Source organism: Taudactylus pleione, unplaced genomic scaffold, assembly GCF_031769625.1.
Source record: "Taudactylus pleione unplaced genomic scaffold, aTauple2 ptg000053l, whole genome shotgun sequence".
Classification (NCBI taxonomy): Eukaryota; Metazoa; Chordata; class Amphibia; order Anura; family Myobatrachidae; genus Taudactylus; species Taudactylus pleione.
The window spans coordinates 47,283,621-47,427,799 of record NW_028284455.1 but is presented as its reverse complement, the minus strand read 5'-3'; the positions used below and the strand labels follow the sequence as shown (position 1 = coordinate 47,427,799).

At 44.0% G+C, this 144,179-nt stretch overlaps 1 protein-coding gene across 2 annotated transcripts; it reads left to right on the top strand.

Annotated features, from left to right (window-relative positions):
* The first annotated feature begins 38,222 nt into the window (after positions 1 to 38,222).
* Positions 38,223 to 135,546, top strand: CDCP1 (CUB domain containing protein 1). Of its 2 annotated transcripts, none has more exons than XM_088462992.1 (9): positions 38,223 to 38,285; positions 85,313 to 85,525; positions 85,869 to 86,222; positions 96,093 to 96,440; positions 107,142 to 107,360; positions 111,309 to 111,698; positions 130,150 to 130,518; positions 133,320 to 133,404; positions 134,827 to 135,546. In XM_088462992.1, exons 1-9 carry the CDS (start codon positions 38,240 to 38,242, stop codon positions 135,245 to 135,247), a joined length of 2,445 nt encoding a protein of 814 aa, XP_088319118.1. In that variant the 5' UTR covers positions 38,223 to 38,239; the 3' UTR covers positions 135,248 to 135,546. The 2 variants fall into 2 exon arrangements, with proteins under 2 accessions (XP_088319118.1, XP_088319111.1); XM_088462985.1 differs by lacking the exon at positions 38,223 to 38,285 and adding an exon at positions 41,237 to 41,545.
* The last annotated feature ends 8,633 nt before the right edge of the window (positions 135,547 to 144,179 follow it).

The window sequence follows — 144,179 nt, the reverse complement described above, 5'->3', positions numbered from 1 at the left end:
CACAAGTATTATTCAAGTAAAAAGTACAGTCAGTTACATGCTATTGATCCAGACACAATTCGGTGCAAAGGAATTATACAGACCCAAGTACAGTATACATATGCAGCGCTTCTGGACCAGATGTTAGGCATCAACAAGAAACCCCTCATCTATCAGCATTCAGCACAAAGACTAAAATCCCAGTGTTTGAGCACACATATTTATACCCCCCCAGAATAGACCGGACAATAGAGAAGTTTGTTGCTGATGTAATTGGTTCCCAGGGAGGAAGCATGTGTTACAGAGAGTTTAACAGGCTGGTTCAAATAGACTCACCCAGCCTCTAACAACTGGGGGTCTCTGCCCTCCCGCCCCCATGCAAAATCCTAACAGTTATACATTTTGTTGCTTGAAGTCTCTGTGGTCCATAAGTTGAGAATGCATGATGCGATCTCCACACCGATAGTACCGGAATTCTGTTGAAAGAGTACGCATCAGTACGAAACCAAACACGGCTTTCTTAGCATGTATAAAACCCTAGTTATCAAATATCTTTATTTCACAGCATTTATACTAACTGAACTAACTTAAATCTTATACTTTAAAGCTTATAAAACCTTGTATGTGAATATGTAATGTGTGAGTATGCAGGGTTTTATATAAAGACGCTAGATAACTTGGTGCGGGTGCATGCGCATTTAGCTACTAAACGGTGATTTCATATAGGAATTTATGCATTCGCTAATATGCGACTAGTTAACAGCGCAATTGTGTGTATTACTGTGTATATGAGAAATGATAAAAGATACAATCGCATGGTGCTAATAGTAATATCGCCATATGTACTTAAATGTGAGTTTATCTAAAATGGCGCTTGGGCGGCCATTCGCAAAATGGCATCTTGCGATCTCATTTCCAAGATGGCATCTTGCGGCCAGTCGCAAGATGGCGTCGCCGCGATTCAATTTTAAACTTATATTGTCTCAGCCAATTTTCCAGCTTCGACAGAATCAATATCCTCTTCCACTGATCACAGAGTTGTTCGACAGAGTTACGGGGTCCATCATATTCTCAAAATTGGATCGGAGAGGGGCTTTTAATCTCATCCGTATTTGTGCTGGTGATGAATGGAAGACCGCCTTTAATACTAGAGATGGACATTTTGAATACCTTGTGATGCCCTTTGGGTTGTGCAATGCCCCTGCCGTGTTTCAGGGCTTTGTTAATGAAATTTTCCAGGACTTGTTGTATGTCTTGTTGTAGTTTACCTGGACGATATACTGATTTTTTCATCTTCTATAGAGAAACATCATGAACATGTGAAGGAAGTATTATCCCATCTAAGAAAGAACCACCTTTACTGCAAATTGGAGAAATGTGTCTTTGGAGTACCCAGTGTGCCATTCCTTGGTTGAGTCATCTCCGGCTCCAGTTTTGAAATGGATCCCAAGAAGGTGCAGGCAATTTTGGATTGGTCCCGACCTCAAACCTTGAAAGCTATCCAGAGATTGCTTGGGTTCGCCAACTACTATAGACGTTTTATTAAAGGATTCTCCTCATTATTGGCTCCCATCACCGCTCTGACCTGTAAAGACGCTAATCCTGCCCTATGGTCACCTGAGGCAGAGACTGCCTTCCAGCTTTTAAAACAGGCTTTTATTTCTGCTCCAGTCTTACGTCAACCAGATTTGGACAGGCCTTTTCTATTGGAAGTGGATGCATCTTCAGATGCCGTGTGTGCAGTTCTTTCCCAACATTATGAGGATAATCGAGTTCATCCCTATGGGTTTTTCTCCAAGAAATTCTCGCCTGCCGAAAGAAATGATGCCATAGGTGAACAAGAACTCCTGGCAGTGAAATTGGCATGAAAAGAATGGAGATACCTGCTGGAAGTTCCCCTTCACTGTTTTCACAGATCATAGAAACCTCCTATTCCTCAAGAATCTCCAGTGCGTGGGTCCTCGTCTGGCCCGATGGGCAATATTTTTTGCTTGGTTCCTGTTCACCCTGACCTTCCGGTCTGGAGCCCTTAATCAAAAGGCAGATGCTCTGTCCAGATCTCTCCTCTGTGATGACAAAGCGGACAATCAACAAAATACCCCTGTCTTGGAGTCAAGAGTATTTGCCACCCTACAAGTACAGCGTCCCACAGGGAAGTCCTTTGTGGCCCTGGAGTTAAGGAAGCAGCTCCTCACCTGGGTTCATTCCTCTCGCTTTGCAGGTCACTCAGGTACCCAGAAGACCCTGGAATTTCTGAAGAGAGGCTATTGGTGGCCATCCATGAAAGCGGACGTGTCGGAGTTTATTTCTTCATGCTCCTTGTGTGCTCAGCATAAGTCTTCACGTCAGGCTCCGGCTGGTGAGTTGTTGCCGCTACCTATTCCATCACGTCCATGGACGCATCTCTGCATGGACTTTGTCACGGATCTGCCGAATTCTCAAGGGTTCACTACCATCTGGGTCATAGTAGACCGATTCTCAAAAATGGTCCATTGCATACCACTAAAGAAATTACCTTCTGCTCCTGACCTAGCTCATTTGTTTGTACAACATATATTCCGTCTCCATGGTCTTCCTGCCGAGATAGTCTCTGACCGTGGTGTTCAGTTTACAGCAAAATTTTGGAGAGCCTTATGTTCAGTATTGTAAGTAAAGCTATATTTTTCTATGGCTTATCACCCACAAAGCAATGGTTCCACCGAGAGGGTTAATCAAGACCTTGAGACCTTCCTGAGGATTTTCATGACATCTTCCCAAGATAATTGGTCTGTATTGCTGCCATGGTCTGAATTTGCGCATAATGCCTCCTACCACTCTTTCATGAACCAAACCCCAGTCCAAGTGGTCTACGGTCTTCATCCTCGGGTTCCTCAATTTCAAAGCCTGCCCATCTTTGATATACCAGCTGTGGAAGACACTGTAAAGAGATTTGCATCAATTTGGACTCAAGTTCGTGCTGACCTGGAGAAGGTGTCCTCCCGTTACAAATTTCAAGCTGACAAGAAGCGTAGGATAGTACCACATATGCAAGTTTGAGATCAAGTCTGGTTGTCCACCCGGAACCTACGGCTCAGAGTACCATCTATGAAATTTGCTCCACACTTCATTGGGTCCTTCTCCATTATAGAAATTATTAACCCCGTGGCTTATAGCCTTCAGTTGCCCCCTTACCTGAAAATTCCCAACTCCTTTCATGTCTCCCTGCTCAAACCCCTAGTGTTGAATAAGTTCCACAGTGTCCTGCCTGCTTCTCCCCGTGTCCAGACTGAAAGAGGCATGGAGTTTGAGGTTTCCCAAATCTTGGACTCTCGTATCGCAGAGGACATCTGCAGTACCTCTTGGATTGGAGTGGTTACGGTCCAGAGGAGTGTTGTTGGACTGATGCCCGTGATATCCATGCTCCTGCTCTCATCATAAGGTTCCACGCTGCCCATCTGGTGAAACCTGTTGAGTGTCCTGAGGCCATTCATAAGGGGGGGGTACTGTCACGGCCAGGGTTTCTCGGTATGGTGGTCACCGGGTATTACCTGTGAGGTCATTGTGGCAAGGGGTCTCTGGCAGCGGTGCTGGTGTTTGGCGAGGGGCATTGGCTGCACGTGGTTCTGTGTGGGCACATTGTCACTGAGGCCTGGTGAGGCCTGGTGTTTCCGTTCCGTTTGGCATGGGCGCCACCATCTTGCCTCAGGTCATGTGATTCAAGCTGTCCAATCCTGGTGGGTCATGTGCTCTTTCCAGTCAGTCACAGCGCGGCACTTGGTATTTAGGAAGGTCCAGAGCCTTTATTCATTGCCAGTGCATCGTGTTTCTCAGCTGTGGCTGAGAGAGAGTACCTGTGCCTTACCTGTCTGCCTGGAAGCGCTACTAGCCTGTTACCTTGCCTGCTCCAACCTGCTGGACTTACTTACCTTTCCCCTGCCTGAGTACTTGAACCTGCTGTTTCCCTGCACCTTGCCTCACACTCTAACTCCCAGCTGGACTTCATTACCTCTGCCTGCACTTCGTTACAGCTCACCAAACCTGCATACTGGACATTTCCTGCCTGTCACTATCTGGACATTCTCCCATTTGCTTCACCACAGTTATCAAGTGCACATTAGTGCTAAACCTGGACTTTTTCTTTTGCCATTCCCATGTCTGCTAAATCACTTATTAAAAACTCCTTTTTATTTAAATCTGCTTCTGTGTCTGCTCCTGTCACCACCCCGGGTCCACAACAAACCCAGACCTTCACATCACTTACATGCATAATACAGGAAATCTGGTCCTTTTCCAGTAACCCTTTAAATGATGGAAAATGCCTGGACTAATACATTAGTGCAATGAAAATTGCATAAAATAATAATTTTAATAACATTTAAAATAATGAAAATAAAAACACCCCACAATAATTATGGGAAAAAATATCTAACTTATTTAAATGAAAAAATACCCCATTGGGAATTTTGGATTTATTTTTCCTTTACATAGGCAGCAAAATAAACAGGTCATGTTTAGTGTATGCAAGAAAATGCTTTCTCTGTCAATAGAGGTAAAAGATAGTTATATCCCAAGGGAGATGTCGTTTTAAAAATAAAGCTGTCTCATAGCTAGATAGAGTCAATAGCCATGTGCATTATAACAATAAGGATGTCTGAGAGGTATTATTCACCTCCTTTTAGAACTGCAGTGGAAAGAAACAAATTGCAACACTAATATAATTAAGAAATAGATGTGTATGTTGCTTTTGTATTATGGTTTGTGACCTTATATCCAACCTGATTGTGATGTGAAATAATGATGTGCAAAAATTATAACTGAACAGTTTGAGTTACAGCAGCTGCTTTCTTACACATGTAATGTTTAGCTATAGTGTCCAAATGATACATGGAAGCTTCTTGAAAACCTTCATGTTGTGCACATCTTTCAGCAATGCATGAAAGGTTTCTTTCCAATAATACTAAATACATGTGCACAGAGCTGTAGCAAGTTCCAGCATTCCCTCAGGATAGGTTCCCAACATACTAACCTTATTATGTGCTGTTGTTATTTCTCCCTGTGGAAATCGTGTGACGCAGCAGTTATGCTGGTCTTGTTTCCCAATGGGCCAGCAATTATACTGAATATGGTATACTGAAGTCTTTAATGGCGGATTTTTACCTTATTAATTTAGAGCAAAGAAAATATTTATATTATTCAGACAAAAAAGGCATTATATATTCTTCCACTCAATTGTAAAATAAAGCTGGTTTACATGCTTACAATTGTGCTTTTCCAGTCTCATTATTACAAATATTACAATATCTATTCTATTTTTAGGTTATTATTGCTATATGCAGCACAACACACAACTTAAAATAGTCCAGATGCAGGTACTCTAAATAAGATTTGGCTCATCTCAGGGATAGGCAACCTGTGGCACTCCAGCTGCTATGGAACTGCACACCCCAGCATAACCTGTTACAGTTTTGATGCTAGTGCACGTTAAAACTGTGGCAATGCATTTACACAGTTCCACAGCCGAGAGGGGGGAAAGTGGATACTAATTACCCAGGCCCGAGCTAGTTGGAAGAGCCCAGCGGGGGGGCCCAGGCCGACGCCACCCCCTCCCTTTTACCTGTCGTCAGCCCAGAATATGCGTCTGTGTGCTGGGCTGCAGTGGGAGACCAGGGAGACTGCTGCTGCCACTGAGCAGCAGTAGTCTCCTCTCTTCTGTAGGGATGGCCATCGACCAGTGATTATTATCAAACATCGATGGTTAACCACTGATGGTTGATGCTTTTGCCATCAATGGCAGACATCCAATGATTCTCCGCCATCGGTGGCTTAGAGCCCAACAAAGGTTTATTTTTATTTTCATCTCTGGTGCCGGGACACAGAGCATAGCTTCACCCCCTGCGTGAACCACGAGGCCACACCCCTTAAAATGATTGGTCCATTGCCCAGGAACTACTAGAACAGGGCTGACCATTGGTGGGTGAAATCATTGATGGTTTCCTGTCGATGCTTACACACCATCAATGTTAACCATCATTGATGATGAATATGGATATGAAGAAAACAAATGGATACTAGCGCACCAAGATTTCTAGAGGGCATAGGATGCAAGCGAACTGCTGTATAGGATATCTGACCAGATCCTTAAGTATTGACAGAGAAAAAGATATACTGCGCTCAGCTAGCAAACATTACTAACGTGCGGTATCTATGAACCAAGTATGGAGTTAATCTATGTTTAGCACGTATGATATGATAAGACAATATGTAACAAATACTTAGTAGACAATGTGGATATTATGTAATAAAAAATGATTTATTATCATATCATACGTGCTAAACATAGATTAACTCCATACTTGGTTCATAGATACCACAAGTTAGTAATGTTTGCTAGCTGAGCGCAGTATATCTTTTTCTATGATGAATATGGATGGCTAACCCACCAATGGCCATCCCTACTCCTCTGCCTGTGGTGGGAGCGATCTGGATTTGTGCCGGGCCCCCTCGGCGCTGCAAATAGGGTTTTTATTTTTTTCTAAGGGGGCGTGGTCATGAGTTCCGCAGTTAGACCACACCCTCTCATCAGCAATGGGGCCTGGGTTGGCTCTTAATGGCCCCAGCCACAGGTTGCCTACTCCTGGCTTATCATAAAAGGGAAATGATCAGGAACAAACATAAGGATGGCCTTGCAGATCATGGTGTGGTTTCAGTAAATCAGAATGCTGTATTCTGTTTTCCTGTATTTGCTAGACCTTAATACTACTCCTATACATTCCTTATTGTAGTTGATATGTTGAAGCTTTGTAAAACAATAAAAGTCACAATTTGTTAACCTGTGCATGACTGGTGGTATTTTGCAAGTTAGGGTCTATTTACTAAGCCTTGGAGATAGATAAACTGGGCAGAGATAAAGTACCAGCCAACCAGCTCCTAACTGTCATTTTTCAAATGTGACATGGCAGTTAGAATAGAATAGAATAGTTTATTGTCATTAACAGCACAAGTGATGTCAACGAAAACCATATAGCACATTACCACATAATAAGACAAGCGACAGTTACATTGCAAATTTAAAAATATAAAACATTCAGTTAGGAGCTGATTGGCTGCTACTTTATCTCCATTTACTTTATCTCCATCCAAGGCTTAGTAAATAGATCCCACAATGCCTAAAGCAAAACAAACAAAAAATCAGTACACAGAGATGTTTCGATTAATACCATATTAGATTAAATATACTTTATTTATAGGGCATTAGATGGGGAAAACTAAATTAATTACTTAGTTACTTATGCAGAAATAGTAGATTAGTAAATTCAACTTAAAGATTGACTAATGCATTGTTCACAGTTAGAATAAAATTATAGTGGAGGCATACTATGAATGATTATATTATCAAGCTTATCTGATTTTGTACAAAGGCTGACTGAAAAGTAATGAGACTGCCTCTGTTTTTCTGTCCCATAGGTAGACGTGGCAATGCTATGCTGGTTATTATGAAGGTGGTACATCGATGTGTCTGAACCTGCGGTTGGATTGCCACAGTCTTCTTTGTTTGGTCACAGCGAGTGTAAGATCTTTATACTTTTTGTCATGGTGGAGGAGGAAGACATGTCTGTGAGATTACGTCAGAGATGTGTGATTGAATTTTGTGTTATACATGGAAAAAGCGGAAATGAAACTCATGAAATGTTACCGCAAGCATATGATGTTGTTATGAAACACCCCTGTATATGTACAAGACCCCTAAAGCCTCCTACTGAGATCTGCCTGTAACAACCACCCGTTGGTCCCATAGAGTTGAATACACTCACCGGTACTTAGGCGGCTGCCAGGACTTAAGCTCAGGCAGTAGGGGCTTATACAATATAAGTGTGATCACAGGATATCGGCTGGAGTAGATACAGATACGTTACAGGTTCAGGGTAATTGCAGAATCAGAACCAGCATTCACAGGGTAAATTGCAGGACAGGTAGTCTGGATAGCAAATGGGCAAATTAGCAGACAGCCACAATAATCCACACAGCAAGACTTGTAGCAGCAGCACATAATCCAACACGGTATATATATATATATATATATATATATATATATATATATATATATATTATATATAAACCATATGCAGAGGTCCGGCTCTCCCTTTACAGCGTGAATAGGCCGGGTGCCCGCAAGTAAATAAATAATATACTTCACCGAAAGATGCAGCACTCCTGGCACGGAATAATCACAAATGCGTCAATGTAATAGTCTATTACATTGACGCATTTGTGATTATTCCGTGCCAGGAGTGCTGCATCTTTCAGTGAAGTATATATATATATATATATATATATATATATATTAATACTCTGACAAGATGCAAAGCCACAAGCCGTGGCAGAACACAGAGCGTCACTACTGGATTTAGTACAAAAGATTTTTACTTAAGCCTCAACATTTCAAGGCCCTTCCGGCCCCTTCGTCAGGAATACATGTATGTGTAAGTATAAAATATACTTGCACTGTTTGTACACTTATTTGTCCTGATGATGGGGAGATTATCCCTGAAACATTGCTGCACAGTAAAAGCTGATTTTTTTCACTGTATTGAATCTTTGAGTGCTGCTGCTCTGCGCTAGATTTCTGTGGGTACATGCGCCCAAGGAAGGCACCATGAGCAAGTATTGATTTATTACTGTCATCTGAATACCGGATCTGTTGGTCACACACATATATATATATGTATGTATATATATATATATATATATATATATATATATTCCAAAGTGTCCACACTCCAGTATAGCAAGAGTACAGGCGGGGTGCTCAATTTAAAGGCAGTTAGAGCAGTCCATTTATATACAGAGAAAATAATCGGCACTCACCAAATATATGAAAAAAGACTCATTTATAAATGCAAAAGCAGGTTTTTGAAATACCCATTGCAGCAAGATACAAAAAGTTCAGTCCAGTCGACGTTTCGATCCCTATCCAGGATCTTTATCAAGACCACAGCGACCATGCAACAACAATTTCTGATGAACAACCAAGTGCAGGATATGGATATATGCAACCAAGTGCATATCCTGCACTTGGTTGTTCATCAGAAATTGTTGTTGCATGGTCGCTGTGGTCTTGATAAAGATCCTGGATAGGGATCGAAACGTCGACTGGACTGAACTTTTTGTATCTTGCTGCAATGGGTATTTCAAAAACCTGCTTTTGCATTTATAAATGAGTCTTTTTTCATATATTTGGTGAGTGCCGATTATTTTCTCTGTATATATATATATATATATATATATTTATCATACACACACAGTATGTATATATATATATATATTATACACACTCACACTATATATATATATATATATATATATGTATATATATATATATATATATATATGTATATATATATATATATATATATATATATATATATATATAAAAGCATCCACTGAAAATGCAAAAATGCATTGCGTGTGTGCCAGGTGGGTACCCAAAAATCTCACAGAAGTGCAGATGCAACGACGAGTTGAATCGTGCAAGAACATTATTCGACTGTCAGAGAGGATACCTGATTTCTTCACATCCATTGTGACGTGTGAGGAATCATGGATTCGTCATTATGATCCGGAATACAAACAACAGTACAGTGTATGGAAAGACGCCAAGTCGCTTCCACTCAAAAAAACTAAAAATTCATTGTGATTCCTTCAGCGTGTAAAGTCATGCTTCTGCTGTTCTTTGATGCACATGGTATGATCCTACAGCACTGGGTTCCCCGTGGACAGACAACTAATGGGGGCTACTATGCAAACGTCCTGAAAAACCATTTGCGTGGAGCCATGAGGAAGAAAAGACCACATTTGCTAAAGAAACAGTGGTTTTTGCTCCAAGACAATGCCCGTCCGCATGTTGCTGCTGTTGTGGTGGCAGCACTGACTGAAATTAATGGGACAGCACTAGAACCAGGGGAATAGGGAGGGTGGCTCCAGTGGAGCTGGAGCTCCAGGCATCGACCAGATCAGAGGGCGCTGGCTGTGGTGCACTTGGAGTCTGACCCAGGCAGCTGTTTAAACGATGATGGACTGTTGGTGTGGGCTCCGTGTGTACTGCTTTCTGCTTCTGGCAGCCAGGGCTCCCTGATCGCCTCCTCCTCTGCACAGTCACATGTAAGCGCTCTCTCTTGATCCTGACAGCAGAGACGGTAAGTAACACGGGGGTTCGGTTGTGAGGCCACGCCCCCTACCCACGCGGCCATGCCCCCTTCCTGGTGCCGCGCGAGGAGTGACGACACTGGTAGGGGTAGAGATGTCACCGGCGTTAGCCTACTAGGGAGGAAGTGAGCTGCAAGGGAGGGTCCCTATCTGCAGCTCTGACACACAAAGTAAAAAGAGAAGAAATAGTGGAGCAGAGGAAGACAGAAAAGAGGGGTGAGAGGGAGAGCAACTAAAAGGGAAGTACGGTTGTCACCAGTTTATTATAACAACAATATCTGTTAATAATTATTAGCCTCAGTTACTCTTTTTTTTTAACTTTACAATAACAAGCTCAACTCCTCAGCCAGATGCCTAACTTCAGTCCTCTCCTGCCTACCAGCACTCCTCCTTGCCCACCTCCCTGCCCCATCTAGTCCTCTACTGCCTATCTCCTCACCCGCTTCCAGTCCTCTCCTGCCTACCAGCACGCCTCCTCACCCGTCTCCTTGCTTCCATCTAGTACTTTCCCACCTACTCACACACCTCCTTACTGCCTCCAGTCCACTCCTGACCTAGATGTGTCCTTATACATCTAGCCTCCGTGCGCGTTAAACAGTCCTAGTCGCGCCATGCTGTGACGTGACTTGGTAGCGTAGAGCTTCTTTTCGTGCAAATTTTTAACTTCAGATGCGTCTTATTTGCACGACATTGGGATCAGCATGCACAAGCAGCTTCTGTTGATTAACATGATATGCAGCATGCCTATATTCTGTGTGGAACTGAGGGTGTATCTGCATGTGAAATGCTATGTTACAGTGTCACAGCCGCTGACACAGTAACGTAGCATTTCTCATTCGCATCCCTGTGTGAATAAGACGCATTTGAAGGTAAAAAGTCGCTTGAAAAAACGCTTGATGCTACAAAGTCTCACAGCACTCACGCGTTGTGTAGCGTGACTTGTAGCACAAGGATAGATGTATGTGGACACATCTATACTTGCCTCCTCACCTGCCTCTAGTCCTCGCCCACCACCAGCCCTATGCCACTTACTAGCATGCCTTCTTACTCATCTCTTCGCCCAACTCCTGTCCTCACCCACCTACTCACCCGCCTCCCTGTCTGCCTCCAGTCCTTGCCCGCCTCTCCACCTGCAATTGTAATTACTTAATGGCCGGACAGCCAGAGAGCAATTGGTAGGTTTGTACTTCTGTTTTGACATATGGCATAGAAGCCATTTTTAATAAAATAATACAAAGGCTGGCAATTTAACCTTATAAAAGTTTGGGTAACTGGACTGGGGGTATCGGGCTTCCATGCATTCCAGAGAATGATTTCTTTATACATCATCTTCTCATTTATATACTATTTTTTACTATTTCTCTCCCTGCCTGTCTCTTTTACCCAGTCCTTGTGGCATTATCTGTGTCTCTCTCGCTCTCTCTCTCTGCGCCTTCTCTTTCACTTTATTTCACACTCACTCTTTTGCCCATCTCAAACTCTCTCTCCCCTCATTTGTCTATCTCTATCGGTCTCTTTCCCCCTCTGCTGCTACCAAACATACCAAACATCTATGGGGAGGCTTTTTATAATTGTGCCATTTATATTGTCAGCTGTGAGGTGAGCTCACCACATCCCCCATAGCTGTGTGCCCCAGGGCGGAGAGGGGTGGGGTAACAAAGCCAAAGGGAAAACAGAATCAGTTTGGAGGTGGCAAAAGGTGCATTTATTATCCAGCAAAAGATGTTCTCTGTAGATAATTCTTGATTTTGTCTTTCATTTCAAATTTGCCTCACATACTAGCCACGCCCACTTTAGCAAAATACAGTAGAGGGGGGCGCGTACCAATAGCAAGCTCCAGGTGCCATGGCTCCACGCTACACCTCTGACTAGAACACCCTCCATGTAGTCCGGACTTAGCGCCCTGTGATTTCTGGACATACCCAACCCTGAAAAAACAACTACATGGAAAGAAGTTCTCAACAGATGATAAAGTGAAAAATGCCACAGCTGCAATACTAACGTGATGTCACATCTTTGAATCGTTGTTGAAACACTGCAAAAATGTATTGAATGTGAAGGACACTACTTTGAAAAAGAAAAATGTTCAGATCCTGTGAAGTCATCTGATTCTGAATAAAAAAATCAGTCCCATTACTTTTCAATCAGCCTTGTATAAGGTATAGTGGTGTACTCAATTGTTTCTACTAGGGGCTATACATACCAAAATTAAGTTATTTCTCTACTTCATTGTTTATGGAATGTAAGGCGTCAATCCAATTAGGTAGAAGTTGGCTTGTGCAAACTGTTTTCATGGCAAACTCACACTGTGAATTGCAATCCAATACCAAACTCGCATTGCTGTACCAGAATTTGCCAAATTCACGTTTTATTGTGCAAACCCTACTGAGGGTGTGAAAAGGTAGGGAAAATCTTTGTTTTAAGGTAAAAAGGTAGGGATACAGCGCCTGATTTAGAGATGGACACTAATTTTGATCGCAGCCGCGATTTCATACGCAACGCAGCTGCTAAAATATGCTAATGGTTCCAAAGATCACCCAAGTATAAGGACGCTCATTGCTACCTTCTTACATGCGCACAATGTCGCTTACCTGAGTAAGTATCGGTAACATAGACACACATCTTGCCCTTGTGGAAAGTCAGACCAGCCGTAGACTCGGCAGCCCTCCTGACACATAGAGCTGCGTAGGAGATCGCATGGGCTAATTTATGCACGCCCATGAAACGACGTTCAAATGGACAGACACACCTGCATTTTTCAGAACACCCCTTGTCACCATCCCCAATTGCTGACAGCCTGTCACTCACTTTACAATGGATTCCTCTGTGCATCAGTAATCGCAATGCGATCCCTGTGCACGTGCAGTACGATTTATACGCATGTGCAATGACAAACCATTGGGCCCACAGTGCAGAACCCCTTGGACACCCCAGCCTAATTACTAATTAGGTATTTGGAAATTTTCAATTAGCTTAATTGGCCCAATAATTACATGTCATTTTAGGATGTTAAAAAAAAAGACCGCAAATTGTCCCAAAAATAACTTTTTCATTACTTTACGCACACCAAATTTAATTAAAGTATTTTTTAAATGAAAAATAATTGCTTTTTATAATTTTTTTTACATTTATTTGAAAAAAAAATTAAATGGCCTTAAATTACCACAAGATTACCTTTCTCTACTTTTTTTTGCATTTTTCATTTAATTCTTTTTTGTGATTAGGTGAAAAAAAGTTTGCTTTATATAATTTTTTTTCTTTTAAAAATAAAATGCACAAATCAGCCATTTGACACCATTTAAAAACCTCCAGTATTAGCAGATCATATCCTCAGATGCCCCGACAAAGCCACATTAAGCGAAACGCATTGGTGATGGGAGCTTGGGTTCCTAAGTGACCAGCTCGTGAGAAGTATAAAACACATCACTTTACTCAAAAAATCAGCTCACATGCATCAAAGTATAAAACAGCAAGCTTAGCTTCCTAAGGATTGCACGGTTCCCGATGTACAGTCAGGATAGCCGCTCAGGTTCACACCACAGATCCACGACGGCTCCAGAGGAAGCGAGTGACGTTACTACGTCCACGTCTTTAGGCCACGCCCAATGCATTTAGTCACAAGAGACTTCGTCAGGGGGTGTGGTTATTTCTCTGTCAAGTCCATATATATCCACCTACTCATTAGCTGCTCATTAATCAATAAAGCTATCATATGTTTCATCTGGAGCAGTGATACAATCAAGCAACTTAGTACGTAGCTTAAAAATACATAATGAAAATACATATATCCTTTTACAATAACAATGAAACCCTAAAAAACTATTCAGTATTTATACAATATTCCAAACTTTATATAACAACCTAAACAATCTAAATTACTTATATAACAAATTAACATAAATGAGCTATTCCCGAGACACTTCTCCCAGTGTTGTAATTCAAGCCTGGATAAATTTACATTTAAGGTTATCGAACAGATAGTATCTGATGGTAGGAAAGGTGATATTTTGAAGCAACTAGCTAAACGAGAAACATTTTGGATGTATACTCTGAATACCTTTACACCGATGTGATTGAATGAAAGTTGTGACATTGTTCCGTTTTTGCATGGTTAAATATTGGTTGAGGTGTGCCTTTGCACGGCAGTTGTTGTTGGATTGTATCCCGACTGTCGTTCTTATATGTCGGGCCTCTGGTTATATTGAAGTGCAAATGTTGATGTCCAAACCATTACTAGAACGTGTGTGTATATATATATATATATATATATATATATATATATATATATATATACAAAAAAACTTTCTTGTGGATGACTTCCGAATGTAGTGATATATATTAACTGAGATGGGTTTGGGAGAAATCATCATTATTTTGGTTTCTAGAGGAACTTCTATGAAATTAAATTATTTGATGTGAGTTTTTATGATTCCAGAAATAGTCTGCTAGATAGTATTATGTAGGTTATATTTGTATTGATTTTGACAAATACATTTCATAAACTATATGGTTAATGATTATATGAAATATGCATACCTGTTTATGGGTAATTCTATATATAATTGTATGTGTATTTGTTGTTTTATCATCTAACACTGATGTTTTTATGTTTCTTTTTAGGATTTGTACATATTCTTTTAGTGCATGGAATAGCTCATATATGTTAATTCGTTATATAAGTAATTTAGATTGTTTAGGTTGTTATATAAATTTTGGAATATTGTATAAATACTGAATAATCTTTTAGGGTTTCATTGTTATTGTAAAAGGATATATGTATTTTCATTATGTATTTTTAAGCTATGTATTTTTTTTCCAGATGAAACATATGATAGCTTTGTTGATTAATGAGCAGCTAATGAGTAGGTGGATATATACAGATTTGACAGAGAAATAATCACGCCCAATGACGAAGTCTGTGATGAAACGCGTTGGAGGGGGCCTAAAGACATGGACGTAGTGACGTCACTCGCTGCCTCTGGAGCCGGCATGGATCTGTGGCGTGAACCTGAGCGGCTATCCTGACTGTGCATCGGGAACCGTACGATCCTTAGGAAGCTAAGCTTGCTATTTTATACTTTGATGTATGTGAGCTGATTTTTTTAGTAAAGTGTTGTGTTTTATACTTCTCACGAGTGCACTCTCCATTCATTGCAGTTCCAGATTATTGGCTCTTTTGGCTAAGAGCTGGGAAGTAGCGGCACTACATCTGTGTGATTTAGCTCCGGACATTTGACTGGGAACTCTCTGCGCAATACTGACAGTACTGTATGATACAGTATATATATATGTATATATACTGTGTTGGGTGCTGCTACTACACCTGCAAGTCTTGCCATGTGGATTATTGCTGCTGTCTGCTAACTCACCTGTTTGCTAGCTGGACTGACTGTCCTGCAATATATATATATATATATATATATATATATATTAGGGGTGAGCGGGTTCGGATTTCTGAAATCCGAACCCCCCCGAGCCCCCCCGATCCGAGTCCGATCCGAATCAGGCTCGACTTTTCCCGCCTGACTCGGATCTGAAATCGAGGCAAAACGTCATCATCCCGCCTTCCGAGTCTCGCGGGTTTTGGATCCTATATAAGGTACCCGCGTCGGCGCCATTTTCTCACTCGGCTGTGGACAGTGAAGAGGGAGGGTGGGAGTTAGGGCTGTGTAGTGTAGTGTAGTGTAGTGCTGCTGTTGTCCACTACTTCAAAGTCCATAGGGGCTGGCTGTGTTGTGCTGTGCTGCTGTTGTTAATAGGGGCTGTGTCCACTACTTCAAAGTCCATAGGGGCTGGCTGGACTGTGTTGTGCAGTCAGTTCTCCATAGGGGCTGTGTCCATTCCAAAGTCCTGTGCAGTGTCCCAGTCCTAAAGGGGTGCTGTAGTGTTGTCCAGGGGGTGCTCTGTCCATCAGGGGTGCTCCCCCCAAGTGCTAAAAAAATAATATATTTTCTGTGTTTGTGAATTGTGTGCGCAGTAGCCGCACGTGCATCAACAAAGTAGTGCCAAGCGCGCGCCTGTGTCATAAGTAAAGGGCCGGCTGGCTTGACCGTTAAGGGTGCTGTAACCCCCGAAAGTACACTCCAGTCCAAACCAAAAAAAAAATTATTTTCTGTGTTTGTGAATTGTGTGCGCAGTAGCCGCACGTGCATCAACAAAGTAGTGCCAAGCGTGCGCCTGTGTCATAAGTAAAGGGCCGGCTGGCTTGACCATTAAAGGGTGCTGTAACCCCCAAAGTACACTCCAGTCCAAACCAAAAAAAAAATTATTTTCTGTGTTTGTGAATTGTGTGCGCAGTAGCCGCATGTGCATCAACAAAGTAGTGCCAAGCGTGCGCCTGTGTCATAAGTAAAGGGCCGGCTGGCTTGACCGTTAAGGGTGCTGTAACCCCCGAAAGTACACTCCAGTCCAAACCAAAAAAAAAATTATTTTCTGTGTTTGTGAATTGTGTGCGCAGTAGCCGCACGTGCATCAACAAAGTAGTGCCAAGCGTGCGCCTGTGTCATAAGTAAAGGGCCGGCTGGCTTGACCGTTATGGGTGCTGTAACCCCCGAAAGTGCACTCCAGTCCAAACCAAAAAAAAAATTATTTTCTGTGTTTGTGAATTGTGTGCGCAGTAGCCGCACGTGCATCAACAAAGTAGTGCCAAGCGTGCGCCTGTGTCATAAGTAAAGGGCCGGCTGGCTTGACCGTTAAAGGGTGCTGTAACCCCCAAAGTACACTCCAGTCCAAACCAAAAAAAAAATTATTTTCTGTGTTTGTGAATTGTGTGCGCAGTAGCCGCATGTGCATCAACAAAGTAGTGCCAAGCGTGCGCCTGTGTCATAAGTAAAGGGCCGGCTGGCTTGACCGTTAAAGGGTGCTGTAACCCCCAAAGTACACTCCAGTCCAAACCAAAAAAATAATTATTTTCTGTGTTTGTGAATTGTGTGCGCAGTAGCCGCACGTGCATCAACAAAGTAGTGCCAAGCGTGCGCCTGTGTCATAAGTAAAGGGCCGGCTGGCTTGACCGTTAAAGGGTGCTGTAACCCCCGAAAGTACACTCCAGTCCAAACCAAAAAAAAAATTATTTTCTGTGTTTGTGAATTGTGTGCGCAGTAGCCACACGTACATCAACAAAGTAGTGCCAAGTGTGCGCCTGTGTCATAAGTAAAGGGCCGGCTGGCTTGACCGTTAAAGGGTTCTGTAACCCCCAAAGTACACTCCAAACCAAAAAAATATATATTTTCTGTGTTTGTGACTTGTGTGCACTGTGGCTGCACGTGCATCAACAAAGGAGCAGCGCCAAGCGTGCACCTGTGTCCCATAAGTAAAGAGCCGGCTGGCTCATTTCTTAAAGGGTGGTGTAACCCACAAAGTGCACTACTCTCCAGCAAAAATAAAAAAATATTTTTTGTGTTTGTGTGCGCTTTAGCCGCACGTATATATATCAATATAACATAAATGGAGGACCAAACTTTCTCCGATAAAAATAAAATAGGGAAAGATCAAGAACCACTTCCTCCTAGTGCTGTTGCTGCTGCTGGGAGTTGTTCATCATCCCAGAGAGGAAGTAGGAACATCACTACTTTTACTAAACAATTGACCCTCCAACAGTCCCTAGCGATGAGGATGAAGTACGACAGCAGTCATCCTGAAGCAAAACATATAACTGAGGCCTTGACTGCTATGTTGGTGTTAGACGTGCGTCCGGTATCCGACATTAGTGCAGTGGGATTTAGACAATTGATGGAGGTAGTGTGTCCTCGGTTCCAAATCCCGTCTAGATTCCACCTGCATCCTCAAAGCAGCAGCGACAAGCGTGCGTCTGTCTGTTAAAGGGTGGTGACACCCTCAAAGTGTGCTACACAAACAATTAAAATATTGTTCTTTTTTTTTCTGTCTTTGTGAATTGTGTGGGCTGTAGCCGCACCTGCATCCTTAAAGCAGCAGCGACAAGCGTGCGTCTGTCTGTTAAAGGGTGGTGACACCCTCACAGTGTGCTACACAAACAATTAAAATATTGTTCTTTTTTTTTCGGTCTTTGTGAAATGTGTGGGCTGTAGCCGCACCTGCATCCTTAAAGCAGCAGCGACAAGCATGCGTCTGTCTGTTAAAGGGTGGTGTAACTCTCAAAGTGCTCCAAAAAATAAAAAACTATTTTTTTTATGTGTTTGTGACTTGTGTGCGATGTAGCCGCACTTGCATCCTCAAAGCAGCAGCGACAAGCGTGCGTCTGTCTGTTAAAGGGTGGTGACACCCTCAAAGTGTGCTACACAAACAATAAAAATATTCTTCTTCTTTTTTCTGTCTTTGTGAATTGTGTGGGCTGTAGCCGCACCTGCATCCTTAAAGCAGCAGCGACAAGCGTGCGTCTGTCTGTTAAAGGGTGGTGACACCCTCAAAGTGTGCTACACAAACAATTAAAATATTGTTCTTTTTTTTTTGGTCTTTGTGAAATGTGTGGGCTGTAGCCGCACCTGCATCCTTAAAGCAGCAGCGACAAGCGTGCGTCTGTCTGTTAAAGGGTGGTGACACCCTCAAAGTGTGCTACACAAACAATAAAAATATTCTTCTTCTTTTTTCTGTCTATGTGAATTGTGTGGGCTGTAGCCGCACCTGCATCCTTAAAGCAGCAGCGACAAGCGTGCGTCTGTCTGTTAAAGGGTGGTGACACCCTCAAAGTGTTCTACACAAACAATTAAAATATTGTTCTTTTTTTTCGGTCTTTGTGAAATGTGTGGGCTGTAGCCGGACCTGCATCCTTAAAGCAGCAGCGACAAGCGTGCGTCTGTCTGTTAAAGGGTGGTGACACCCTCAAAGTGTGCTACACAAACAATAAAAATATTCTTCTTCTTTTTTCTGTCTTTGTGAATTGTGTGGGCTGTAGCCGCACTTGCATCCTCAAAGCAGCAGCGACAAGCGTGCGTCTGTCTGTTAAAGGGTGGTGACACCCTCAAAGTGTGCTACACAAATAATTAAAATATTGTTCTTTTTTTTTCGGTCTTTGTGAAATGTGTGGGCTGTAGCCGCACCTGCATCCTTAAAGCAGCAGCAACAAGCGTGCGTCTGTCTGTTAAAGGGTGGTGACACCCTCAAAGTGTGCTACACAAACAATAAAAATATTCTTCTTCTTTTTTCTGTCTTTGTGAATTGTGCGGGCTGTAGCCGCACTTGCATCCTCAAAGCAGCAGCGACAAGCGTGCGTCTGTCTGTTAAAGGGTGGTGTAATCCTCAAAGTGTGCTCCACAAACAATAAAAATATTCTTTTTTTTTTTCTGTCTTTGTGAATTGTGTGGGCTGTAGCCGCACTTGAATCCTCAAAGCAGCAGCGACAAGCGTGCGTCTGTCTGTTAAAGGATTACATCGGTGACAGCATCCAAGTAGGCATGTCAGACAGTCCGTACCTGTACTGGCAGGAAAAAGAAGCAATTTGGAGGTCCCTGTACAAACTGGCTCTATTTTACCTGAGTTGCCCCCCCTCCAGTGTGTACTCCGAAAGAGTGTTTAGTGCAGCCGGGAACCTTGTTAGCGAAAGGCGTAGGAGGTTGCTTCCACAAAATGTGGAGAAGATGATGTTCATAAAATGAATGATCAACTCTTCCAGGGAGACCAGCCTCCAGAACGTACAGAGGGACCTGTGGTTCCAGCAGGGACGAATTAATACTCTGTGAGGATGAGGATGTACACACTGAAGAGGGTGAGGAATCGGTGGATGAGGAGGATGAGGATGACATCTTGCCTCCGTAGAGCCAGTTTGTGCAGGGACAGATAAATTGCCAGCTTGTTTTGTGGGGGCCCAAACGAACCAATCATTTCAGCCACAGTTGTGTGGCAGACCCTGGCGCTGAAATGATTGGTTTGTTAAAGTGTGCATGTCCTGTTTATACAACATAAGGGTGGGTGGGAGGGCCCAAGGACAATTCCATCTTGCACCTCTTTTTTTTCTTTGCATTATGTACAGTTTGGGGCCTAGTTTTTCAATGCCATCCTGTCTGCCACTGCAGTTTCACGCCTAGATGGGTCACGTGTTTGTGCCGCCCACTCGTGTCGCTTAGCATAGTCATCCAGCTACCTCGGTGCAACCTTTTGGACATAAAAACACTATTGTGAGGTGTGAGGTATTCAGAATAGACTGGAAATGAGTGGAAATTAAGGTTATTGAGGTTAATAATAGCATAGGAGCAGAAAAACCTACAAATTCTGTGATTTTAGCTGTTTTTATGCTTTTTTTCAAAAAAATACAGATCCAAAACACAAAACCCAGAACCCAAAACACGGAAGGGTGGTTTTAGCAAAACCAATCCAGATCCAAAACACGAAGAAAGATCCAGATCCAAAACCAAAAAAAAAAAACACGAAAAGTGGCCGGTGCACACCCCTAATATATATATGCTGTGTTGGATTCTGCACTGCTGTTACACCTGCAGGTCTTGCTGTGTGGATTATTGTTGCTGTCTGCTAATTCATCTGTTTGCTATCCAGACTGACTGTCCTGCAATTAACCCTGTGGATGCTGGTTCTGATTCTGCAAATACTCTGACCCTTTAAAGTATATATTTCTACTCCAGCCAATAACCTGCAATCACTCCTGTATTGCATAAGCCCCTACTGCCTGAGCTTGAGTCCTGGGGGCAGCCTAAGTACCGGTGAGTGTATTCAACTATATGGGTATACAATGGATTGCTGCTTTAGGCAAAAGATCTCAGTAGGAGGCTCTAGGGGTCTTAAATATATACAGGGCTGTTTCATAACAGTGTAGTCGTTCCCAAAGAAGTAGCTCAGTGTGTGTGGATTAACACTGATTGGATAATTGCTCTGAGGATCGGAGAGCTTTTCAGATCTGTAGAGATCTGCACAGTGTGTACCAGGCTTTACTCCTGTATGAGATTACCTTAACCATACACCAATGATACCATCAGATTTTACACCCTGGTCTCAGAATCGAGGTGTAATAATGAAGCTCAGGTTGCCATCTTCTGGTAGAGACTTTAGGACAAAATCAACAGTGAATTGTCATGTCATGGATCAGAGTGTATCAGGGACCAGAGCCTGAACTGTAGGGAAATTACCAAGCACTTTTCTTAAGGGTGGTACTGTCAAAGCCGGATGATTGGCTGAGACCAAATCTTTTAAATTAATATCTGGCGACGCCATTTTGCGTCGTCAGCACAATACCATTGGGTACGACGCTATACTTGGTTATTAGTGTCGTGAGTCTGTTTTGCTACTGCATATTGCTGAAAGTCCAATCAAAACCTATACGCACATTAGATAATACATATAAAATATACAAGACATACAACGCACATTTGCGCTGTACATCAAAGCCTACAGATAAGCACAAAACACATATACGCACAACGCATACTAGCGAAAGTACACAATATTCTCATACTCACACATGCACGCACTTATAAAAAGGTTCCCTCACATTAAGCTTAATATTAGAGGTTTTATTAGCAAATTCTTATGTTGTGAAATGTAATGTATATGATATTTAAGGTACAGAAACATAGTAGACATGTCTTGTTTGGTACCATTCTAAATCCCTGTTTATTCGCAGATCTCCAGTTCTATCGGCAAGGAGATCGCATCATGCGTCCGCAAGTTATGAATTATAGGGAATTAGTGGTTAGAATGTATACCTCTGTATGTAGTGTCTATAGTCAGCTTAAACCAGTTCTTTGGCGGGAAAACCACACAAAGCAACTTCTGAGGAACTGGGACATACCCCTAGTGACACTATATGAACTGACCTATGACCTGCATCGTACCAGAATGTCCAGGAGCAAGAACCAATGGAAATCTGTCAACTAGTTTCTTTGTTAGAGCTGAACTCTGTAAGGTATATAACCTGCGTGCTGATTCTAGTGTACAGACATTCTCCTTGGATGACCACAGGCTTCTGGAGTGACGACTGTATACTGGGACCAGTGCGCACGCGTATGTATCGGCTTGTACCTTGTATTTACTTGCTTTTAGTGCTAATTGTTTAGATCACAGTGCGTTATACTTTTTCTTGTAAAATATAACTTTTTGTGCTTTGGAACCACAATTGGATTGGAAAGCAATTATTTCAATTTAGCGACTTGATGCGCTAAATAGCGACATTTAGGTATAGCGATTAAGGGGTATCCATAGTACACTTATAGTAAACAATGTAGGAATCCAGTAGCTGGAGAGACTAACTGCAGCATAGATATAGCAGGTAACATAAATGTAATTACCTAGAACAGCAGAGGGTATAGCTCACAGAATAGCAGGCTTACAGTACACAGTCTGATAGAAAATGTCCACAAGTAGCTGCTTACTGTATATGCCTGCCAGGAATATAAGTACAAAATCCATAGGTAATGGGTAATATATGATAAGCAGGAATGAGTGCAAAGTCCACAGGGAAATGATGATATATGACTGGTAGAAATGAGTGCAAAGTCCACTGGTAATTGGTAATATATAGCTGGCAAGAATGAGTATAAAGTCCATAGGTAAATGGTAAAATATGAGATGAAAATAATTTCCACAGGTGAATTGTAATATACAAAAAAAACAAAGTAAGAGCAATGCCTATAAAACAGGCAGCAGGTTAGGGAAATTATCCAGACTAATGCAAATTAGTATAAAGGTACAGAGCCGCTAGAATTAGGTGGTAATAATAATCCGTAGCTCAGGAGCAAGAGATAGCTAGAATTCAGGAATATCACCTGTACACAGCATGGGTTCATGTATACTCTGGCATGGAGTGCACACAGAGCCAGATGTTTGTAGAACAAACACGGGTGCAGGTAATCAGAATAGGAGATTTTTGTTTGCACAATGTAAACTTTCCTCAATACCACCTCAGGCTGAATAGCTAACAAGCTTCTTTAATTACAGTAAGTTGTGAGGTCACAATCATCATGGAAAGAGTTAGGTTTTATTCCCCGGCTGTCAATTGTGTTGCACCCCCGTATGTCTCTGCGCCCTAGGCTGCAGACTAATCAGCTTAATGGTTGATCAGGCACTGACCAGTCCTGAATAACAAGTCACTGGATGGTTTCTAGGGACCACTCCTTGATCTTGCTCCGGTTCACACATTAATGACTAATGGGTATTTGGAGGGGATGGGGGGGCGGGGGGTGCAGTTCTGCTGCCCCAATTGGAGGCTATTATCTCCTGAGGGTGCAGAAGGACTCAGTTTCTGCCCCTCACTCTCAAGGAGATCTGGTATTCCGGGGCGCAGAGAGGTGGGGGGGCAGTCGGGTACTAATTACCAGGCACAGGCTTGTTGGAGGGGCACAGCTCTTAATGGCCCTGCAGGTATTGAACTACTTACTACTTCTGAGAGTACTTCTCCACACGTTTTTACACATTTTTGTGGCTATTGCCATTAGTGGCCATTGATCTACATATATTAAGTAAATATTATTATTGGATCTACTCCCCCCCATCATCATCTTTATGTGAAAGATAAATTATCTTTATCACTTTTATTATAGAATAAGTTAGAGCAATTTATTTGATTTTGTATTAGCAAAAAGGTAGTTACGTCCTTCACAAATACCCACTTTTAATACTTACCATTATAACATATATAAATAGGCAAAAAAGACAACTCAGGAGTTGTTTCCAAATGAGGTAAAACTTACTAGACAAATTGAATTGTATTTTAATTATTACTTTTGATTGGGTAATTAAAATTAGTATGGTGATGGGCCAAGACTAGATGACAGAAAAACAACACCACAAAAACCACTCACATGTTGGTGTTCAACTCTCCAAAATCAAATAACACACCCAGGTAACCTTCTGTCAATTCCTGGTACGGACATTGGTCCTGGCCTTCATAAACAATAGGAGAGCGCACCCAATAAGCTAAATAACAGTTCAAAAAACATACAGCAGTCCTACCGCCGCCAGTAACTCACTGAAACAACCACTACTGACAACAAAATTACAAAAACAGGGATGGAGAGTGGGATTACCAGAAGTAAACAAAAACACACCTCATACCTAAATGGGCAGTAATAACATCAATCAACACCTGTGAGTAGCAACAAAACACGTCTTCAAAGGGGAAACTAAATACTGCTGTTCCTCAGTGTGGATTTAAGTGGATAGTACCAGTGGTGGATTTTACCTAGAAGCTGCAGCCCCCCCAGTAACACCCGCCACTTCAGTGAGCCAATTGCAGTCCATGACTGCACTGGCTACATTGTGGCTGGCAGGGGCCTTCCTTTGGAAGCGCTACCTGCCAGTCATGCACAGAACTGCCAGTCTGGGCAGCTCTACACGGCTTCTAGGGGCTGCAGTTGATGTAACCCGGTGTTATGTGCATGCGCGGCGCCACCACCACTTCTGTGCACGCACCGGTCCAGACAACTGCCAGAAATAATGCGCAGGCATCTAGAGCCGGCCCTAGGCATAGGCATACTAAGCAAAAGCCTAGGGCATCTTGAATGCCTTTGGGGCATCCCTCGGCTCTGCAGTTCCCCGCCGCTACTCAGCTCCGATCAGGCAGCACAGTAGACAGGTGACAGGTCAGAATGAGCTTCTGCACAGAAGTTCTTTCTGACTACAAGAGACAAGTACGACTACAGTAGCCGCGGGAGGGCATGCTGTGCATGCTCAGCCGCGGCCTCCCCTTTGCGGAGCAGAGCCGTGAGTGACAACTCACGGCTCCGCCTCCATTAGCCGCCGCAGCCCCAACAGCACTCATCTAGATCCAGGCATCAGGATGAGAAGGCGACCTTGCTACCGCCTGCTGGCCTGCACCTGCTCCCCCCTCCGATGGACCGATTAAATTCCCCTCTTCAGTATCGAAATGGGGACAGAGCCAATGTGACAAGCCCCGCCCATGTATGCCTGTGAATTGCATCATCGAGGGGGCGGAGCCTAATGATGCAAGGTGCCCGCCCCATTACCAAGCTGCTGTTGCTTCAGTGTAAGTGATAAGTATGTATGTGTTTTAGCATGTGTATATATGTGTTAGTGTGTATGTGCTAGTGTGTATATATGTGTTGGTGTGTATGTGCAAGTGTGTATGTATGTTAGTGCGTATGTGCTAGTCGATATATGTATGTTAGTATGTATATATGTGTATGCATGTGTTAGTGTGTATGTATGTGCTAGTGTGCATATATGTATGTGCTAGTGTGTGTATATATGTGTATGTATGTTAGTGTGTATATACAATATGTGTAGTGTGTGTATACTGTATATGTGTTAGTCTGTATGTATGTATTAATGTGGGGATGTAGTCGACATCCCGGAGTGCGGGATGCCGATGGTCTTAATACCATCGCCAAAATCCCGACAGATCGAGATCCCTGCACCAGCATCCAGACCGTCGGCATCCTGAAGGTAAGGATTGGGGTGCAGGGGGAGGGTAGCGTTAGCTAGCGGGGTTAGGCACCAGGGAGGGAGAGTTAGGTTTAGGGTGCGGTGAGGGGGAGGTTAGGCCTACTCCATGGACCCTGCTGGCTTGTGCAAATAATGATTCTTTTTAGATATATATTATAAGACTACAAAACCATTTTCTAATGGGATAGCTCAAGTGGAATATGTTCCCAGGTAGTAGATATGTACCGCAGCCATTATATATACAGTATTAGCACTTCGTGACAAGTGGATACCTGGTGTGCTGTGTTGCCTGGATGGATCATCATCTGACTCACTAGCCAGGAAATACGAAGCAGCGGCTTCTGTAAGCCGCGGGTTTCAGGTGAATATTTAAAATTGCACCCGGAGTCAGTGTAAAGCCTGGTGTGCTTTACACTGACGCCGAGTGCCGTTTTAAATATTCAAGAGCAAGCCGCCAGGACTCAGCGGCTTACAGAAGCTGCTGCTTCATAAATCCTGGTCACTGAGTCTGAGAGGTGCTGCTTCCTTGGTGCTAATTGAGTAACTGTGCAGTTCCTGGCTTTACTGCTGGAATGATGGTGGCCTGGGCACGTGTAATATATATATATATATATATATATATATATATAAAATACTTTTTGGAAAGGAAGCCTGCTGTATGTGAATCTGCTGCAGTTTTGTTGCCTGTTTTTATAATATTCCTGGCGTCCACGTATTAACACTAAAGGCCGGTATACACTAGATGATGTCTAATGTGTACCGACCGCGGGGGGTGCCAGCACCGGCAAATGCATACACACTTGCCAATGCTGGCAGCGACGGAGCGACGGCAGGGGGATAGCGGGGGCTATGCTGCATGTACAAAAGTTCTAAGCATGCGATAGATAACCGTCGGGAGCGCTCTTTGGATCATGATAGTGGGTACACACTATACGATTTGTCGCTTTGATGCGTCGGATTTGGCCAAATCATTAAAAATATCGTCTAGTGTGTACCCAGTATAAGATTGGTTGTGGCATCATCTGCTAGGGGGCGCCAGCCAAAATCTTGCCTAGGGCATCAAATTGGCTAGGGCCGGCTCTACAGGCATCGGGACCTGGCCGGACGGACCAGAAGGGGCAGCCCCAATCATGCAAGTGATCCAGTCTAAAGATCTACAGTAAAAAGGTAGACAAAGTCTAGATAGACAACAGATGTTAGTCAATAGGTCGACAGGGACAAAAGGTCAACACACTAACGGTCAACATGTAAGAAGGTCTTCATGTTGACAGGGCCAAAAGGTCGACGTGAAAAAGGTAAACACAAAAATGGTTGACACATGCATTTTTAGTTTTTTTAGGCTTAGGGATAGGTTTAGGGTTAGGCACTTACCAGGGGGTTAGGGTTAGGCACTTACCCCAATGGTTAGGTTTAGGCACTTACCAGGGGGTTAGGGACTTACCCCAATGGTTAGAGTTAGGCACTTACCCTGACGTTTAGGGTTAGGCACCAGGAGGGAGGGTTAGGCACTTACCGGAGGGTTAGGGTTAGGCACTAGAAGGGACAGTTAGCATCAGGCACCTTCCCCGATGGTTAGGGTTAGGCACCATGATGGAGGGTTAGGCACCAAGGGGAGGGTTAGGGTTAGGGTGAAGATTAGGGTTAGAAAAAAAAACAAAACAAAACATGTGTCGACCATTTTTTGTCTACCTTTTCATGTCCACCTTTTGACCCTGTCGACCATTTGTACATGTCGACCTTCTTCCATGTCGACCTTTCGTGTGTCAACCTTTTGTCCCTGTCAATCTATTGACTGTCTAACATTTCGTGTCTCTCTAGACATTGTTTACCTTTTTACTGTAGATCTTTCAAATCACACCCCTCATGTAAGAGGGTAGAAGCCACTGCTGGATAGTAGCAACCAATCAGCTTGCATTATTTTTCTAGCACAGCCTGTAAAATGAGAAATAAAAGTACCAAGCAAACGTCTTCTATCTCTCTCCAAGATTTGATAAATCTCTTCCTGAGCCTCTCACCTGGATGCTGTATTAACTGCATTAAGGAATCATGGCTCTGTATAAAGAATTATTTGTAGGTGAACCAGAGTTGACAGCAGCACAGTAAGTCCACTTCCATACTGCGCTACCCCTTATGTTATTCAAGATGTAAGATTGACACCCTAATGCCATGGGCTCACTGAAGTTTGAGAATTACTATGTCTATGTTATTTATCTCACCAAAAGTAACACAGCAATGAGAAAATACAGACAGCATCATGTTCACCATTGTACACCCCTATGTGTGATTACCACTTCTAAAATATCTGAAACATGACTATGAAAATTAAAAATGAATAACTTAGCAACTTAAAATCCAGCATGTAGTTATGCACCGATAATTGTACAAAGTAGCACAATTAGTTCATGCAAGCATGAAAGAATTCCATTACAATATATAAATATGTAGCGAATTTAAAAGCGCAATAGAAAAGTATACCCACAATTATATAAACTTCATAATTCAGAATTACTATTATAAAATAGCACTCATATAAAGTTTTAATCAGGTACATTGGTGGATGCTTATTAAAGGGGAGTAAGTTAATAGTAATTTAAGTAGGAATTGTTAAGATATTTGAGAATTCTAAAATCATGACCATTGAAATCCTAGATAATGCTATTTAAATGTGGTTTTAATACTGATAAAGCTTTTACTAGTTTTATCTGCATCCAATAAATTTGTAAATCAATATTTAAACAATCTATGTACACATAAGAGCTGATATAGGGGGTCTTTCAGACCCACTCGCAAGCGGCAGTACGCTCGCAAGTGGGTCGATGTTCTCCACTGCGCATGCGCACGACGGAGGGAGCTCCGTCGTGCGCATGCGCGAGACCCGGACTGCGACAGCCAAGCTGTCGCTCCGGGTCTCGCACCAAAGGGGGCGTGCTGTTGATGTTGATTGACAGCACGCCCCCTTTGGTGGGCGTGCCGGGGGCGTGCTGTCATGGGAACGCCTACCGTCTGAAGCCGGCCCCACTGACATCACTAGTGATGTCAGTGGGAGTGATTTTGGCTCTGATAGAGCCAAAATCACTCCAGGGCTTGTGGCTGGGAGACCCTACCGCAGGGTCTCCGTCGCAAGTCCGATGGTCGCGATGGTCAAGACCATCGCGAGCATCTTTTTGGACGCTCGTATATGCTGTGGGTGGTGACCCACAGCTATACGAGCGTCCAGGAGAACGCTCCATTTTAATGGAGTAGGGTCCTGATTCAGAGCGAGCGCTCTGGTCAGAGCGTCCGGCTCTGAATCAGGCCCATAGAGTGAACATATGTCAATTTACATAGCATCTCTTGCAGGAATTCACACTGTGCATGCTCAGAAAATGAATGCACGCAAGTCTTATGGTTTGGGGAGATGTATCAAACCTTGGAAAGAGATAAAGTGGAGAGCAATAAAGTACCAACCAATCATTGGTTGGTACTTAATCTCTCTCCAAGGTTTGATACATCTCCCCCTATATTCTATACTATAACTTTTCTAGCTACTGTAGGAACCCAGATTTGGACAACAGTCCGTTTTGTTATCTATAATATAGGTTAGGCTTTAATTAATGTTAGCATTTTTTTAATAAATGTATTTCCTGTTCTTTTTTAATTCAAGTATATTATTTTAAGTTAATCACTGAGGGGCCTATTCATCAACACTAAAATAAAAATTTTAAGGACATTTTCCTTAATTAATGTTATTTTAGTATTCATGAAGCCACTTAGCACAGGAGATAACACTGATATCTCCTTGCTACGTCCCCCTGCGTTAATTTCCATACTCCCCATACATTAGTACATTAGTATGGGGATGTGGAAATTATGGTATTCATCAAATTCCAAAAATTATGTATTTTCGGAATTTGATTGAGTTACTATTTGCCACTGTGAGGTGGCGAATAGCAGGTAAAACTTACCTGTGTCAGCGTGGACAGGTCCCCCGGCGTCTCGCTCTGGTGGCTGGTCGGACACGTGTTTTCCCAGCAGAACACAATAAAGTTTTTCTTTTTTCTAAACTGTACTGTGGTCTGCTGGGAGAACACGTGTCAGACCATCCGCCGGAGCCGAAGGCGCTGCAGCGCGAAGGTAAGTGCGGGGACGGGGGCAGGTGAGCGGAGGGGGGGAGGGGGACACAAAATTACCGCATCTGTAGGCAGTGCTGCACGTGTGTTGGTTTTACAGATATAACAGCGCATGCGCAGCACAGATTCCAGCTGCGGTAAGTTTGAGTAGAGAGGGAAAACTATTTCCCGAAAAGCTGTCATCGCAAAAATAACAGCTTTTCGAAATGGATAGTTATGAAGAGGAGGAATGATGAATTCCTCTGGTAATTAGGTAGAACTCCATGTGAGTTCTAAACCTAATTACCTCCATCAAATTTTTATATATGATGAATAGGTCCCTGAATGCCATATTTTTGTAAAATAAACTCTGCTTTTACATTGAGTTTAACATGAAAAAACAAAGAAAGAAAGAAAACAAAACACAGAGCTATACATTTCCAATAATAAATATCTGTATTGAATATACAGCAAAAGTGATTTGAGCCAGTACGTACTATCCATTTGCTGATCTTTGAGTATAAAGATATACATATCTGAGTCATCAAAAATGATGAGCGTCAGGTGCATGGTGTTTTTACCATTAAGCTGTGCAGTGCAAGACTTCCATGCAGCCAGGGGCGCCGAGAGGGGGGGGACCGGGTACAGATTACCGGGGCCCGGGCTTCCTGAGGGGCCCGTCGGGGGCCCGGGTCCGGCGCCGCTCCCCCTCCCTCACAGCAGCCCAGTACACAGCGTGTGCTGAGCTGCAGTGGAGACTGCTCGTGGCTGCTGAGCAGCAGCCACAGCAGTCTCCTATGCCTGCGGGGGGCAGCCATCACACTGATCGCGCCCCCCCTGGCTTTGAGCAGTGCTGAGGGGGCCAAGAGCACCCCCCTTCCCAGCGCGCTGCTCCGCTACCCGGGCCTGCCGCGGCTCTCAGCGGGCCTGCATGCAGCCAATTACTGACCACTGCTTGGGCCTGGCCGTGTTGCTGTGAGGTGATTGTCTTTGCTTTGGGGCTGAGGAAGGACAATGTGAAAGGGGGAGGGAGCGTGCGTGTTCATAGTGGACAGCATAAGGGGAGGCGCGCCAGTTTACTTGGCTTGGTGTAATGGGAGATACCCCAGCACTCTTCATGTGCTGCCTCCAGCCATTTGTAATCACAACCTTACTCAAAGTTGGATACAGTCCGCCTGCTCTACTGCCAGCCTCTACACAGGCTATGGGGGTATTTATCAAGGCAGGGAGAGAGATAAAATTGTGAGAAATAAAGTACTAACCAATCAGCTTCCAATTAACATTTTGCAGGCTGTGTTTAAAAAATGGTAGTTAGGAGCAGATTGGTTGGTAATTTATTTTTCACAATTTTATCTCTCTCCCAGCTTTGATAAATGCCCCTTATGTGTGGTGGAAACACAGAGGGTCTGATTCAGACATGTGCGCTAATGCCACCACTGTTGCGGATTTGTACGCAGCGGCTGTGCGGATATATGCAAATGTTGCAGCTGCCAGGATTTGTGTTGAGACACCCACCGGTGGCTTTGCAAATCCAAGTGACTGGGTACAATGACGCAGCATTGGTCACAGATCAGTTGATTATCAGAGATCTAAGTAACCCTATGGTCGCACAGAACGGCCGCCGGAACTGAGACGCCGGAGCTATTTTTACTGCGTACAGGATCGCTGTCGCAGGCTTATACAAACCCTGAAAATGGCTACAACTATTGCCGGGACCGGCACATGCAATGCTGGGACCGTGCATGCACATAAAACTGCCTTCTAGGAAAGTCTTAATTTAATGCACTAGGGACTACATCGGCTGCAGCCTCTAGAAGTCGTGTAGGGATGCCAGAGGAGCACCTTCCCACTGGAAGCATGTTCTTTGCTAATCGAAGCCCGGGCTGGCAGTCCCAGTGGGAGTCTGTCCTGTGTGTGATTGGCAGGTAGCGCTTCCAATGTGAAGCTATTGCCAGTCACAGTTTAGCAAGTACAGTCACAGGGCTACAACTTTCTCACTATGTTGACACATTTTACTGGGAGAGATGCAGCCTTGCAGCTCCTAGGTTAAATCCACCACTGGTCAAAAGTAATCACTGGTTAAAAATATCTGTCCCTGGATGTTTGCAAAAATTAATCGGTGCTCACCTGCTCCACAATTCAAAATAGAACCCACTTTGTTTGAATCAGCAGCAGGGGGGAATCAGCAGCCATGCACACAGTAGGGTGGGTTCAGCACCGATGGTTACCATCGATGGAATAAACCCATCAGATGGCTAACCCTACTCTATTAGGCAGCCCTGCTCTAATAGGCAGCCGGCCAATCAGATTTGGGGCGGGGCTTCGTAGGTAGTGCTGGGGGCATATTGTCTCAGCACCAGGCAGGTGGAAACAATATTGGGGGCTCTGTGCCATCCATTTTAGAGAACCATTGAATCTCCACCATCGATTGCAAAATCATTGACCATGGTTTGGAATCAACGATGAATAATGGCTATCCCTAGCACACAGTCAGGGGGTGGGGGGAAGCAGAAGCCATGTACACAGTCAGCATGTGGGGGGGGAGCAGCAGCCATGTACACAGTCAGCATGTGGGGGGGGGAGAGCAGCAGCCATGTACACAGTCAGCATGTGGGGGGGGGAGAGCAGCAGCCATGTACACAGTCAGCATGTGGGGGGGGGGGGAGAGCAGCAGCCATGTACACAGTCAGCATGTGGGGGGGGGGGGGGAGAGCAGCAGCCATGTACACAGTCAGCATGTGGTGGGGGGGGGGAGAGCAGCAGCCATGCACACAGTAAGGGGAGATGGGAGGAGCGCCCAAGATGTGCTCTCCAACTTTATTCCTCCTTTGTGTGCTCCCCCCATGTGCTCCCCATCTCTCATGGTACCCTATGTCTGTTCTTCCCCAAGTGGTTACCATGTCTCCTTTCTCTTCCCCTATGTGCTACCCTCTCATTTGCTCCCCTGTGCTACCTTATCTCTGTCCCTCCCATCTTATCTCAGGTGCTCCCTAATAATGCCTCACAGCTCCCCAGCAGATTCTTTTTTATTACCCCAGAGTCCTGTAACAGATGTAGGGGCCCAGTATACTGCTTTGCCCAGGGCCTACACTGCTGTTAAGATTGCCCTATAATATTAACAAAGCAGTACCTCAGTGCAAATGAATAAATATACTTTACCCACATTGTGACTGCGATTGCATTATCCTTTATTAATCTCCTATCATCCTAAACGTGAGCTACAATTATATTTTTAATAAATGATGCACAGGGCACCTTATCGGCTATGCAGTTGGATGGACTGTGATCTAACATAGTACAAAAGTAAAAGCTGTTTTACTTGCTTAGAAGTTTCAGAGGGGTAAGAAAAGGAAAAGATAAATATTTACTGTATCTAAGTTATAGGATATTAATGCATATGATGATGCCACTTAAATGTTAAACCAGAATATTACACTGGTGGCAGTGACAGCACATGTTATTTTAGAAGATTATTCCACCCAAAATGTTTTATTTTAGTTTTGGTGGAGTTACAGTAGGTGGAATAAATAATATGGAGGGACTGCAGGTCAGTGAGGTTGGTTATTTATTTACCCCATTCTCTAGATGTGAGTGGCATTATCCTTTAAGTTGTCTAGATTACATCAACACCAGAATACGGGTTGAGTAAGGGATGCTGGCGCTTGGGATACCGGCAGTCAGAAACCTGATGTCGGCATCCCGACAAGATTAGGGTGCCGACACCTGTCGGTCAGTATCCTAACCCTCCCCCTCTCCCTACCACTAAACCTAACATTCCCAATAGTGCCTAACCCTAACCTTCACCCTCTCCCTACCACTAAACATAACATTCCCAATAGTGACTAACCCTAACCCTCCCCCTAGTGCCTATCCCTAACCCTCCCCCTAGTGCCTAACCCTAACCCCAGAACAGTAACCGCAGCATCCCATCTGTTGGGATTATAACTACATCTCCCAGAAAACAAATGAAATAGTTTTTATCTTTAATAAGTAGTAGTGCTTACAGCCTTTGATGTAATGAACAGGTTCGGACTTCCCACAATTTCCTGAATATTATAACAGATATAAATCGACAACCATACACAATCAGATAGGAGAGTGATTCTCCTTAAGAAGTGTCTGTCAGGATGTGGCCTGTGAAAGTCCACTACTCGCCTCCGTGCCGGCATCCTTGGGCTTAGGTGTTCAGTCACCGGGAGTGGAGGTGAGTGGTGGCTGAGTATGCTCCCCGGGGTCTGCTAGGGCTTCTGTGCACGTGTCCTGGTTCCCGTGGTGGCGGGCATGGTCGCAGCCATGTTGGTGCATATCACCTGACTAGTCTCTCCCAATGGTAGTCCTGCGGTCACTCAGCTGATCTTCTGATCCAATGACCAACTACCTAAGGGTTGTTAGCCTGACTCCAGGAACAGGAAGTTGCTGTTCAACTTTGCTTTCCCAGTGACTGTGATGCCAATATTTGTTCCAGGCTCTAGGTTACTTTCATAGTGTATCCCACAGCTAGTCTGCGTCTGGCTTGTTAGTACTATTGGAGCCAGCTCGCGTCTCCATCACCTGTGCCATCCCAAGCATATCCGCGTCTGGATTCCTAGTGACTTACTTTCGTTTAACCTCAAGTTTCTCTTCAGTTAATTCTTTTGTGTTTACCCAGCTCTGGCTCATTTACCAGTTTCCTGTGTCTCTTCCTGTACCATTCCCAAGCACTAGTTACAGTAGCTTTCCCTGCGTCTGGATTCACAATGCACCTTCCATTAGCATCACGACTGGATCTACAGTGTATCAAGTTCACTAACCTGCGTCTGAGTTCCCTGCACAGTTATTTGTATTCCGTGACTGGATCTACAGTGTATCAAGTTCACTAATTTGCGTCTGAGTTCCCTGCGCAGTTATTTGTATTCCGTGACTGGATCTACAGTGTATCAAGTTCACTAATCTGCGTCTGAGTTCCCTGCACGGTTATTTGTATTCCATGACTGGACCTACAGTGTATCAAGTTAACTAATCTGCGTCTGAGTTCCCTGCAGTTATTTGTATTCCGTGACAGGACCTACAGTGTATCAAATTCACTAACCTGAGTCTGAGTTCCCTGCACAGTTATTTGTATTCCGTGACTAGATCTACAGTGTATCAAGTTCACTAACCTGCGTCTGAGTTCCCTGCAGTTATTTGTATTCCATGACTGGACCTACAGTGTATCAAGTTCACTAATCTGCGTCTGAGTTCCCTTCACAGTTATTTGTATTCCGTGACTGGACCTACAGTGTATCAAATTCACTAATCTGTGTCTGAGTTCCCTACACAGTTATTTGTATTCTGTGACTGGATCTACAGAGTGCCTATGCACTAACCTGTGTCTGAGTTCCCTGCACAGTTATCTCTATTCGGTGACTGGATCTACAGAGTGTCTATACACTACCCTGCGTCTGGGTTCACTGTACACCTAGTTTCTCTCTGTGTCTGGATTACTGAGCTTTCATTAAACTATTCTGAGTTACCCAGAGCATCCGCTATCTGATCTCCCCATACTAATTTTGTACTAGTCCATGCCTGAATCTCCTGTGTCACTACCTGGTGTATCCTGCCTCTGAACCACCTGCAACGTTTCATAGAGCATACCAGCGCATCATTGTATTAGTGTCATTCCCTAGTCTCCTCGTCACTCCCAGGTGCCTAACCAGAGGGTCACGACCTGCTCACTTGGAATACAAAACAATACAAGGCTTTGAACTTTTGACAAACAATAGCTACCTGCAGTTTTGTATTTTACTATGTGAAAATGTAAATTAAATTGAGGGCCTAATTCAGAGATGTACGGAAACCCGATGGTTTACGTACATCTCCAATAGTGTGAGATCTGCGCATGCGCAGATGCCGTACTGCACATATGCAGATCTCCCTCTACGAGCAAGTTCGCAGTGCCATGGACGCCACAGCCTGTCAATTGGGGTTGGAGTGGGGACGACGACAAGCAGTGTTGCAGAACTCGTGGCTGTCGCCTTCTGTGTCCTTTAACGCAGCTTCACAGGCTTCAGCTGCATGAATTCCCCAGACATCCTAAGTAGCCTAAATGTTACTCCAATGACCAGAAAACCTGACAGATGGCGTCTATTTATTTACACACAGCCGCTCAGTTTAATGAGGCAGCGGCTGTGTGATTAGCATACATATCTGAATCGGGCCCTGAGACTAGAGGTGGTCAGTACCTTAAACTTACTTTTTCTTGGCACTCTTCCTAATGAAGTCCTGGTAACAACAGATGGACGAAACGCGTTGAGGCTGTAATTTACTCTGGCTCTGGGACCTGTATGATTTGCTGCTGTTCCCTCTGGCTGAGATAATCTTTTTTTGCACTGATTAAAAATATGTGAGGATTCTTTTATGTACACAGCTTATATTGTTTTTGTTAAATAAATCACTTTTTTAAGCATACTGCACTAAATATATTGTTTTATTTTGTATTTATGGGAAGACTGGTGGGGCTCGGATTTTATCCCAGGATTAATCACTATTACAAGCGCTTTTAGCCCAAAGGTATTCCTTGTGATTTATATATGGTACGTGTGGAGTCTATAGAATTTACATGACACTAGGAAAGTCTTAATTTAATGCACTAGGAGGCGGCTTTTGCCTTTATATTATCACAGAAACTTCACCTATTGGGATACAGGAATTGGCCTGTGGCAGCCACTGGAAGCTCCGGGGAGTGCACATAGAGAGAAGATTTCCATAAAGGACACTTATTTTTTCATTTGAATCACTAAAGTTAAGCGTCTTGAGCACTATTTGTTTAATTAATATATATATACTATATTACTGTGCTCTCCAAAATATACCCTTTCTTTATGTAATTAAGTTCACGGAGACCACTAAATGCTCCTAGTTCTCATGGAGACATTTATACTGGGTACTGACAAATGAACAAATGAAACATATTTCTTGAGAAATGCAAAGATGTAGAAAGAAAACATAATATATTTAACCATATTATTTTAAACATTTGAGGGATCAGTATAACATAACAGCCAAAATGATTCTTTTCACAGTGTGATAACACTCAGCTTTCCCACTTATTTTCAAATGAATTACAACACTTGAGCTGACTTCAATCTTACACCTGTTAATCTGGCACTGAAGCTGGAAAATAAGTGGAAAAGCATAAAGTGAATTAATATTATCACACTTTACAAAAGAGTCAGATCATCATATATTTGTTTGTAAAGGAGATTAGAGATTAGCATATCACATTCATTTAAAAAAAAGGCACTCATTGAATATTCTAGGACCAAATATTCCTAATTGCTATTACAACAAGGTACCTGTGAGATTAATACCCCTTTTACACTTGCAGCAATTACCCGAGTTATTGCACGTGAACGTGCAGCAACCCGGGTTACTCTGCAGTGTGAAAGGGCCAGTTCGAAATAAGCCGTGTCGAGCAATCTGGCATCTCAATCCTGGTCACAAGAAGGGTTGAACGTGTGTTCAACCCAGCTCGTGATGCAGTGTGAACGGGGAACCCAGGTCCATGCAACCCACTTCCTGTTCACTATATAGGAAGAACCGGTGCTTGCAGATGAGATCATCTCGAAGCGTTGGCTCATCATCTAATACCGAGTCTCAGTTGGGTCGCACCTGTGATTGGTGTGTGAACATAATCCAGTTCCTTCAATTTCAAAACGCAATTTTTTGCTGCCTTCCCTGCAGGTGTTATATATCTACCAACATTGGAGTGCCAGGAATTGGGAGAAGGGACATGACCATCTTGGGCACGGTCACATGCATGTGCTTAGCACTTTTGAAGCAATAGGTAGTCCCTTACACATTGACTTTCCTCCTATCACCCATGCACAGAGCAGCAAATAGATACCTCCTGAGTCCCAGCTTGTGGGACGGAATTGGACAGCAGGCCAGAGTCATTAAATCAGGACTTTCCCAACCAAATTGGGACAGTTGGGAGGTATGGTGCTAGCTCTCAGAATCCACACCCATGCTGATGCAACCACGTGGATGGCAGTTTAGTGATGATGAAAGAGATTTGTCAAACCTTCTATAGCAGACAGGTGGAGAAGCTGGCCATAGCAACCAATCAGCTTCTAGTCGTCATGTTATAGAATGTACTTGATAAATGATAGCTAGAAGCTGATTGATTAATCTGGTCAGCTTCTCCACCTGTCCTCAATAAAAGGGTTGATACATCACCCCTTAATGCTGGGCATACACTATACAATTATCTGTCAGATATCTGTCCAATCTTGCTGGTTGGAATGAAAATCTGGTAGTGTATGGGAGCAAATGACAATCGAACATTTGTTCACAAACACTGGAAAACAGACAAAAATGGACATTCAGCCAAATTGGTTAAATAAACCAAATTTAACCAATCTGAACAATCATTTTTGTCTGTTTTCCAGTGTTTAAAACCATAAAATCAATTGTCATTTGCTCCCATACATTACCAGATTTTCATTCCAACCAGCCAGATTTTCTACAGATATCTGACAGATAATTGTATAGTGGATGCCCAGCATAATTCACTGTGTAGAAACAGAGTGCAGGTGTCATGCTTGCTAAATTGAAATAAATTATGCATAATCATTGCACACATACACCTTCAACTGTGCAGCTTTTTGAATCAGGTCAGATTGTGAAAGGAAGTGTGTCCAGTGGTAATGTGGTGTGGTCTATCTATTCCCATCTGCAGAAAATCCCTGAAAAGTAACATTGCTTATGACCACATATCTTGTATTTAGGTTATTATTGAGGCTAATTTGCAAATATTACATTTAGGTGCAAAAACTACACAAAGCTATATCAAACTGTTTTTTATTGTCTTACCTGCACTAGGTAGATAAAATATGAGTATCGGTTAATCTGGTTTTGTCCTAATTTAGCACTTAAATTACATTTTATTTTAGTACAGTAAATGGGCCAAGTGGTTCTTGTCTGTCATCAAATTCTATGCTTCTATGTAAATAAGCCATTGTGTGTAGGCAGGTCTAATAACCAGCAGATGGCATTAGCTTTGCAGTTATAGATTTGGAAACAATAATTAAATCATGATGCAAGCAGCTATGGTGATTGACTATAAATCAGTAATGTTTAGGTGATTTAGTAAAAATACTATGAATATTAAATTGAAAAAAAATTGCCTACATCGCTCAGTGTGTACGCTCATATGCGGGTGCCCGCGGCCGCTAGCATCGTCGCCAGGTTTCACGTGCTGCACATCAAACCTGACGATTTTGCATGCGATCTAATGTATGTTAATGAAGGATGGAACGAGTGATTGTCCTCAAGCTCTACTACCAGAGCTTGAGGTTGCTGACATCAGCCAAAGATTATTTCTAGAGCCTAAACTTATCGCTTCTCATCATGGAAAAACAACTTGCATATACTTATTCCATTAAGTGGTTTAGAAACTGCAGCACATTGCTGGCTATTTTAGTATTGACCCTCCAAAGCTCTGGATAATTAATTCAGTGGTTTGGAGGGGGGGGGGGGGGGCAAAACTGAAATTACTGACGATGTTGTTCAGTGATGTGTGGCAGTTTCAAAACCCCTAAATCGCATGTGGTTTAGCCAAATCCGCATACTGTTTACAGGAAAACACCATTATTGTAAGACAATCAAAAAACTCCCCTCCCCCTCATTAACAGGCTTTTTGAAAGCATTATGTTTGATGTGGCTTTTGGCCTTTACTAATACCCCTTTTACACCAGAGCAAAAACCTGGGTTATTGCTGGGTCTACCCGGGTCGCAGCTCAGTGTAAAAGGGTCCCTGAAAAATAACCCGGGTCAAATGACTCGGCAATCCAATCCAGGTAGTTACTAGGGTAAGACCTAGGATGGACCTGGGTAATGGTGCAGTGTACTGTAAACGGCGCAAACCGAGTTATCCAACCTAGGTCATGCCTAAAAGGAGCTGATTGGTGGTTGTGGAGCAGTCACCTCCCACTTTTTATGATCTCACAAGTTTAGCAGGTCAGATCCAGGTTCAGTGTGAACTGGGCTGACCTGAGAATAACCCAGATCGATGGTGCTGTGTAAACGGTGTCTGACCTGGGTTGGAACCATGTCTGAAAACCCAAGTCGGACTCTGGTTTTTGGTGGAAAAGAGGTTTCACGGTTTCCACACATATAATCACAAAAAAGTGGCATTTAATAAAACCGCATTATAATATTCTATTACACTTCCTCCACACTATATTAACTACGTGATTCTGTGTCTGGCTATTTCGAACACGCATCTACTATACTGTATTTACTAAAGTGCGGGTTTCTAGAAGTGGAGATGTTGCCCATAGCAACCAATCAGATTTTAGCTATTATCCTTTAGAAGGTGCTAAATAAATGTTAAGTAGAATCCGATTGGTGCTATGGGCAACATCTCCACTTCTAAAAACCCGCACTTCAGTAAATATACTCGGACCATCTTCATCTAAGCATTAATAAGGGGATCAGATGGCAAACCAAAAACCTCTTAAGATGTGGTTACTAAAAAAAAAAAAAAAAGTTTCCGACAGAGATAAGCAAACATTTTTTAAGGTGGGTGTGACTAGGGAGCACATTACATATTGTGTTTATCCTGTTTACTGATTGCCTATAATATCCTCTGATTATTATCCAGTCAGATATTTAAATTTTCACAGCAGCACATGGTATTCGGAAGGTGGGTGTCTGATCTTATGGTGTCAGTAAACTCTCTTGAAGTGATGATATATACATCTACATGGGACAAAAGTTGTTTCATAAACAGACACGAATGTTGCATTTTTTTATTTTGCTTGGCAAACAGCATATATAGCCTACTATAGCAGACCCTCCAACAGGACCCCTTCCATCCTGTACAAATTGCTCTGCTCCTGGAATTCCTTCTTAATATATGATTGCAGACACCTGTGGTGAAACACCTGTCTCATCTATTAACTAGTTCAACACTGGTGTCTACAATCATTAATTAGGTGGAAAGTCCAGGAGCAGAGCATTTTGTATCGGGTGGAAGGGGTCATGTTGGAGGGTAGGCTATAAATACCATTAATGACACAATTGCAAAGAAACACACAATGAAATACACAGCAACACTAGCAGACCACAGTGATAACAACCAACAAAACCCAGAACCTTTGGTATGTAATCGACTTGCAGTTCACAGTGGTATATTTACTAAAGTAAATGTTTTTAGAAATGGAGATGTTGCCCATAGCAACCAATCAGATTCTAGCTATTATCTTCTAGAATGTGCCAGTTAAATGTTAAGTAAAATCTGATTGGTTGCTATGGGCAACATCTCCACTCCTAAAAACTCTCACTTTAGTAAATATACCCACAGTGTGACTGTGAATGAGCAGCTGCTGGTGAGACAGAGCATGTACCTGTGCACACCTGGCAGGCAGGTTGGAGGAGGCAGCCAGGCTGCGGACACTCCCAGTGTATCTGGGAGTCACACCTGGCAGGCAGGTAGGAGGAGGCAGCCAGGCTGCGGACACGTCCAGTGTATGTGGAAGTCACACCTGGCAGGCAGGTAGGAGGAGGCAGCCAGGCTGCGGACACTCCCAGTGTATCTGGGAGACACTCCCAGTGTATCTGGGAGTCACACCTGGCAGGCAGGTAGGTGGAGGCAGCGGACACGCCCAGTGTATCTGGGAGTCACACCTGGCAGGCAGGTAGGAGGAGGCAGCCAGGCTGTGGACACGCCCAGTGTATCTGGGAGTGTACAGGTGAATACGTTTCCTGGAACCTGGGAAAGGCGAGGACGGGGAAGAAAACACTTCTCATACACAGATCTCTCATGGGAAACCTGCTGGACGGGGCATTACTGCGCCCATAGCATGCACACAGCACCAGGATACGGGTGACATTAGGTGCCTGTCCCGGGTTAGCTGGACTGTATGACATGTGCAGGGGCCCGGGCAGTGAATACTCTGCCATGATGCTCTTGGGATTGCTGCTTGGCTGCCTGCTCACACATCTGACAGGTAGGAACCTGCATTTATATGACATATACACATACTTCGCCTGGGGTCCGCATTTCCTCCTATAAACCTTTTTTGTTGTGAATTGTTTTTTGCTATTTAATGTAAGAAGAATGCAGCATTGTCACCTAGGGGTCAGGTAATAACGGAGCCTCTTCTCCAACAGACGGTCACTGGCCTTGTGCTACCTGTAATTACATTACATGTCACCCTGCGCAGTCACTCAGGGGGTGGGGGAGGGGAGGTACCGTTCCACCAATGCCACTAATCGTCTTCCCTAGTCAGTCACCATAACAGATCCTGCAGTGAGTGGCTGCTATGTGAGAGTGAGGGTAACCATACCATACAGTAATATTTGCCCCTTTTTTTTTACCAACTTTCATATTTAAAGTACTAACTCATGTATCAGAGAGTAGGTTCACAATCCTACACAATGTCAGATTGATTGTTTATTTGGTTATACAATTGATGCTATTTTTACTCATCAATATATATATATCTATCTCTAATAGCTGCGCTCAGCATATGAAGTTGTCTATTTACTATGAACAGTGATTAAAAAGATTTTCTTATCCCAGTAAAGAAAATATTGATGATAAATAGGCCCCACAATATCATGTATTTTATTTGTCTTTCTTAAATATGTTTTGCAGACTGAGTAGTAAATTAGTGTTTGCATAGGAACGCCCAGTTTGCATAAAAGCAAGGACCTCACCCTGAATGATTCACAGTTTGGCAGAATGCACAAGATTACATTTCTTTTATACTGTAGATTTAAAATAAACTGTTGGGTAAACTTACCCAGTAATGGATAAATAGCAGATAGTTTATTTTTCTCTGTTTTGTGCCATTGTTTATAGTAATTACTTTACTACAGTTACCAGCTTCCTGTAATGTCAGGGTACACTGCTGTTTCACAATACCAGACACTGTACTCCTATCCAAACAGTGGCATGTATTGCATAATTCAGTAAATATGTGGTCCACTGCTTATGTAACTAATATATCGCATTTTGTGTTTTTTTTTTTTTTAAACACCTGCATATTTTGTACCCTCCAAATACTATAATATACTTTTCTCTGAACTGGCAGGAACTAAGGGGGTGATTTAGCTTCGGACAGAACTGCAAAGCTGCACGCAAGCAGCTTTGCAATTTCGTCTTTGCTAATATGCAAATTCAGCAGGAAGTGTATGACACTGTCTGGTGCATTTGCAACCGAGGTCGAAAGGCTGGGATCAGCATCGTGACAATCAGTCGCGATGGTGGACGGTTACAGGCTGCCGTTCAGCTGAGTAAGCTGAGGCTAATGCTGGGTATACACTGGCAGATATATTGGCTGATCTGTGCTTCGGCCAGTGTGTACCAGCGATATGTCTGTGAATGACGTTGTTCACAAGCATATTGCGTAAAATGCGCAGCACACCTGTGGCCGATATATGTGCAGTTATATTGGGGCATCGTGCTGTGTGTACGGGCGATCAGCCGATCACGCGTATACTTGCAGCAAAGGCCGCAGGGAGGGGGGCGCGACATGCCCCCTGGACAGCGGGACCTGCGACCAGAAGACAGATGATGGTGGTTCAGTGTGTATGAACAACCATCATCTGCAAATCACTCGATCTGCAGATATATCTGTAAGGTGTGTACTCAGCTTTGCTCAGGCTGTCCGGCTTGCGAGGCCAGGAAACTGCGTCCCTAGACACAGTCGACATGCCCGCGCAGATTCTGCTGAATCAGACCCTAAGTTTAGTAATCTAAAAAGGCTTCCCTGACACTGTTCAGTTACTATTATGGTTTGTGCTTATTATATGATGGCTACTTATAGTGCCTGATTTTCCTATGGAATGGTAGAAATAATAGTTACAGTGATCATTAAACTAAAATGCCTGAATTATTTAAATTTGAGTTTGTTGTTAGTTTATTTTGTCGTGTTTACATCTGACAGAGTTTATAAAGCTTTCCTGGTCATCACTTTGCAGTGTGAGTGTACTGTGTTTTGTAGCTGCTATTTATGCATTGTGAAAAAAAACACAGCGCATTGGATAACGCCTGCTTCCGTTTGCTATAAAAACGTGGCAGGCAGGGGCTTTAATGGTTTAAATGTGGTTACATTGTTTTTCTATGTTTGAAGAGAAGTTCAACTCAGAAAAAATGCTTTGACTTACCTTATGTGTTATACCTAAATTGATGGGACATTGCTTATTTATGTCTTTATTTTGCAGAGTTGTTAGATGCTATACACTAGGGTGTCATTATCTATACTAATTAATTACAGGCAAGGGCTGTGTGTGTGCGTGTGTATGAGTTAAACAGGACGTAAGCAGTACAATAACTGTCAACCTGAAATTTCTACTACTGCAAAACTACTGTGAAGAAACTGCACTTTGGCCTCTCTCCAATTCAAACACCAGGTTTTACTGTGCACCCGGCTTGAACAATGCAAGGAGATAACACTTGCTTAATACACCTGAGGGGGCCATTTATTAATAATTGCATTTGCAGTGCGATCTGGGCATGATATTACCACCCATGATCGCATTGCATAATGCTATCATAGCGCTGGGATGTATCATACGGCACATGCAGCGACAGGAGCTCCGAAAGGAGCCTGTCCCTGCGATGTGCCCAGAGTGCTGTCTGGACTGCACATGCACGGCCGCCATTGCCGGGGAGGGCTCCAGGCGATGTGTAGCCCATAGACTACAGCAGCTAACGCCATCTAATCTCTGGAATGCATCACAATCCGGAAGTTGGTAAATTTGGCAGCATCGCATCCCTCATAGAAACCTATGGGGGAAGCGGCTGCCAGCGGGAATGGAGGGATTGCAGCAGGTATTGGAAATATCTGCTGCGGTCCCTCCATCCTACATCTGGTGAAACTTAATATTTGCAGTTAACCCCTGAAAACGTGTGTTTTTGGGGATTAAGCCGCGTATATACAATGATAAATGGGCCCCTGAGTGTTTTAAGTCTTTCCCCTACAGCTCCTGCTCTCCACCCTGGACACTCTCCCCAGCTGGACCTCGGTTACCTGGCTGCGAATATCTGTCCCCATACCCTAACCCTTACCCTAATACCCTAACCCTTACTCTTAATCCGCAAGGAGCGAGGTACAATTTTCACTTCGAATTTGCATAGCTGATTCATTTTGCAATCCAATTAGCAGCTCGCACTGAATCAGTCAGACTGAATTTGCAACTTTCCACTCTCACCTCCCTGAGGGTGAGAGATGGAAAGGAAAATCTTTATTTTAAGATTAAAATGTTGGGACACTGTGCTGAACCCCTTGGACACCCCCTAATGACTAATTAGGCATTTGGAAGTTTTCAATTAGCTTAATTAGTCCAATAATTACATGCCCATTTTTTGTGGTAAAAAATAAATTACCTCAAATTACCCCAAAATCAACTTTACCGTTTAGGCACCCCAAATTTAATTACAATAATTTTTTTTAGTTGAAAAATAATTGTTTTTATATATTTTTTTTCTTTCTTTCAATTTTTCAAGGTGTCCTCGAAGTACCCCAAAATCACCCTTTTTCCTACTTTTTTTTTTTTTTTTTGCATTTTTCATTTAATTAGTTTGAGATTAAACAAAAAAAGTTTTTGTTTTTTTATAATTTTTTTTTTGCATTTAATAAAAAAACAAACACAAATCAGCCATTTGACACCATTTAAAAACCTACAGTACCTTCCTAATTCCCCACAAACAGCCTTCTATATGATCCTGCTAATGAAATTACCCATTTTGGGGGTTCCAGGATTGTCTCCCTACATTTTCATGCATTTCTCTCTAATCTCATTTGGCAGTCAATTTGTACCCCTCCGCTGCGAGTAGTGCGAATAGGCAGAATTCTCGGGAGCGCGCTTCACTGCGAGTTTCAAGAAACAAACTCGCTACTCGCAATTCGCACCTAATAGGATTGACCCCTGTGTTTCTGTGTTACTTTTTAAGCATCGGCAGTAATGCATCTCATGAAGCACTTAGGATTTCTATGACAGGGGTTTATTTACTTATTGCAGCAATATAAAATCTTTTGTTGCTGCACTTATAACAAAAAAAAAAAAAAAAGTTGCCAAGGCATGGCTCAACAGCCAGATACTGGGTGGCAGCAGTAAGAGTACTTCATCTCGTTGTCTGGGTTTCCTCTGCGCATCACCCGGTGTTACGAATCCCAAAGCCTGCTCCGCAGGGGCATTTTAAGAGAGGAGGGGGCCCATGTGCACTCACCGTGTGGGGCCCCTCCTCTCTCCCTGGTGGCCGGCAGCCGACTGACGCGGCTGGCCAGCCACCGGAGCCTTAGTAGACTCCGGGCACTAGAGTGTGCCCAGAGTCTACTGCACATGCGCAGAACACCAGAAAATGGCCGCGGTGGCCATTTTCCGGTATTCTGAGCTGCGCTGAGACCTGACGCGGGTCCACGGACAGGTAAGTTTTAAAAAAATAAATGGGTGTGCGGTGCCCCCCTGACCCGGGGGCCCGTGTGCCCCGCACACACTGTACTCATTATAGATATGCCACTGCTGCTCCGTGTGAACCCCCAAAACCCTGGCTAGCGAGGTCTTCCGCCAATAATAACCGCCCGTTGTTCCCTTAGAACTATGAGACGTTCACCGGTGCTTAGGCGGCCGCCTGGTCTTATATCTCGGGGTAATAGAGGTTCACACGGGAATACAATGGGATCCAATGGAGAGAGGAGTGATAGGAACAGAAACCGGTATCAAGAAGACTTGAGAGTCGAGGATACAATTTGGTGTGCAGATGATGTGGTTTAGGAACCGATAATGTGGCTGATGAACCGATGGTGTGGCTTGGCGCCGGTTGTAGAAAACAGTACTCAATTGATGCGGCTTTGGTAGCCGATGGTGCGGCTTGGAGCTGGTTGTAAAAGACAGTACTCAATTGATGCGGCTTTGTTTGCCGATGGTGTGACCTGGAGCCGGTTGTAGAAGAAAGTAACTGATGAGGCTTTGAGAGCCGATGGTGCGGCTTGGAGCCGGTAGCAGAAGGAAGAACATAATTGATGAGGTTTTGAGAGTCGGTGGTGCGGCCTGGAACCGTTTGCAGAAGAAAGAAAATAATTGATGAGGCTTTGAGAGCCGGTACGCAATTCAGTGTATAAGTTTGTGTACAAATTCGTGTACTTTGAGTGCCGGTACTAATTTGTGTACAAATTAGAGTTCTGCGATTTTTGAGCTGATGACAGCACGGGAGCTTCTGATGCGGCTGGGGAGCCGTAAGAGAGACAGGTGAGCCGGTGGCAACACGGAAGCTGCTAGAGCGGCCAGGGAGCCGTAGGAGAGACATGTGAACCTGCGGAAGCACAGCTGTTGGTGCGGCTAGGGAGCCGTAGGAGAGATAGGTGAGCCGGTGGCAGTACGGAAGCTGCTGGTGCGGCCAGGGAGCCGTAGGCGAGACAGGTGAGCCTGCGGAAGCACGGAAGCTGTTGGTGCGGCTAGGGAGCCGAGTGGACCTACAGGAACGCTATAGTCGGAGCGGCGGCAAAGGCCAGAGTGTACAAATAGGAGGAGAGACCAATCATGCCGTGCTGTGGACCACACGTGACCTCCTGACGCTTGCCGATCGCCTAGCAACTGAGGGACCCAGAACAACCCCGTCATGAGAGGGAAAACTGCCCGAGGGAGACAAGTCGTGGCAGCGACTTGTAACACCCAGTCATACCTGCATAATGCACTAAATACCTGGGTTCGTAGTAGCTTAAAAAAACCCATATACTAGTTATAAAAATATAGTAAAAAATGTATGTAGTCAGTGAGTAAAAAATGCTTTAGCAGATTGTTTTATCCAGTGGCATCACAAGGGTGGTGTGGGCCGTACCCGGGTGTCACCGAGCGAGGGGTGACACCAAAGTGCTGACTCCTCAGTGACTGGGGTGGTGCACTCTACTCCTGACACAGTGAGGGAGTCGGCACTGCACATAGATTTGTCCCCGGCGGCAGGCCGCATTTCTGGGCCCTCTTCTTTTTCATGGGATTAAGCGGAAAGGTCTTCTAGCAGCTTTTTACCCTTGCTACTTGTGCATGTTTTGGATTTTTCTACATCCCTATTTATAATTACTGTGTTTTAATGTACTTTCATTTTTATGTTTTTTTATTCATCATACTCACGGAGAAATACTGGTATCCATTAGTGATGATTTTATCGGTTGCCAGAGATTTCACACGGAATCACAGTGCTTTCCTATTAGGAGCCACACTGGCGCAAGAACTTTTTGTCACATCTTTATTTCTGTGTTCCTATGTCAGCAAGTTTAGGTGACTTGTTTTTTGGTGATCATTTCATGCTGCCGGTCTAGTTGCGCCCAGGTATAGGTGTCAGTCCATTTGTTCATGCACAATTTTAGTTGCCCTTCTCTGTACAGTTTCTAATGTATTCATATCCTCCTGGAGATATGGCCTCCGTAACTGATCACCGATATAGATGAGGCCTTACCAATGACCTATACAGTGGCATTATTACTTTTTTCTTCCTGCTACTGATTCCTCTCCCTATGCAACCAAGCGTCTGACTCGCCTTCTCCTCACTTTGATACATTGCTTACCTGCTTTCCTTAATCATCATCATTGCTGGTTACACATGGTAACAGTATTTCCAGTTGCTGTGACTGTACATGATAATGCCCTTGGCTATTTTTTCCTCTTGCTCATCAGCAATTAGATTACATTTCCTCTGTAGCATGTCATTGCCTGAGTTGTTCATAATTTATTCCGAATTTTTTTATGTAGACTGTATAGAAACGATTCTAATTTTATCAATGAGGTTTAGAATTCCGTGTAATGTACATTAAGGGCCTGAGTTGAACAAACAATAATTGCATCTGTATTGCGTGCACAGAACTTAATGCGTATTTATGCCTGTATGCAGAGTTGACTGCATCTTTGTTAGATAGATAAATAGATAGAAAACAGATAGATGTAGATATCGATCAAATCGTCATGTGTGACTGCTGATCCCTCCCATCAATGTCATTGATGCACAGGATAGAGTGGGAAAGGGAGAAGGAAAGGTGAGGAGAAAGAGTCAGGGTGGGCAAAAGAGGTAAAGTGGGGTTGGGGAAAGGAGATAAAGAGAGGGGATGGGTGGAAACTGAGAGCAAAACAAATTTACACTCTCAGTAATTCTGCACAGCTCTTAGTTCAATCAGTGCACCCTCTCTGAGCGGGATCCAGTGAAGATGCCGGTGGACTTAATGCCAGACGTCAGGATACCGACACCAGAATACAGACGCCTGTCAGAATGTGGATGTCGTCATCCTGAAGGTAAGTATGCGGGTTAGGTTTATGGACCTGCCAGGCTGGGTTAGGCTGTGGGAAGGGGTGGGGTTAAGGTTGGGCACCACCAGGGGGAGGTTAGGGTTAGGCACCGCCTGGGAAGGGTTAGGTTTAGGGTGCGGGAAGGGGGGGTTAGGGTTAGGCACCATCGGGGGGAGGTTAGAGGGGGAGGGTTAAGCTACTTTACCGGCCCCTGTCGGGATGTTCACCATCAGGATGCCGCTGTCGGTCTTCTGGCCGCGAGCATCCCGTCCACCGGTATATCATATCGATCCCTCTGAGCTTTACCTAGGAACACCCCATCCATTACAGCTCAATGATTCGATTATTACAGTTTTTAATTAATTTGCGCTCCCATGAAGCAAAAATCTTTACAGGGACAGCTGTTGCTTTAACTCTGTGTCCCAGCGAAGTGCCCGCTGGCAGTCTTTTCGGACAAATGAAGACTGTCCTCTCTATCTAGTCTACCTAAAGTCGGAGCATGCACACCCTGATGCTATAGTTAACAGAGAAACACAGAGCAGTGCCGACAGATGGGATGAGTAAAGTGCATCCCTCCCAAGAGGAGGGATGCGGGCAGTTTTGTTCCCGGAGCCACTTCGTTATCACTTTTGCCTTATGGTAAGGTGCTCCATTATGCTGGAAAAGGCATTGTTCGTCACCAAACTGTTCTTGGATGGTTGGGAGAAGTTGCTCTTGGAGGATGTTTTGGTACCATTCTTTATTCATGGCTGTGTTTTAGGGCAAAATTGTGAGTGAGCCCAATCCCTTGGCTGAGAAGCAACCCCACACATGAATGGTCTCAGGATGCTTTAATGAGGGGAGAGTGGGCGGAGTTTCAGCTGCCTGCTGGGACTTATTGGATGAGATCCATCTGTCTCTGCAGCTTTTCGGGTGAATGCCATATGTTGTAGAAGTCGGGCATTAAAAGAATATAATTACATAATCTTCTCCGTAAATTCTTTCTTACATAGCTGGGATACTTATATCATGCAGAAACGTTAATTTCTGCTTGATTTAAGTGACCATTAACTTGCTAAATAGACCCCACTGTGCTTAAATATATGAAACTATATTTGTATCTTAAGCCTGCATTTCTCATATTGCCCATAGTGTTTCTTCTGTATTAAATTGCTTATGTGGGCCGAGGGCCTGATTCAGGTTGATTCACAAAGCTGCGTTCGCACACACTCCGCACGCTGCGAAAATATGCAAATGAATGCAATCGCACGGCAACCGCAGCTCTATACCAAGACGCCCATCACTGTATAAAGCTGCCCACTTCCCATGACATGCATCTGCAACTCAGCGGTAACATCGGAACCATCCGCACAGTTGGTTGACCTGACCCGACCACACAAACTGCTAAACCTGTCGCCATCTAGACCTCTGCCAGCGTATGCAATCGTAGGGGCTTAATTATGCATGCCCCTGTAACGGCGTTTAAACGCCCATGCACGCCTGCATTTCTTTGACCACCCCCGTCACCACCCGCAAACGGTCACTTCTTGTCAATCACTGTGTGAAGACTCTGCGTGCTCACTGTGATCACTGGCGATCGCAGTGGCTGGTTCGCGCACGTGCACTGCGTCTTATACGCATGTGAGAATGCAAACATTGGCTGGCTGCGTGCGAACGCAGGCTTGCGATCCAACCTGAATCGGGCCCAGAGACCAGTAAAAGATATACACTGAAGTGCCAAAAGTCACAGGATATCAATAAGTAAAGTTAATGGTAGGTAGTGTCAACGTACTGTGATGTCTTAGAAATGCTCAGACCTGAATCAGTTGTAATCTGACATCTCATGAGTTAGCTTGAACTTTGAACATCTGCTGGGCTGCTCATGGCAAGGTGACGTGAATTATCAGAGTTCGAATGGGACATGATAGTGGGAGCCCAACGGATGAGACATTCCATTCCAAAGTTGTACAGACATTCAGTATTCCTCAATCTACAGTGTCATGTGTGTACTGGGAATACCTCATGGAAGGCACGACTACCCACCCTGGACAGCGCAGTGGCTCACCATGGGTGCTTAATGATCGTGACCAGCAGCTTCTGGACAAAATTGTCCTTGGCTTTTGGCACATCAGTGCATATGGTGGTGATTTTAATATGAATAAAAATGTACTATTTACATGAACAGTACTGACACATAGGCTGGTGCCTGAAGAGTGGAGGAGCCGAGAGACCAATCCACAGTGGGAGGGAGCAGGGAGAGTTCATTCTCTTCACTGCTCTTTCCATTTCGGGAGGCCTGTAAATTGACCAAAGCTTTTCTCATCTTCATAAATTGCGGAAGTGCTCATCTTCCGGTAAGCAGCACTTGACAGAGAAGTTTTATCGTTCAGCTTCATATTCATTTGTCAGTGTGTTAAATAGGAAGAATCGGAAACTGTTCATTTTTACAGTTAAAAAGCTGTAGAAAAGCCATTTGTTGGTTTAATAAAATGACCTATTAGAATTGTATGTTCGTAGGTACAGGAATAATCTGGATAATTGAGGTTATGAGTGTGTTTTTTTTAGTGGTGTACTGGAAAGTCGGATTTATAATTTTGTTTCTGATTTCATGTAGTTGCTCATCTTATAATTGCTTCACATATCCTTATAATAGGTAGAATCATGTATTTTCTCATGAACTGCTTGTTCTATGATGGGGAATGCAGAGTATAACCGAACTGAAAGTAAAATAAGCTAACAGATACATTAGTCATCGACACATGTACAGATAATAAAATAGCCTTACTCACCTAGTTTATACCCTCATAATCTCTCACATGCCACCAGAAGTTCAGTCACAGTAATACCTATAATTCCAATTATGGGCCGTATTCAATTAGTTTTGCACCCGTGATACTTTTTCGTATGCCGGACTTTTCGCCTACATCGCGTGTTTTTCATGCGGAAAAGTATCGGGCGCGCTCCCGATATTCGTCATATTCAATTAGAAAGGAGGCGAAAACAGTACCCGGCGAAACTGAAACAGGCAATAAGTCCTCTAAAAAAATGGGGAACTTAGCCTGACATCCCCCAAAAGAAGCACTAACATTGTGGATCACTATAGATGCCCCTGATTAGCCCTAATGAAGGTATTTGGGGTATTAAGTTGTGACAATTGCTGCCAATTAGCGCATTAACACAAGTGGTGAAGAATAGCATTAAGCAGGTTTTTTTGGTGAAAATAAGTACTCCCAGCAATTTTGGGATACTTGAAAATGGGTGCTAGCATATTTTTAAGTTGCTAAAGTGCAGTTTAAAATCACGTAAAAAATCCACCTTCCGCAAGCACTCTCATACAAAAAACACCTTCCCCATACAACCCCCAGAAGTCTATTTCGCTGGTAGTTAAGTTTGTCCCCCAACTTTTAACTTTTTTGCTCCCAAAATGAAAGTACTTTTTTGGGGTGTTCTAAAGTATTTTTAAATTTTTTTTTTTTTTTTTTTACAGTTTAGCTTTGGGGGATTGTCCCAAGGGTGCTGGGTGGTTTCCGGATGTTTGCACCCCAAAACCCCAATTCTGCACTTTTTTTGACACCTATTCATAGGCGAAACTTTTTCGGCGGGTCCATTGCATTGACTCTCCGCACCGGCGAAAAGTCTTTGGAATTGAAAAAGGGAAAAGTTTTCCGCAGAAATTGACTTTTCGCATCTAATTGAATATGGCCCTATATTTCATTGTACTGGTATAGATCTACAATGGTAGCCATGATTGTCATTCTTTGGTTGAGACAGAACAAACTGCTCAATAGCGCTTTCCCGTGTAAAATAACTTAATTGGCAAGTGTCTATCTATAAACTAAATGGACTGTCAATCTGTAGCGAGCTCTCATCTGCCCGAGATGAGACCCCTCCTGATTGGCAAGTCAATTATTATTACATACTGATGATGTACAAACTTGATAGTCAATGCTAGTGACTATAGTGATTCAACATTACAGGTCTTCAATCATTAGTGCCTACTTCTATAGCCTGTATTCTAGTTAATACATCAATGGCATACTTATTTCCTTTTTGCTTGCTTTGACTCTTTGCCTCCTTCCCTTAATTCTGTTGAAAATATTCCTTTTTTGTTTGTGTGAATTACTTTGGCTAGGAAATTCTATTGAAATGGCCTACGTTGGGACGGGTAAAGGCAGAGGTGTAGCATGTGGCCAGGGTACCCGGAGCGCGAGCGTGCTACCGCAGTTCCCCCCCCCCCCACAAGAAAAATAAATAAATAAAAATAAGTGTGTGTCCTATATAATCGCTACATATATACACATACATACATGGCAGGGTCACACATACATACAGGGTCTAACATACATACAAACATATACACATACAGGAATGGTCACACATACAGGCAGGAAGGGTCACACATACAGTACATACTCACAGGCAGGAAGGGACACACATACAGGCAGGGAGGGTCACACATACAGTACATGCAGGCAGGAAGGGACACAAATACATTACATACAGGCAGGAAAGGACACACATACATACAAAAATACAGTACTTACAGGCAGGAAGGGTCACACATACAAACATACAGTACATACAGGCAGGGGGGTGATAGACATAACTACTGGGGTATAACCTCTCTTACCTTAATGTGGACCCTGCAGCTTCTTCCTTGACATGCTGTAGTCCCGCCCCCTGCTGGGGTTAGATGAACATGTGCTGAGCTCCACCAATCAGGGCTCAGCACAAACTCCTCTAGTGACGAGGAGTCTCTCATTAGAGCAGGAAGGCAGGACAGGACACTGCTGTTGCTGCTACGGACCCGGCAGGCTGTCAGCTTCTAGACAGCTGCTCCGGAGTCCAACTGCAGGGCGTCCTCTGGTAAGTAAGGCGCCTGGAGCTCACGCTTCAGTGGAACTGCCCTCCCTACGCCCCTGGGTAAAGATCTAACTACTTTCTATACTATACTTTGGCAGACTCATGGCAAAGAAAGGTGTCTCAAAGTTTCATAAACAATGGCATTTATAAATAGACAATTTGCCTAAATCCTTCTCTGATCAGATAATTAACCCTTATCCTTTTCCGATGCATTTTCCAGCATGATAGTTACCACTTTTGCCTTATGGCAAGGTGCTCTAAGTGGCTCAGGGAACAAAATATTTAAATTTTGAGTCCATGGCCAGGAAACTCCCCAGACCTTAATCCCATTGAGAATTTGTGGTCAAGAGGCGGGTGGACAAACAAAAACCCACAAATTCTGACAAACTCCAAGCATTGATTAGGCAAGAATGGGCGGCCATCAGTCAGTATGTGGCCTAGAAGTTGACTGACAGCATGCCAGGGCGAATTGCAGAGGTCTTGACAAAGAAGGGTCAACACTGCAAATATTGACTCTCTGCATAAACTTAATGTAATTGTCAATAAAAGCCTTTGATTCTTATGAAATGCTTGTAATTTTACTTCAGTATACCACAGTGTGGTGGTTCCCAAATAGTGGCTTCACTTGGGTGCATCAAGATGGCCGTCGTTTGCGGGTGGTAGCGGGGGTCGGGACCGGGGGGCAGGAAGCCGGCGTTTGCTGCAGCCGGGATGCGGGGGAGAGTGGGTAGGGGCTAGCGGGCATTAGCTGTGGCCAGGAACCGGGGACAGTAGCGTCGGCAGTGTGGGCGGTGGTGGTGCAGGCGTTAGGACCCGGGGGAGGTAGCAGCACACAGATGCAGGCTCGGATCTGAAATTTCCATGACACGTGCATCTGTGTTTAAAAAAAACAAACACAGAAGCACGGATGGGTCAGAGAGACACTTCTGTGCTAAAAATAAAAAACATGTAAAAAAAAAATGGCGTGGCCTCCTCCCCAAAAAACCCCAACCAGCCCCTGGCTATGGAGCCCCAGTACTGGTTGTGCTAAATACAGGGGACAAATGATGTAGGGGTCCCCTGTATTTAGCGCGACCAGCCCTGGGCTCTGAGCCAGTCTTGGTTCTGGAAATACTGGGGCAATAAATGCATAGAGCCCCCCCTGTATTTCCCAGAATCCCAGAACCAACACCGGACTCTTTCTAGCCTGTGCTGGGCTGCTGTAACTTGAGAGGGAGGGGGAGCGGTGCCGGACCCCTGCAGCAAGACCGGGTAATTTGTACCCGCTCCCCCCCCTCTCTCTGCACCCCTGCATACCCCCACTCACTGTTCAGAGAGGGGAGAGACTCGTGTAATGGTTTCTTTGGGTGGAGGTTTGCTTCTATAGGATAGCCGTCTTCTGCCTAGGATAGTTTCTTCTATATCCAGAAATTAGAAGCGGAGGTATCATACCTCACTTACGATTATGAACGGTAGTAGGAAGCCTGTAAAGGACAAAAGTACAGAAACCAATCTTTTACTTTAAGTATATGTTTTTTGTTGTGTTTAAAAAAAAAAATAATAACCTTTTTACTTGCCACTCAAGGTTGGATGACATCGATATTAGCACTACTATACACATCCTACCCAATTTATTGTTTACCTCCTAAACTGTGTTTGAACTCGCAGCAAGTTCAAACCATAATTATCACGTGATTTTGTTTTGATGCATAGGCCCCAGTGACCGATGGTGCTTAGGGTCTGAAGGGGAGGAGCCTGGCAGCAAAGGGGATAGGAGAATGGGAGTAAATGTGATCAGATGCAGAGAGGAGATGCCGGGTCTCATAGAGTAGAAAGAATTGCTAGTGCAGCGGAGCAAGGAAGACGCCTCTCCAGCCGTCGCCCCCCTGCAATGCTCACCGCATTGCGCCAGCCCATATGGCAGCCATACGCGTTTAAACTGTTTCTGTCTGTATTATGAATTTAGCATTTGCTGTGTTGACAGTTGTCTGATATTTAGGTAAATCTGCTGGAACGTCCACTACTGGGAAGATAGGTAGCTCTGTGTGTACCTCATTTGTAAAAAAAAAAAAAAAAACATTTTTCAGTATAGAATAATAAACTCTAAATGATTTGGAAATGATCATATAACTCTTTCCAAACTAATGGGCAGCAGAAATGGCTTTGTTGCTATAATTTCAGATGATATTACCACCAGTCTGAATGCACAGCACAAATGTTCTTTATGAGTAGCACATGCTGATGATCAAATAAAAAATGCATATAATTAGCAGCATCTGGCTCCTATATTACCTTCTGTATTGGTGTGGGAGAAGGATGCACTTTTTCATATACGGCTTTGTCATGTTGGATTAGTTTTGGTTGAATGAGTGTCAATGTACAATCTTTTCTGGGATATTTATCGCATGAGTTTTTCGATTCATCAAATTTTAGGTCTCGTGAGGTAGATAATTATATCCTACTCTATAAAAGTACAGATTTAAAGGGATGATTTCTTCTTTGTGTGACTGTGTATAATGAATAGATCAGTAACCCCATAGAAAACCAGCAGTCCTGTGGTAAATATGAAATGTTATGTTACGGGGAGCAGGTGCAGCAACACCGGAAAGTGTAATATTCCGTCACTATAATGCCGCGTATCCCTGTGTAAATCCCAATATCTGCCCACTCTCAACCCCAATATGCCATATACTTCCAATACTTTCTTATCTATATATGACCACTACCTAGATAAATGTTAAGTAGAATCTGATTGGTTGCTATTGGTAACATCTCCACTTCTAAAACCTGTACTTCAGTAAATATACCCCTAATAAATCTCGCAGTTTTCCAAATGTGGAAACAGACAAGGTCGAGGTATAGTCATTGTACTTTTCCATACTGCATCTATTAAGTCATACCCTTGTAACCCTTCATCTCTTTCTTTTCTTTCTGAAGTCCACATGATCGGTCTGGTCTCTCCCCTCTACTTCCGCGATGCTGTCATTTAACACCCACCTGGTCCAGTTTCCCAATTCTTCGCCAACTTTGCTGCCCTGCTTACGTAATGCATTCCTATCCATTGACCTGTCTACTAAGTGATTTTAATTTCCTCATTGTCTCTGCTGCCACAAAATGTAATACCCTTACTTCTACTTACCTTTACGGTTGCCTCTTTCAATAACAAAGCTTGTAAAACAGCTGAATACCACTGGAGATTTTACTCCTATGCCAACGTCCTCCACTTTGCAAATCCTTACATACAACCTTCATATGTTTAAAAGCTCTCAGAAAAAATATCTATTATTAGATATTAACCTACTCCAACCTATACTACACACATTCCTGCACTCTCACAACCATCCTAATCTATACCCTGAGCCACACTCGCTTCTGGGTCATTCCATGTCATGTGGACCAATTTCAAGATCGTTGCCACTTGACTATCTCCAATTTTGATGAAATGTTACATGAAGGTTGGCATATGTGTCAGATTAACTTTGGGAAAAAAATTGTTCATTAAAATGCAACAATAGCAAAACTATGGCCCTCAAAGTGGGGGCAACTGTCACCGGCTCCACAGTGCACAATCTGCAATGGTCAGGTTATTGCTGTGGCGGTTATAGGAGAGAAAAAGCGGTGTAAGTGACATGTCTGTACAAGTTATGATGCCGATTTAAAAAATCTCAGCCTAAGACTTGCATGCTTTTACTTTTTTCACAGTATGAGGCCAAAGTAAGCAAAATAATCTATAAACCATCATCTAGAATTCAGCTGCCTATATCTCTGAAGGAAATCATTATTTTAGTATAACATTAGTGTAGCAAGTCATCACAGTCCTATTATATTAGATTCCAAACTACTTTAGTTCCTGCGATAACCATACCTAAAATTACTCTCACAAATCTTATAGCAAATGCTATTTTTGAAGTCCAATACCAAAAAAGAAGCGTAAACGACCGATTTTTTTATTTTTTTTTTATTCCCCAAAATATTAAAAAGAGCAAATTTTAAACTACAGCATATATTTTTTTCTGGATAGGTGTTTTATCTTCGAAGGGAGAAAACAGGCTTTAAAATAAAGTCATTTTTGGTTTATGTAACAACATTATGAGTGACAAGGCATTTTCAGTGGCTGTTATTATAAAAGAGCTAGAACCCTGTGTTTAGGTGTCTTTGTCCAACTTTTGTGGTGATTTCACATTTTTTTACTTATGACCACTTTGTGAAATGCAGATCATCATCCAAGACAGACTTCCATTTAGATTCATGAGTGTCTTTATTAATGCGTTTTTCAAGACAAATACAAGGCCTTTTAGATGTTAGGTCTCTGAAACAGGTAGAGGGAGTCTCTAAATTAGTTAATGGTCGACGAGTAGAGGTAGATCTGTAGGTATTGGTAGAATTGGGAGTCAGGAGTGCTTAGTCTTTTGTGAAGGTCTTAAAAGACGATGAAACTGTAAGGAAGGGGGGAATAAAAGGGGACAGAAAAGGATCAGAAAAAAAGTTATTGGATTGGTCCCGCACAGATATGAAAAAGGGAAATCACGGTGTGGCATCTGGCTAGAGTAGGTTTATTGTGTCTATGTATCCACAGTAGCCAGGGCATGGCACACAAATGAATACTACATGTCTCAATATCAGCCTAAATATAGTACAAGCTGTGCTGCCAAAACTAGTTCTGTATGTCTGTGCCTCAAGCTCAGAAACCTTGTGATTCAGGAGAAATCCCCTATATTGTTTGAACCCGAATCACCCTGATTATGGGTTCTAGCTGACAGCAGATTGCATGAGCCAAGAGAGAGATTTTCCCAATTACATATTGCACACGACCTAATCTTACTCCCTTTCCTCTCCTCTTCCATCATCCCCTTCCTTTCTTCTATTGCTTTATTGCTCCTTTGCTTGATTTATAATGTGGTATCGTATATATGGTTACAATTATGTGTTAATGTGAACCATACTTGCGTCTTTTATTGTATCCATAATATGGATTAAGTAACAATCCACTTTTTAACATAATCAGAAGATGCAATTTGCTCTATAGGCAGATGGTAACCCCTATAGTCCTGCATGTGTTATCATTACATTATAATCTGGTATATATTTTTATGTCTAAGGGGCCTATTTATTAAGCTTTTTTTCATAAAATTATGTGGAAACTGCAGTTTCTGCATAATTTTATGTATTGTATGTATGTACTAATAGCACAATGCAGGAGAGTTCACAGAAATATTCGCAGAGTGCTAATTAGCACTGCAGATCGCAGTCCCTATTATTATCAATGGGGACTACGATCTCAGCCCCTTTGTACCAAAGCTTTTCGGAGTTTGGCCCCGGTAGTTTACACAATCTTCAGCCCTGAGCCTCCGGGTGGTGGCGGAGCCTGACAATGTGCGCAGACGCAGTTTCCGTTTCTACAGGAGAAGTCTTTCACAAACATGAAAGACTTCTACATAATGCCGGAGATATAACTTGCAGGGACCAGCTACAGCAACCACTGTAACCTCTCCATGCTGGGCATGCATCTTTCTCCATATTCACATCCTCTTTCCAGTCTAATGATATTTCTTCTGCCTCACAACCACTTAACCCTTGAAATACACTTGAATCGCACAGCTGTACCTGTGGCATGCTCCCTGCTGTGGTCATGGCTGTCCTGGCTGACTCCTTTTAGGGCTGTTTCCATAATTTCAGGATAAGCATTGTTGAATATGAAGGTCCACCTAAGCAGCATTATCCAAGAAAGTATATTGTATAATATATATAGGAAGCGCTGCGACCAGGAAGACTATAAACCTTAATTGATTTCCATACGGTTTATTATTATATATAGATGGTCATAAAATAAACGCATTCAAATAAGACACCATAAAACATAAATGACAAATAGATTAAAAGTATCCTAATAATACCAATTCGCTATCTTGGCATTCAATATGTAGCTGCAATTCTGCAGACAATCTCAAGCTACAAGAAAAAATAGATAAATAACTGTACAGTGCAAAAAATAAAGTATTAAAAAATAAAAATATTAATAATAATTTTTTTTCCACACACCTCTGGAGATTTCTGTGTTAGATCCAAACCACGTATATAAAGTCACAGTCTGTTTATATCAATGACCATTTAATTTTGTTCCTTATTCTTGAAAAGGATTCACACAAGCATATGATCAAATCCTTCAAAAAAGAATAAGAGCCAGTCAGATATTGGTACTCACTGCAAGGTCTCAAAGCGGTTTTACACAGTGTAGTGATCCAACAGAGCGCCCTGTTTGGTATGTGGAGTAAAGAGCCCCGGGATCTCCGCTTTGAGAACTTGCAGTGAGTACCAATATCTGACTGGCTCTTAAGTCACCCATTTGTTTTATTATTCCCTTTTGTTAATTTAACTTAATCCTAAACCTAGAAATAAACACACTGACACATGTATGGAATTAAAAGAGGTCACAGCCAGAATTTATTGATCAAATTGAAATTTTAGAATAGGTGGCAAGAAGAAAGCAGTGCTCCAAGGCCACAGCCCGATGGATACCAATACTAAATAATAGGGGCGGATCCCCGCCCTGCGCAGACTGACCTGGGGCAGTACCATCCTCCCCTAATTGGCACAGCATTGGCCCCTCCCTTGGAACAAAGACCATGTCCCCCCTTTAGGCGGTGACAAACTGGTCGCTCTCAAAGGAAAGATGCTACCACAGGCACTCCTGCGCTAATAATAGGCCGCCCGTGAGCACTGCTTCCCGCCAGGCTGCACCTCTACCTGTTGGGAGAAATCACAGACAAAAGCACGATCCAACAAAAATAAGGATGATAGAAACCAGCTTAAACGGGTGGGTGGGTGGGGTTGAATAAACTGGAAAGAGGAAGATGGCTTCCTTCCCCAGACTATTTATATGGGACCTCTAAGCCCTCCCAGAAATCCTACCATAGGCTTATACTCCTCAAATGACCAATAACTAACTGCACCCCCCTCCAGCTTTTAACCCTTAACTTACCTAACAAAATTACATATCAAACAGGGTGCTTATCTATCCTCAAACTTATTCAAGTATTCGGATGCATTAAGTCACCCATTTGTTTTATTATTCCCTTTTGTTAATTTAACTTAATCCTAAACCTAGGAATAAACACACTGACACATGTATGGAATTAAAAGAGGTCACAGCCAGAATTTATTGATCAAATTGAAATTTTAGAATAGGTGGCAAGAAGAAAGCAGTGCTCCAAGGCCACAGCCCGATGGATAACAATACTAAATAATAGGGGCGGATCCCCGCCCTGCGCAGACTGACCTGGGGCAGTACCATCCTCCCCTAATTGGCACAGTATTGGCCCCTCCCTTGGAACAAAGACCATGTCCCCCCTTTAGGCGGTGACAAACTGGCCGCTCTCAAAGGAAAGATGCTACCACAGGCACTTCTGCGCTAATAATAGGCCGCCCGTGAGCACTGCTTCCCGCCAAAGCCCGGTTCGCAGAACCAGGCCCGCCACCAAACTGTGACCTTCCTGAAAATAAAGGGAAACTGCAGAGGTCCCTGATCAACCACACTAGCCCCGCGCCCAGGAGTTTAGCCCCATTGGGTCTATGAAAGCTCTCCGCCCTGTAACGTAAAAAACTTGGGTATTGCATGACGCGTCCGCCAACGCTAAATGACAAGTGTGCAATGACCATATCCGCTCAATACCCATGCATGCGCCCAAATCATTGCCTCCCAAGTGGGGCCCCAAACGACTCGTCTGCTGCCGATAGGGCATCTAGCAGGCGCTTCCAATGCATTTCTCGTAATCCTAACAATTGCAACTTACCCACTCACAACAAAAAATTGGACCTGCAAATCCAAGGGGTGCTGGCTAGCCCAGTAAAAAATAGGAATTTACCCACACCCGACAATTAGCATTCCCGGACAAACCTGTCCGAGAGTTCACGTAGACATAAATTGGCATTTATACAGACAGATATTGGAATTTAATACAGACAGAAATTGGTATGTAATAATAACAACAACAATTTAACCCCAAGGAAAGGGAAACAAAATAGTTGGGTGACCCATCTGAAGATGAAAAACAGCAAAACCTCTTTGAGGGCAAAAGCTGAAAATCCTTTCAGAATCCCTAGCGGCAGTAGGCATAAGGCCCCTAGGTTTCCCAACAAACTCGCAAGGAGCGCAACTACCTAGTGCAACTTATCCTCCTTTAAATACGACCTCACCACCCTAACTGTTTTTAATAAGTCGACTGAAACACCTGTCCACGCTGCGCAAGCTGCTCCCCCTAACTAAATTAATGTCCTGCAAAGCTCCGTAGCTATACCTAAAGCAATAAGATAATTCTGAAACACCCTCATAAACTGCCACCTGGACAAAGGGGGTTAGATTAGCAAGGATAAACCAGTGCCCGCCACCTGGAGGGCGAACATTATTAAAGCACCCTGCCTGAGCAAGTGGACAAATTCACGAGATATGCAAGCGCCTGAATAGAAATGCAACGCCCCCTGGCCAGCTAATTTGTCTTAAACCTATGTAATTAGCATAAGATCAATACCTGCTTAATAACCACCTTATTAAACCTTAAACCTGCTAGCGCATAAAGCTTATTAGCAGCAACTAGCTTGCCCATGCTTAGTATAATGTAATTGGCCAGATCCGCCCACGGCGTGCCTGGAAAAATTTAGAGATACTTGATAATGCTGAAGACAAACCACCTTGGAATGACCCCTTTCGTGGCATGCCCCAGACAAACTCTGCTATATAATAATCAATCGACCTACCTCACCCGTTCTTGGAAGCTAAGACCCTGCCCATCGTACCAAACCGCCGTGTAGGTCTTTAATGTACTAGGCGTCAATGACTTCAGTGTGAGGTCCTTGATGCCAGCCCAATGAAATGCCGGGCATGGAAAGGGAAGGTTAAACCATTTAAACAGGAGGCACGATAAAATGAACCTGTCCCACTGAAAAAGATTTTAGGCGTCCGCCATACCATTTGCAGCGCCTGAAACCTGCCATGCCCTAAATTCAATATTCCTTACCCACTTAGCAGTGTAAAATACATCAACAACCATAAGGCCGGATCTAAGTCCGTCCCTGATTAGCACCGACCTACACCACGCTTAAGTTATCCAAAAGGGAATTCGCCTATTGCAAATCTTGCTCTCCTACAGCTACCTACCATTGGGAACACTCTCTAAAAGAAGGATGTTCTTGTTTAGGCCCTGAAACCCATAAGTAACCGGCCCGGGCTCCATGCACCACACCCTTACAAAATGCACCAAAACTTAAGGAACCGGACACATCTGTAAACAGTTGAAGTTCGAATTGGCTACAGATGCCGGAGGCCATATCTTTACGCCATTGAATTCGCACATAAACAACCAACCAAAAACGCAGAACCTCACTCAGCTCCAAAGAGATGCAGAATGAGGTTATGAGGCTTCCTAACCCCCGCTGAGGTTCCTCCTAGCCATCTGCTGAAAAAAAAAAAACAACTCCTAGGTATGACTCTAAACGCGAAACTGAGGGGACCCAATAGCGATTGCAACTACATTAACGAAACCTTCTTTACCGAAATGAACGCTTCTAGCAACTCCCCCGAAATGCCACGCCCTCTCCATAGACAAGTGGCATAACCCTATCGAGGTATCGGGTTCTACATCCAAGTAATATATGCGCATAAGTAGACCTTACTAACGACGAACAAGGCCGGCAAGCAAAAAAGTAACTAAACCCTCGAAAAGTATACGAAATGAAACAGCCCATCGACAGACATCAGTCTACGTAATAGAGCTCTACTACTTTAATTCCCACACATCTAAAGGACTCGGGGTGAATGGGCAACAGCCGTAAAGCGGATTCTATATCCGCCTTAGCTAGTAGAGCCCTCCCCCCGAAACCTTGTACTATCTCCAGGGCGTTTTTTTTTTTTTTTTTTTTTATAAACAGATTGGCAAACGGCACGACAATCTGATGGGCATCATGCGTGGGAGCCCAACCCTTCTATCTGGGCAAGAGAGATGCTGTATCAACCCAAATCTACTCGGTTCCCTCTACAGTGCCGCCTTAAAGGCGGTGCACCTAAACTTTCAGAAAAGGGGGGGGGATGCAAAAAGGTGGCCGCACTTGCGCCCTAACCTGGCTTCCGCCTCCACCGTACACCTAACGACTTCCAGATGGACATGCGCTGATTTCAGAATCTTCCTAGAAAACCCAGATATTGCCCATGTCAAAGGTAAACACCAACCCACGCCAAAACCTTGCCCCCCCAAAAAAAGGCTGCTTCCTCCCCAAGGGGATAACGACCCAACCAACTCCTCAAAACCCCCAAATTACTCAGAAACGGCGCTTCATTGAACACCTCCGCGATGCTCGTTGCCCTATTCTCCTCAACCTGTTCCTGCGCCGCAGACCCCCTGCACATCTTGGCTGGGTGACCACTCCCGCAGAGCATGCAGATATGCCAATATCCACAGCCTGCCCCTCATGATGCTGCGTGTTATTACACGCGCAGCACGGCACGCAACTGATGCCCGCAGATCCAGGGCGGATCAGAAAAGGCTGCTTCAGACCAGCCGAGGAATCTGCAGGCGCGTTAGGCAGTTGATTGACTGCAAGCCAAACCTCGACGTCCTTGAAACCAAATTAAAATACTGCCACCCCCTCCTGCTGTGTCCTAAATGCGTCGTATTGCCGCCAAGCAGTACCTTTAGCTGACTAGTTTAAGCTGTGTACCATGTGCATGTATTTTAGCACATTCATAATACTCCCCAGGCCTGGATTTAAGGGGCGTGCCGCAAAAACATATCCACGCGCCACTGAATTCTGGTAAGAACGACATGTCGCCTCCGCAACTACCCCAGCTGACTAAGTCCGATCCAAAGACCTACTTGCGTAATCCGCAACCGCAAACATATGCACAAATTTACTCTTCTTGATCTGCTCCCTAAATTTAGAATTTAAACCCTTAAGGATAGCCATATTCGCGCAGTGAACCTAATCTCCCGATGCATCCGGCACCTTAGTTGCCGACACTGTGTTAGACCTCTTATGGCTCCCCCGCTTTGCCTTAATTTTTATTTATTTATTTATTATTATTATTTATTTATTTTATTTTTTTGCGCAAAGTAACGCTTGAGATTGCGCGGCCTATCAGATGAACTCGAAGAATCGCTAGAATCAGTGGAAGATAAATGTGCGCTGCGAAATGTAGAAAAACCATGCTCACCAGAAATAGCCGCCGAAGGACCAGACATTTCCTCCTGAGCGTTCGCCAACTGTCCCTCGCTGCATGGTGCGCCCACCACGATTTGACTCGCTGATACCACTGCATCATCCATCTGCTGGACCTCGATAACGCGACTGGAAAGATCATAAACTCCTACCTGGGGGCTTGAAACAGTAACTGGTGAATTGGACCGCACAGCAACTGTGCCTGCGGAATGGGGGACAGGGGGGGCAATGGGTGGCAGTGGGGGGTGTGGGCAGATTGCGGGGAAGGCAGGGGGGACAGAAGGGGGGGTTGCAGCATATGTGTAGTTTGGGAATATGCGGGGGCATGAGGCAGGGAAAAGGGGTGAAAAAACCTGATAGGAAGGTGCAAAAACCTTGTAAAAGGGGGTTAGGGTCTGGAGTTGCAGCAGGGGGTACACGGTACACGATGGTACACGGAAGGGGCAGGATGGTAAGGGGCAGTATATTTCAAGGGCATTTTGTGTGTAGTGTGGTGGTGTATAAATATGGGGACCTGTCCTACTGCTGAGCCAGAAACGGGGCGAAGGGGTATAACTCCCGCCCCTGGGTGCCGGCAAACAACAGGGGAAAGATTGCTGGGTGGGGCACCTGGGGCCTTGGAAAACCCTGTTACTAAAGAACAGCGGGGAGTGCTGGGGGGGGCCCTGCTCCTGGAGCAGAGGGGGCAGATGAAGGGGGGAACAGGACCAAGCAGGGCTCCCTGCGTAGGCCGAAAATATATAAAATGGCTGCCGTGACCCTGTGGCCGGGGCCAACAGCCGGCGCAGGGAGCGGGCTGGCCGTGATCTGCGGTGCTGGGACGGGGGGCTGTGGCCACCTGAGCTACTCGCGGCGCCGCCAGAGAGCCAGACGGCCATGATCTGGGCCATGTGCGGGAGCGCAGACAGGCGCGTGGTCGCGGCCTATAGCAGGGCGCGCCCCGCTAAAAGGAAGCCACTGTGGTGAGAGGCGGCGGGGGGGAGGGCGTTGGCTGAACGGCGGCGCCTGGGAGTAACTGAGGGGGGTACTGGAAGGGGACGAGGGGGCCGCAGGGCGAGAGGCCTGGGAGCTTCCATAAGGCGGCGGGCGGGGGGTGGGGGGCGGCTGAACGGCTGGGCATGGCTGAGAAGATACTGGCAGGGGACAGGGGATGGATGAACACAAAAGCAGGGGAGGGAGGAGGAAAATGTGGAACAGAGTCTAAAAGGAAGCAAAATAGATAAACAAAAGAAATACTGACAGGAGCTAGAGAGGGTGTAAGAAAAGGGTAGATAAATGAGGTGTAAAATGCAGATGGGCAAGGGAAAGACAGGCAGATTAAATATAATATATAAATGACACTTAGCCAGCCTGGTTGAATAAACTGGAAAGAGGAAGATGGCTCATGACCAATAACTAACCGCACCCCCCTCCAGCTTTTAACCCTTAACTTACCTAACAAAATTACATATCAAACAGGGTGCTTATCTATCCTCAAACTTATTCAAGTATTCGGATGCATTATTCTTGAAAAGGCTGGTATAAGGACATTGAGATATTTGCATTTGGCTGAAAGTCCATACCCCATTTAAACTGCTTGGGGAGATCCATAATGTTTGCTGAGAGGCTTTTCTATTGCAAGTGGATAAACAACTGAAAACCTTGTGAGTTCACACAAGCATATGATCAAATCCTTCCAAAGAGAATAATGGTGCGTACACACTGGGCGATTAAAGTGGACGACTGAACGATAACGATATCGTTATCGTTCAGTCGTCCACTTTATCGTCCATGTTTAACACAAAAAAGATGAACGATGACGACGACGCGCGTTCCCGCGGGTCGTTCGTCATCCTCGTTCATCGGGCTGACATGCAGGCCAACCTGACGACCTCGTCAGGTTGCTGCATGTCAGGGAATGGGTGAGAGAGCCCGGCGCTGAACGATATCGCTAATGATATCGTTCAGCGGCTGTGCTCAATGTCATGAACGACATTGAGCACAGCCTGCCGGGGACACACTAGACGATATCGCTCAGGGAGCATATCGTCTAGTGTGTATGCACCTTAAGGAATGGAAAACACTGCTTTATAAATTTTTCTACCAACTAAATTAAATGGTCAATGATATTAGCAGACTATTACTTTATATATGTGGTTTGGATCTAACACTGAGAAATCTCCAGAGGAGTGTGGAGAAAAAATTATTATTAATATTTTTATTTTTTAATACATTATTTTATTTTTTTTCACTGTACAGTTATTTATCTATTTTTTTTCTTGTAGCTTTAGATTGTCTGCAGAATTGCGACTACATATTGAATGCTAAGATAGCGAATTGGTATTATTAGTATACTTTTAATCTATTTGTCATTGATGTTTTATGGTGTCTTATTTGAATGTGTTTTATTTATGGCCATCTATATGTAATAATAAACCGTATGGAAATCGATTAAGGTTTATAGTCTTCCTGGTAGCAGCGCTTCATATATATATATATATATATATCTTACTTTCTTGTTTATTAGAGGTGTAGCAACTTACCTCTACTAGGAAGCTGCAGCACTGTTTGACTAGAGGGAGATATCTACACCTGTATTCTAAAAAAAATAAATTCTTTTTTATATACCTTAGAATTGTCTTTTAATATTTGGTTTGATTAGGCTCCATGGTGTTTGTGTTTTTGATTGTCCAAGAAAGTTTGATGGTATAATAATTCAGCAAGTGGAAAGATGGAAGGTACTAGGGAATATTTCAAGGCCTATTACGAGTATTACAGTTCTACTGCACTCCATCAGTTTTCTGAAGTCACTTACAATAAGAGTCTCTTGAGTTCTGATGGCAAAAAAATAAAATGAGTAGTCCGCACCGTGAGTGATCACAGTATCTCTATAACAGTGGTGGTCCTGTAGTACCTACTTCTGTTGTTCTATTCATGCAGTGGTGGAGATTTTTAAATCGAATGGTTCCCTCTAGTATTGTTCCAGTGGTCCAATTATTTCAGCATGTAGTGTCAGCTTGCTCAGTAGTGCTGGTCATGTTTTAACAGGTTTTTTCATAACCATTATCGATACAATGGTTGTCTTTGTGCAAAGCTGGCAGAAAAAAATATACTATATGTTTAGCTGGTCAATGTTGCTTAATGCAGCAACTGCTCTAAATGATACCTTTACTCTTTCTTCCATGGTTATTTCTTTTAGTACACTGTAATATGGAAGATCAAAGTTTTATATAATTTTATTTACTTTTTGCACTATATGATCTAAACTACAACAAAAACATACTTTACTAACCACAGAAGCAGATGCACAATCTATTTATGGTTCTATTTATCAAAGAGCGCTGATGAGAGCTTTTCACCACTATCACAGGAAATTAAAGTCTTCTCTTTATTATTATAAAGACGTTACCAGGGCAGCTGAGCAATGCCATCCTGGCCAGCAGGTGTTAGCAGAATCTCTGGCTTTCAGATTTAAAGTTTCCTGGATTTCTATAATGTGCTGAATAAGAATGAGTGCATGGCAGTTTGGAAAGGAAGGGAATGAGATTTGGTGATATATTATGTAGAGCTGATGATTGTAAAGCTGGGTACACACTGTACAAATTTTTCTTCAAATCGCAAACTCTCGATTGGTCCATGTGAGGAATAGTTCTGACAGTGATCCTCCAATTTCTCACTATCGATCTGAATGAAATATGGTGTCCCTGGACACACTGCACAGATTTACATATGCATGCCTAGAACTATCTGAAGACATGTTGGCAGATCGGTACACACTGCTGCATGTTTATGATACCATGTCCAGATTTATTGCATCTTATCTTCTGAAGAAGCTGGATGTGTTTTATCCAGTGAAACTTGTTAAGCGGTTTTTACTTATAACCAGTGCTGCATAACATTGGATGGGACTCCTAAATTGTTGCAGACTTTTGACCTATGTGCCTGTGGACGTGAGTTGGGTATGAGATCCCGGCGGTCAGGATGTCACTGGTCAGAATACCGACAGCAGCACCCCAACAGTCAGAATCATGACACCCATAAGGAAAGAAGGTAAGACTAACCATTACCCCTACCTCCTAGGTGCCCAACCCTTACCCTGTAGTGCCTAAACCTAACACTCCCTCCCTGGTGCCTAAACCTAGCCCCCCTCCTAGTGCCTAAACCTAACCTCTCCCCTCTCCGCAACCTTAACCTAACCCTCCCCCATAGTTCCTAACCCTCCCCCTAATGCCTAACCCTGCACCCTAACCCTCCTCCTCCGATACTTACCTTCAGGATTCTGGTGCCGGGATCTCGACACTGTCGGGATTTCGGCTCCAGCATTTTGCTCTTCGACATCCCCCACATCAAAATGCTGATGACATCACCTACACCTACAAGTGGATTGCCTATTCAGCCCTATCATCTGTGGATTCTTTGCTAACGGGACTGTTCTACTCTACTAAGCCACTTGGTAAATATTTGCTGCCTATGAATTTAAGTGACTTTTCTGAGAGCTAGTCCTAATCACCGCCCATTGTAAAAAATATATCCATGAGTCAGGATCGGTATGAATGACCGCCGGATGTATCCATCCCGACGCCGGAAGACCGGCAGCAGTGAAGATCCCGACAGCTGAAAAAGGTAAGTATAACTGACCCCACCCCCAACCCTCCTTTAGGGGTGCCTAGCCCTAACCCCCCCCCTAGTGCCTAACCCTAAACCCACACGTAAGTGCCTAAACCTATCCCCCCTGCCCCGCAGCTTAAACCTAAGTCTCCCAGGGGGGTGCCTAACCCTAACCCCCCTTCCCCTAGCCTAACCCTCCCGGGGGGGTGCCTAATCCTAAATCCCCCCGGGAGCCCCTAACCTAACCCTAAACAAGGCTGTCTGTGCCCGGCTTACCTTTGTTCGGTATGCCGGGCGTCTGGCTCCCGGCGTTTGGATAATGATAGGCGTCGGGACTTCGACGCCTATCATTAGACCCCTGCCGGGATTTGACAGTCGGGAACCCGGCGGTCAGCATTTCGACCGTCTGCTTCCTGACTGCATCCCTCAGGAGTCCTCCTAGCAGCTTAATTGCAATATTGGACTATGTATTGAGCTCTTTTTATGCCATTATGGAATAGTCTAATTTTTATCTTTTTTTTATTGTAATAAATGTGACGATATACAATCTTATATCTTTTACATCCGTTATTAAGTAATTATATATTTACTGTAATTGCTGGTTCCCAGATATTTATACAGTTGTACCATTAGAGGCTGACACCTTCTTACCAGCTGCTAAGTGACAGCACACTTAGATCATTTCTATATTCCTGTTAAAAGGAGACTGTACATGTGCACTGAGTACACGTTATACGAGGGTGGTTCAATAAATAAGGTAACACGACCTCTCATTGTGTTTATCTATTCAACTCGTACATATAAACAATAGTATGGCCTTGGTACAGATTATTTTTCCACATAGTCCCCATACTTGTCTAAGCATTTGTTCCAATGTTACACCAAGGCATCTCTCCCTTCATAAAAGAAATCAGTGTCAAGTGCTTGAAGCAGGACATAATGGCTTCCTGAACTTCACTGTCTGTTGTTATTACCAGTTATTTATATAGTGCGCACATATTCTGCAGCGCTTTACAGAGAGAATATTTTGGCCATTCACATCAGTCCCTGCCCCAGTGGAGCTTACATTCTATATTCCCTACCACATGCGCGCACACAAGGGTTAATTTTGTGGGGAACCAATTAACCTACCAGTATATTTTTTGAGTGTGGGAGGAAACCGGAGTACCCGGAAGAAACCCACGCAAGCACAGGGAGAATATACAAACTCCACACATGGTGCTGCTTCAATTGCCCAAAGAGATGGAAATCACTCAGTGCCAGGTCAGGGCTGTAGGGAGGATGGTCCAGTACGTTCCATAGGTAACGCTGCACAGGTATTGCAGTTAGGGAGTGATTATATAAAGGGTGTTAATTAAAGGACACCTCATACTTCTTGTTAGTGTATGTTGTGCAATGCATTGTTTATCAAGATTTTCCTCTGTCACAGCTGAATCCATGAGTAATATCTTCTTGTGCTCTAATTTTGAAGCCAGGTGACACAGACTAATTTTGTTTCCTTATTGTTTAATCTTGCAACGCATACATTCTTTTGGGATTCTCCTCTGTTTGGCAACATCTGTTATCTTATTTTGCATGTTGTGCAATGACTACAAATTTATTGTTGATATCTGTAACAAGCAACTAAATGTTAGTGTATAATATGAATATAATAAACAATAATAATCTAATGCGCTCCCCCTGGTGCTGTACTGGTGTGTCTACTGTATTTTAAGGAGTATATGACTGATGATTCTCGAGTAATATGTACAACGCAGTGGGCGTAATACCATGTGACGTAGTGATGTGTCATACACACGATGGACTAGAGATAGTGAAAGTACACAGCATTTAATGTAGTAAAAACCACAACAAAATACAATAGTTTATACTGTTGCTAGTCAAAGTCACAATGGGGGTAACTAAAATATGGGTACAGTAATATGGAAGGTGAATCCCATGCACGTGAGAAGTAAAACTGGTAACGTGGTTATGCTGATATAGTAGAGGAAGTCAACAGGTGGCGTCCCAACCTGAGTTGATCCTTTTCAGTCACTTCTTCAACAAGTGCAGCGATGGGTATGTAGAGAATGATCGCACTGTGTGGGGTAACACAAGTGCGGGGGTACCTGTATGTTGGAGCCTCTGTTTTAGGCTGTCCCTGGAGAGAAACCCGGCGAACTCCAGACAGCCTGAAACAGAGGCTCTAACGTACAGGTACCCCCGCACTTGTGTTACCCCACACAGTGCGATCATTCTCTACATACCATCGCTTCACTTGTTGAAGAAGTGACTGAAAAGGATCAACTCAGGTTGGGATGCCACCTGTTGACTTCCTCTACTATATCAGCATAACCACGTTATCAGTTTACTTATCACGTGCATTGGGATTCACCTTCCATATTACTGTACCCATATTTTAGTTACCCCCATTGTGACTTTGACTAGCAACAGTATAACCTATTGTATTTTGTTGTGGTTTTTACTACATTAAATGCTGTGTACTTTCACTATCTCTAGTCCATCGTGTGTATGACACATCACTACGTCACATGGTATTACACCCACTGCGTTGTACATATTACTTGAGAATCATCAGTCATATACTCCTTTAAAATACAGTAGACAACACCAGTACAGCACCAGGGGGAGCGCATTAGATTATTATTGTTTATTGTATTTAACCCCAGAGGGATTGGCACCCTCATATCTAAGTGCCGCATACCTAGTCAGATATAATCCAGTGCGCAGGAATACCGAATCTCTTATTATAATATGAATATGGTTAATAACCTGATCCATATCCTAGACTGTACAATATGATCACTTACTGTCATTGCTTTGCTCCCAAATATTTTCATGTAATTTACTACTGCAGCTAATTGTCCTTAAATGTCCGTCTATGAATTCAGCACAGGTAACTGCAATTATAAATGAAATTGTGCAAGAACAGAGCTTTTTGTACAAAGTAAAAAGAGTCCTGTTTAAAGCAGAATTTTCCAACTTGACTCTTCTAAAAAAGATTTATGGCCCCCAGAAGCTGAGTAAGTTTACTGTTTGCTGCCTTACAGTATTTTCTTACACATCTGTCACTTCTATTTGGAGACTGAATCAGTTCCACCTCCTCCGACCCACCTTAGCCCGGCACCGCAGGGAGGCTCCATTTGCCGGGCTCCTGCTGAGATTTTGTTACCAGCGGGCGCCCGGCTCCCTCCCCGCAGCGTTAGCCAGAGGCTGGAGCTCACTCTTGAGCTCCGGCTTCCGGCTCCCCCCACGGCCACTATGGGAGAGACGTCATAGTTAAGCGAGCAGCCAGGCGGAACGGAGGCAGCGGACGCAGGAGCGGGGCTTTAAAATATTTTTTGGGGGTTTTTTGTGTAAGTGGCTTCATATTGGGAGCATAACTTCTGGGGCATTTACTTGGGGCGTTACTATTGGGGGCACTTACTTGGGGACATTACTATTGGGGGCATTACAACAGGGGTCATTACTATTGGCACTACTACAGAGGGCATTACTACTAGGGACATTATTTCTACAGGGGGCACTGCACAAGGGGCACCACTACTGGGGTCACTGAATAAGGGGCACCACTACTGGGGTCACTGAATAAGGAGCACTACCACTGTGGGCACTGCATAAGGGCATTACCACTGGGGGAAATGCATAAGGGGCGCTACCACTACTGGGGGAACTGCATAAGGGGCACCACTACAATGGGAATTGCATAAGGGACACTACTACTGTAGGCATTGCACAAGGGGCAACACTACAATGGGCATTGTATAAGGGGCACTACTGCTGTGGGCATTGTAAAAGGGGAACTGCTACTGTGGGCATTATGTGTATTAGAGGCACTACTACTGTGGGCACTGCTATATGTCGTAAATGAATAAGGGACACTACCATGTGGTGTAATGTGAATCAAGATTGTGCTACTGTGTGTCTTAATTTGAATTGGGAATACTATTGTGTTACCATGCTCCTTTTTTTTTTTCTGCGCTCAGACTGTCCCTTTTTAAAAAAAAAAAAAAAAATGCTGAGGGGGGAGGGGGGGTTGTGAGTTCCACCACTTCTCTAGGACCTCTTTAAGCACTGTGTGTGTGTATGTATATATGTATGTGTGTGTATATGTGTGTGTGTGTATATAATATGTGTGTGTGTGTGTGTGTGTGTATATATATATATATATAATATAAAAGAACACAATCTCATAGGCAAACGTAGGGGGGTTTCCGGTTGCCTGGAAACCCCCCTCCCCAGCCCACAACACGATGATCACAATAGAAATAGCATATAATACTAAAGCTGCATGTTTTTAAGATTCCATCAGTGTCACACATTAAATAATTAGCACCAACTCTTTGTCTTTTAAAATGTGTGAGCCAGTAATGCATAGGTTCTCAAACTCTGTCCTCAGGTCCCCAAACAGTGCATGTTTTCCAGGTCTCCTCACAGAATCACAAGTGAAATAATTAGCTTTACCTGTGGATCTTTTAAAATGTGTCAGTGAGTATGAATACACCTGTGCACCAACTAGGATATCTGGAAAACATGCACTGTTAGGGGTTTACTTATATAGACCATCTATAAAGGTCAGTTATTAATACTGTATAATAATACACTATCCAGTGCATAAGGAGACCAATCTGTACATATATGCAGGGGGGCACGGGTCAGGCGCCGCCCCCCCTCCCTTCCTCCCTCCCTCGCAGCAGCCCAGCACGTGGGAGATTGCTAGCGGCTGCTAAGCAGCAGCCACAGCAATCTCCTCTGCCTGAGGGGGGGAGCGATCACACTGATCGCGCCCCCCTCTGGCTTTGTGCCGGGCTGAGAGGCTCACAGTGCCCCCTCCACGGTGTTTTTTTTCTTTTCCTCTTTTTCTTCAAGGGGGTGTGGCCACGCCTCCCGCAATTAGGCCGCTCCCCCTCTTTACCGGGGCCCAGCGGCGCTCTCTACGGCCCTGCATATATGTCCAGTGCACTACATGGTTCTTTTACTTCTCCCCCTAGACTCTCGAACTTGCTCAAATGCTCTGTAATGGTGCCCACATCTGAAATAAAAACATTCAGCTCAGAGAGGATGACCCTACTGGCTTACCGTGATCGCTGGTCCTGTATATGCTGGAGTTATGAGACACACTACACTTTGTATGACGCATATTAAAGCTGGTTAAGTACTAATTATGCCCTCTTCATGGAATGGCCGCACTCGCTCTAAAGTCAAAAATCTGGAAACCCCCTCTAGAAATCCTGCGTTTGCCCCTGATATATATATATATATTTATATATAATATAATCATACATACTGTTCATCCATCCATGCAGCTCACAGCCAATCAGTGACCGCTTAGGAGATAGATGAGTGTTTACATTTTTTTAGGGAAACCCTTGGATTACTACTGGAGAAGGGGACCTATAACCGGGGAGAAGGTATGTATGTGTGAGTGTATAATAAAATGTGACTATCTACGGTGTGTGTACTTTGGTTGTTTTACTTCTTTTTTTTTTTTTTTTACAGTGGTGGTATGGGTGCCGGCCGCCTGCTGGCACTTGCGGAACTACAAGTACCAAAGGGCAGGCACACTGGCACCTGTAGTCCCACTGTAAAAAACAATAGTACACATCTATTATTCCCTCTATTACCCCTGAACCCACCAGCCAGAGGTGCAGGGAAGAGCCCGGGGCTTCAGCAAAGGCCTGGGGTGCTCAGGAGAGAGAGGACCCCTTTATTGGGGGGTCCCCATCTCCCCTGGTATCCTCGGCCTGGGCTGACTAGTTTGGCATGTTAATATTTGGCCGGGGTGACTCTGTGAAAGGGTCCATTGGCTGTGGCATTAAACTCTGGCTAGTATGAGTCCTATGCTGGTTTAAATAATACAGGGACCCCCACACCATTTTTTCTCCATATTTTTAAAACCAGGACTGGCTCACAGAGCTGGTTCATAAAATGCAGGGAACCCCTATATGTTTTGTCCCCTGTATTTTTAGAACCAGGACTGGCTCAGGAGCCTGGGGCTGGTTATTCTTTGGGAGGGGAACCCCACGTCTTTTTTAATTTTTATTTAATTGATTCCTTTTTTGGCTAATTACAGGCAGAAACATACGCGGATCACACTGATCTTTATATGTTTTTGCCAAACACGTGGCTCAGGTAGGTAGTCTATTTGAAATTGCTATATAGGACCAAGTCTGCTAAAATTACACCCGTGATTATAATCGTGATTCTTGGTAAATTCCCAAGTTGTATTCCTGGCTATGAAAAATACCTGCGAGTTTGTCCGATGGTGTTCTCTTTGTGTTTCCACTCATGTTTTAAAGAGAGTTTCATGATTTCTCATCCGAGTTGCCTTTAGTAAATTTCCGAGTACGAAAAATTGGCCAAATACACCCGTGATTGCCATCTCAACCAGACACAGAGCTTAGTAAATTTCCCTCTTAGTGTCCACTTCTCTAGTTTGATAATGCTTTCTTGATATAATGTTGTTTTTGCTAGAAGATTATGTATACACAGGAGACTTCCCTATTCATGCTGTGGTAACAGTAACTGTATTCAGTTGTACCTCAAGGAGCAGAAGGTTGCTCAGAGGGAATTTCATCTAGCCTATGATGATAACTTCTCCACTGGCCTCCTTCTCCACTCTTTTTTACTGTTTTTAATACATCAACCCTCACGTCTCATATATGGGTGGCACTGCCCTAAGATAGCGCCACTGTGGATGGAGGTCCACTCTCCCATCACCCGCACTACTGATGTTAACTTACCAGACGCTCTCCTACTATTTTCTGCCTTGTCCTGCACATGACATCTTGAAGCCCACACAGTCTTATAGCACCCATACTCTCTGTTACTACATCCCAAATTGTATTTTACTAAAAAAAAATCCCAACCTCCCTCTATAATCAACAGGATATGGCAAATGTTTGAGATGGACTACATCCCTAGCGTGATCCATGATACATCTAATACATTTTCCTGCCTCAGTGACCATTTTCAGTCTGCTCCTCCATTAAAGACTAATTGATTTACCACTGAACTCTGGGCCTGATTCAGAGATGTATACTAATGTACTCGCAACTGTGATCTCTTACGGATCGCAGTTGCTAAAATATGCTAATGCCTTTCAAAGCATAGCCAAGCACAGGGACGCCCACTGCTGTCTTCTCATATCTGTCAGATGAAGTGCAACAGCGTAAACATTGTTACCATTGATGTACATCGGGCAGTCATGCAGCATGTAAGGCAAGTCTGACCAGCCGCAAACACTGCAGCTCTCCTTACACACAGAGAGCTCTCATGCTGTGAAGGAGATCACAATGGCTCACTGCTTTTCATGAAGTGTCTGACAAAACCTTCTCATGTCAAACCCTGGAGTCATATCTTCATAATTACTGAAGATGTTAAGGACTTCTTGTTTTGTAGCTACTGCCCTATCTTTTTGCTTGGTTTGGATGTTAGGCTGCTAGCCAAGCTTTTAGCCCATCCCCTTCAGGTATCCCTTCGTAGCCCTATTATTTTATCCAGGTTGGTTTTGTTGCTAGTAGGGGAGCCCAGGATAATAACTCCAAACTCATTGGCATTCTATAATTCCTGAACCAATCATCTCTTTTCCTATCTATGGATGCAGATAACAGAATTCTCTGGCTGTATAGATGTTGTGTGAGCACATTAGGTTGGGTTTTTCCTGCCTCTACAAAATACTCTCCCTTTATTGGTCTCCCTAAGCAAGGGTCCGGGTTAATGGGATGCTCTCTCCTACCTATTCTCCATCAGCAGTCAGGTGGCATTTGTCAGGTGTCCTTTGTCCCCATTATATATTTGTTCTTCATAAGGAGGCATAGGTTAGAGAGATTTTCTAGAACCATAAAATCAGTATATTCACCTTGGAGAAGGATATGTTAAGCTGACGGTATTTGCGTCTGGCCCCCATACAGTTATAACAAATCCTTTGTTGAAATTCTACCATTAAGTTGGGGAAAGATAACAATTTGGTCAGCGGCATCCCAACAGTCAGAATCCTGACAGAATTAGGTAAGTATCCTAACTCTCTCCTCTAACCCACCTTTCCTGCAGACTGTTCCAACTCTCCTCTCCAGCAGCCTAACCCTCCCCCCTCGTAGTCTAACAATAACCCCCCTTGCAGCCAAACGCTAACCCTCCCCTTAGTGCCTAACCGTAATATTTACCAGCAGGATGTCAGCTGATGGGATTTTGGATCCGGGATTCCGGCGCCGGTATTCTGACCATCGGCATCACCAACCACCGGGATGCCGACTACATCCCATTTGGGGATCCCTCTAGTCAGCGCCACTTGTCAAGTCTATGACTTAAACTATAGTCATATCCAGGCTAAAACACACTGAGTCACACTTCTGGTCTTCTCAGAAACTATAAATACAAACAACAGATCACATCCTGCAGGAGATTCAAACTCCAAACCACATGTGCCAAAGTCAGACATTCGACTGTCAAGCTATCTATAATTATGGTCTGTGCTGGTTGTTCACAGAGGGATTAATTACAGGGAGGTTCGACTGAACAGCCGGTGATGCCTGATTGGGCCAGGTCTATGGTTGAGGCCATAGGTGAATTACGTTACTCTCTGGCAAATTATATGATACCCTGTTCTCAAGCTCATACTTTGATCCCTCGGTAGAGTCCAGATGGGCCCAGGATATGGGACGATGTCTTGCTCAGATGGCAACATCCCTAAATAAAATGGTAATATCAGCAGGGGCCACAGCCGCTAAGAGATGTTCAGGCCATTCCTCAGTGGATTTTCCTGGAGAAGAGGCTTCAGCTACCTCCTCCCAGGATGAAGGGGAATTGGATTATGACTGGGAAACACCTCAAACTGAGGTGACTCCCATTCTGATTCAGGAGTTTCTATGTTGAAAGATGCGGTCAGGGAGACTTTGCATCTACAGGAAACAACTATTCTGGTAACTAGTTCAGTTTCTTTCTTTAAACGTAAGAAGAAACATGTATCTGTTTTCCCAGATTTTTCACATTTTGAGGAAAAATTGAAAGAAGCCTGGTTAAAACTTGATTTTAAAATGTCATCATCAAAAAAAATTGTAAGTATCTTTATCCTTTTTCGGAAGAGGATACCAAACTTTGGGAAACTCCACCTATTGCTAGGTTGGTCAGAATACGGTTATTCCCACAACACAGTCTGTAACTCTGAAAGATCCTATGGAACAGAAGAATAGGGCTGTACTTAAATCTTTATTCACTTTGTCAGGAGTCTCGCTGCGCCCAATTCTGGCCAGTGCCTGGGTGATAAAGGCTATAAATCCCTGGGTGAACCAGATGATTACTGGATTTCAATCAGGGGATTTGCCTGAAGCTAGCTCTTCAGCTGATCAGATTTTGGAAGCTCTAATCTATATAGGTGATGCTTTAATAGATACTATTTAGGTACAGCCTCATATTGGACATTTTCACCAGGCGTTCGCTATGGCTTAAAACATGGAAGGCAGACATAGAGTCCAAGCATGCTTTGCCTTTTGAAGGAGGTTCTTTGTTTGGTCCAGAATTAACTAAAATTATTTCTCAGGTCACAGGAGGAAAAGTTTTTTGCCTTCCTGTAACTACACCAAAACCAAATTCTTCTAGGTTTCGTTCCTTTGAGACTTAAGGCAGGGGAAGCTTTCAGGCCTTCTGCGGGGTACCTTTAGGAGACATGCTGTCCCCAGCACCAGTCGCCCTGCTACTTAGCCAGCAGGTCAATCCACGTGACTGTTATGGGACAGGAACCGTCCTCTGCTGGGAGGCTGCTTACTCAAATTCCGGGAAACCTGGATTCAATCCAACCCGGATTTTTGGATGAATCAACTAGTAACCAGGGATTACATTTTAGATTTGGAGGGTCCTGTTCCAAAAAGATTCTGTTCCACTCCTCCCTCTGTGGATGGTTGCAGAAAGGGGGCTCTCATACAGGCAATTTCTGTGCTTTCTGGTTCTGACCCTACAACAAGGCCTGGGTTCTACTCCAGTCTTTTCTTGGTAGACAAAGCAGACTGGTCGTTTCATCCCCTTTTCAACCTCAGGGGGTTAAATGCTTATGTCCATTTGAAAAAATTCAAGATGGAGTCAATAAGGTCAGTCATTTGTTCCATGGAGGAAGAGAAATTTCTGGCCTCCATAGATATCAAAGAAGCCTATCTCCATATTCCTATATGGATGGGTCATCTACGGTTTGCAGTCGGGCATCGGCATTTTCAGTTTCAAGCTCTGCCATTCGGATTAACCACCACTCCCAGAGTCTTTACAAAGGTTAATGCACACATGATCTCCCTACTCAGGAGTGGGGGGATAAATGTGTTGGACGATTTGTTGCTAAGGGCATCCTCAATAACCCTATTGTAACAACATCTTCAGATTATCTTAGACATGTTCCAGGGATTTGGATGGATCATCAATTTTCCTAAATCAAATTTAATTCCATCTCAGAGGATGATCTTTCTGGGTCTTCTCTTTGACACCCGGTGTCACAGAGTGTTTCTTCTGCAGGCAAAGATTCAGGATCTGCAATCCAAAATAAGGACCATTTTACAGATATCTCCGTCCTCAGGGCTATGCAGCTACTGGGAAAATTGGTGGCTTCATTCGAAGCCGCTCCTTTCGCCAGATTTCATGCCCATCCACTGCAAAACCAATTGCTTCATCGATGGGTGAAGCCAGACCCTCGATTAAACAGACAGATGTTCAGATTATCTCTGCAGACCCAGCAGTCACTTCGGTGGTGGCTACAAGATACAAATCTGAACAGGGGTTGCCAATTGTCAGTAATAAAATTGGAGCATTGTCAATACAGATGCCAGCCTAACAGGCTGGGGGGCGGTGGTTCTAGATGGGCACCTACAAGGTCTTTGGTCCATCCAGGAAGTCTGTTTCCATCAATATACTAGAATTAAAGGCAATTCGATAAGTATTGGTTCAGGCTCAATTCCTAAGAAGTCTACCAGTGCAAATCCAATCAGACAATGCCACGGCAGTTGCTTATTTAAACAGGCAGGGTGGCACACACAGCTGGCAAGCAATGAGGAAGGTTACTGACATCCTTCATTGCACAGAATATTACATTCCAGGGGTGGACACCTGGGAGGTGAATTTCTTAAGTCGCCACAGTGTCTCAACAAGAAACTTCCAAGGTATAGATCTCTGTCCAGGATCCTCAGGCATCTCTGGTGGATGCCATGACAGCACCTTGGGTGTCCCACCTGAGATACATCTTTCGTACTCTGGTAATGTTACCAAAGGTACTTCAGCGGATTTGATCAGTGGCACGGCCAGTCATTCTGGTGGCTCCAGACTGGCCACGCTGTCATTGGTGCACAATTCTTCGGACCATGTTGGCAGACGTTCCGTATCGTATGCTCCTGCATTCAGATCTGTTACTTCAGGGTCCATGCCGTCGCCCCAATTTCCCTCACTTGCTTCTTGAATCCAATATCTTGATGACCAACGGGTTTTCAGAAACTGTGGTGAAAACCATGATACAGGTTCGCAAAACAGTTACTTCCCAGATTTATCATCGGATATGGAAGATATATATTTCTTGGTGTGAACAACCACAAGTTCAATCCTGAAGGTTTTGAGTATCTCATCTCTTGTCTTTTCTACAAGAGGGGTTGGTTAAGGATCTAAGATTGTTCTCTCTTAAGGGACAAATTTAGGCCGTATCATTCCTGTTTCAGAGGAAATTGGCCTCCATTACTGAAGTTCAGGCCTTCTTGCAGGGGGTTCTTCATATACAGCCTCCTTATATCACGCCGGTTCCTCCTTGGGACTTGAATTTAGGCACCGTTTGAGCCTTTGGAATCTGCAGAATTGCGATATCTCACTTTTTGAAGGTGGTTTTCCTTTTGGCCATTGCCTCGGCCAGAAGGGTATCTGAGTTAGCAGCTCTTTCTTGTAAATCTCCGCTTCTCATTTATCACGAGGATAGGGTTGTGTTACGCACTAAATATTCCTTTCTGCCTCCTGGTATCTGCTTTCCACATTAACCAGGATATTGGCCCTGATTCAGAGCCGCTCGCTATTTGCGGTCGTTCGTTCTAAAACAAGGGGTGGCTATTCAAATGAACCGTTCGCTAATTGCGGTCTGTTCACGCCTCTAAGTCTGAACGAGCGAGCAAAACTTGCGGTTGTAATTTTGAAAAATACGCCCCCTTGCCGCTCGCACCATACGTCATGTCCGCTATTTATTAGATTAATCGAGTACATCGAACAGCTTATGAACTGCTCGCAATTCTTGTGGCTGGTTTTTTCAACCGCTATTTTGCGAGCAGTTCTGAGTAAAAAAAAACCAAGTGACGTGGTCAATGACGCTGCTGTATTAATTATGCACTCCCTTAAAACGTCCGTTTTGACCTTTAAGCACGCCTGCGTTCGAATTCCACACCCCCGTTTTCAAGCACCTTCCCCTGTTACCACCCACATACGCCTCCTTCTGTCACTCAAAATAGCAGGCATTCGCTATGTAGCGAACAAACGATTTCCGGCCGCACTGACTGGTTCGCGCATGCGTATTAAAATCCGTACGCATGCGCAGATGTGCGAACATCGGTCAGAACGAACGAGCGGCCGCTTACGAGCGGCTCTGAATCAGGGCCATTGTCCTTCCAGCTTTTTGACAGGACTCAACTAGTGAAGCCTTTTAATTGGCACTGTTGGATGTGGTACGTGCCTTAAGCATTTACTTGGGCTGTACTGCATCTTTGAGGTGTACAGATTCCCTGTTGAAGTTGATTGATGCACCAAAAAGAGGCTAGTCTGCCTCAAAAGGATCCATCGCTAGATGGGTCACTTCTGCCATTCGGCAGGCATATTTGTCCACAAATGTATCTGTTCCGGCCTCAGTTCAGGCTGTCTGGGCTTCTTTGGCTGTATGGCCTCGGTTGAGCAGCTGTGCAAAGTTGCTACCTGGTCATCCGTAGACACTTTTTTTACAAAATGTTACCTCTTCCATACATTTGGCGCAAGGGATGCCAGTGTTGGGCGGAAAATTCTTAGAGCGGTCGGTTCCGACGTTCCCCCTTTAATTGGCTTGCTTTGGTATATCCCAAAAGTAATGGTATCCCCCAGATGGATGAAAAACTAAATTAGATTTTTAGTCACCATAAAATCTTTTCCTTGGAGTCCATCTGGGGGATGCCGGGATCCCCTCCCTTGTTTGGTTTCATACTAGATACTGTTGGTTTCTGGTTTCTCAGTTCTTCTGTGGGTCTTTCTCTGGCTTTGTTAAACATAGACTGAGCTTATGGTAGAAGGGTTATATAGAGCGTGGGAGCCAGTTTCAATTAGTTAGTGTCTGACTAGGCATAACCCAGAAGTAATGGCATCCCCCAGATGGACTCCAAGGAAGAGATTTTTCGGAGAGTAAAAATTTTATTTTTTGGACACAGAATTTCAGGTATTTGGTGCATTGCATCCTCTAAAAGAGACCTATCATTTTATTGTGGACAATATCACTAAATCTTCCTCTAAACATATATTTTGTGAGGTACTATCAATTTGCAGACTTGATTATTAGTGGTAATTATTTCACTATGTAATTTTGATGTTTGTGTAATTATAATAAGTGGTCTACACTTAAACACAATTTAGAACTACTGTGTGTCTATGTGTGTGTGTGTGTGTGTGTGTGTGTATATGTGTATATATATATATATATGTATATATATATGTATATATGTATATATGTATGTGTATATATGTATATATGTATGTATATATATGTATGTATATATATGTATATATGTATGTATATATATGTATATATGTATGTATATATGTATATATATGTATGTATATGTATATATATATATATATGTATATATGTATATATATATATATATATATGTATATGTATGTGTGTATATATAGAGTAGACAAGGGTGACTGTAGTATGAGCTTGAATTATTGCAGCCATCTTGGACACCATCAGTTCTGGCAAACCACACACCCATCCCTATCCTTACTAATATATAAAAATTAAACATACAGCTGTAGCCACGCTAATCTATGCCGCGATGCGAGCACATCGCGGCATGAATGGCGTGACTTGCGTTTCCGCGTTGCTGGGCGTGCCTAGTCTCAGCCCGGAGAGACCTCCGCTATGCCCCGATGCGTGACCCTTAGTGCGCGCATCACGGTAACGATGGGGGTGGCTAGATCTGTATGTTTGTTGCTCAATCACGCCAGACATTTCAATCAGTTGACTTGACAAGAATAGTTTACAATCCAGGTTAGAACATAGGCTATGTATTTTCCCGTAGCTCCCACTCACATTTTTTTAAGCACTGGCGTACCAACTCCAACGTGCATGCGCAGCAAGGAACCCACAACGAATTAGAACATAATAGGGAGATCTATAGTGCCGTCAGTCACGTGCAACCCAGAATAGCCCAAACCCATTTAGCACAATCAAATTTATAAAGTTAGTTTGTACCAGAGAGCTACTAAGCTCAAGTAAAAAATATATACAAATACACAGGTTTCAGGCAATGTGCTGTACAGCAGTAAGTAAGCCTTAAATTACTTACCACAAAACTTTGGAATGGAGTAGCTGCACGTAGTGAACTCCCACAATGTTTGTAGCCTATAGTATGTCAGTGTCTTCGGTCACCATGTGACGGCGTCTGCTACACTAAACATGTCATGTATACTGATTGATGTTAATTATAGATAGTCTGCAGCCATAAATTAACATCAAGATGTCTGCATACAAAAGACCCTTTCATTCTAATTTCAATTTAATTCTAATGATGTTTGGTCACGTACTTGCCCGGCAAAGCTGGGTACTACAGCTAGTTGGAAATACAGTTTTGATTTTGTGTGGTGTTATCCTTTCATTGTGCTTACTGCAAGATAATGTGTGTTTATTGCTCTGTACAGGTTATTTTAGAGCAATTTTAGAAGTCAATAACTGCATCCTCTTTGTTTGTTTTTGGTCATTTTTTTTTAATATCCATACATGCCTTTTCTTCCCCTAATATGGAATTTCTCACCCTTGTTTGCACCATCCAATACTATTGTTTTGTATTTGAATAATCTCACATAGGGGTCATATCAAATAGCTGTAAGGGGGGTGAGTTACGTTGTAACGGCATGAAAACACTGCCAACAGTACCGCAACTTACCCACCTCATGGCTCGAGCTCTTCCTGGTCTTGTTCGCTGACCCTATGGATCTCCAAACAAAAATCTGTAAACCCGGTGGTAGAGTAAATGCGGCATATAACCACACTTACTTGCGCTAATTGAATTGACCCAATTGCAACACTGATGGGACAGTTTTGGGAGGAGACAAGCGGATTGTGATACAAAAGTAACAATGACCACATTTTGTAAACAAGCTAAAGTCTGAAAGCAGATTTAAGGGCATATGTATCAAGCCCTGTAGAGATATGAAGTGGAGAAGTTGTGCACAACAGCCAATCAGCTTCTAACTGTCATTTATCTAGCACAGTTGTAAAATGACAGTTAGCAGCTGATTGGTTGCTATGGGCAACTTCCATCTATCCCTTAGTAACTTTACAGAAGAAGCATTGATATTACAAATTAAAATTTGCATTATTTATATTAGATAAATACAAATGAAAATTCCAAAATTGAAAACTAGCCTAGTGCAAATTTTAATTCCATTGTGTATATGGGTCAGTATACATTTTGCCAAGATTGACACATTGTTGTAATTGGTACAATTACATATTAAAACCCTTTAATACAAGTACTAAACACTATTCTATAGCAAACAATGTTTATTATAATATTTTGGGCAGTGTTAAGAATGTGTAAAAATGAAAAATTCTTTGAATGTTCTAGATTGTTAATATGTTGTTAGGTTTAGTTGTTTAACAAATATAGTAACTGGGATTCCCTCTTATTTCACAGAATCTATTAACATCTCCTTACAACCCACGCACAACATAACTGTCCGTATCAAACGTGGTAATAATACACCACCAGCACCCTGTTTTATCTGCAAAGCAAACAACACCTGCAAGGACTCTAATCTAGAAATACTCCCTGGTGGAAAAGTGGATTACACCTTCAACTGCTCTACTCCTGAGAGGTACTTTATTATGGAAATCAACAGGACAATAGGTAGGTATTCAATATCCGTCATCCCTGGGCAGCAGTCATAGAATATGTCTCTCAAGATTAAATACATTAACACATGTCAATTTTAAATTTAATTAAAGTAATTTTATTTTTACAGTGTTTTATATTTAATCAGTTTACTTAAATTATTTTGAGCCTTTGCTTTCAATACGCTTACTCAGGGGAGGTAAATCCTAATATTTTGTGCAGTATAGCTGTACGCGAGTTTACCACGACCTGTATTCTGATTTAAAATTGTTTAATCATAATATTTTACATTTTGTGCTCCAACTAAAATTTGGTCTCCTACAAAATGTCTTGTGTTTGTCTTTCCTTTTATGTTTAGATTGCAGGTCTGGTTTGTGTCCTTTAAATATAACCCTACAACCTTCAAGCTTATCTGGTTTAAATCGGACATTCTTTTGGCACATCTTAGCCTCCCGGAACAGTGGTCTTAAACTAAGCTTCTCCTCTCCTTGGCTGAGACAGGTACATCCTTCAAGCACATGCCCAGACTTGGTTAGCTTCAAGATCAGCACTTTTGTACGTGACATATCCATTGACATAGGGACTTTCTGCAGGAATGGAACAGTTTCTCGTATTAAAGTCCAAGAAAAAGGAGTTGTTGCTCTGAGTCTGCCCTGGAATGAAACGCTCATAAACCCTGGATTCAGTATAGCAAACAGAACGTCCATCCAAAGTGTGTGATGAGTATAACTTTAATTATGTGTTTAATATGGTCTCACAGAATGTACTAGTTTAGCACCTGTATAGTAATACTGTGATATAATGTAATCTCAAATATGTGTGTGGATTACTTATCGACATTATGATTTCTTATGCACTTTTCCTATAACCCTAATTGCAGCTCAACAATCTAACCCTAAAACCGAGTGTATGTTATATATCAGTCAGCCATAACATTAAAACCACCTACCTAATATTGTGTGGGACCCCCTTGTGCAGCCAAAACAGCTCTGAGTTGTTGAGTCATGGACTTCATAATACCTCTAAAGGTATCCTGTGCTGTCTGGCACTAAAGGGTATATTTACTAAAGATCGAGTTTGGATTCTGTTCGATTTGCCATTTGATTTTGGTTTGATTTACATTAGATTTTGAACCAAATTACATTGTCTGTTCAATTTCACTCAAAATGAAATATAGACAAAACATCAATGTTTTCCCATAGTCAAATATAGGATCCATTCATTTACTGACATTCAATTTGCAAATTGAATGCAAGTCAAACTCAAAATCTAACTTTAAATATGTTTGTATCCTGGAACCCTAATTTAAATAGTGGTGTGTGTATGTATGTATGTATGTACGTACGTACGTACGTACGTACGTACGTACGTACGTACGTGTGTGTGTGTGTATATATATATATATATGTTGAGCATATTACATTTATGAAGAATTTATAAATCTCTTTCAATTTTCTAGAGTATGCACAATTGTTTCTAACTTTTTCCCCTGTTAATTAGTGTGCATGTAATACATTTGGTCCAATAGGAAATAATGAGAAAGTTGAGTTTGATTTTGCATTCAAATTTTAATGGGGATTTGAGGTTTGATTTTGGAAGGGATTTCATAAACTGAACACAAAATCTGTTCTTAAAATCAACCAAAATCAAATGCAAAATCAGATATTAGTAAATGAGCGATTTGTTAAGGGATTTTGCAGGTCGATTTAAATTCGATTTCAGTCTATTTTATAAAATCGAATACCAAATCAAACTTTAGTAAATTTACCCCCAAGACGTTGGCATCAGATCATTTTAGGTTCTGTAAATTGCAAGGTTAGGACTTGTTTTTCCAGCAAATTCCACAGGAATATAGAGGCCAAGTACACACCTTGAACTCTTTGTCATGTTCCTCATACCCAGAGTTCTCCGCTGAAAATGTTTCCAGCCAGGTGGCATCAAGAAGTAGCCAGGTTGGGGGCCTTCGCAATAATAAAATGTTTTAAATCCTGACCTTATAATGATTTAAACTTGGGGCACTTTCCCCAGGCCCTATATGCCGCAATTCAAAATGATGGGTACTCGCGCCCTGCGGCACAATCAATTGAATCGTTCCCGGCCACTAATTGAATTTCCCCTAAAATAGTTATTTTAGTAGACTATTTAAACTATTTGATTGTCCTACCTGTTAATGAACCAATGCAACTCCCTCCTGCCCCAATGCGCTGCGATCCGTCGTCCAGAACCCTCACTAATGTGTCCTTATTGCTGGAGGACAAAGATGCCAGACGGATTGAGATGTGACATCGGCGCAGATCGGTGTCACAGACAGCATCCGTGTCCGTGGCAATAAGGACACGTTGAGGGTGACAGGGCAACAGGAAACGCGGCACATTGGGTAATGAAGGAGTACCAGGCAGTAAGTTTTACGGGGACGCGGCACATTTGGGAAGTGCCGGGCGGTAGGCTGTTTCTGCCGGGCGATGGGCTCACGAAAAACAGCCTGGGGAGAACACTGCTCATACCATTCCTGAACAATTTTTGCAGTGTGGCAGGAAGCATTATCCTGCTGAAAGTGGCCTCTGCCATCAGGGAATACCGTGCCATGAAGCGGTGGCCATGGTATAAAACAATGCTTAACACAACCTGGCCAGCGCTTCTGCTTCCAATTAACATGTCACTCATGCCATTTACAACAACAGAGACCACGAAGGAGCATGGCGGTCACCAGATACCGCTTGGAAAGATAAGATACCTTCTGCATAGGGAAGTCAATTCCGCCTCATTTTTTTCAATCTCTGAATTGAGTTGAGCAATAAAAATATTAGCACCACACTGAGCAAAAAAACATTTATTGACTCGCCCTCCACAGTCCACACACACCGGCTTGGCTTCACTCCATTCCAGTCCTCCCCAGCTTTAGCAAATCAGTCCACTAACTTGCAGGGAGGCCAGCCCAGGCACTCACTTCAGCACAGCAAACAGCAGGTACCCGGCATTGGCAACAGTCCACCCATTACTCCTCAAGTCAGGGTTAAAGGCCTCAGCCTCCGCCCTCCACACTAGTCAGAGGCAGAGCAGCACAGACATTGACAATCCTCTGGACTCAGTTTCCGGCCGCAAGGGCCTCAGGCAGGCTCACGCATGGCCACTGCACTCGTCAACCCGAGTCACTTAGTCAGCTGAGCTCATCTCCACGCGCAGGCACAGCTTCTTGAGGGGGTTGGCATAGGGCTGAGCAGCGTACTCTGAGCCGGGGCAGCGCACTCTGCCTCTGAGTTTAGCGTTGCCTGGCTAAACTGTGCATTTACAGCTTAATTCCAGAAATCCTGTGATTAACAGCTATATAAGGAGGACCATTTAGTCTGCAAAGACAATATTTGCTCATTTGGGGCTCTATTTACTACAATCCTTCGGAGCCTTATCACGATATTTTCGCAAAAAATACCGTGATTAAGTGCCCACGCATGCACTGACCGGTCGCCGCTGCTACCCCCGGGCGCTAAGCCCCGCCCCCCGTGATCGCTGACCCCCGCGTCCCCCCTCTCCCTTAATTACACTTACCTGCATGCTCCGGGCCTCCGGTGATGATCTCCATTCCTCCGGTCAGGTGATCTCCCATACTGCACTGGGACCGATCACCTGATGACCGGGCAGCAGTGCACTATGGTAGACCAGCTGACCGGAGGGGAGTCATCAACGGTCCCTGGAGTCAGGTAAGTAAATTTTTTTTTTTTTTTACAGTAATCAGCTTGCGGACCACACAGCTGATTACTGGGACCGGCTCCGGGCTTTGCTCTGCCCGTTAGAGCAGGGCAGGAGTCAGGTAACCGGGGGAGACCCTGGATAACGCACCTCCAGATGGCGTTATTATCACAGGGCTTTCCCCGGTATTTTTTCACATTTTATTTTTAGTAACTCTGGTCGGATCACAGTTCCCATTACAGTTATGGGAAATGTGATCTGCTTTACTAAAAATAAGTGATAATTAGGGGTTGGAGTAGAATTTTACGAATTCTACTCCAATTGCCCTATAATAACTATAGGTGATACTAAAATAATGTGAAAAGAGTGTGAAAACACCCTTTTTCACTTTATTTTAGTCAAAATAATGTTAATAAATAGAGCCCTTGGTTGGCAATCTCTGCATACACTGTTCATCTGGTGCATTAAGTTAATTCCTATAGTGGCTCCTGATATTAGAATGGCTATGCTTTGTTTATAGAGTGCTAATATTTATGATTAAAATTGTATGCAGTTAGTACTATGAAAGGTTGTTGTAACCAACAGATTTATATATTTTTTTGTTTTAATTGCAGTAACGTTTTATATATTTTATTATATTCTATTGATTTACAACCTTCTTGATGAAATTATTTTTTCCTTTAATATTTCTTAATTGTATTGGTTTATTCAACTCTGTACCCAGCACTTTTTTTTCTGTGTATAATTTCTTGGACCACTTCTGGTAGATACTAACCACTGCATATCAGGAACACCCCACAAGACCTGCTATTTTGGAGATGCCCTGACCCAGTCGTCTATCCATCACAATTTGGCCCTTGCCAAAGTTGCTCAGATCCTTACGTTTGCCTGTTGTTCACCCTGGTGTGTGTATATGTACAAAATAAATAAATAAAAATATATATATTACTCCAGCTCCCTAATAGTACACCATCACAAGTCAGACTGTATTTCAGTAAAAAATGTGTGTGCAGACTCAAAAAATGCAAACTGTAGCCAAATTGCAAAGATAGATATGACAGACAGATAGATATGAGATAGATATGACGGATGGATAGATAGATATGACGGAGAGATAGATAGATAGACAGATAGGTATGAGATAGATGGATAGATATATAGATAGATATGACAGATAGATATATACTGTAGATAGATATGAGATAGATATGACGGATGGATAGATAGATATGACGGAGAGATAGATAGATAGATAGACAGATAGGTATGAGATAGATGGATAGATATATAGATAGATATGACAGATATATACTGTAGATAGATATGAGATAGATATGACGGATGGATAGATAGATATGACGGAGAGATAGATAGATAGACAGATAGGTATGAGATAGATGGATAGATATATAGATAGATATGACAGATTGATATATACTGTAGATAGATATGAGATAGATATGACGGATGGATAGATAGATAGACAGATAGGTATGAGATAGATGGATAGATATATAGATAGATATGACAGATAGATATATACTGTAGATAGATATGAGATAGATATGACGGATGGATAGATAGATATGACGGAGAGATAGATAGATAGATAGACAGATGGTATGAGATAGATGGATAGATATATAGATAGATATATACTGTAGATAGATATGAGATAGATATGACGGATGGATAGATAGATATGACGGAGAGATAGATAGATAGACAGATAGGTATGAGATAGATGGATAGATATATAGATAGATATGACAGATATATACTGTAGATAGATATGACGGATGGATAGATAGATATGACGGAGAGATAGATAGATAGACAGATAGGTATGAGATAGATGGATAGATATATAGATAGATATGACAGATAGATATATACTGTAGATAGATATGAGATAGATATGACGGATGGATAGATAGATATGACGGAGAGATAGATAGATAGACAGATAGGTATGAGATAGATGGATAGATATATAGATAGATATGACAGATAGATATATACTGTAGATAGATATGAGATAGATATGATATGGATGGATAGATATGACATAGATGGATAGATAGATAGCCCTCAGCAGCAGGAGGAGTGTGAAAGATGTGTTAGCAAAACATAGCAAATAAATGTAAATTACAGGTGTCAGGTTACATTTATTTGCTGACATAGGCACATGGTACTTACCACCAGTGTGTCAGCATGAAGCTGCAGCTAGTCTCATCCTTCCAGCACAGGCTCCTCATCTCAGTCTGTTCCTTCGAGGGGGCAGAGCTACTCTGTGCCTGGCCGGGAGTGAGGGAAGGGGAGGAAACAGCAGGGGGTGGGAGCTGTGCTGTTCGATGTCAGAGCTGACTGTGTGAAGAGTGACAGCACAGCCTGAGCCTATTTGACAGCTAGCCAAGAGAGCAGTGACTGTACTTGCTTACACCCACGTTTCTGGCAGATCGATGCAGAAAAAGGATGTCTCGATCAGACATCCTTCATGTTTATGGGAGACTATTCAACAGCGCCCTCTAGTGGCCGGCGCCCAAAGGCAGCTGCCTAATGATAGGGCCGGCCCTGTATAGGGGGTGTATCCAACACCACGGGGTGTGACTAGTGATGTGGGGACGTGACCAGTTGTGTGGGGGTGTGGTCTGTAATGTGCATTTTGTCCCCTTCATTTATATGTCCTGCGTTATGGTGTTCCGTCCTCCTCCCCATGTGTATGTCCTGTATAGTGCTGCCCCACCAATCTGTTTGTGCTGCATTGTGCTGTCCATTCATCTCCCCATCTGTATGCCCTGCATTGTGCTGCCCCCCATCTGTATGCCCTGCATTGTGCTGCCCCCCATCTGTATGTCCTGCATTGTGTGTGCTGCCCCCCATCTGTATGTCCTGCATTGCGTTGTACATCTGTCCATCCCTAGATGTATGTCCTGCATTGTACTGTCCACCCCATCTGTATGTACTGCTTTGTGCTGTGTGTCCTCCTCCCCATATGCATTTCCTGCATTGTGCTTCCCCATCTGTATTATCAGTATTATGTTCTGCATCCCCCCCCTTCAATCTGTATGTCCTGTATTTTGCTTGTTCCCACCCTTCATCTGTATGTCATATAGCATGCACCCCACTTTCTATTTTGCGTATTTTGCACCAATCTGTATATTTTAGATTGCTGTCCCAACCCCTATGTTCCGTAATGTCCCCGCCCCCCTCTATGTTTTGCATTGTGTGCTGCTCCACACACGCCATTGATAATCCGCCCCCAGATAGTGCACTAACCATGGAAATGCCTAGATAAATGAGGGATACCAAGCAATACTGAAAGCAAAGGATTTCACGCAGTGTGTTTCTCAGCAGAATTTAATAAGCAAGTAACATTCTCAGAGCAATGTATAGAAATATGGTGGGGAAGCGCTACAGACACCATTCAGTAAAGTAAAAAATATTATTTAATTTACATACAAAAAATATCAATCTAGTCCAATAGAAATTTCTAGCAGATATAATCACGTAAAATATGTATCTCTCAGCCTGAATGATACAAAATGCAGCATAAACATATACAATAACAGCAAATGTGAAAAGTGTACACTGTTTGCAACATCCAGCTAAAGACAATGTAAATTAATTAAATTAAATGTAAAAACACTTGTAAATACAAAGGCCCTGATTCAGAGCCGGACGCTCTGACCAGAGCGCTCGCTCTGAATCAGGGCCCACCTCCATTAATATGGAGCGTCCTCCTGGACACTCGTATAGCTGTGGGTCCCCACCCACAGCATATACGAGCGTGCAGGATGATGGTCGCGATGGTCTTGACCATCGCGACCATCGAAACTGCGAGCAAAAGCCTGCGGTTGAGTTTTTCAACCGCAAGGCCAGGAGTGATTTTGGGGCGTGCTGTCAGTCACCATCGACAGCACGCCCCCTTTGATGAAACACTCCGAGCGAAGGAAAGTCCTTCGCTCGTCGGATCTCGCGCATGCGCACGACGGAGCTCCCTCCGTCGTGCGCATGCGCAGTGGGGACCATCGACCCAATTGCGGGTGTACTGCCGCTCGCGAGTGGGTCTGAATGACCCCCAATGTATGTAAGTGGAGAAAGTCCTGCTGAGATCTGCTAGAAATGACTTAGATGTATAATAGAATTAGACATATTCCAACAGATTCACATAAGAAATTAGGTCACCAACCATGAGTAGATGGATCTGTATGCTGTAGCAAATAAGCGTTCCGGCAGCGGAGTGGGACCGCTGCTCCTGACAGCTGAATGGCAGCTTTATGAGTCAGCTTCACGATCCGTCTGTGTCCGCCTCTGTTGTGAAAAACTGCGCTTGTTTAGCCGCGGCCCGGCGGCTAGGCACTATGCAGGTAAAGGAGGAAGATGTCTCTGATATCCAGCAGCCTAATCTGTTGTTACAGCTGTGCAGTTAGCGGTACTCATAAACCGGCTCAGCGGGCAGGTAAAACGCTCAGCGAGCAGGTAAAACATGTAGTTCCATAAAGCCGTAGCTCTATATGAAACAGTCAAGATCCACTAGTATGTTTTTACAAGTGTTTTTTAGTCCTATGGACATTTTTCCATTTTCAGATTATTTCCATCTGATACATTGTTGTCATTTAAGACTCATTGGGCCGATTTAAATTCAAAGCGAAGCTGAATAGCTGCGAGAGGGAGCGTCCCACAGCTATTCAATACATTGCGCTGTTTGGGCGACTAAAGGATATCTTCTCGCACCCCCCTGGGGAGTCGAGGAGAAATCCGACAAAAGTGCCAGGTGCGCATCTGTTTTCCGGCTTAGCGCGGCGCTAACAGCCACGCGCCCGGCACTTTAGACAGAGAATGCCGGTTTTCGCGCCTAAACAACCAGGTTAAGTCGCGAGAACCGATGTGAAGCAAAGGTAATACAGTTGTCAAAGTGGCGCTACCACTGGATGTAATTACCAATCCTGTGATGAGCAGCTGTGTATATACGAGGATAGTCAGTCCTCACACAAATAGGTTCAGAAATGGATACAGCGCTCTAAAATTATATACAAACTCTAATAACATATATAAATATAAATTTTAATTATATAAATTCATATGCATAAAATCACAATATTAAAGGCATGTTGCACAGGGTTTGTGAAAATAAAAATAAGTAACATAACACAATATGAAATAAAGGATCACTCAATCCACATATGCATATACACTCAATCCCAGCTGTAGTATTTAGTTGGGGCCTTAATTAGTATATGAGTCCATATAGGGAAACAGTCGCATGGAGCTATATGTCCAGTAGCTGCAATAATGGTAGTCATTTTGGCAATGCTAGCAAAGCTTTTATAGGTACAATACTTCCATATGTTACCAGTCTGATTCACTGGTATAGGGTGTTCTCCTCTATCATAATTCTCTGTAGTGCAGGTTCAATTCTCTGATATTTGTAGAGAGTTGGAGACACCAGTGTGGGGTTTAGGAATAGCACAATTCTTTATAGCACAAATCCAATCTGCAGATGGTGGTGCAGGAGACGTCTGTGAGCAAATAGCGGCTCCCGTTGGGCTTTGGGTTATGGAGAGTGTACCAACCAGTCCCTTAACGCGTTTCGCTGTGCACAGTCACAGCTTTATCAAAAGGCATTCTCTGACTTAACCAATTCCCGACCAGGCACACAGCACGGTGTATTGAATCGCTGCCGGAGCATCCTCCCATGGCTATTCATCTTCGCATTTAATTGAATTCGGCCCATTGTCTTTTGCTGGATTTTGCAAACAGTGTACACTTTTCTCATTTGCTATTATTGTATATGTTTATGCTACATTTTGTATAATTCAGTCTGAGAGATACATATTTTGCGTGATTATATCTGCTAGAAATTTCTATTGTACTAGATTGATATTTTTAGTATGTAAATTAAATAATATTTTTTACTTTACTGAATAGTGTCTGTGTCTGCAGCGCTTCTCCACCTTATTTCCATTGCATACTTTGTTGTTGGGAAGTGTAGAAACACTCCCAGGTGGTGAGCAGCAGCTTATTCTTTCCACTAAATTAGTACTTCCTTGGCGCCTGGTATATACTACTTGTCAATGTATAGAAATGATAGACTGCCTTGGTTGCCTATAATTCTTGAGTAGCCTGGCTCAAAGAGAAACCACAGGAAGAAAGTCTGTGCTCCCCACTACTTGGTGGTACAGGGGAATAATGTTCCTCTCCATGTTGAGGCATTTCTTTCCTGATGGGAAGAGTGTCTCCCAGGATGACAGTACCCCCACGTCCATACAGCACCTGTGATGTGATCAGCATGTTTCCGACGTTAGCCATGTTTTATATTCTTCTCTGTGACCAGATCTGAACCCAATTAAGCAGAGAATTTCTGGAGTGATCCCTCAGACAATGATTTTTATCACCATCAGTTGTCTAGTGTTCATTCTAGCACCCTGCACCTGTCACAAACCATGCAGTTCCTCTTTCCTGCCTGTCACTCTCTGCTCTGGTGCTTCTAGCACACTCTGGTCTGTATCTCAACATTTTGTTGCATCAGCTGAGTTTGCTAGAAGCACCAGAGCAGAGAGCGACACCCCAGGCAGGAAAGAGGAACTGCATGGGTTGCGACAGGTGCAGTGTGCTAGAATGAACACTAGTTGTCTGTAGTAAGGATGGTGTTACATCCCTCCTGAACAATTCCAGACACTAGTAGGCTCCATTCCACGGCATAATAAGGCTACATGCACCCTAAAATCAGTGTTTTCCTTTAATTTGTCCGCTACCTGTTTATTGGTATCTGATTATAGACATTGAGCAGATTGTTCTTGCTTTATGGATAGGATCTTCCATATTGTCTTACGAAATAAAACATATAAACAGAGAATCTCTCAGACACTGTGCTGATGCATGTATCTCTTCACAGGGCTGGGCATTGTGGAATCCACCTTCCAGAACGAGTCCCGTGTAAATCTACTGTCCGCAAACTATCCAGCTGCATTACCTCGTAATGAAAAAGTGACTTGGAAGTTCAATTTCCCTCCTGCTTTTGCAGCCAGTGTGGAGTTCCTCAATTATACCGAGCCCAAGTGTGTGAAAAATGAGGTGAATGTAGAGTACTACCTTCCAAAAACATCATTGCTAAAACTAGGTGACAAGCAGCATGCAAATATACAGGAGAACTTCAATTTTTCCTTGCAAAACTGTGAGGTAGATTATGGCTACCCTGGTCTCAACTTGAACTTCAGTGTCACCATTCAGAAAAGCCAAGGAGGTAAGTTTCTCAATATACTTTTAGTTTTGTTAAAAGCTGTTAAACCAGTTTTAAGGTCTTTATGTTTAGTGGCAAATGTAGCCAAGCATTGAATACTAATTATTATCATCATCAAGGCCATATCTAGAGCTGTGCAAGAGGGTCCGTTACCAAGGGGACAAAAGTAGGAAACACCGTAATTAATATTTTATGTTCGTTTAGTTAAACTAGAGGGCAATGGGGTGCTTTTTTAATCTTCCCCAGGCACTAAAAATTCAGATTTAAGTCTTAAGTGTTTTATTTAAGAGCGAGACATAATCAAACAGTACTCACTAAAGGAGTTATGTCCTACAGCAGTGGTCTCCAACCTGTAACTCGCGAGCTACCGGTAGCTCACGGTCTTAATTTTGGTAGCTCACCTAGCTGCAGTATTGCTGAGTCAACTAGGAGGAAGTGACCTCTGACGTGTGCTCCCCCATGGCATCGATGCCATGGGTGGAGCCACAGGGAAGCACGTTAGGTGATTTATGCAGCCTCTACAGCAATCACCTGACGTGCTTCCCCGTGGCTCCATCCACGGCGTCTACACTACTGCGGAGCGAGCGACACCCGCCTAGCCCTACCGGAAACTCACACAGCAGCCCTGCCTATATCTTTTGCTCCTCTACTGCACGTACCTCCTTGCAGCCGGTAATTAACGGTGAAATGTGCCTGTACTTATCGTTGTAGTTTGCAAATAAAATTTAACTACAACGATATCACTGCAATAATTAAATGCATTTTTATTTTCTATGAAACATATATTTTTTTTTTTTATCATTAAATTACCTACAATTGTTCGGTTATTAGCCAGATTTTGTTTTCTACAATTTTAGTAGCTCTTCAGGAGGTTTGTACCAAATCGATAACAAGCTTGCACCTCAACGTTTGAGACCACTGTCCTACAGTATGTTCAGTATCAAACAGGGTTAAGCTCAACTTAAGCTGTGGCTTGTAATAAACTCTAAGTTATGAGCTGTGCCGGGGGTAGGCTGATTGGAGTGCAATAATAATATTTGTTTTTTGTGAGGACGTGAAGCTTTGAAAAGTCATGACAAGCTTCTTTAAAATGGTGAGTTATTATTTACATTGTAAAGGTGTAAAAAGTGAAGCAATGTCTGATTGAGCAAGGAGCAGAGAGGAGGTGCAGCTCTAGTGAAGCCATTTCCATGGCAGATCCAGGGGTGGGTGGGTGATGACCCGCCCTAGCAGGAGCAGGCTCACTGTGGCTGTACATAATATAGCAGTGGATGAGAGGGAGTCAGAGGACCTTGTCAGGCTGCTCTCATTGTGTTTTTTGTGATTATGGCCAGGCAGCATCCTAAGAGAAAGTGAGAGTTTTGATAAGTAAAAGATCATAAGAGTGTACAGATGTGACCGTGTCCTCATACACTGTTGCCACAGTTGCTCCAAACAGCCCTTCACAGAGCGACAAGTTCCATGCGACTCGCCTTGCGCCAAATTCCTTTTTCTCTTGAATGTGCTTCTTAGTCGCAATGCGACAAGACTGCACTGATTAATTTGATATTCAACACTTGTATATCTGTAAGCAGCTGAGTCTGAGGGGTCTAGTTGCTAAGCAGTGTTATGAGACAGAGTGAAAATTGGTAAGTCTGTGATAAGGTGCCAGCCAATCAGCTCCCAACTGCCATCTCACAGGCCGTGTTTGAAAAATGACAGTTGGGAGCTGATTGGCTGGCACCATATCACAGACTTATCAATTTTCACTCTGTCTCCTAACACTGCTTATGCTGGCCATACACGCTACAATTATCGGGGCGATCCGCCTGATATCGGCGGATCGCCCCGATAATTGTAGCGTGTGGGGGGGGCGACCGAGGGTTAAATATTGCTCGGTCAGGCATGCCGGATTGTCCAGCATGCCCGTCCGATGCGATATTTCCCGTTGAACTGTCGGCCGCATCGGGCAGTGTATGCCCAGCCGCTGCCGACAGACAGACATTTCCTGTGTTCCTTCCTACGGAAGGAACAGGCAAATGTCTCCTCCCCCGGGGGCGGAGCGCAGATGTCTGCCGAATACACTGTGAGAAATCTCACAGTGTATGCCGGTGACATCTGCGGCTGGCAGCCGTCCAGATAAAATGTCTGTCGGTCTGACAGGCATTTTATGTGGCCGTGTGTGCCCAGCATAAGTAACTAGACCCCTGAATCTGTATACAAAGTGCTATGCTGCAGCGGCCACAGCTTTTTTTTCAAGTTCCATTGTGCAGATTCTGGACTCAGTCACACAAAGTGGTTTTGTCACTTCACGTAGTGACGAGGATGCAAATTCAACCAAAAAAAGACATGGAAAAGATACTGCACCGCTACACGCATCTCACTCGTGTCAGGCATCTCGTGTTTGAGGACATACCTGTAGTGTGTGGTTGGGAGACACTGGCAATCGGTTGAGTGACAGTCCAATAATTGGAGTACCTCCATACAATACACAATGTATAAAGGTAATTTCCATTCACTGTCTGGGGTTCGCTGAATGACTCTCAGGCAGGATTGATAACCGAATGATCCAGACTGGTTTTCAGGCTGTGACTAATTATATCAAGGCTGGATATAGGGGGGGTGGCGACAGGGGTGGTCGTCCCTGGGTCCCCACACACAGAGGGGCCCCCACACAGGGTCGGTGTGATCCTGCCGAGAACATGTGTCTGGTGGCACCTGTTCCCGGATGGGGGCTCAGCTGCCACGGCTTAGAGTTCTGATGTTTGCAGCAGCACAGTCAGTGCTGCTGTATACAGCAGAGAGCGGCTGCAGAGTCCCATCCTCAGCGTCACATGACACATCACGTCCATGACGCTGATGAGGGGACTATGGAGCTGATCTCTCTGGACTCAGGTCAGGTAAGTAATCAGTTGTGGGCCACTGGCGCTTGCAGGGGGGGTTTCTGAATACCTAGAAATCCCCCCTGACAAAACTATTTCCTCATACAGCTGGCTGGCTACAATGGGGCGGAGCAAACACTGCAAGCCCGCCCCCAATTTCTCAGCAAATAGCATCATTATGTTGTGAGGGACGGGGCCTAATGATGCAAGGTGCTCGCCCCCACTAGCAACCTGCAGCTGCTGAATCAAAAGTGTAAGTATGTATGTGTAATGTTATAGTGTGTATATATGTGTATGAATGTTAGTGTGTGTAGATATGTATGTGTTTGTGTATATATGTGTGTGTGTGTTATTGTTAGTGTGTGTATGTGTATACATGTGTTAGTGTGAGTATACTGTATTGTATACTGTATATGTGTTAGTGTAACTGTATATATGTGTGTGTATACTGTAAATGTGTATGTGTTAGTGTGTAACTATGTTATATAAAATATATGTTAGAAATATATTATATATCTAACTATGGGGTCTATTTATCAAGCAGTGAAAAGTGAGGAGAAGTGAACCAGTGGAGAAGTTGCCCATAGCAACCAATCGGCTTTGAAGTAGCATTTACCAAGTACAGTCTATAAAATAATAGGTAGGAGCTGATTGGTTGCTATGGGCAACTTTCCACTGGTCCACTTCTCCACGCTTTTCACTGCTTGATAAATAGACCCTTATATCAATCTATCTTTCTTCTTCGGGCACATATAGAAACTGATGTAATTCCTACATCGTTCACCTGATTTGGATGAAATTACCCTCAAATTAAATCTGAAAGTCTGCAGTTAAAGCATATCTTGTTTGTTTCATTTCAAAGCCATTGTGGTGGTGAATAGAGGCCAAAATATGAAAATTCTGTCAATGTCCCAATATTTATGCACCTGACTGTAAGTATTTTGCGTAGCATTAGTGATATTGTTATGTCCAAAGAAATTGAGAAACAGGTGGCTGAAGCCCTTGTGCTGGTGTCATGTATGGCCTGTAAAGTGGGGTTATCCTTTCAGGATTTCATACAAGATGGATTATGTGGTCACTGTTTTAAAGAGTCACTACATCAGTCAAACCTACCAGCTCCTGGGCAGGAACCCCCCTGGACTTCCTTTTCCCAGATCATGGTGCAGGTTGTAGACCGGTTGGTGGCCCCTAGGCTGGCTATGACTATGGGGTACCCTCAGCAGCTAAATCCTACTATGTTTATGCCCTCTGTGTATCCATACTGGATGGATGTTTATGCCACTCAGGTCAGAGTATGGCTTCGTCCTCTGCTGCTTTTCAGCAACCACTGCAAGCAGCTAGACCGGTATAGGCTAAAACTAGAAGGCGGTCGGCCTCATCCTATCATTCTGTCCAGCCTGCTGACTCTGGTGCATCTTCTGATGAGTGTGGGGATATACAGGGCTCCTCTCAGGAATCTCTCTCGGGAGAGGATGACCATTCTCCAACAGCAGATGTCCCCTCCTTGATTAGGGCGGTCAAAGCTGTACTAAACATAAATAATGAGGAGCCAGTGCAAAGAAAGGCTTCAGTATTTAAACGCCAGAAAGTTGTGAAAGCTGAGTTTCCCAAATCTGAGCACACTCGGAACTTATGAGGGAAGCATGGAATTCTCTGGATAGGCGATTCCATATTACAAAGAAGGTTACGGCCTTACATCCCCTTCCACCAGATGAGTGCGCCAAATGGGAAGTTCCGCCTTCAGTAGACGCGCATGTAGCACATCTGGTCAGGAGTGCCACATTCTCCATACCCACTGCATCCTATCTTAGGGGTTACACAGATAGGAGACTTGAAGCCTGTCTCAAGGCGGTCCTTTCTCTCTCAAGAGCTGTTACTCGCCTGGCCATGGCTATGGTCTGGGTTTCTAAAGCCATTGAAGAATGGATGATGGCACTGGAAGACATTCTTAAAGAGGCTTCCAGAGAATAGCTGACAATTATCTCCTATGTTAAGGAGGCAGCTTCCTATTTGGGAGAGGCAGCGTTGGATGCGGGTAATCTATCCTCTAAGGCCTCAGCTGTCTCAGTCTTGGCTCGCAGAGCCCTTTTGGTTAAAGGACTGGAAAGCAGATGCAGGATCCATAAAAGCCCTGGAATCCTTTCCGCTTACGGGAGGCATTCTGTTTGGGACTGAACTGGATAAGACTGTTGCTACAGTGGCAGCCTCTAAAACAGCTGGTCTACCTTCAGCATTGACTCCTAGACCTAGGCTGTCGTCCTTTCGAGCCTTTCGGCCGCAAGGAAAAGCAAAAGGTCAGTCTTCCTCTAGAACCAGTTCTCGCAGGAAACCGCAATGTTAGAAACCATGGCCAAACAGACATCCGGCTTTTAAGTCCAAGGATAGACCCGCGGCCTGATGGGGCGGGCCTCCCCCTTGGGGATCCAGGGTAGGAGGCCGATTTCTTCAGTTTTCATACACCTGGCATAGCACAACAACAGTCGCCTGGGTTCGGGAGGTGGTCTCTCAAGGGTACGCCCTTACCTTCTGGAAAAGTCCCCCGCAAAGGTTTTTTCGCATAACTCTTGCAGCAGAGTCTGCAAAAGCCTTGGCCATCAAGCAGGCCATTCAGTCTCTGCTGGTTTCAGGGGTAATAATCCAGGCTCCAGTGAATCAACTAGTAAATGGTTATTATTCTAACCTATTTTTAATCCAAAAACCCAATGGGTCTCATCAGCCTATTCTGAATCTAAAGGGCCTCAATACATTTATCCGGGTACCCAGATTCCGTATGGAAACCCTTCGGTCAATTGTGTTGGCAATGGAACCAGGGGATTTTATGGTGTCTTTGAACATTCAGGATGCATAGCTTCATGTGCCAATTACACCGTCCCATCAACTGTTTTTGAGGTTTGCGGTGCTGCAGAAACATTTCCAATTTCAGGCGCTGCCTTTTGGGTTGTCAACAGCCCCTTGGGTATTTACCAAAATTCATGGCGGTAATGACGGCCTGCCTCAGGCACAATGGAGTCAGAATACTGCCATACCTGGACGAGCTCCTGATATTGACACAATCTCCACAGGTGTTGCAGCATCATCTCAGACTGACGATTACCTGTTTATACAGACATTGCTGGATCATAAATTGGAAGAAGTCGTCGCTTCTCCCAGTACAACAGATGGTACATTTAGGGGCACGCTAGGATTCTCTGGCACAGAGGATATATCTGCTAGAAGACAAGATTGCGGCCCTTCAGTTGCAGATACGCAGGTTTCTCCACAACCAGTCAGTATCTATTCAGTCAGCAATGCAGGTCCTGGGATCCATGGTGTCCACCTTCGACATGGTGGAATATGCTCAATTCCACTCCAGACCATTGCAACGGTTAATCCCCTCACATTGGAATGGGGAGTACCACTCAATAAAGTCACATACGATCCGTCTCTCGCCAGAAGTGCGACTGTCCCTGTCATGGTGGTTACAGACGTTTCGTCTCAACAGGGGTCGCCCATTCTGGATTCCAGATTGGGTGCTCCTCACTACCAATGCCAGACTCCGTGGATGGGGCACAGTGATGGGTCGACACACATTTCAGGGAAAATGGACAACCAGGAAAAGACTCCAGTCCATAAACGTCCTCGAACTACGTGCAGTATTCAGAGCGCTAGTTCAGGCATAGGAGGTACTAAAGGACAGGACTGTCCAGGTACAGTCCGACAATGCCACCGCAGTAGCCTACCTCAATCATCATGGAGGCACGCGGAGTCAGGTTGCCATGGCGGAAGTGTCAAACATTCTGTTCTGGGCAGAATGTCATCTTCCAGCGATCTCTGCAGTATTTATACCAGGAGTCCTCAATTGGGAAGCGGACTTCCTAAGTCGGCAGGATATACCTGTGGATGAAGAGCCCACTCTCCGGCATGTATTTCAGAGCCTAGTGGACAAGTGGGGTCTTCGAGAGGTATATCTCATGGCCTCAGGCCACAACCACAGGGTCCCCAGGTACGGGACTAGAAGCAGGGATCCTGCAGCCGAGTTTGTAGACGCTCTAGCAGTGAAGTGGAACTTCAGACTGGTGTATCTGTTTCATATGTTTTCCCTTCTTCCAAGGGTCATCAGAAAATACAAGCAGGAGGGTGGGAAAGTAATACTGATAGCCCAGTTTGGCCCAGACGCCATTGGTTCATCGACCTCCAGAGTCTCTCCATAGACACTCTGTGGCCTCTTCCTCTAAGGCCAGACCTGTTAATACAGGGTCCACTGCCTGTATCCGAACCTTCCTCGTCTGTCTCTGACGGCGTAACTCTTGAAACTTCCATTTTGAGGGCCAATGTTTTTCCACTGCTGTAATTCAGACGATGCTTAGGGCACGGAAACCTTCCTGTGCCTGCATTTATTACAGAATTTGGCACTCTCAAGTGCTTTCTTTTCTTCAGGCTGGATTAGACCGGGGTCTCTGTCTGGTCACCCTGAGGGTTCAGGCACCTGCACTTGCAGTTTGGTTTCAGCAAAGGATTGCCCAGTTGCCTGATATTAGGACGTTTTTTCAAGGTTCAGCCTCCTTTTGTCCCACTGGTAGCTCCGTGGGATTTGACGTTTGTTCTCAGGGCTCTACATGCTCTCCCATTCGAACCCCTGAAATCAGTAGACCTAAAGTGGTTGACAGCAAAGACAGTTTTTCTTCTTGCTATTGCCTCTGCCCATAGATAGGGTCTATGATTTGGCAGCCCTTTCTTTTCGCTCTCCATTTTTGATTTTTCATCAAGTTAGAGCTGTTTTTCATACTAGGGTGGGTTACCTTCCTAAGGTTGTGTCCCGGTTTCATGTAAGTGAAGAAATTGTGGTTTCAGCTTTCCAGTCTTTAGGCCTCTCGGCAGGTGAAGCTTCTCTGGATTTTGTACAAGCCCTACATGAATCGCACCAACTCCATTAGGAAATCAGATTCTTTTTTTGGGTTGTATGGCTGTCATAAGCAAGGCTGGCCAGCTAACAAACAAACTCTGGCTAGATGGCTTCATATGACAATTTCTCAAGCTTACACACAAGCTGATCTCTCTGTTCCAAACACAGTGACAGCATATTCTACTCAATCTGTGGGACCATCGTGGGAGTTTCGTCGTGGTGCCTCTGCTGAACAATTATGCAAGGCAACCACCTGCCTTGCATAATTCTGTCCACATCTTTGTCAATTTATGCATTTGACACATTTGCCTCTCAGGATGCTTCCTTTGGTTGTAGGATTCTCTTTTCTACTGAAACACAGGAGCGTCCACACCCTTAAGGGAAATGCTTTGGGACCTCTCCAAGGTAATTTCTGTGGACTCTATGGACCCCGAAGAAGAAATTAAGAGTTGTGGTATAACATACCTTTTGTTAACTCTTTTTCTTCAAGGACCATAGGGTCCACAGGACACCCACCCTAACGACCTGGTGTTATTGGGTAATCTTTTCTTTTGTGTTTTTTGTGATTCCCTCTTCTTAAGAGAGGACATTATACAGTACCCTAATTGATTTTGCGCTGGGTTTATATTTTTTGTTAAGAGAGAGTGTTTCTAAAGTACAATTGTCCTTCTAATCTTTTTCCTTCTCCTGCTTTGGGTTTGGTTACAAACTAACTGCCTGTAGCCAGGGGCGGGGTATATATGGAGGAGTACCCAGTGTATCCTGGGAGCTGAGAGCTTGTTAACTGTTTGGTGCCTGGATCACTCCAACCCAGGGGCGGTTCTGGCAGAGCGCAAGCTCCAAGCACTGAAAAGGACAGAGGGAGTCTGACTCCGGCAGCTGTCTATTTGCTGACAGACTGCTGTGACGGGACGTCCGGAACCTGTCTTTAAAGACTCAGGTCCCAACAGATTACTCTACATCCATGGACGGGACACGATCGCACCTGCCGAAGCCACACCCCCTTGCAGTGATGCGGCTGGTCCACGTCACTGCCTCTCCACCTATCCAGACCCTCCCTGCATTTGCAGAGATTGACAGTGGACGTCGATAGGGAGGCGGGGCTTATGTCAGGCAGTAACGGGAGACGGGGCTTAAGTTTGGGGGCTGGTCTTAAGTCCAGAGAACGCAGACAGAGGAACAGTGGATGTTCCCAACTTCTCACAATAAAAAAAAAGAAAGAAAGAGGTGCGTGCTGGCTGTGGCTGCTATCTATAATTATGTATGTATAGATATATAATATAGATACATAATTATAGATAGCAGCCACAGCCAGCACGCACCTCCCAGAAAATCCTAAATTTGCCCCTGCCCATCGGGGATGGAGCAGTAGGCTCCATGTGGCTTAGGAGGAGGAGGGTAGACTTTGTGTGGATTGTAGTGGCCCCCACAACTTAGTTGCCATGGGGCCCCCAGAAGCCTTAATACGGCCCTGCTAATTATTGTTCAGGGTTATGCACTGAACAATAATTGTTTTGAAAGAGTGCAGTACCCCCTATGTGCAGTTACCCCAGTAGTAGTCCCCGCTATGTGCAGTTACCCCAGTAGTAGTCCCCGCTATGTGCAGTGCCCCCAGTAGTAGTTCCCCCTATGTGCAGTGCCCCCAGTAGTAGTTCCCCCTAGGTGCAGTGCTTCCAGTAGTAGTCCCCGCTATCTGCATTGCCCCCAGTAGTAGTCCCCCTATGTGCAGTTCCCCCAGTAGTAGTCCCTGCTATGTGCAGTTACCCCAGTAGTAGTCCCCGCTATGTGCAGTGCCCCCAGTAGTAGTTCCCCCTAGGTGCAGTGCCCCCAGTAGTAGTTCCCCCTAGGTGCAGTGCTTCCAGTAGTAGTCCCCGCTATGTGCATTGCCCCCAGTAGTAGTCCCCCTATGTGCAGTGCCCCCAGTAGTAGTCCGCCTATAAAAAAACGCTTACCTGAATCCCCACTCCTGCGCCCGCCGCTGTCTGCTCCTAGGTCCTCTCGACCCATTCTCACTCTGCACTATGGGAGAGATGTCATGAGGTCTCTCCCATCACCCACTGCAGGAGTCGGAAGGCAGAGCTCATGAGTGAGCTCCAGCCCGGCTCCCTCAGTGGACGTAGCAGCCAATGAGAGTCTGTCTGACTCTCATTGGATGCCCAAACAAACACCACCGCCGCCGGGTAGTACAAGTGTACTACCCGGGACTGGTGGCGGTGTGTGTTGTGTACTGCAGACCGCACTGACTGCAGGCTGCACTACACTGTGGGGCCCGGGGAACACTGGTGGCGGGGGAAGCGGCACTTGTGGCTGCAGGGGCTATGGGCCCCTGCACCACAGCGGGCCCTGGTGCAAGCCACGGGCTGCACCGTCGCCAGTTCCGCCACTGGCGGGACCTGATGTTTTGCATAATTAAGCCCCGCCCCTCATGTGAAATTGCTGCAAATAGCGCATATTTAAATAGGAGGTGGGGCCAAATGATTAAGCCCCGTCCCCTACTGAGACCACCGATCTCTGTGAAATTTCTGCCCACTTCACTAGGAAGTGGGCAGGAATGCAGGAGAAGTGTCTACGCTACCGAGTATGCGGGGGGATTACCCGAAACACGGGAGCCTCCTACAACTTTCAGGAGAGTAGGCATGTATGCATTAAAGGAATAAAAAAAAAAACAATGCTCACTTCAGAACTACTTTAGTATTTTAAAATATCTCAGTATTTATTCTTAATGACAGAATATAATGTATATATCCATATATAAGTAATTGTGCTGTGTTGGTCCCCTGATGTTTATCTGTACCAAAGCACCTGGTTCTTTATTTGTCACTGAACTTTATAATATAGATTATATGATATGCTATTGCTTAATTTACACAATATGCAATAACTGCAATAACCATTTCCTTAATACTGTGAATATTCGCAATCGATCGTTGTGTTGGTGACGTTTTATGCTTCCATCCTCAGGCAAAGTATACCATCTGGATTTTACCAGGGAACAAAATCTGGTTGTACGTATAGGAAAGAGAAAACCTACACCACGTCAATTTACCCCTCAATGTAAGATCTGCAAGGTTCGTGCTGTCTGTGATGAGGAGCTTGTGCTTGAAGGAGGCAAATACTATCAAATTTCTTTCTTCTGTGAGAATATGAACAGTCTGACTGTAACAGCAGAAAAAGAAATAGGTAGGAATATACACAATCATTGTAATTGTTGTTTTCTCTCAATCAAGTTACTTTGCTTTTTTTTGTTCTATTCACCGTTTCTAAACATGCATCAGACTCTGATCCTGCTTTTCAGGCTCATACTCATGGTTGCTTATCCTGTGCCTGTGGTGCAGTATATTTATTTAATTTATATTCATCGGTCAATTCACAATACAAATAGGGTTGATTGAACTACATGAGGATTGTGCCACATCATGACCATGGAACTTACTATTTTTTATCGGTTGAGGGTTCTCTGTGAACACTCATGTATCCTCATAGGGTTTACTATTTGTATTGCAGATAGAGCAGTGTTCAATAAGCAGGTAAGCAGACGGTGTATGAGCTCTTAAGTTATTTGTAGATTATATTTTTTTCTTCAAAGTAACATGTCAAACAGGCTGTCATCTTGTGACTGTAAAGTATGTATGCTAAGGGAATGTACACGTTTGTGTTGCATCGGAGACCAGGCACTTGATCAGCCTAAGAAGGCATGAGCTGTGGACCCTATATGTCTTGTCAACCTCTCCATCTTTCAAGTGACATAGGGGTCTATTTACTACAATCCGCATTGGGAATGCAGATTGTAGTGTGATATTACCGACTGAATTCGCAATATCACAGGGATTTACTAAAAATGCCTTGCAGGGACAGAGCTTGCGATAAAGCTCTGTCCCTGCGAATCCCCTCCGCACACTTATCACGGTATTTTCCCAAAAAATACCGTGACAAGTGCCCGCGCATGCAACAACCGGCCGCCGCTGCTACCCCCCCAGCGCTAAACCCCGCGATCGCGACCTCCCCCTCCCTTAATTGCACTTACCTGCATGATCCGAGCTCCGGTGATGTCCTCCATGGCTCCGGTCAGCTGACATCCCATACTACACTGGGATCCGGTCACCTGATGACCGGGCCACAGTGCAGTATAGGAGACCAGCTGACCGGAGGGAGGACATCACCGGAGTCCCGAACTCCGGTCCCTGGACTCAGGTAAGTTAATTTATTTTTGTATTTTTTTTTTATTTACTTTTTTTTTTCTTCACAGTGTTTCAGCGTGTGGTCAGTTTAGACCACACAGCTGATCACTGGGGCCGGCTCCGGGCTCTGCTCTGCCCGTTAGAGCGGAGCAGGAGTCCGGTAACCGGGGGAGACCCTGGATAACGCCACGTCCAGGTGGCGTTTTTATCACAGGGCTTTCCCCGGTATTTTTTTCACAATTTATTTTTAGTAACTTGCACACAGATTGCATTTCCCATTACAAGTGTGGGAAATGCAAACTGATTACTAAAAATAAGTGATACTTAGGGGTTGGAGTAGAATTTTACGAATTCTACTCCAATTGCCCTTTAGTAACTAGGTGAAACTAAAATAATGTGAAAAGGGTGTGAAAATACTACTACTATTATTATTACTACTACTATAATAATAATAATAATGCACTTACCACCAGGCAGTGCAGACACCATTACAAAGATTCCCGGCAGATCACTTTCACTCAGCTGCACCCAGCTCCTTTGTGTCCTGTCTGTGAGGAGGAAGAGGTGGAGCTTTGCTATGCTGGCTGGGAGTGGAGGCAGGGGTGGTCTTTAGGAGGGAACTGGGCCTATTGCTGCCTAATAATGCAGGGGGAACCCTATTGAGCCTATTGCCCTTTATGTATCCTGAGCCTAGCGCTCTCCTTATACTGCCTGGGCCTATTGCCCAACTACCACCCACAAGCCTAGTCTCTGACCATGTTCCACAGGCCTAATGCCCGACCCTGGTGGTATAGGTAGGAAACTATGGGGTCTATTTATCAAGCAGTGAAAAGCATGGAGAAGTGGACCAGTGGAGAAGTTGCCCATAGCAACCAATCAGCTCCTACCTATTATTTTTTAGCGTGTACTTGATAAATGCTACTTCAAAGCTGATTGGTTGCTAAGGGCAACTTCTCCACTGGTTCACTTATCCATACTTGTCACTGCTTGATAAATAGACCCCTATGGACTTACTAGTTCTGTAGGACAACTCCCACCATCTTTGGGTTTCTTGTGGCTCTTACCTGAGATGGGCCAATTCCCACCGTTCAGGGGTTATGCCAGGTCTCCCCGTATCAGCTGCCAGGATCCGTGCCCGCCATCCTGCTTGATGCTTCTGGGTTACCCCAACCCGCTACATTTATAGTGTCGCTCCCCCTGGCTTCGCTTCTATATATTGGTGTTCCCCTTCTGAGCAAGATGCAATGGTGGTATTAGAGTAGAGGAACATATCTGGAGTGGGGATGATTGTGGCCTATGAAGATATTTTCCATCACGACCTACAACTGCTGGCTATGGGAAGTGGCTGTGCAATACCTTACAACTAATATGCAGATGCAGCAGGAGACGTCTGGTGTAAATAGACACCTTCTGATTGCATCGCGAATCTTCGTGCTGCGTCTGAAGGGGCAGTATTGTATCTTTTGTGACTCAGATTGCCCCTTGCAGCTCCGTAGCCAAGGCCAGGAAGTCGCAGACCCTGGTCTCTGCAGTTCTAGGAAATGGGGAACATCACTGCTTACAGTTGTGTACAGTTTTACTCTTAGTCATTAAGCATAAAACTGTACATACTGTAAGACATTATGTAACGTCTACAATAAGAATGTATTGTACAGAATAAGATAGGTCTTTAATACCACTCTTCCATCAAAGTCCTGAGTCTTACCCGAGATATGGAACACAGGGGTGTAAATAAGAGCCCTGTGTTCCAAGGGCCTTGGATGAAGATAAAGTCCCAACCAATTAGCTCCTACCTGTCATTTTTCAAACACAGTCTGTGACATGGCAGTTAGGAACTGATTGGTTGGGACTTTATCTCCCTTCACTTTATGTACTAATCCAAGGCTTAGTATATAGACCCCACAGTTCCAAATCTGGTCAGATTTGGGATAGACCCTTTTTCCATCAGGACGCCGATCCAGGTTATTTCTAGATAGGCGTCGTGCACACGGGTGCAGTGCCAGCACTTGGAGATGAAATCTCCTTGCGCTGGAATGCGTGTCTCCCTGTGCTGTAAATGGGACCCAGGTCGGGCGACCTGGGTTATCCATTTACACTGTAACTCACCCGTGTCCTTCCTATGTAAAACCCTGCTAGGTACCTGGGAAGGATTCCTGGGTGACTGGACCAGGTGGAGACGTTTCCACTGACAAAATTCCTGGGTGGTTGCGTTTTCATGTGCAATAACCCAGGATTTTCATGTTGGAGGAAAAGGGGTATAAGCTTAATGTCTTACTATTCTTGAATTTGTATTTTTTGGAATGTCCTGTATTGTGCCTATTGGTTTTATTAATATGCGCTAATTCCCCACTCTTCAGTGTCACCATAAAATATGATGACTGTTTGTTCCTAAAGTCACAGGGAATAGGCAAATGTGTGGAGAAATCTAGGGCTCAATTTTTTTTCTTAGATTTAGAATGTTTTGGGCTTATTCTTTCAAATTGTGGAAAACACCCTTAGGGCCCATTAGTAGCGATCCTAAATACTAGTGGCAGTGATACAAACGAATATGCCACTGGTATTTATCATTAGTTACCCCTCCGATGAGGTCCAACGATGTCCTTCTCGTTGGTGAGGTCCTCCATTCAGTTGCTTGCAGCCTATCACTGCCAGAGACTGGTTTCTATGTCATGCGCATGCACGACGATCTGTCTGTGCATATGCATGGCACTTTAACCCGGCAGGGACCCGGCAGTGCCTGGAAGAAAGAGCGATGCAGTGACAAACAGTGGTAATCTTACAGAAGGGATGAAATACAGAAAGGATGACATAACCCCTTTCAAAAGTGCTAAAGGGGTTATACATCGCTGTTAAATGGGGCCCTGAGTCTCAAAATGGGATAATAGATAACATACTTGTGTAGAGCCAAACTGATATTTCATTTGTTTTTCCTTTTCTTTTGTGTTTTTAGCATGCTGGGATACAAAAATCTGCAATATAAGCAACGTGTCCCTCAACATCCCTAAATCTTTAGTTGAATTCCCCGTGAGACTGGAGACGTACACTTGGAAGCTGATCGCTCCAGAACACATTAGTACTGAAATAGTATCCAAGTCCATTTACCTACAACAGCAAGTCCAGGACAAACCGTGCAATGTAACAGCCACAGGATTCACATATGACATCTTCAGCTGCACTGACAGAGATCAGTTCAAAATTGGGGCCTTTTGCCCAAATGGGTCCATTGAAAAGATTCAGATGAGAGACAACGTTACCATCATTTTGAACACACCACCGAACGGAAATCCTAACAAGCTACTTGAGCATGATCTACATGTGTCTTTTGTGTCGTTCATTAAAGGTATGAAGCAGTTTAAGATTAAGGGTGGCAAAATGTTACTTTGAGAATGTAAATATGCTGTGTATATATAGGTTATGTTAGTAGGCTTTCTATAGGATGCCAGTTAACTTCGTAAACTTAATAGTCAAACCAGCAAGAAAAGGTAGAGGAAAGCAGGATAGCCTGCCCACCATACTTGCCTACCATTGAAAAATTATTTCAGGGAGATTGTAAAAGTAACACCTATGAGCGCGGCGTACTGCTACATCTGAGAGGCATGTCATAAACCTGACTTACATCCAAATGAAAATGAGCCCCAAAGCAGTCAGTAACAGCTAGTTGTTGATTACAGAAAATGCATGTAGCCATAGGGATAATTGTGCCAAGTTATAACCAATGCAGGGAAATTATACTAATTATCCCATAATTAGTTCCAGACACCCTGTAATACACACATGCAGGTGGCGTGGGGCTGTGCGATGTCACCACCCAGGGCCCTACACCCTCTGCGACAGCACCGCTTGCCCACCCCTAGCTCAGCCTTTCCCAATTACAGGGACTAGGGCTCTATTTCCTATTTGAAGATGCTCTGGCCATGAATGCTGAACAAAGTGACCTTGTACGCCTCTCCCAGCAGCTGTACTTGCAATATGCTCATACTGCATAAGCTATATATACTGTAGTCACAAGTTGCACTTTCCTGACACCTCTGTTATTACATGCTGAGCTCATCCAATGAGTAGTAAGTACTGTACATGCTGCTTTTGTTCTCAGTCTCCTGTGGCTGAGTGACTCATAATGATTAGGCATTGGTATCTGAGGAGCAACACTGTATAGTCAGACCAGTATTCAGCTGGTTACCCTAGGAAAGACCATTGGGGAGAAGTAAGAAGCACAGAAGCAGAATCGGCGCACGTTGTGTGCGCTGATACCACTTCTACCCAATGTATGATCGGGGGTTTAGCGGCAAATGACAGGGGCGATATGCGCCCCTGTCATTATTGTCGCGCTGATGCCTGGGCCATGTACGAACAGTCATATTACCTGACCGTTTGGCCCGCTGTAGCTGTTACTGTCGACAGCTACAGCCTGGCGCTGCCCTATCCCCACAGCAGGGACAGCGCTGTCCCTGCTGTGGCGGCTGCTGGCTCCAGGCTGTGCGTGGCGATCTCACGATACTTGCGAGATCCCGTGCATGCTCAGTGGAGCCGGCCAGGACTGACACACAGCTCATCAGCACTAGGCTGATGCGCTGCGGTCTCTAGCGGGTAGCGCCGGAGGGGGGAGTTAACGCTCCCCCTCTCCGGCCGATGTTCATACATCTCATCGGTAGTGCTTCCTGCTTTGCCTCAGTAAAGAGGCGAAGCAGGAAGCGTTATAGTGGCACGTTAAGTGCTGCTATAATACATCTACCCCAACGATCCAAATATTCAGTAGTTGCTTATTCTCCCAGAATGTCCCCTTAATACAGCTAGATTATGTGAGTGTACTCCATGTCAGCTGTCTATAGGGCTATGTTGAATGTAGGTATATTTTAGTTATTTTAGGGAGAAAACCCATTGTCTGTCAAAGCCTCCAGGGTGCTGATGACCAGCAGTGGCTCCTACCTGTGATTTCCTGAGGGTCTGCAGTCCTGCTTTCTCTGCCGCTCCGAAATGTACGATTTGTGCACATTTATGGGACCGCGATCCTGCACATGCGCACAAATGAAAAAACAACCCAGGCTTCTAGGGACTGTATCTGATGCTGCCCCTACAAGCCAGGTAGGGCTGCCTTTATAGCAGAGAAGTGGCTTCCCATTGGAAGCGCTCTCTCTGCTAATTGCAGTCCAGACTGGCAGTCCCAGGGGGAAAAAAATGCCTCCCCCTGGGAAAGCCTGTCCTATGTATGATTAGCGGTATGCAATTCCAATGGGAAGACACAGCTATGCAGTCCCTGTATTGTTGCAGCCCCTTAGGTAAAATCTGCCAATGCTGATGGCTATCGCCAGATCTTTTTCCAGGGTATCTCCATTTAAAACACAGGAAAGCTTTAAAATTTAAAGAGGATAGCTGTCCTCTAATTGCTATAGCACAGGACACTTACAGGACAAAATGCACTATTATTTAAGTTTTGCAAATCAGTATGTTACCAATGGCCCCTTGTGCTCTTAACGACAGATCGTTCAAATAGTCTAGTATACCCACTATGTCCCGTGGGGTCATCAGCCACATCGTCAGGTCGGCCCTACATGCAGCTCAACCTGACAATGTGGCTGACAACACCATACAGCGGAATGCGGCAGGGGCCGACATATCGGGCGGTTGGGCACTGAATTGTCCAATGAGTACCGACTGCTCGATATATCAGCCTGCCAGAAGAGAGGAGGGGTTGGAGGGGGGGGGGGGTCGTCAGTCACATCGCTGGGTACTCACGTCATTTGGTGTATACCCAGCTTTAGATGGGCTTGGAGCAGAAGGTCATTGGGACTGATTCAGATTTCGGAGAAAACCAATAAAAGGCAGAAACTTTACATCTAGAACAAACCATACTGCAATGCAAGGGGTGCAAATACATTTATTATTTTTGCATGCAGGGTAAATACTGGCTGCTTTTGTATATAGCCCACTATTGCTGGACAGATTTATTTTTACACTTTTTAAATTTGAGTTTAGAGTTGGACACCCCCTCCCAAATCTAAATCTCTGCACATTTTACATCACTTTAAAATTGCAGTGCAGCATGGCTGTACTGAGGTGAAACGTTGCTCATTTTTCTTTGCTCCCAACTCAGAATCAGCCCCATTGTGTGTGTAATGTATGAGGTTTAAGGGCATATTTATCACAGGGCTCTATTTACTACAATCCGCATTTTGAATGCAGATTGTAGTGTGATATTACTGACTGAATTCACATTGGGAATTCAGCCAATATCACAGGCATTTACTAAAAATCCCTTGCAGGGACAGAGCTTGCGATAAAGCTCTGTCCCTGCGGATCCCCTCCGCACACTTATCACGGTATTTTCGCAAGCAATACTGTTACAAGTGCCCGCGCATGCGCCGACCAGCTGCTGCTAAGCCCAGGCTCCCGCGATCGCGACCCCCCCCCTCACTAAATTGCACTTACCTCCGTTGATCGGGCTCCGGTGATGTCCTCCTTTTTTTCTACTATTTTTTTTTTTTTTAGCAGTGATCAGCGTGTGGTCTGTTTAGGCCACACAGCTGATCACTGGGGCCGGCTACAGGCTCTACTCTGCCTGTTAGAATGGAGTGGGAGTCCGGTAACTGGGGGAGACCCTGGATAACACCACCTCCATGTGGCGTGATTATCACAGGGTTTCCCCCGGTATGTTGTTTCAGAATTTATTTTTAGTAAATACCAGGCAGATCGCATTTCCATTACAATGATGGGAAATGCAATCTGATTACTAAAAATAAGTGATAATTAGGGTTGGAGTGGAATTTTATGAATTCTACTCCAATTGCCCTTTAGTAACTTTAGGTGAAACTAAAATAATGTGAAAAGGGTGTGAAAACACCCTTTTTCACTTTTTTTTAGTAAAAATAATGATAATTAATAGAGCCCAATCAATCCACATCTCAGATCCGGATGGGTTGTGATAAATTCGCCCAAAATCGTAATGTGATATTTAGGGCTCTATTTATTAACATTATTTTTACTAAAATAAAGTGAAAAAGGGTGTTTTCACACCCTTTTCACATTATTTTAGTATCACCTACAGTTACTACAGGGCAATTGGAATAGAATTCGTAAAATTCTACTCCAACCCCTAAGTATCACTTATTTTTAGTAAAGCAGATCGCATTTCCCATAATTGTAATGGGAAATGTGATCCGACCAGAGTTACTAAAAATAAAATGTGAAAAAATACCGGAGAAAGCCCTGTGATAATAACGCCACCTGGAGGTGGCGTTATCGAGGGTCTCCCCCGGTTACCGGACTCCTGCCCTGCTCTAACGGGCAGAGCAGAGCCGGGAGTCGGTCCCAGTGATCAGCTGTGTGGTCTAAACAGGCCGCAAGCTGATTACTGTAAATAAAAGAAAAAAAAAAAAGTAACAAAAAAAAAATTTTACTTACCCGACTCCAGGGACCGGTGATCGGGCCTCCGGTGATGACTCACCTCCGGTCAGCTGGTCTCCCATAGTGCACTGCTGCCCGGTCATCAGGTGATCGGGCCCCAGTGCAGTATGGGAGATCACCTGACCGGAGGAATGGAGAACATCACCGGAGGCCAGGAGCATGCAGGTAAGTGTAATTAAGGGAGAGGGGGGGTCGCGGGGGTCCGTGATCGCGGGAGCGGGGCTTAGCGCTGGGGGGGGGTAGCAGCGGCGACCGGTCAGCGTATGCGCGGGCACTTAATAACGGTATTTTTTGCGAAAATACCGTGATAAGGCTCCGAAGGGGATTTGCAGGGACAGAGCTTTATCGCAAACTCTGTCCCTGTAAGGGATTTGTAGTAAATCCCTGTGATATTGCCTGAATTCGCAATGCGAATTCACTCGGTAATATCACACTACAATCTGCATTCAATAGGCGGATTTTAGTAAATAGAGCCCTTGGACAGATTGCCAGGATGTATCAAATATCACATGCAGGGACAGAACTTGCAAGAAAGTTCTGTCCCTGCGATTCCGCTTCCCACACTTCTCAGGGTATTTTTCACAAAAAATACCCTGAGAGTGTGACCGTCTGCTAACACCTCCCCCCCCACGCTAAGCTAACACTTACCTGAACGCAGGAACTGGTGATCGGTGATCTGGTGAGTTCCTCTGTGATGCCGGCATCTCCTTTTACAGCACAGAACTTCTGACCAGCGTCACAGAGCAGGAGCCCGGTGATCAGCTGACCGGAGTTGCAGAGGAGCTCACCGGATCCACCAGTCCTTGTGTTTGTTTTGCTTTCTTTATTTTTTACATCTATCAACTTATAGTGTATTTAGATAGACAAGGTTGATCAGAGCAGGAGTCTGTGAGACAGGGAAAGCTCTAATAACGCAATCTCCAGGTGCCAATATTATCGCAGGGTCTTGTATTTTAGTAAATTTGGGCAGATCACGTTTTCCCATTACAAGTATGGGAAATGTGATCTGCTTACTAAGATAATGCAAATGTAAGGGTTTGGAGTAGTGTTTTAATACATTTAAGTGATGCTAAAATAATGTGAAAACACCTGTTTTTACATTATTTTAGTAAAATGTGGCATTTGCGAGATTATTAGTGTAGAGATGTGGAGTTTGGTATATTTTTATGACCTTCATTATGTAGACACCAAAATATTGACAACGACAATATCGACATATTCAAAATGTCGGCCGGTAATAATGTCACACAATTCACCTTAACCCTAAAATTTCTGTTGTCGACATATTAACTGTCAACATTTCATGTGTTGTCATTTTAACTATGTTGACATTATGGGGTCGACCATTTCACTGTCGACATTATGCTTCAGGTGTTTTGTTTGGTATGCAGTCAGGAAGCCGACGGTTGAAATGCAGACCAAATGATAGGCGTCAACGAAATCCCGTTGCCTATCATTATTCCTACACCAGGGGGCCCGGCATACTGAAACAAGGTAAGCCGGGGCGATGGACACAGACAGCAGCTTGGTGGTGGGTGGGTTCGGCTAGGGGCTCCCGGGGGAGGTTAGGGATAGGCGCACAAACCCCACCACCACCACCACCCCCCAGTAGGGTTAGGTTTAGGCTGCAGGGACGGGGGGTTAGGGTAGGCACTAGGGTGGTAGGTTAGGGTTAGGCACCCCTAAGGGAGGGTTAGGGGAGGAGAGGGTTAGGTTAGTTAGTGTACTTACCGATCGTGATTTTCAGTGGTGCCGGTCTTCCAGCGTCAGGATTTGAACCGCCAGACATAGGTCCAGTGGTCATTCATACCGATCCCATTTTGTTTAAGTGTAGCAGGCTGTCAGAGTCTTAGGTATTTATGTAATAAGCCTAGAGAGAGAAAAAAGGACGGGGATAGAGCATACATTCCTACTTATGAAAAAGCATTTTGGGAGGTTGTATCAGCAACACCTATGAACGCGCGTTAAAAAGCACGTGTACTGCTGCAGCTGAGAGGTGTGCCATAAAATTGATTTAAATCCAAGTGTAAACGAGCCCCAAAGCAGTTAATAAGATCTACTTGTTGATGAAAACCTCTGATACTTTTCAGAAAATGCATGTACCAAAGGGATCATTGTGCCTTATAACAAATGGAGAGAAATTATACTAATGACATACCGGCTTTGGTGCCTCCTCCCGGGGCGTGGCGGATGGGGAAGTGGGTGGTCCTGGGGGCGTAGCGGCATGATCGCGTCATCGTGGCCCCACCACCCACTTTACTATGCAGAAGAAACAGACATTGTATAGCGTGTTGGGGCCACGATGACATGATTCACCGCAAATTGCATCATCAGTGAGCACCAGACCGCCATCTTGTGCTCTGTAAGTGGGCAGCCTCGGGGGAAGGGGGTGTGCGGGTGGATAGGAGGACGGCATGGAGATTGCGGGCGGTAGAGGAGGGTGTGGGAGACTTTCCTACATTTCTGGGTGGTGGTGGGAGCCACTCTATTTTCAGGAGCCTCCCAGCCATTCCAGGAAAGTAGGCAAGTATGACTAATGATCCCATTTGAAAGTATATTTATTTATTTATTTATTAACAGTTTCTTATATAGCGCAGCAAATTCCGTTGCACTTTACAATTTGAATCAACATTAACATTATACTGGGTTGTAAAAGACATAAATACATGACATACATAAGGGTAATAGGGCCCTGCTCGCCAGCTTACAATCTATAGGGAAATAGGTGTTGATACACAAGGAGAGGTGCTACATATTGCAAATTGGTCAGCCCAATTGAAGATATTCTTGGTGGGCTGTATAATCCAATCACACTGGGAAGTTGGCCTAGGGTTAGGAGGATGTTAAATTGAAGAAAGAGAAGATGTGATAGGTGTCTTCTATAAGAAGAGAGTTAGATAGGGAGCTATAAAAGGTTAGGTGGGCGGTCCTGGAATCTGATAACCTTGTCTAAAGAGGTGAGTTTTCAGAGAACGCTTGAATGTTTGGAAAGTAGTGGAAAGTCTTATTGTGCGTGGGAGGGCATTACACAAGGTGGGTGCAGCCCGAAAGTCCTGTAACCGTGCATGGGAACAAGTAATGCGCAGGGATGAGAGACGCAGATCTTGTGCAGAATGGAGATGTCTGGTTGGAAGATATTTTGAGATAAGTGAAGAGATTTATGTTGGTGTGGTTTGGTTAATAGCTTTATGTGTGAGTGTAAGTATTTTAGATTGAATACGGTAGAAGACCGGCAGCCAATGGAGGGACTGACAGAGTGGATCAGCAGACACTGAATGTTTGGTGAGAAAGATCAACCTCGCAGCTGCATTCAAAATGGATTGTAGTGGGGAGAGCCTGTTTTTGGGAAGACCAATCAGGAGAGTATTGCAATAGTCAATGTGGGAAATTATGAGTGCGTGTATTAGAGTTTTTGTAGTGTCTTGCGTAAGATATGGTAAAATTTTGGCTATGTTTCTTAGATGTATGTAAAAGGATTTAGAGACAGATTGAATGTGGGAAACAAAAGACCGTTCAGAGTCAAGGATCACACCTAGGCAGCGAGCTTGTGGGGTTGATTGTTGAGTTGTCATAGAGTAATAGAGATATCAGGTTGGTAACTGCTATTGGCCGGTGGAAATATAATTAATTCTGTTTTGGATATATTAAGTTTGAGGTGGCGAGATGACATCCAAGATGAAATGGCAGAGAGACATTCAGTGACACTGACCAGCACAGATGGTAACAAATCTGGGGAGGATAGGTAAATTTGAGTATCGTCCGCGTACAGATGATACTGAAACCAAAAGAGCTGATTAGTTTGCCAAGAGAGGTGGTATATATTGAGAAAAGCAGAGGACCTAATACTGAACCTTGTGGTACTCCAACTGATAGAGGTAGCGAAGTGGAGGTAGAATCAGAAAAGCGAACAGTGATAGAGCGATTAGATAGGTAGGATGAGAACCAAGAAAGGGCTGTGTCTTGAATACCTATGGATTGTAGTGTTTGACACTGTTGACCACTCTCTTCTCATACAAAGGCAGCTGAGAGATCTAGAAAAATTAGAAGTGAATAATGGCCTTTAGCCTTGGCAGTGACCAGATCATTTACTACTTTAGTCAGTGCTGTCTCAGTGGAGTGTTGGGAACGAAAGCCTGACTGAAGTGGATCCAATAAGTTGTGGGTGTTAAAGTGTGTGAGGCGAGTGTAGGCAAGTCTCTCCAGTAGCTTGGAGGGGCAAGGTAGCTGGAAGATAGGACGGTAATTTGAGAGAGAGTTAGGGTCAGAATTTAGTTTTTTCAAAATGGGAGTGATCACTACATGCTTGAACAGTGATGGAAAGATACCAGTAGAGAAAGAGAGATTACAGATTTTAGTTAAGTGTGGAATGAGCACAGGAGACAGAGCTTTACTGATTTGTGAGGGTATAGGATCAAGAGGAGAGGTAGTAGAGTAGGAGGATGAGAAGAGTGTAGCTATTTCATCTTCGTGGGGTCAAATGATGAGAACGTGCCACTGGGTTCAGGTAGCAAATTGAACAAGACCCTGGCTGAGGAAGTGCATACCATTTCATTTCGGATATTATCAATCTTGTTTTTGAAATAGGAAGCAAGATCTTGTGCACTGATAGTAGCAGGTGGGTTGGGTGATGGAGGGGTAAGAAGTGATTTAAATGTATTAAAAACTCGCTTGGGGTTAGAGGCTTGGGCAGAGATAACAGATTGGAAAAATGTCTGTTTGGCATTATCCAGTGCGTTACGATAAGAGTGGTAGATCATCTTATATGTGAGGAAGTCACTTGGAGTATGAGACTTTCGCCACTGACGTTCTACTTTCCGTGAGAGTTTTTGTAGGTGTCTTGTGAATTTGGAATGCCACGGTTGACGTCGAAGTCTACGCGGAATGTGATGGGTAGCTGGAGCTACTTCATCAAGGGCTAGTTCTAGGGTCTGGTTCAGATGTGATACAGCAGTCTCAGGAGAAGTGAAATTAGAAATGGGTAAGAGTGATTGTTGCAGAGAGGTGGATAGTTGTTCAAAATTAATAGCATTAATATCTCTGCGGGTTTTTAGGAGGTTTGGTTGATTTGCTTGGCATTGAGGTTGATGTAATGGAGGAGAGTGTGCAGGTGATAAGGTTATGATCTGAGAGAGGGAAAGGAGAATTAGTGAAATCAGAGACTGAGCATAGTGTGGTAAATACAAGATCAAGGCAGTGGCCATCTTGATGAGTAGAGGAGTCAGTCCATTGGGAGAGACCAAGAGAGGATGTTAAGGAGAAAAGTTTGGAGGCATGAGGGGATTGTGAACTGTCAATGGTGATATTGAAATCACCCATAATAATGGTGGAGATGTCAGAGGATAGGAAGTGAGGGAGCCAGGCAGAAAAATGTTCCAGAAATTGATTGGGTGGTCCAGGTGGACGATAGATAGCAGCAATGCGCAGAGAGAAAGGAGTGAAAGTCCTAATAGAATGTACTTCAAATGATGTAAATGTAAGGGATGGTACCTGTGGAATAACTGTATATGTAAAAGATTGGGACAGTAGTATTCCTACTCCACCTCCTTTACTATTACCAGGCCTGGTGGTGTGTGTGAAGTGTAGACCACCATGTGAGAGTGCTGCAGGGGAGGCAGTGTCTGTTTGTGTGAGCCATGTTTCTGTTAATGCCAGAAAATTTAGGTTATTAGAAATAAAGAGGTCATGGGTGGATGTTAGTTTGTTGCAGACAGAGCGTGCATTCCATAAGGCACAGGGGGTCATTCAGACCCACTCGTGAGCGGCAGTACGCTCGCAAGCGGGTCGATGTCCCCCACTGCGCAAGCGCACGACGGAGGGAGCTCCGTCGTGCGCATGCGTGAGACCCGGAGAGCGACGGGCTCCCCATTGCTCCGGGTCTCGCACCAAAGGGGGCGTGCTGTCGATGTTGATTGACAGCACGCCCCCTTTGGTGGGCGTGCCAGGGGCGTGCCTGCCAGACGGAGGCGTTCCCATGGGAACGCCTACCGTCTCAAGCTGGCCCCACTGACATCACTAGTGATGTCAATGGGAGTGATTTTTGGCTCTGATAGAGCCAAAATCACTCCAGGGCTTGCCGCAGCAAGACCCTACCGCAGGGTCTCCGTCGCAAGCCCGATCATCATGGACGCTCGCATAAGCTGTGGGTGGTAACCCACAGCTATGCGAGCGTCCAAGAGGACGCTCCTAAAACAGGTAGGAGGGCCCTGATTCAGAGCGAGCGCTCTGGTCAGAGCGTTCAGCTCTGAATCAGGCCCACATTTCAGTGTTTTGGAGGGTGATGGGAGGCATGTCATGTGTATGAGGTTTGCTGGATTTATATTCCGTTGTGAGTAGGGCATGTGTGTAGGGCCTGGATTTGGTGATATGTCACCAGCTAAGAGAAGTAGAAGGAGAGAGATATAAATATAGTTCTGTGTTTTGTATGAAAGTTTTTTATGGCAACAGGTTGTGGATGTTATGGTCAATTTTGAAAGATAAGTAAATAGCTCATGTGTGTTCACAAGAGGGGAGTAGATTATTGAGGCTGCAATGTGTATAAAGGGGTGAGCTGCAGGGAGAGGAAAGGATGCAATAACCTTAGAGAACATGCCATGGAGTGAAATAAGAATGAATAATATTTGGTACATGATGGTTTAGAATAAAAAGAGAAAATCCATAGAATACAAATACTTATAGTTTGCATTTAGAAATTACCTGCTTTTTGATGTTGTTCAATGTTTGTTCAACTGTTTTTTTAACTGTTCATTTTGCTACTTTTTGCATAGGATACTTCATGCATGGGATGCCCAGCTCAATCGAGCCCAGCTCTCTAGATCTGACTAGTAAGATATACTGTGGCTGATTAACATAGGCTACATCTGAGACAGGTGTTAAATTGCCTTGTGTTTGACTATGTAAACAACAGCCCAGTTTGCCATCATAAACTATGCTTCACTAACAACAACATCACAAAAATAGGAAATGACTATTGCAACAATTAAAGATATCCCATACATTTAAATAAGTTGAATGAATAAAGTTCAGAGTATGATTGCAGGAGGGTGGAGATCACATACCTGAGAGATGAGAAAAGAAGATGGTTAGATCCAAATAAATGTAATTTGGTTTTTAACTGTTCGTTTTGATACTTTATGCATAGGATACTTCATGCATGGGATGCCCAGCTCTCTAGATCTGACTAGTAAGATATACCTCCTCTTTTTAAATATCTATATATAAAACCACTTCATAATGGGGGTATGGTGCAATCATAGATATTGCTAGATTCTTCAGGGAGTTTTCTACTATTTCAGGGAGTCTCACTGACAATTAGGGAGAGTTGGCAAGTATGAGATAAAGTACCAACCAATCGGCTGCTAACTGTCATTTTTCAAAAGCCGCCTATAACATGACAGGAGCTGATTGGTTGGTACTTTATTTCTCTCCAAGGTTTAGTATATAGACCCCTTAATGTAATATGTGGAGTTTAGTAGTTTGTGTAGGATTGTTAATGTACTACATGGTGTACTGTACAATGTGAGTGAGTTTCTAGTAATATTGCTGCTGTTGTACAAGTGGATTGTAAACCCCTAAACCTGTAATTAATGGTACACTGATTCCAACATAGAACATGTCCCCTCCATATGACTAATTTAGTCCTCACTAAGTTCTGCCTACTCAGTTCAGACCCCATAGTCATTGGAGTTTGGCATACATGTTGTTAAAGTCAGTGTAATATGAGGGATGGGTATGCCTATTACTGTAATCCGTGCTTTATATGTATTTGGATGACAGATGCCATGGCAAGCCCGCTCTTGCACTGATCCCATGCCCTGACACATGACTTGCCTGGGGCTTAGCGCTGGACCTCACATGTGATAAGTATAGCATGTCTGTATTCTTGTGTCAGCACAGCATCTGTGTGTGTCACAGGGAAAGGGCCGGCACCTCAGCTGCTCATGTGCAGGGCAGATTCTAGCTCTATAAACGCTGTCAATTTATTGAGGTTGAAAAGTCATAATGCAAGTGAAACAGGCCAGATAGTTAGTTTGACTGATAAATGGATCACACAGTTTTATAATACCTGCTCATTTGTTCTAGCTCCACTTTGTTTGTATTCAGCAGTATCTCACTTCCACATTTCAGGTATATTGGCCTACATTTTATGTCAATTAATGATTGTGTAACATGATGCATTATGAACGTCTTCTGTGATAGAATTTATAACAATCAGGGAATGTAAAATGCATCTGACTATGAGTTAGGATTGCAAGTGAAGTACTTCCCTTTCCCACTAGAGAATAAAAAGGGATATCCGGCATCCAAGAGCTTAACTAGTGGTTTAGAGCTGGGGTTCAAATTCTGCCAGCGGTTGGCCGAAGTGAGGAAATCCCGACAGCGGAGGTAAGTAAAGCAAACCCTCCTACCCGCTCCATAAACCTAACCCTCCCGGGGTGTGCCTAACCATAACCTCCCCCAGGGGTGCCTAACCCTTCTCGGGGGGTGCCTAACCCTAAGTCCTCCTGGGGTGCCCTAAACCTAACCCGCCCCCAAACCGCGGCTAAGAGGACGGGTGCCCGTACTTGCCTCGTTCAGGCGTGCTTCGTTCTGCATTCCTGCGTTGATATTATGACATGCATCGGTATCTTGACATGTGTCAAAACTCCCTAGCCAGCATTCCGTAACTACATCCTGTCTCATGTGAATTGGTACTTTTGTGTGGCCATGTCTCTTCCCGGTAAAGGCCACGTCCCTTTTTTTTTTTTGGTGCATGTCTTCGCCGCAAACTATGCCTGTTTAAAATATAGGGGGGCACCAATGCTCTTTCTGGCATAGGGCACAAAATGCCTAGTTACGGCTCTGGGAGATCTATTTGTTTGTTTGTGTGTATGTATCTATTAATGTGACTGTGTGTATCTATTAATGTAAATGTGTGTAGTGAGATCTATTAGTGTGTGTGTGTGTGTGTGTGTGTGTGTGTGTGTGTGTGTGTGTGTAGAGAGATCTATGAATGTGGGGCCTATTAATCAACACTAAAATAACGTTATTAAGGACATTTTCCTTAAATAACGTTATTTTGGTATTCATGTAGCCACTTAGCACAGGAGATATCACAGATATCTCCTTGCTAAGTTCCCCTGCGTTAATTTCCACACTCCCCATACATTAGTATGGGGATGTGGAAATTATGGTATTCATCAAATTCCGAAAATTATAAATTTTCGGAATTTGATGCAGTTACTATTCGCCACTGTGAGGTGGCAAATAGCAGGTGAAACTTACCTGTATCCGCGTGTGCAGGTCCCCCGACGAGTCCCTTCGGCGCTCTCCTCCGTCCTCAGGCTCCGGAGGCTGGTCGGACATGTGTGCTCCCCAGCAGAGCACAAGAAAGTTTAGACAAAAAAAAAAAAGTTTTTTTTTTTTTCCTAATCTGTCATGTGGTCTGCTGGGAAACTACATGACAGACCAGTAGGACGGAGCCGTAGGCTGCTGCGCGGACAGGTAAGTCGGGGGGGGGGGGGGGAGGTGAGCGGAGGGGGGAGGGTGGTGGGGGGGGGTACACAAACTTAACGCATCTGTAGGCAGTGCTGCGCATGCGCTGGTTTTACAGATGTAACAGCGCATGCGCAGCACTGTTTCCAGATGCGATAAGGTAGTGTAGGCAGGGAAAAGTATCTATTTCCCGAAAAGCTGTCATCGCAAAAATGACAGCTTTTCGGAATAGTTACTTATGGAGAGGTGGAATGATGAATTCCACCTATAATTAGGTGCATTTTACAGCCATCTGCAATCTTCCTCAAAGTTGTTTTCAAAAGTAGGGAAGTATGGTTTAGAGGGCCCTGGTAAACTCCCTAGGTGGGCTTCCTATTTGATTTCTATAAACCCTTATGTCTACATGTTTTATCATATCTGAATAATTTCTGTATCATGCTTATTAGAAATACGTAGCTACTCTAAATACAATTTACAGTGAAACTCCAAATCATTGAACAACACATATAACACAATATATGTAAACTCGTTCAGGCAAGGACATTCTAAAGAAATGGGATTTTATTGTATATGCAAAATATGTTAAATTCTTACTTGATCGTTTACTTCTTTGGGTGCATAGAAGACAGGCTGAGCATATTTCACACACTCCAAATTGAAATCAAACCACTTTGCACCAAACTCTTCACAGGTTTCCGATACCTCAACTATAGCTCATCACAATTTGGGATATTATTAGAACTGCATGTTCCATGATTAGGTTGTCCTTTGATATCTTCTATTCTAGTGTTCCATTCTATTCTAGGGGGCAAATTTACTAAGATGGGAGTTCTATTAAGAATTGATGTTGCCCATAGCAACCAATCAGATTCCAGGTATTATGTTCTAGAAGGTGCTAGATAAATAAGTAGAATCTGATTGGTTGCTATGGGCAACATCACTTAGAACTCCCATCTTAGTAAATTTACCCCTAGGTCTCTCCATAGGTTTACATTTTTCCTGTTTTTCTCAATTCGTAACCGGAGAAAAAAATCGGCAATTTTCGGGAGTTTAGCGCGCTTTCCTTCCTCCTCTCATTATCACAGCACATGAAAAATGTTTGTGATTATACTAGGCCATACTTTCCAACTCTCCCTCATTGTCAGGGAGACTCACTGAATTGTAGCAATCTCCCTGTCTCCCTGAAGAGTCTAGCAATCTCCCTGATTGCACCTTACCGCCATTATGAAGCTGTTATATTATATAAAAAAAACAGAGATATTTACATTCAAATGGGATCATAGGTATCATTTCCCTGCAGTGGTTGTAAGGTACAATGATCCCTATGGCTACATGCATTTTCTGAGAAGTATCAGTGTGTTTTCATCAACAAATAGATCTTACTGCATGCCTTGGGGCTCGTTTACGTTTGGATGTAAAGCAATTTTATGACACGCCTCTCAGATGTAGCAGCACACGTCCACTTTACCGCCGTGCTAGTGCTGCTTTCACAATCTCCCTGAAATGCCTTTTCAAAAGTAGGCAAGTATGATAGGCACCTACACAAAGAGATGGTAAGGTTGAAACTGGCAAGTTATTCGCGAGCGTTAACAATAAATATCAATACTCTCTTGAGCATAAGGATCGATGTGGTCCCCAATCACTAACACGTCATTTTATAGCAGCACCTGCAGGTATAATAACCCTCCTCCTGCTAGTAATCATCTATTTGTCCTGAACTGTGCTGCTTGTTCATCATCCCCATCCACAGCAGCAGCGTCCTACATGCCTGGGCTCATCTCCTCCTCATTCAGCCCAGCATGCAGCCAATCACTTCTCTCTGTGCTCACTGCGCGTCCCTGTAGTTACTGTATGCTACTGCTGGAATCGCCTTGAAATTCTGTGGCCTTTAAAGAATCCCAGTATTCAGCCTTGTGCTTTTCTGTGTTCATGGAACTCTTCTGGTTTCAATTTGCCTTATTTTACAATAGTTCATTATTCCAACTGCTATAACAAATAGCACTTGTCTGTACCACAACACATTGGGGTCAATTCACTTAGCTGCAAGTCGGTGCAGCTATATACCGCATTTACGGTACCCTATGACTCGTTGCTTTTTGTTTGTAGCCGTACAATAAAATACAAATACGGGATGAGGGGAGAGGGGGTGGTGGGGGGTATGTCGAGTTCAGGTGCTACTGTTGGCATTTCCACAGTGTTACATCGGCAACTCGCCTCCCTTGCAGCTAATTGAATGTACCCCATTGATTGTGCCTTTCCACTGTACAGCATATCTATACATTTGCTATGGAGATCAGGAATACGGTTTCTTCTCATTTACGCTCGGTGGAATTTTGCTTAATTTTATGCATGTATATAAATATTGTGTTTAAGTTTTTTAAACTTTACATCAAGTGCTGATCTCATGTAATACTCTATTCTGTGTAGCTTTATTGAATAAACTTCTATTGGGGCAACATTCACTAGTATTCCACTAGTTTTCCATTCTACATATTCCCAGTACCACTTTACTTGGAATCCGTACTGCACATGCGCAGTACCTCTTCCTGAACATTGTGTGCGCTGTAGACCAGGTAAGTACCAATACAGTAACTCCATCCTGAGATGGCGCTATGTTTATAGAACAAGCAGAGTTGAAGTTGTGATAGCCCCTTCTCCTGCAGAAAACTAGAATAGGGGGTTATGCCAGTATAATGGATATTTTAAGATTTAAATAAAGTACTAGCACAAGTGGCTTCTTTTATGAATTGGAAATGCTTCACCCTGTTAGAGTACTGCTGGAGTGTTAGCAGTTAGGAGTTTTATATTTGTTTTCTTAGTAAACATTTTCAGATAGTCTAATGTTACCTAGAGAACAAATATAATATGTTGCCTCTTTAGGAAGGAATTGCGGTCAATAAAGCCACGTATCCACTAGCCGATATAATGAACGAAATCGTTATCATTATATCGGCCAGTGGATATGTCGTCAGTGACCAGCGATGCACGTTCTCGCTGGTAGTTGACGACGTCGTTCATCGCCTGAACCTGCTGTCCAACCTGACTATATCGTCAGGTTGTGCAGGTTCGGGGATGAGGAAGAGTGCTGGCACTGAATGATATCGTTCAGTGTGTGCTCAATGTCGTTAAGAACATTGAGCACACCACTGCTGGGGACACACTACATGATATCGCTCATGGAGCGATATTGTGTAGTGGATATGTGGCTTTAGACTTTGCAATCAATGTTGGCAGAACAATTCCTGGCAGGAGAGGTTGACCTGTTGTCCTTGAGGTCTAAAAATATCTTTATAGTGAACGGTATATTGGTTCTCATGCAAGGTAAGTGCATAAGAACACATTTCCATACTCCAAAGATGCATATGAAATGCATTCTTGTAAAGAATTTTGTGTTCTCTTATGCCTGAGAGAGGACAGGGATCGGCAAGCAAAGGCTAAGTACGGTCACAGGCATGTTCACATCAGGGGCGTAAATACAGAAGAAAATGGAAGGCAGTCTCCTCCGGGTGTCAGCCCTGAAAGGGATACACTGACCTTGTCCATTGCTCCAGGTTCTGCTTTATGCTTAGGAATACGTAGGTAGCCCAGGGGGCATGTGCCACAGTCCTCCCTCTCCTATGGCCCCCACCCTCGAGTCGGTTCACTAGGGATGGATCTCCAGCAAGTAATCGCCCTAATGTACATAAAAGGGGCACGGCAGAGGCTACAGTGCATGGCCCCTCCCTCCTTTGTTGCTTCTTCCCCCCTCACACATGCGGGACTTGCTCCCTCTGCTGTTGCTGTGGGAGCAGCAAGTAGCAAGAATGGAAAGCCCTGAAAAACAACAAGTAGTATTTGTGTGCTGGTTTGTTGGTAATTAATTGGGGGAAGTGTGTGTGTTTGCTGCTGCTGCAGTTTTGGCATGGCAGTGAATGCAGGGATGGAGAGTGAGTGGGTTTTGCTGGGGTGTTGGAAGTGAATGAAGAGGGAGGAGAGTGTGTGTCTGGGTGCTGCTGGAGTGTTGAAAGTAAATGTAGGGGGAGGAGAGTGAGTGTCTGGGTGCTGCCTGGGGTGTTGGCAGTAAATGTGGGTTTGGAGGAGTGTGCATGAGTGCTGCTGGGACTGGATGGTGTTGGCAGTGAATGTGAGTGAAGGGGGGCACCAACAACTTTTTTGCCTCCAGGCTTCTGGTATGAACTTTGCCCCTGGTTCACATAATTGTGACACAGACCTGGACACCTCCTCAGATGCACCTGACATCTCTTGCATGTACTGGAGGATTAGTGCAATGATACATAATTGATGGTAAGTATCAGCAGCACTACCTAGCTGCTTCTAATTGGATGATTGTGTACTGACTCCTCCAGCCGATAGTACTTGAGTATTAGCGTTGCTTCTATATTGTATCATGTCGCTGCTGTCCATTCACAATTCGTAATTATAATTTTGATTTGAAGTAGATTGAGACTTTAAAGTAGTAAAAAACCTATCTGGAGGTGTTTATATTTGATTATATTTTTAAAATTGACTATTGTGTCTATAACTGTCAGGATGGTAGTCTCAAATGTATTTGACACTGTTTTACATTATTGTTTTGTTTAGTCTAATGTGTCTACAGCAATTATTACCAACCATATCTATACATTATACTTAGGAGTAAGTAGGCCTGATGCAAACATTACTGTTTACGTGTTACACATAACATAAATATGCTCTTTTATATTCACATGGCCTTTTCTGTGTATGTTTGGAATGTAAATGAGTCCATCTAAACATGAGCCCTCTGTTATTCTCTTAGAGTATGTACTGTTGTAAGTATATTCAAGTCTGTCAATGTTTTAAAATGTTTTTATGACACTGTGTATTTGAACCCATATACATGTCATTTTGTATACTGTTGCTAGTTATTTATTATTGTGTCCCGTCTGTTCTGTTTACAGAGGAGTGCATATTCACCGTTTCCCCAAAAACTAGTGATACTGTTCATCTACAGACTCCAAATTGGGACACCGGGCTTCCAGATTATGTGTCTCTTTCATGGATCATCAATTTACCTAAAAAGCTGTCTGGGAAAGTAAAATTTTCTAAGGACAAAATGGACATTATATGTGAAACGGGCGGCGCCTACATCAACATAAAAGAACAGGGAGGCAATGAACTGGCCATAGTGCGAAGAGAGGGTGAGCAGCTGCCAAGTCCCATGGAAATATACTCTCCATTCTGGATAAACATCTCCAACTGCAAACCATTTATTAAAGGAAAAAGACTTAAAATGCAGATGTCTGTTATCTTCAATCAAGTGACCCCAGGTAAGTACCCGATATGCAGGCTTATGCCTACTGCAGGGAAGGATAGGTGCTAGTATGGTCGTCCAGTTTGGCCTATTAGGACCACTGGATGCCCAAATAACTACATACTATTAATATTCTCTATATTCAAACAAGATGCAGATAAATGTCTTGTCATGGCGGTTGCATGGACTTTACCCAGAAATACGGTGGCAACATTATGAAATCACCAAGATCTCCTCTAGGAGGGGCTGGCTACATTAGGCCAAGGAAATGCAATATATGGGGGAGAATTATCAAACCTTGGAGAGAGAGAGATAAAGTACCACAAATCAGAGTGTAAGTGCAATTTTACAGGCTGTATTTGAAAAATGACAGTTATGAACTGATTGGTTGGTACTTTGTCACTCTCCAAACTTTGATAAATCTCCCCCTGTGTCTATGCACTCTCCACTGCCCTTTAGTAGCAGTTGTAAATGTAGTTGTAGTGATCTGATTCTTGCAGTCCTGAGTACAAGAAGTCCAGGATCATGTGTAGGGGCGTTTCTAGAGAGGAGGGGGACCGTGTGCAGTCTCTGGCACGGGCCCCCTCCTCTCTGTCCGGCGGCCGGCTGCGCACTAAGCTGTGCACGGCCAGCGCCGGAGTTAGACTCTAGGCACTAGAGTGCGCCCAGAATCTATAGAGCATGCGCAGGTCACCGGGAAAATGGCCGTCGCGGCAGCCATTTTCCAGTCATTTTTACAGCGCCAGACCCCCGCGCCGGCGGGGGACTCCGGAGAGGTAATTAATACTATGGGTGCAGGGTGTGCGGTGCGGGGCCCCCCTGGACCCAGGGGCCCATGTGCTCCGCACACCCTGCACCCATTATAGATACGCCTCTGATCATGTGACAAGACACTTCTGACTTCCCTAAAAGGTTATTTGAAAACAAATGGAGAGATTGTCCATACCAACCAATCAGCTTCTAATTGTCATGTTATAGGCTGTGCTAGATAAATGACAGAAGCTGATTGGTTGCTAAGAGCAACTATTTAACAAGTCTTTTTTTTTTCCATCTAAGGGTGGTGGTAAAGACTCCTCATACACCTGCCAGCCAGTGTCACTTAGTAGCTCTCTGGCAAAATTTTATTAGTACTTTGTGACTACGTAATTCATTTTATATTGTGGCAATTTCAAATCTGGGTACACACCTTTTTTGATCTGCGGCTGATTGGGTTAAACACTCCCGATAAGCCGAGCAGCGTGGTCCCCTGTCAGCTGCCTGCAGCCCCGTACACACTGACATGTCATACCTTAGTGTGTATGGTTTTCTGTGGGATCGGGAGGTTGGGCCGAGAAATATTAAACAGCACATACGAACTGACCTGCAGTGTCATTATAAGCTGCTAATTGGTTAGCGCTCCTGCATACACACCTATACAATCCTCGGTCCGATCACCCAATATCGGGTGATGAGACCAAGGAATGTATAGCTGTGTACTCTGCTTTACTGCCGCATATTGATAAATACAACTTTATAACTGTGTCCGTGTTTGACCAAAGTGCATATATTTGGGTATGCTTTACTTGGAAGAAGTAGCTGATTAAATTGTGACATCATATTAAATTCTATTATTAGTTCTAGATACATAAAACTACAACTTCACTATAGTTGCAAATAGCAACTGTAGTGGCCTCTAATGACATTCACAAATATGCATGTAAAAGCTCCCTGTCCTGGCAGAATGAGATATTTTGCATTGTATTTATACTTGCTACGTAGCAGTCTGGAAGTCAGTGATGCACTCACTATGGGGCCTGCAGGTGAGTGGTCTGAGGTTGTCCTTGTCCTGCCACTACCATGGCTGACTGCAGTACTCTTTAATGGGATTACTGACGGCAATTGTGCTGTGTGCAGGAAAATACACATGTACACAATCTCAGCTGAAATATTCCTGGAAGGACCTGAAACTTTTTTCACAGAGATTTGTAGTTACAGTATTCGTAGTCATTGGATATAACAAACAACTTTGGGGGTCTATTCATGATATTAATTATCAAACCCCCATAATTAACATTCTAATTTGATGCGAGCGCCGGAGCAATTCATTATAGACACAGCTGATCCAAAAATCAACTGTCTTCCCGAAGTGTATCACTGCTCCAAAAGGAGCAGTAAATCTTTTCACTGCTCCTTTTGGAGCAGTGACGCTAGTACGCATGTGTGACCTACAGGTCATACATGCGCACAAGAGCCCCGACGTCCGGCGGAAGGAACCGGACAGGGGCGGAGGGATCCGAAAGGATCCCTTTTCGCAACCTGGGACTCCTTCCCTTAGGGAAAGAGCAGGTTGGGAGCCCGGAGCGGGAGCATTTGCCATCTGAAAATGGCGAATGCTCCCGCACTCAAGCTCTGAAAATATTTGTTCTGGGCTTGATGAATTCTGTCCCCATACTAGTGTATGGGGACAGCGGGCTATTCTGTCAGAGGAAGGTAAGCAGGAGATTTCCCCTGCTTTTATAAAAATTAAGTGATGATAAATAGGCCCCTCAATAACCAAAGCTGGAGGGAAAAATTTACTTTTTTGTCCTATACTCCAAAGAGTTGCCTAGTAAAAAGAAGTGGGTAGGTTAAAGGTAATGCATTTCACAGTTTTATATTTGTACTGAAGAGTTTATAAATCTGCTTTCTCATGAACCTGTTTGGTAACCCCATGTCACGTTAAGTATTGTGTGAAACATACGTGGTCAATTTCACATCCATGCACTTTCACAATGTACAGTATAAGAAAGGATTGGTCCTACTGTATGTCATACAATCTCTTTATTTTCATTTTCACAGGTCTAAAAATAATATTGATTGCAGCAGCTTCCGCATTTGCTGTTGTATTGGCAGTGATCATAACCATTTGCTGTATCAAAAAAAAGTAAGTGTAAATTCATGTTGCTTACATATGCTGGTGTGCAGTACAGAATGTAAGGTATGCTAGGAGTACTGTACACCATGTCTTAATATTTGAGTAGATACAATTTGCCTGTCCCATAATTAGGGGGTCTATTTATTAAAAACTTTTCTATCTAAAAATCTGCATCGCCACATATAGATTTTATTTGTACTGCAATTCATCAATACAGGGCTCTGGTGAAAACCCTGCTACTATGAGAGTGTTTTCTCTCCTCACTGCCAGCCTAATGCAGCTGGTGAGCAGTTTGTGGACTATGTGGAGCTTTGTTCTGAAGGTGATATCTGGCTTCGCAAGTTCCCCATAATGCCGTCTACAGATGGCATTACCCAGGGACGAGAGGCCTTTCTAAATAAATTGAGGCAAGCATCCATTCTCCTAGAGGTTGGTAAACTGAGAGACCCTTTCGCCTGTGTTGTTTATTTATTTTTAATCCCCAAACCACGAGCAATTGTTCACTATTTTTATTTATTTTTTTTAGTTTTCTTTCCTTCCAACCTCAATTTCTGTACTTTAATTTATGATTTAATGTATTATTAGGTTAGGGTAAGGCACTAGGGGGGGAGGTTAGGGGTAGGCACCCCTAAGGGAGGCTTAGGGTTAGGGGGGGGGGGAGAAGGTTAGGGATAGCTTTTATACTTACCCTGTCGGGATCTCCATATGCTGGCCTTCCGGCGTCTGTATTTCATCCGCCGGGCTGACGTCCGGCAGTATAACATACCAATTCCGTTTCTCTCAGCTTCTCTCGAATTATATAAAGGTTAGCTCATCTATTTATAGCCGCTTACTGCTGTGACTACAAACCTCTTTGGGGATATCAGACTCTTACAATTCATCAAGCCTATACCAGTCAGTGATGGTTTGCAGGTTCCCGTCTGGGTCAGACTACTGTGGCTGCTGGCCAGGCATTTTATTGTAAACCTTAGCCAGCAATGTTAGGCTACCGTCACCAAGCAAAGAATCCTCACAGAGAAGTAAATGCCAGCACGACTGTTTGCAATCTCCATCGCTGCAATAAGCAGAGATACAGACTTGGTTATCAGTGGATATTGATAAATATACCCTTTAACCTTGATGTATATGTTTTCCCCTATGGTAGGTAATAGGTATATGTATATACATAAAGGATAATGATGAAACCTCACTTTGAAGGGATGTTACACTCATTATACCAAAAGCAGTTTGAAACCTGATGCAGATAGTTTGATACTGCATTCTTAGTGTATCTGACTGAGAGACCAGAGGGAAAGCCTATAATTGTATTTAATATTAAAGATATTATCTATGTATTTTCTGTAAAAAAAAAAAAAAAACCTCATTACGCATTAGTTATAGGCCTTTCCCTTTTGTCACATATTTATGTTTATATTTTTTTTTACACTGCAGGAAAAAGCAGATAGAGTCCCCAGTGGGTATTTACAATGCCAAGGTGAACACGGAGGTACCCAGGCGTCATGCCATCTTCAAGAAGGGTAGGAAATCTAACGAGTCCCATGTCTACGCAGTTATTGATGATACAATGATCTATGGCCACCTTTTGCAAGAAACCAATGGATTGGCCCCGCAGGTAGATGTATACCAGCCTTTTGAGGGGCGAATGGGTGATGCGCCACCTGTGCCCCCGATGATTTTCCCTAATGGAAGTACAAGGGAAATTAGGGAAGAAAAAATGGAGGACCTCCTTGCCCAGTCAATGAGAAAGAATGAAATTTACACTTTCTGTGAATCAAGACAACCTGTAGAAAATGAAGATACCAGTATACCGTACATTGAAGAATCAGGAAATGGAACAATGCTGCCTGCGTGATATATTCAGGATGGACAGATGTTATTTATTTTGGAAGGAACGACACTAAAACTGGCTGATAAGACTTTTATATCCAGTGTGGTATACAGTGAATACCCGGCATCAGGGACATTGCTCATCCGTGCACATCACATCTGGATAGTCTTCAAAGCATATCTCGCTACACAGTGTGAATAATTGATGTCTTGGCAGCTTCATGATTGAGTGCAAACTTGCATATGTTATTCATTGAAAATGTCCACAAACCGTGGGGAAAATCCATAAGGAGGAAAGATTTTTACTTGGAATTGTGTTTTTGTGCGATTGTTTTTTTTTTTTTTTTTTTAATAAAAAAAAAAAAAAGTTGTAAATATTTTTTTTTCTAACTCCAATTTAATTGTCCCACACATGATATTACAACATAATAAGTGCATGCCACCATAAATAACATGTTCTAAACATGTTGTACTATAGTTATAAGGTGCATACACACACAACGATTTTTTGAATGATTATCGTTTAACGATATCGTTTAACGATAATCGTTTGAAAAAATCGTTCACTTTCTGAGTCAAACGATGAACGATTATTGTTCATACGCGTTCACGTTTGTAGTTCAGTCAGACTTGTCAACTCAACGATTTTCATTAAGTTAATATGCAAAAATTGTTTGTAGTTCATCAAAATCGTTCATTACAATTAAATGAACATAGTAAATGAACAACTTTAGTAAACTATTTTAGTTCATTTTTTCAAGGTAGAAAATCGTTTACTAAAATTGTTCATTAACTCAATCGTTGTGTGTGTATGCAGCTTTAGAATTGGTTCTTTAATAGAACCTAATACTACTACTATTATCCTTTTATTTGTTATTTGCCAAAGTACTAGGCAGCTATAGCATTGAGGGGGGATATGGATACAAACAAATGACACACAATGACCTGCAGTAGAAGGTAAAGATGGTACTACCCACATAATCTTACAATTTTAAAGGCATGGAGCACAATTGATACATAATGCAGTGGAACAACAAGAGCAGCTAGTAATGGGGAAAGTGTCTGCAGCTACTGTAGGACAGCAGCATGATCAGCCACAGGACCGGATAAAGGCTTGTGGGGGCCCCAGGGCAACTAAGTTGCGGGGGGCCCCTTCAAGCCACACAGAGTCGAGCCCAGCCGTGCCCCCAGTAGCAGTCCCCCCTCAACAGTGGTCCCCCCAGGAGTACCCCTAGTAGTAATCCACCTCTATGCTGTGTCCCCCAGTAGTAGTCCCCCCAGCAGTGCCCCTAGTAGTCCCCCCAGTAATCCCCCCCAGCAGTGCCCCTTGTAGTACCCCCTGCAGTGCCCCTAGTAGTAGTAGTAGTAGTACCCCCCCAGCAGTGCCCCTAGTAGTAGTACCCCCCCCTGCAGTGCCCTTTGTAGTACCCCCTGCAGTGCCCCTAGTAGTAGTACCCCCCCAGCAGTGCCCCTTGTAGTACCCCCTGCAGTGCTCCTAGTAAACCCACCCCCCCCCCCCCCCAGACACACACGCACACACAAAAAAAACAACTACCACTTACCTTAATCCCCGCTCTGTCGTCTGCGCCTCCGTCTGGCGTCCTCCCTGGCCGGCCCGCCCTGCATGATGGGAGAGATGTCAAGGCGTCTCTCCCATCAGCCACTGTGGGAGCCGAAAGACGGAGGCTCCTGCAGTGGGAGCAGCAGCCAATGAGAGTCTGACTGACTCTCAGCGGCTGCTAAAACAAACACACAGCTGCCGGCACCGGCGGCTGTGTGTTTCTGCTGTGTAGTACGGACAGCACTTATGTGCCATCCACACTACCGCCCTGCCCCAAGCTGATGCAGCAGCACTGACTGTGCTGCTGCATGCAGTAGAATGGCCGCAGCTGCAGAGCGCCCTCCTCCCGGGAACAGGTGCCACCGGCACCTGTTCTCGGTAGGGTCACACCGACCTTGTGTGGGGGCCGAGGGACGACCGCCCCTGTCGACCCCCCTTAATCTGGCCCTGATCAGCCACCTATAGTAAAGCAGCCGTAGGTGACTGGCATTATTGTGCTGCGATTGGTGGTGTGGCGTGGTTGTAAGGAAACTGTGAGGTGACGAAATATTAAGGCGTTCAGCCCCTGGCAGTCATGGCTTTCCTTTCACAAAACATATGAGATTCTACCAGGAGATCAATTTACACACACAATCTCCAAATAAAATCCGTAACCTGCATAGGCAAACACAGGGGGGTTTCCGGTTGCCTGGAAACCTCCCTCCCCTGCCCACACCATGACCACAATACAAAATAGTAATATAATAGAATTTTACTAGCGTTGCATGTTCTCAGTATCACAAATTAAATAATTAGTACCACCTATGCATCTATTAACATGTGTCAGCCAATAATAAATACACCTATGCACCAACTAGGAGATCTGGAAAACATGCACTGTTAGGGGTGCACTGCTATAGACCATCTATAGGCTTAATTATTAATACTGGATAATAATACACTAGGGCAGTGCAAGGTTTTTCTGCTGCTCCCCCAGATCTGAAATAAACACATTCAGCTCAGGCAGGATGGCTTAACAGCCGCATTTAATGGCTTGCTGTGATAGCTGGTCCTGTATACTGTATGCTGGAATTATGACACACAATACACTTTGTATGACGCAGAGATGCATAAGTCCTAATTATGCCCTCTTCATGGACTGGCCACACTCACGCTAAAATCAAGCATTTGGAACCGCCCCTCAAGAAATCCTGCATTTGCCACTGACCTGGGAAATGTCTATATGCTGCTAGAATAGAAACTGGCAGAACTCAGGATGACATTGCATTGTGTTCACCATAATGAGGCTGATGCTGAGTCGCACGCAAAGTGGATGTAGCTGCAGGCTTCCGCTGAAGCCTGATTGGCTACTTTATGCTGATGCAAGTATCCATTCAACTAATGCCGGGAATTTGGCATTTGCAAGCGAAACCCAATGCTGCCTCTTATTTTACGCTGGCCACCACAATCGGCATAATTAGTATCAGAGCTGTCACAGGCCTTATATGTGCTGCCCCGCCCCCTTAGCGCCCAACATCATGATATCACACTGAGCTGGCAGCACCGGGAAGTGCAGCGCTGATTTCAAGCTCCCTGAGATTGCTCCAGATCAGCTGCACAGACTGTAGGGTGCCTGTCTGGAGCATCTAAAGGTCAATCCGGCAGTGACACAGTCATACAGCAGTGATCCTAGCTGCAGGGTGTTGTTTCAGCCAGCAAGGGCTGTAGAGCAACGATGGTGCCTCCCACAGAACCCCGCGGCACCAGTAGCACACCCCTAGTTACGGCACTGAGTAGTATCTTAACTTGTAACAGCTCCATGCTAGGTGCAAGAGATATGTCAGGAACAGACTCGTACACAGGACTCAGGACCTCATTCAGAGTCAGTCGTTGTGGCTGCACGGTCGTACGCCACCGATGTTCGCTAAACTGCGCATGCGTAAAGTTCGCAATGCGCATGCACAAACTAGCCGCTACGATCAGAAATTTCTCTCTCCTTGAACACAACCAGGTCGGTAGTTTGAGTGACAGATTGAGGCGTTTGTGGGTGGTAACAGGGGAAGGTGCTTGATAACGGGGGAGTGGAGATCCGAACGCAGGCGTGCCTAATTATGCGAAAGGCGTTTTATGGGAGTGCATAATTAACAAAATAGTGTCATGGCACACGTGACATGGGAGGATTTTACACTGACATGATCGTAGAGCTTAAGAGAGGGTATGGTCAACCGTAAGTTCTACGAAAAGTTCCGATGGTTTCCGATGCTCGCTATTAATCCTTATATGGCCGGAGATGACGTGTAATGCGTACGAGATGGGGGCGTTTTTTTTGCGTTCCAACCGCTTCCTCCCCTTGGTCGGCCAGCTAACGATCCGACCTTAGGGACGCAACATGCGAGTGCATCATTTGCATATCCGGCCCCTTTTCCAGTACGACCGTGCGGCCGCAACGACCGACTCTGAATGAGGTCCTCAGAATCGCAGGGAGCATTTGAAAAAACATGACACTCCCACAGCGCAGGACGGTTACATGCTCTCGCATTGTTGCCACCCCAAAAAACTCAACTTCATGTAAAAGCAGATATGTGTGATATCAGTACGATTCGTATATATGCTATTCATACATAGAGATCCATGTGACTCAGAATCAACCCCAATATATGCATTAAGAAAAAAAATAATTTTACCACTTGCCTTTCCCTTTTCCCAAGTCATACTATACTAACTGTGTGCTTTCATTCCAGCACTAATCATGGCTGGGAGCTGTTAATGTTGGCATTGCTGCCATATCTGATGTCCTTATAGAAATTGATAGTTTCCTGTGGTGTCCTCACCAAGATAGGAAGCTTTTCATTTTGTGAATATTTTCACTATGAAATCAATGTCTAGTTATTGGTGAGTCTGCTATCTGTGTTAATGCATTAGGTATATGGGTGTGTAATATATAACAGTACAGTCAGTTTGTTACAATTTCCCCAGAGGTCTTCCACTTCAAGATCTAGTAGTTGGTTGATTTATTAAACTAACAAAGCCTTTTCTACAGCTGTTTCTGCTAGGAAAAAATAGCATATAAATCGCTGATCTCGCTGCTGTATCATATTGCTTTGCACACTAGTGCCAGGTGTACTTGCCTACTCTCCCGGAACGTCCGGGAAGCTCCCAAAAATCGGGTGGCGTTCCCAGCCACCTGGAAAAGAAGCCAAGTCTCCAAGTGCCTGCTGCTACATCGGCCACGGCTGCTCAAGCCCCGAGTGAAGTGGGTGATACAGACTGCTGATGGCTTGATTTGCGGTAAATCCTGTCATCTTGGCCCAGCCCCCCACCGTACAATGCCGATAATCCCTGTATTTTCTAGCAGGGCTCATATGAGACCTCATCATCCAGACACAGCCTTCTAAAGCTGCTCCAAGCCCCATGCAGTGCCGATCTGGCTGTTGCCTCCCGGAGGGGGCAGCCTAAAGGTTGGCAAGTATAGTAACCGGGCTGGATCAAGGTTTGTATATGCCCCAAACAAGAAAATTTTCAATATGACAAATTGGAGCGTTGTACTAATCTAAAGTCCGAACTTGTCCTCTCATTCAAATTGTTTACTGTACAATATATCAGCCTTATTGGTTCGCACATGATCAGATTGAACATATCCAATTAAGGCCCTGATTCGGAGCCGCTCGCAAAACGAGCGCTCGCTCTGAATCGGGGCGGCCGCTTTGTTTTAACAAACCCGGCCTCCTGGCCGCTCGCTAAGCTGTGGGTGATCACCCACAGCTTTAGCGAGCGGCCAGGTGATGGTCATGATGGTCGAGACCATCGGGCTTGCGATGAGACCCTTGTGGTAGGGTCTCATCTGCCGTAGCCCCCAGTGAGCTTCCGGCTCCGTTACAGCCGGAAGCTCACTACTGACATCACTTGTGATGTCAGTAGGGCCGCCCACAAACGGCAGGCGTTCCTTCAGGAAGGCCTCCGTTTGTCCAGCCACCCCCCCACCCCGCCTACAAAGCGGGGCGAGCTGTCGATCAACATTGACAGCCGCCCCGTTTGTAGCGAGCCCCGGAGCGAGAGAATTTGTCTCTCACTCTGGGGCTTGCGCACGCCGCGCGTGCGCAATGCCCACCATCGACCCGCTTGCGAGCGGGTCTGAATCAGGCCCTAAGTGTGTATGCACAGCCATACCTGTTTGCATATGCGCACAGTATCAAAACTGGTTACACGAGCATAACTGGTCAGAAAAGGCTTCACTGGTAAGAGCTGTCCTGACAGAATGAAATTGATACATACAGTCGTAAACCGAACTGTGAGAATGGGATAAATAATAGTTATTTTGGGGTGAAATATGCAGTATTTGGTAAATAGACCCTGCATTGCTAGTACAAAGGTTTCCAAACGTGGTCCTCAAAGTACCCCAACAGTTCAGGTTTTAGAGTTATCCATGGTTGAGCACAGGTGGTTAAATCAAATTGTTTGTCACCTGTGGTTAAGCATGGATATCCTTAAAACCTGGTCTGTTAGGCTGCCTTAAGGACCGAGTTTGGGAACCTCTGGCCTAGTACATAGGTTTCTCAAACTCTTTCCTCCGAACCACGAACAGTTCATGTTTTCCAGGTCTCCTCACAGAATTGAAAATAATTAGCTTCACCTGTGGATCTTTTAAAATGTATTGGTGAGTAATAAATACACCTGTGCTCCTGTTAGGTGATCTGGAAAATGTGACCTGTTTGGATTCCTGAGGACCGACTTTGAGAACCACTGGCCTAGTATGTTGTTTTAAATCCAATTATTTATGTGTTTTTTAATGTTACACCTTTTGTATGTCAAGTCATTTTATCTCAAATTCTATTGGCATCCTATAGTTTCAACCACAAATGAATTTAATTTTGCTCCAGATTTAGGGTGAAGTAGTTCCATGTCAAATTTACAATTTGAAAGCATTTACTGAAAGAAAAGTGTGAATGTACTTTTATTTTTGTCTCTTTGGGACTGACCTTTTAAGTAGTTCATTTTAAATTGAAAGGGAGAGTGCATACAAAATAATTCACAAAAATTATAATTAATGATCTATCAATTATTTACTTATCAAAACTAGAAATGTTATTATTGGTATGGCAATAAGAATACAATATTTATAACAGAAAAGTGTATTCCGAGGGCAACAATATTGTGCAAGTAATACAATTCCTGGGAACTTAAATGCCTCCACACACGGTACGATTTTTTACACAATTTGAACATTTTCGATAGATTGAAACGACCAATCGTTTAAAAAGTGCCATGTGTGGGGATGATCACAATTCTGATGCGCGCTGTCGCTGATCTCTTGAACCTGCAGAAAGATATCGACCTATATTTCACAATTTAGCACACATCATTTCATGTGTGTGCATGATGGACGATTTGCCGTCACTTTTCCTGGCCACTCCCCTTCACCATTTTGTGCCAGCCGACGGGGAAACGATATATCGTTAATGATTTACAGTAGTTAACTACCTATCTATATCGTTTGGTCGTTTGTACAATCGTTCCATGTGTAGGCACAATATCGTTTGTTCAGGAGTTCAAGAGAAATCGCAAACAAGATTGGATCGTTTGCAAATCGTACCGTGTGTAGGCCCCTTAAGACTTTTTATGGGTTACTATCCTGTATAACTGTACACTTTTTATATATGGTATGTCTACAGCAGGGATTCCCAACCACGGTCCTCAAGGCACACTAACAGTCCAGGTTTTAAGGGTAGCCATACTTGAGCACAGGTGACTTAATTAGTACCTCAGTTACTTTGATTGAACCATCTGTGCTTAAGCATGGATATCACTAATACCAGGACTGTTGGTGTGCCTTGAGGACCGAGGTTGGGAATCACTGGTCTACAGTAACTTGTGTGGCACAAACATGTTTTATTTTTTTTTAACTAATACCTCTTTTCCACCAAAAACCCAGGTCCGACCTGGGTTTTTGGACATGGTTCCAACCCTGGTCAGACCCAGGTCAGACCCATTTACACTGCAGCTTCGATCTGGGTTACTCCCAGGTCATCCCTGTTCACACTGAACTGAGGTCTGCCCTGCTAAACCTGTGAGGTCATAAAAAGTGGGAGGTGAATGCTCCACAACCACCAATCCGCTCATTTTAGGCATGATCCAGGTCAGATAACCCGGGTTGCACCGTTTACACTGCACCATTACCTGGGTCCATCCTGGGTCCAACCCTGGTAGCTACCTGGGTTGGATTGCAGGGTCACTTGACCCAGGTTATTTTTCAGGGACCCTTTTACACTGAGCTGCGACCCGGGTAGACCCAGCAAAAACCCAGGTTTTTGCTCTGGTGTAAAAGGGGTATTATTGTTCCAGAGTACTTTTTAGGCAGTCAGTATTTGTATATAAAACTCTCTACTTTCCAAGTACTTGAAAGTTCATTCAAAATGAGTTTTATTATATGCAATACTGATATAGGTCCTATTATTCAGAATACTCGGGACTTAGGCCCTGATTCAGAGCCGGACGCTCTGACCAGAGCGCTCGCTCTGAATCAGGGCCCACCTCCATTAATATGGAGCGTCCTCCTGGACACTCGTATAGCTGTGGGTCACCACCCACAGCATATACGAGCGTGCAGGATGATGGTCGCGATGGTCTTGACCATTGCGACCATCGAAACTGCGAGCAAAAGCCTGCGGTTGAGTTTTTCAACCGCAAGGCCAGGAGTGATTTTGGCTCCATCAGACATCACTTGGGAACGCCTCCGTCTGGCAGGCACGCCCCCGGCACGCCCACCAAAGGGGGCGTGCTGTCAGTCACCATCGACAGCACGCCCCCTTTGATGAGACACTCCGAGCGAAGGAAAGTCCTTCGCTCGTCGGGTCTCGCGCATGCGCACGCCGGCGCTCCCTCCGTCGTGCGCATGCGCAGTGCGAACCATCGACCCACTTGCGAGTGGACAGCCGCTCGCGAGTGGGTCTGAATGAGGGCCTTAGTTTTCATCTCCAGTTTTTTTTTTTCCCCTTGGAATTTAGGGCATCCCAAGTTCCAAACATTAAGTGACGGGGGGAGGGGGTTTTACTATTATGGTGAGGAAATGTACCTCTCTCAGCTGGCCTCTTCTTAGTGCTTCGTGCTTGTGGCAGATGTGAGACCACTATGTTCCTGTGACAATTTGCTTATTATAATATTCCAATTGTTAACCAAACACTGCTGTGCTGTACAAAATGTGAATATGTTGTAAATATAACAAAACCTATTTTATGTAATATGAATATTTGATTACGTAGAACCCATTTTTCCATTTTCTAAGTTATTCAGGACATTTGCAGTTCTACTGTCAGAGGCACATTCTGACTTGCAGATGAGAATCCATTGTGCACACAAGGAGAGGAGATTGGATTTGTCAGGACATGTATTCGGCAGTCTGTAGGAATGTGAACTTGTGAAT

Coding starts and splice junctions, on each gene's coding strand:
- CDCP1 (XM_088462985.1), top strand. CDS start 41,464: ATGTGCAGGGGCCCGGGCAGTGAATACTCTGCCATGATGCTCTTGGGA. Junction 86,223..96,092: donor AAACAGAACGTCCATCCAAA/GTGTGTGATGAG, acceptor ATCTCTTCACAG/GGCTGGGCATTGTGGAATCC. Junction 133,405..134,826: donor ATTTGCTGTATCAAAAAAAA/GTAAGTGTAAAT, acceptor TTTACACTGCAG/GAAAAAGCAGATAGAGTCCC.